Here is a 144179-nt window from a genome sequence, read left to right as displayed (position 1 = left end):
TCATTTAAAATTAAATTAAAATGGAGAGCCCCCCAGACCGGTGGCCAGGACCCGGGCAGCATGAGGGCCACTGAAAATCAGCTCACGTGCCGCCTTCAGCACGTGTGCCATAGGTTGCCTACCCCTGGTGTATAGGTTGCTCCATTGCAATGGGTGAGGGCCAACAGCAAAGCTAGGAGTGGAAATTTGAATGGGCCCCCTCTTAGTTGGATGGGCAATGATAGATTCATGCTAGTTCAGCTTGAGCTAGCCTGCTAAAAATAACAGTGTGGACTTTGTGGTGGCACTGGTTAGTTGCCTGAGTCCAAGCCTGTCTGACTCCCAGAGTCTGAGGCAGGAAGAAGCAGGAGAAACTATACTGCCTAAGGGAGGTACACATAGCCACAGCTTTCAGGAGCAGAACACGGTGCAAGATGCAGCCTAGTCCCCTGAGGTTGAGGGGCTGACACCCGCACAGAGAGGAAGGCTCTGCTCATTGTGAGGATGGCTCTTGATTGGGTAGAGAGAGCGACCAGGCTCCCAGCTCTGTGGGGAAGGGCTCTTGAGGGGCATTGGGGTGTGGAAGTCCCCACCCCTGTGCACATATGGGAAGAGCCTGCTGCCTGGGTGAGGGGGAGACAGGCCCTGTTCTCCGTGTGTGGGTTGCTTTGCAGTCTTGATCTTGGCTTGGGGTGGAAGGAAGGACCCAGGAGTTGGAGAGTGAGCCAATCCCCCACTCACCCTGCAGCGGTGACCCCTGTCTCACAAGACTGGGCTCAGATCCTCACTCAAGCCCACTACCTCTTGGTGCTTGCGGATTTGGAAGATCTCACCGAAGTATCACTTTATGTGTGCCTCTGTGTGCAGGTGGGCCCTCCCTCCCCCTGTGATGCCCCGTGCCCTTCTTGGCCCTGGTGCCACCAGACTGGGGAGGCTGTTCTAGATTTGATTTTCACAAATAGGGAGGAACTAGTTGAGAATTTGAAAGTGGAAGGCAACTTGGGTGAAAGTGATCATGAAATGGTAGAGTTCACAATTCTAAGGAATGGTCGGAAGGAGAACAGCACAATAAAGACTTCAAGAAGGCAGACTTTAGCAAACTCAGGGAGATGGTAGGTAAAATCCCATGGGAAGCAAGCCTAAGGGGAAAAACAACTGAAGACAGTTAGCAGTTTTCAAAGAGACACTATTAACGGCACAAGAGCAAACTATCCCACTGCATAGGAAAGATAGGAAGTATGGCAAGAGACCATCCTGGCTTAACCAGGAGATCTTCAACAATCTAAAACTCAAAAAAGAGTCCTACAAAAAGCGGAAACTCCATCAAATTACAAAGGATGAATATAAACAAACAACACAAGTATGTAGGGACACAATTAGAAAAGCCAAGGCACAAAACAAGATCAAACTAGCTAGAGACATAAAAGGAAACAAGAAAACATTCTACAAATACATTAGAAGCAAGAGGGAGACCAAGGACAGAGTAGGCCCATTACTCAATGAGGGGGGAAAGACAATAACAGAAAAATGTGGAAATGGCAGAGGTGCTTAGTGACTTCTTTGTTTTGGTTTTCACCTAGAAGGTGAACATAGTGAATGCCAGTGAAAATGAGGTAGGATCAGAGTCTAAAATAGGGAAAGAACAAGTTAAAAATTACTTAGACAAGTTAGATGTCTTCAAATCACCAGAGCCTGATGAAATGCATCATAGAATACTAAAGGAGCTGACTGAGGAGATATCTGAGCCATTAGCAATTATCTTTGAGAAGTCATGGAAGACAGGAGACATTCCAGAAGACTGGAAAAGGGCAAATATAGTGTCCATCTATAAAAAGGAAAATAAGGACTACCCAGGGAATTACAGACCAGTCAGCTTAACCTGGAAAGATAATGGAGTAAATAATTAAGCAATAAATTTGCAAACACCTAGAAGATAATAAGGTGATAAATAACAGTCAGCATGGATTTGTCAAGAACAAATCTTGTCAAACCAACCAGATAGCTTTCTTTGACAGGGTAACAAGACTTGTGGATAGGAGGGAAGTGAAAGTTGTGGTATATCTTGACTTTAGTAAGGCTTTTGATACTGTCTTGCATGACCTTCTCATAAACAAACTTGGGAAATACAACCTAGATGGAGCTACTATATGGTGGGTGCATAACTGGTTGGAAAATCATTCCCAGAGAGTAGTTATCAGTTGTTCACAGTCATGCTGGAAGGGCATAATGAGTGGGGGCCTGCAAGGATCAGTTCTGGGTCCGGTTCTGTTCAATATCTTCATCAATGAGTTAGATAATGGCATAGAGAGTACACTTATAAAGTTTGCGGACAATACCAAGCTGGGAGGAGTTGCAAGTGCTTTGGAGGATAGGAGTAAAATTCAAAATGATCTGGAGAAACTGGAGAAATGGTCTGAAGTAAATAGGATGAAATTCAATAAAGACAAATGCAAAGTACTCTACTTAGGAAGGAACAATCAGTTGCACACATACAAAATGGGAAATGACTGCCTAGGAAGGAGTACTGCGGAAAGGGATCTGGAGGTTATAGTGGATCACAAGCTAAATATGAGTCAACAGCGTAACGCTGTTGCAAAAAAAGCAAACATCATTCTGGGATGTATTAATAGGAATATTGTAAGCAAAACACGAGAAGTAATTCGTCTGCTCTATTCCATGCTGATTAGGCCTCAACTGGAGTATTGTGTCCATTTCAGGAAAGATGTGGACAAATTGGAGAAAGCCCAGAGAAGAGCAACAATAATGATTAAAGGTCTAGAAAACATGACTCTATGAGGGAAGATTGAAAAAATTGGGTTTGTTTAGTCTGGAGAAAAGAAGACAGAGGGGACATGATAACAGTTTTCAAGTACATAAAAGGTTGTTACAAAGAGGAGAGAGAAAAATTGATGTTCTTAACCTCTGCAGATAGGACAAGAAGCAATGGTCCTAAATTGCAGCAAGGGCGGTTTAGGTTGGACATTAGGAAAAAGTTCCTAACTGTCAGAGTGGTTAAGCACTGGAATAAATTGCCTAGGGAGATGGTGGAATCTCCATCATTGGGGATTTTTAAGAGCAGGTTGGACTAACACCTGTCAGGAATGGTCTAAGTAATACTTAGTCCTGCCTTGAGTGCAGGGGACTGGACTAGATGACCTCTTGAGGGCCCTTCCAGTTCTATGATTCTATGTGAGTTTCACCTGCTGAGCTGGACACATTTGGTGGCTCAGAATATGACAAGGCAGAATTTCCAGAGACTATCTTTATGCAATGCCTCAGCATAGCTCTGTCCACATCCCTTTTTCATGATCACTTTCACCCAAGTTGCCTTCCACTTTCAAATTCAGATACTGGAGTGAGGCTCGAGACTATTCCAGCAGCACTACCCTGCTCAGATTTGTATGGGCTTGGGTGCTAATTGAATGGCTTGTGACCCTCCCAGGCCCACCCCTGTCTAAACCCCTGGTGAAGGCCCAGCTCCTCAAAGGTATCTAGATTCTTAAGTTCCATTGAAATCAATGGGAGTTAGGTACCTAAATGCATTTGTGGATCTGGGATGAAGAAACTTACTCCTTCTCCAGAGCCAGGGGGACACATGGATGGAACTTACAATTGTCTCTCTGAGGCACAGTGCTTCCCAGGGCTGTCCCTGGGGTGGTGCAATTTATACCTCTTCCTTTGCATGATCTAGTCCTAAGTTAACAAACTGTCCAGGGTACAGAAAGTAAAAATGATTTGTGCATGAAAATATACATGATGAATTGTATAAGGTGTATGCTATCTTTACTTAAGTACCTGCACCCATACATTGATTTCATGACCCAACTGTGAAATAACAGATACTGCAAAAATGGGAAGTTAATCACAAAAGATATTTCAAAACATATTATTTGTGTTTAAGAGAAATGCATTGTAGTTCACTGCTAACTATGGAAGGTGGATATGAAATCTTGTTTTTCCACATTGCCTTTAGTCACATGTTGTGCTTTGGATTTTTTTTTTAAACCAGACTCATGAGGTTTCTCTGTATTTATTATACAGTTTTTTCCTTCCTGACAATGCCTATTTGTTCTCTATTTTTGGCTTGTTTTTGCACTGTTATCTCTAAAGTACAGAATATTTGCTGTTGACTGCAGGGACTGTTTAATTAAAGCAACTATATCAGTATAAGTAGGATGTATTGCAGTATATTTTATAGGTTTTATATATATATATATATTCATTCAGTCTCTAATTACCATAGGTTGTTGATTGGTGTGAGAAGTAAATTCTCTGTATTTGATGTTTTCCTTGAGAATGTTGCAAAAGAACCCAAAGTAAGTAACACATGCCACGCATTAGGTACAAGTCATATGATTCAAGTGACTACTGAACCAAAACATCTGTGTATCTGTTAAAATCAAGACTCAAAGGAGATATGGACATATCATAAAAACCTATACCATAACTGACCAAAATCGGCACCTTATGTCTTTCTCAGCTTTGGCCCCAAAGATTCATGGGAATGAAGATTAAACTAAAATACCCTTTAACTCTTGGAGGCTGTCTTTCCATGCCATTGTTAAAGCACATTGGTGGGTCAGCATGGGGAAATTTGCAGTGCTAACCATGCTGAGCCTGTACCATGGATAAACAGACAACTTCAGTCTCATGGGCTAGCAATTCAGCATCGTTCATAAACACTACATGGTTAGATTACACCAATTCAGTAAGACTACTCAATGAATAAAGTACTACTCTACATCAGTAAGGATAGCAAGATCTAGCTCTGACTTGTTATAGAACTATTGGAGGAAAGTTATCCGTTGTTTTCTTTTCCCTCTGAAATTAGTATTTACCTTTAAGGCTAGCATTTATTTTAGAAATAAATTATACCCATGGAAGAAGAGTGCTCCCCTCACCGGCTTTACAGTCTACCAGATTGATTGGCATTCTATTCTTTAAAATTCTAATTTTCTTTATAAACTTTCACAACCATTATTTTGTAAAGTCAAATCTCTGAGAAGAGTATGTTACACTTTAAAGCTCCTATCAGAAGGCATTAATTTGATTTCTTTTTTAAAATATAACAATGGGGATATGTATTTTAGAAATACAACTTAATGTTATACAATTTCTACTTGTCTAATAATAGTAATACCTTACACTTAAACAGCATATTTAATCCATATGATAAGGACTCTAAGATATTTTACAGTGCCTTTCTCTTTCTTTTTAGGTGAAATTATTTGGGTCTCTATCATGCTGCTTTAATCCTTTCATTTGACAGACATTTCTGTGTTTTTCTGAACTCAGCGTGTTTGATGTGTAGTTGCTGGGGATACAGAGTTCAGAACTTTTGGCCTGTTGGTTGACATCAACTGGAGAAGGAGAACATACCAGAAGAAATAGTGTTTCCATTAAAGACCTTAATGGGAAATCAATTGTGTTCATTGCCAGTGTAAATCTATGAGTGTTTGTGTCTCTTCGGATTAACCGTGGCAGTCTTAAAAGAAGAATAGTTCAAGTTTCTATTTTTTTCCTTTAAAATAAAGGGAGAAACATTCTTATTGGTTAGATGCATGTAATTATGTTTAAAGATATCTTCCTTTATTTACACCCAATCCATAGGATACACCTTAGCATACTATAAAACAATTAATATGCTCCTAATCTATATATAACTGCTAAGGACTTCTCTCCCAAATACAGTGTCTGATCATTAAATTGCTGATCACATATCACTGGTCTGACTCAGTCTGAAGTTCTGTGGGGCAATCAAGCTTGCATCTCTGTGGTACAATCTCCGCAGCATATGTTGGAATGAGACAATTGTTTCAATATGCTTTGGGATTTGTTTTTCAGACAGACTCTCTCCTTTTTGTCTGGCTGATGGGATTTGAGCAGCTACATTCATAATGAACTGTTTCTCTCTCAGGTAATGTGCCTCTGAGGCTTCTTTGAGAGGATACCCCTTTAAATAGGAGACACTCAAATGTAATTATAATGATCATATTGATCAACAATTTACAAGATAAAACTCATGTAGCACAGGAAAGAACATGAAATTAAAATGAAATATACAAAACTGCATTTCTATAAATTGTCTAGCAGATTTATTTATCCTATTGGAAAGCTTTGTTACAGGGAAAGACAAAAATAGATTTAATAAAACTTTAAAATACCTGATCTTAGAAATCGGATTACAGCTATGTCTACACTATAGAGTTTACGGTGGCACAGCTGTAGCCCTGCACCGCTATAAGGTCTCCCATCTAGCCACTCTATGCCAAGGGAAGAGAGCTCTCCCACTGGCATAATTAAACCATCCCCAACAAACGACAGTAGCTATGCGGCAGGAGAGTGTATCCTACTGTCATAGCGCTGTCCTCACCAGTGCTTCTGTCGGTGAAACTTATGTTGGTCAGAAGCATGTTTTTTCGCACCTCTGACAGACAAAAGTTTTACTGACAAAAGTGCTAATGTAGACATAGCCTTTATTTTTGTCCCAGGAGCTTGAAAGGAGCCATCCAAGTTTGTCTCCTGTGTTCTCAGTCTCATATATCTCCTCAGAATTGCTTGTCTATATCTCTCACTGACCTTTCCAACTGGTTTTTAAAAAACGTTATCTTTTTGCATATTCACATTCATATTGCTATCAGTAATGGACTTCAACACACACTTGGGATAGTACACCACCAGGAGACCTCACTCATGCAGGGAAGTTTAGAGGCTACCCTTTGTTCCGTTTTTACATCAAGTGCTCAACAACAGATCCCAATTCGGATAATACAAGACAGCACTTGAGTCAAATGGACTGTATGAGTAATGCAGAAACATTTTTTATTTTCTAGAGCAATTAATTAGACATTCACACTTTCACTCCCACACTGAAATGAATCTCCATATGTTCAATTATCATAGGGAAAAAATTAAATTAAAGAAAAAAATATAGGGAAAAGTCATAATCATGTCCTAGTAACATTTACTCAGAGTGTTAACTTTCCATCAACATATTTGGACCTCATAGCCTTATTAATATATGTTTAATTAGTCTGCACACCTCATACTTTAAATACAAACAATGGCCCCTTCACTTCTCATCAAACAAATAATACAGACAGAGCAATTTGAGGTCTTTTATAAATGAGACTTCATTACTTTTGCAAAATATACTGCCAGACATCACTATTAAATAGCACTATGAAATATTATCTACAATTAAAATTAAACTGCACTTATAAAACTACTCATTCTATGATATATTGTCCTTGGTGCATTTGTTATTTGTTTCATTTACTTGCTAACTTCTCAGTCATTAATATGAATTGCCGAAGTTCCAATGCATCTAATTGGAAACTTCTAGAGGATGTTGTGAAGGCCCAAACTATTAGAGGGTTCAAAAAAGAACTAGATAAATTCATGGAGTACAGGTCCATCAATGGCTATTAGCCAAGATGAGCAGGGATTGTATGCCTAGCCTCTGTTTGCCAGAAGCAGGGAATGAGAGACAGGGAATGGATCACTTGATGATTACCTGTTCATTCCCTCTGGGGCACCTGGCAGTGGCCACTGTCAGAAGACAGGATACTGGGCAAGATGGACCTTTGGTCTGATCCAGTATGGCCGTTCTACATCTCTCTCTTCAAGTGAAGTTTATTGCCTTAAGTTGTGGGTGCTTTCAATGAGAGAACTGCAAAGCACATCTGAACTGGGCTGCCATCCCAAGACACAAAAGTAACACCTCACAGCTAGAGAGAGATGGAAGCACAACCACGAATAGTTTATAAATCACTGGAAAGTCATATTTATTTACACAGTATACTTTCCCCTGAGCTTAAGGGAAATAAGGAACTCTGGCAAAAATATGTCCTTATCTGTATAGGATAGTATCTGATTGGTCAGTATATACAGAAGGTTAGAGTGTACCTGATAGGCACAATCCTGCATTGGGGCAGGGCCCCATTATTCCTTGGGCAGGGGTTGGCCATCTTCCCCTCCCCAGTTCACAGATAGATTGCACAGGCTGAACCATCTCTAAGGACATTCAGCACCCAGATCATCTGTGGGCAGTTGTGGAGGATAGTCACATCTCCTCCCTACCCCTTTAGGAGCCACCCAAGAGGCATATGGAGAAATAGTCTCTCTGTTTCTCTGATTATCCCTAGCTCTCTGCTCAGACTGCTAGACCATGCCTGTCTCTCAACACTATTAATGTCATTATTTATTATTAGTTTTACAGCCCCCAAAGTGTGGTAGATGCTTAAAAACACTGAATCAGACAGTTTTCTACCCCCAAGAATTTGCAATCTAAGTAAACATAAACAGATAAGGGAAGGAGCAAAGGACACAAGCATACATGCAAGTGACTTAGTGATGTTTGACAAGCCTCATGTTCAATCCATAATTTTGGTGTTTTTATTGTTTCTCATTTCCCTTCTCTTCTCCAAACCCTCTTCCCCTTTTGGCTCCATGCTTTCCTCCAGTTCTTTCCCAGTTATTAGCTGCCTAGTTCTATCCATGCCATTCCCCACCCACACATTTAGTACAGCAAAAAACTCCTCAGTTATAGTCAATCCCCATATATCATCTAGCTCCTCACTCTTGATCCTCTTCCTCATCCCACACATATCCCCACCCAGCAGTCAGTCTCCAACTCACACAAAACACCTAAAAATCTGGAACTGCTGACTTCTAAGGCAGTGAAGTTGCTACCCCTTGTTACTCTCAACAGTTGCTGCACCTGAATGTTTCCTTCTTAGAGGAAGCAGAAGCTTTCTTAAAGGGCCACGCCTGGTCTGTGAGATACAGCACACATTGTGCTCCTGGTGGAGGGGTGGGCTTCTTGGGGCCATGTGCTGCCAAAATCCTGTCTCTTTATGAAGTGGTGCTTTGGGAGCTCAGCTTTCTCAGGCTGTACTCAGGAGAACAGTGTCTCCTTCTTCCTAACAAATTCATTTGACTTACCTATGACTTCAGTGGGGTTTCTGCACACAGGGTAACTATACAACCAGTAGGGTGACCAGACAGCAAATGTGAAAAATTGGGATGCGGGTGAGGGGTAATAGGAGCCTATATAAGAAAAAGACCCAAAAATCGGGACTGTCTCTATAAAATCGGAACATCTGGTCACCCTAACAACCAGCCATTAAATGAGTTGTTGTTATAGGTAAGAGAAATGAAAATTGTAGTCAGTGGGAAAATTTCCATTGAAACAAAATTTCAGTGAAAATGGAAAAAATATTCCCTGCATAAAATTTCATGGAAAATATATTCTATTTTCTGACCAGCCGAATTTTTGGGGGAAAAATGGGGGTGAAATTCACAATTTATTCCTCACATTTTCCAGTTAAAGTTAAAATAGTCCAGGGTATATCCTGTATCAAAGGATAACTAACCCCCTTTCCATATCTCTAGCTATAGAATGTGGTAAAAACTTTCAACAAAAAAACAACTTTTGAAAAAAATAGGACAATTTTCAATTCTAGCTTGTGAGGCATAAACAATGTGCTTTTCATTTGGAGTGAACACCCCACCCCCCCCCAGTCATTCTGGGTTCAACTATCCCATGTTCTTGAACAAGGTAAATCTTTTCTAAAACCCCTTATAAAGTTATATGTTCTGGTCATACTAGATAAAGGAATTATCAAAGCAAAGAGGGTTTCTTGGTGTGTTCCGTTGCTTGCCGACTCCCAGAACTTTGTTTTACATCATTGTTATTCCATGGCAATACTAAAATCAGACCTCTGAGAACAGAGCAAAAGGATTGGGTGTGCTTAAGTGTGCTCATTCTTTTCTATGCAATGTAAAAAGCTGTCCCCACTTTTACCTTTTATGCAATTTTGCAAGAAGGGAGTGATTGAAAGTTCTTTTAAAAAGTACAGACAGTATATTGGTTAATTAGCCATGTAGTGCTCTTTTGTGAGAGTAACTTGCTAACAGATGTATGACTCCTACTTTCATTTTTACTGAGCTGATAAAATTTCCTTCTAGGTTTGAGTTCCTGTCCATGTCTCTAATTTAACATACATTCATATATTTCTTACATTTTGATTTATTCAAATCAGATTTTTAAGCACAAGTATATGAACTACATAAAGTCATTGCAAAACATGAACACACATCAATGCGCAAAAATGGATTACTCAACTGGGAATTGTTTTTCATTGTCCAAGAATCCTGTTCTTGAACATTCATTTTAGTGGTCCAGTCCCAAAAAGACTTATGTTGTACTTATCTTTATGTCATTGAATAATTCCAGTGAAGTCAATGAAACTACCCCATGTGTAAATTTAAAGCATGTGTTTAATGTCTTTGCAGGGTCATTTTCTATGTTATTTGAGCATAAGCTTTCGTGGATTACAGCCCACTTCTTCGGATGCATAGAATGGAACACACAGACAGAAGATATTTATACATACAGAGAACATGAAAAGGTGGAAGTAGCCATGCCAACTGTAAGAGGACAATCATGGATAGACTTTACAAAAACCAGACAAGCCATTTACAACACAAACTTTGCTTCTCTACAAAAGAAAAAGGACACTAAACTGTCTAAACTGCTACATGTCACAAGGAGCCACAACAGTAGCTCCCTTAACCCATCCAACAATATTGTTAATCTTTCCAGCTATTCTCTTAGCCTGGCAGAAGAATCTGTCCTATCTCGGGGCCTCTCCTTTTGTCCTTCCAGACCCATGAACATGATACAGTTCTGCAGTGATCTAGAATCCTACTTTCGCCATCTCCAACTCAAAGACACACCTCTGAACAACATACTAACCCACAGAATCCTTCCTACCAACACTACAATAAGAAGGATTCTGCATGGACTCCTCCTGAAGGTCAAAACAACAGACTGAACTTCTACATAGATTGCTTCCATTGACGTGCACCGGCTGAAATTGCGGAAAAGCAGCATCACTTGCCGCATAACCTAAGCCGTGCTGAACACAATGCCATCAACAGCCTCAGGAACAACTCTGACATCATAAGGCTGACAAAAGAGGTGCTGTCGTCATCATGAATAAGTTGGAATATGAACAAGAGGCTGCTAGGCAGCTCTCTAACTCCACATTCTACAGGCCATTATCCTCTGATCCCACTGATGATTACCAAAAGAAACTACACCATCTGCTCAAGAAGCTCCCTGAGAAAGCACAGGAACAGATCTGTACAGACACATGCCTAGAACCCCGACCAGGTGTATTCTATCTGCTACCCAAGATCCATAAACCTGGAAATCCTGGATGCCCCATCATCTCAAGCATTGGCACCCTAACAGCAGGATTGTCTGGATATGTGGACTCCCTCCTCAGGCCCTATGCTACCAGCACTCCCAGCTATCTTCGAGACACCACTGACTTCCTGAGGAAACTACAATCCATCGGTGATCTTCCAGAAAACACCATCCTGGCCACTATGGATGTTGAAGCCCTCTACACCAACATTCCACACAAAGATGGACTACAAGCCATCAGGAATAGTATCCCCAATAATACCACAGCAAACCTGGTGGTTGAACTTTGTGACTTTATCCTCACCCACAACTATTTCACATTTGGGGACAATATATACCTTCAAGTCAGCAGCACTGCTATGGGTACCCGGATGGCCCCACAGTATGCCAACATCTTTATGGCTGACTTAGAACAATGTTTCCTTAGCTCTCGTCCCCTAACGCCCCTACTCTACTTGCGCTACATTGATGACATCTTCATCATCTGGACCCATGGAAAAGAAGCCCTTGAGGAATTCCACCATGATTTTAACAATTTCCATCCCACCATCAACCTCAACCTAGACCAATCCACACAAGTGGTCCATTTCCTAGACACTGCTTTGCTAATAAGCGATGGTCACATAAACACCACCCTATATCGGAAACCCACTGACCGCTATACTTACCTACATGCCTCCAGCTTCCATCCAGGACACACCACACTATCCATTGTCTACAGCCAAGCTCTAAGATACAACCGCATTTGCTCCAATACCTCAGACAGAGATAAACACCTACAAGATTTCTATCAAGCATTCCTACACCTACAATACCCACCTGCTGAAGTGAAAAAACAGATTGACAGAGCCAGAAGAGTACCAAGAAGTCACCTACTACAGAACAGGTCCAACAAAGAAAATAACAGAACGCCACTAGCTGTCACTTTCATCCCCCAACTAAAACCTCTCCAGCGCATCATCAAAGATCTACAACCTATCCTGAAAGATGATCCCTCACTCTCACAGATTCTGGGAGACAGGCCAGTCCTCGCATACAGACAGCCTCCCAATCTGAAGCAAATACTCACCAGCAACCACACACCATACAACAGAAACACTAACCCAGGAACCTATCCTTGCAACAAAGCCTGATGCCAACTCTGTGCACATATCTATTCAAGTGACACCATCATAGGACCTAATCACATCAGCCATGCCATCAGGGGCTCGTTCACCTGCCCATCTACCAACGTGATACATGCCATCATGTGCTAACAATGCTCCTCTGCCATATACATTGGCCAAACCAGACAATCTCTACGCAAAAGGATAAATGGACACAAATCTGACATCAGGAATCATAACATTAAAAAACCAGTGGGAGAACACTTCAACCTCTCTAACCGCTCAGTGACAGACTTGAAGGTGGCAATTTTGCAACAAACAAAATTTCAAAAGCAGACTTCAAAGAGAGACCACTGAACTTGAATTAATATGCAAATTAGATACAATTAACTTAGGTTTAAACAGAGACTGGGAATGGTTGGGTCATTACACTAATTGAATCTATTTCCCCATGTTAAGTTCTCCTCATACCTTCTATGGGTCATCTCGATTATCACTTCAAAGGTTTTTTTTCTTCTGCTGATGATAGCTCATCTCAGTTGATTGGCCTCTTACAGTTGGCATGGCTGCTTCTACCTTTTCATGTTCTCTGTATGTATAAATATCTTCTTTCTGTGTGTTCCATTCTATGCATCCAAAGAAGTGGGCTGTAGCCCATGAAAGCTTATGCTCAAATAAATTTGTTAGTCTCTCAGGTGACACAAGTACTCCTGTTCTTTTTGTGGATACAGACTAACACGGCTGCTACTCTGAAACCTTTCTATGTGAGTTGATTGAGACACCATATTTTCTTGGAAGGAAACAGATTCTAATACTCCTAATAGGAAACTCAGTAAAACTCAGCTTTTAAATTGGCAATATGGATGAATATAAGATGATGGCCTGGGTATATATAAATAAAGAAGTGTGAAAATTTGTCTGAAGAAAAATAAATAAATTATGAACAATTTATGTGGTAAGACTCCTTTGCTTTTAGATATCCATACTACTTCTAATTTTATATATGTAATGTATTTGCTGAAGTAAAAATGGATTCATGAAGGGAATGACTGATAAAGAATCCTCCTATTGTTTGATTTATGGCAGAAACATTTGTTAAGAGGTTTGGGGAAGAAAGAGTTTTTGGTGTGGAGGTGGGCTGAACACAATAGGCCAGCTTCTTGGGCTCATTACATCTATTTTGTACCACTCCAGAAGCACAAAGAAGTGGCTAGTTGAGGATTTCACCAACATGGGGGAAACTCCAGGTGGGGTAGGGCCCGTATAGCACCTCCTGTGCCAGTCCTCTTCTAGCAGTGCTATACAGGTTGTGGTCAATGTAAAGAGGTGTAGCCAGAATGAGCCCTGGAGGCTATTGGCAGAGCAACCTTTAGGTTTAAAGTTCAGTCGTAATATGTAAATTGTTGATAGTGGGCTGCTCTGTTTTACCTGGGTGACTGGGGCTAGTGTTTGATTTCTGTAAGCTCACTTTTCTCATATGGCTGTTTATTTTTCTGGTGACAATACCTTTAGCAGAAATGCTGAAAAATAACTGTTCTCATCACTAAGGGCTCGGCTACACTTACAAGTTAGAGCACATTAAAGCAGCCCAGTGCGCTCTAACTCACTGGCATCCACACTGGCAAGGCACGTAGAGTGCTCTGACTCCGCGGCTAGAGCGCTCCTGGTAATCCACCTCGGCAAGTGGAATAACGTTTGATGTGCTCTCGCTGGAGTGCCACAGCACCAGTGTGGATGCCCTGGTCTGTTAATGCTTCCTGATCGGCCTCCAGAAGTGTCCCACAATGCCTGTTCTAGCCACTCTGGTCATCACTTTGAACACTACTGCCCTGCCCTCAGGTGACCAACCATCAGACCCACCCTTTAAATTCTCTGGGAATTTTGAAAATCTCCTTCCTGTTTGCTCAGCCAGGCGTGGAGTGCTATCAGTGAATCTTTCCAGGTGACCATGCCTCCATGTGCCAGGCGATCCCCAGTATGGAGCAATGGCAAGGTGCTGGACCTCATCAGTTTTTGGGGAGAGGAAGCTGTCCAGTCCCAGCTGTGCTCCAGCTGTAGGAATTATGATACCTTCGGGCAGATATCAAGGAACATGATGGAAAGGGGCCAGGACCGGGATGCACTGCAGTGCAGGGTTAAAGTGAAGGAGATGCGGAATGCCTACCGCAAAGCCTGCGAAGCAAACAGCCGCTCCCATGCTGCCCCCGCGACCTGCCGTTTCTTCAAAGAGCTCGAAGCAATACTTGGGGGCAACCCCACCTCCACTCTGAGTACCACCATGGACACTTCAGAGCCCAGTTCAACAAGGCAGGAGAAGGAGGAGGAAAGCAGGAGCGAGGGTGCTGAGGAGGAAGACACCCTGGAATCACTAGCTGCATGCAGCCAGGAGCTGTTTTTGAGCCAGGAGGAAGGTAGCCAGTCGTGGCGGCTGGTGCTTGGGGAAGGACAAACCCCAGAGGAGGTTCCTGGAAAGCAGTTTTTATTTTGGGAAGGAACTTATTCAGGGTGGGCTCTTGGGGGCGAGGAGTGTTAGGGCTGCATGCATGCCCAGATACGGAGTAGGGCATTGATGTGCTCTCTCACATCGTGGTAATCGGCCTCAGTGATCTCTTCAAAGGTCTCAGCCAGAACTTGGGGAATGCGCTTGCGCAGGTTTCTTGGGAGAGCCACTGTGGTCCTTGTCCCAGTCAAGCTAACATGTCTGTGCCATCGTGACGTGAGGGGCGGGGGGGCACCATTGCTGCACACAGGCAAGCTGCATATGGGCCAGGGCAGAAGCAGCATTGCAGTAGAAGACCTTCCCTTGCTTCCCAGGTCACTCTCAGCAGCGAGATATCTTCCAGGATGAACTCTTGAGGAAAGTGTGGGGGAAGTCTTCAGTATAGGGGCCCCCTGTAGCTGTTGGCTCTCCCTAAGGCACAGAAACCCAGAGGACAGTACAGCCATGAAACAATCATTCCCCCGGACCCTGTGCTTACTCATTGTTTTGGGGCTCCCGGGGGTTATGTGCGCTCACTTTGGGATGGGCAAATTATGCTATTGTGTAGACTGTTCTTGTCCTCCTTAAGTACGGGGGAATCATTGCTCTGTCTGTTGTGAACAATGCTGCCTCTGTTAAGTGTTGCATTTTGCCTTTACAGATGCAACCTTGAGATCTCAGCCGTCCATATTATCACCAGCAGAGAGACTGCAAAGAATCAGTGAGATGCCATGTAGAAGCAAAGAAGACATGCTGCATGAAGTAATGCAGCAGTCACTTAACGAGAATCTAAAAGTGAAGGAGTGTAGGGAGAGTGAAAGGAGAATCTGCCAGCAGAATGAGGAGCGCCGGCCTAAAAGCGCGGAACTCCGGCAGCAAAGCACGGATCAGCTGATAAGCATCATGGAGCACCAAGCGGAGTCTATCCAGGCGCTCGTAGCCATGCAGGTGGAGCACTACTGCACCCCCCCCCCGCTGCAGCCCTTGTCCCAAAACTCTTTCCCTTGTACCCTCATGTCACCTCCAACCCACTTTTCCCAACATCCAGGTTCTTACCGCCACCAGCTGCTTCCAACACCTGTAGCTTCACCACCCAGACCTGAAAACTACGACTCTTACCCACTGCACTCAAACCTCATCACCAGGCAGTATAGCTATCCTGAAGTACAGCACTCCAGACAGGAAGGCTGACTATGATAACAGGGCATACGCAAATCTGTGATTGTACCATTCCCCACCCCTCCCTCCTGCCCTTTCTGTTTCCCAAGCAGTTGTGTTTCTTTCCAATAAATTGATTTTTTGGCTTTGAAAACATTCTTTATTATTGCATAATGTAAATGATACCTTAGCCCAGGAAAGCAACAGGCACTGCAAGTCAGCATAGCGAACACAAATTCCTACTAACATTGGAAACACTGCACTTCACTCCTGTGCAGAGCACCAAACATTACTGGCGGCTTTCAGCCTCAAATTGATCCCTCAAGCATCCCTAATCCTTACAGCAGTGTGCTGGACCCCTTTAATAGCCCTGCTCTCTGGCTGTTCAAATTCAGCCTCCAGGTGTTGAACCTCTGAGTTCCATGCCTGAGTGAATCTTTCACCCTTCCCTTCACAAATGTTATGGAGGGTACAGCATGCAGATATAACTGCAGGGATGCTGTCATTGGCCAGGTCCAACTTCCCATACAGAGAGCGCCAGTGGCCCTTTAAATGGCCAGAAGCACACTCCACAGTCATTCTGCACCGGCTCAGTCTGTTGTTGAACTGCTCCTTGCTGCTCTCAAGGCTCCCTGTGTAGGGTTTCATGAGTCACGGCATTAAAGTGTAAGCGGGGTCTCCAAGGATCACAATGGGCATTTTGACTTCCCCTATGGTGATCTTCTGATCTGGGAAAAAAGTCCCAGCTTGCAGCTTCCTGAACAGGCCAGTGTTCCAAAAGATGCATGCGTCATGCACCTTTCCAGGCTAGCCTGCGTTAATGTCAATGAAATGCCCACGGTGATCCACAAGCGCCTGGATAACCATAGAGAAATACCCCTTCCAATTAATGTACTCAGAGGCTAGGTGGGCTGGTGCCAGAATTGGAATATGCGTCCCATCTATCGCCCTCATTTGTGCAAAGTCAGCTACAATGTCATGCACGTTACCCAGAGTCATGGTTCTTCTGAGCAACATGCGATTAATGGCCCTGCAAACTTGCATCAACACGATTCCAACGGTCAACTTTCCCACTCCAAACTGGTTAGTGACCGATCGGTAGCTGTCTGGAGTTGCCACAAGCAATCTCGTGTCATATGCGTTACTCGAGTCCAGGGCCTGCTCTAGGTTTTTTGGTGCCCCAAGCAAAAAAATGTTTGGCTGCCCCCAACTCCAGCCCTTGGCTCTCACCCCCCTCGCCCCCTGCCGCTCCAGTGCTGGGCTCCTTACCCCACCCGCACCCCCTGCCACCCCAGCGCTGGGCTCTCTCTCCCCCCCTGCACCCGCACACCCTGCTGCCCCAGCCCTGGGCTCCTCCCCACCAATGCTGACTCCACCCGCTCCTCTCTTGCCTCCAGCCAGTCCGGCGCTGGCAGGGTCAGAGTAAACAGCGAGGGTCCCGGGCCACGCCTTAGCTCAGGGTCCCTCCAGCCAGGGCTCCTGCCTCCAGGACCAGCCAGGACCCAGGAGGGCAGAGGCAGGGGGATCGCCCCAGCAGGGGGCTGAGGAGCCGGGGCAGGGCAGCCCCAGAGGGAGTGGAGCCCTGGAGAGCGGGACGTGGGCCCCGCATGGCAGCGCCCCGCCCTCTATGGCCTTGCTGCTGCTGCTGCTTCTGGCCACCCTGCCACAGTCCCTGGGCGGCTCGGGCCGCTTCGCCCAGCCCTGGACTGCAGCGCTGGGGGGCGGCTGCCCTGCAGCACCTGCCGGCGGCTCCATGAGCCCTGTGTGGCAGCCCCCAGCCCAAGCGTTCCCCGCTCGGAGCCTGCCCGGCCCAGCCACAAAGTGCGGCGCTGCTCACCTGTGGCATGAACCCGCTGCGTACGATGCGCTGCTGCTGCCAGGGCTGGCTCTAGGCTTTTGCTGCCGGATCAAAAAAAAAAAAAAAAAAAGATGGCCAGAATGCCGCCCTTGAAAATGTGCCACACCAAGCACGTGCTTGGTTTGCTGGTGCCTAGAGACGGCCCTGCTCAAGTAGATATCATTGGAGTCCTCACTGTCAGTTTGGATGTTATGGAGTAATTCGACTGCCAAACATGACGCGCTGGCGAGACTTGTGAGCATATTCCTCAGCAGTTCGGGATCCATTCCCGCAGACCAAAAGGGAAGACAGAGCACGCAGCACAAAAAATGTTGAAAGATGGCGCCAAATGTGGCTGGTAGCAGATTGCTGGGATGAGAACCGATGCATCATGGGGCATTGGGACAGGACCCAGAATGCCCTGCCCCCTTCCCACAAGCCACAGCGCCAGAATGGGAAGAGGTGCTCTATGGCATAGCTGCCCATAATGTACCTCTCCCAATGCTGCTGCAAGTGCCGCAGACGTGGCCACACCAGTGCGCTTGCAGCTGTCACTGTGGACAGACTGCAGTGCTTTCCCTACTGCACTCTCTGAAGGCTGGTTTAACTCAAAGTGCTCTACAGCTGCAAGTGTAGCCATGCCCTAAGTCATCCTACACAATGAACAAGGATCCTTAGGTTCTACACATGCATTCAAAATTATTTACAAATGTGCTGCCAGAATTTCTCATTAGACAAATATCCTGTAAATCCCCCTACAATCACATATGTAATCACAGCAAAGCTTTCCAGGTTATATTAGGCTATGCCTGGTGTGACAGCTTTAAGAATCCTGTCTCCAACCAGTTGCAAACCCTGTTTTGCTAGAGCTGTGAGTTACCAGATCAAAGGACTATAAACAGTTAAAAAGTGGCTTGATTCCTGCAGTGAGTTGCCAGAGTCTCTCCAGAGAATGTCAGTGAGCTCTGACAGGGAGACAAGCTGTCAAAGAGAAGATTTGTGGAGGAGTCCATGGGGAGTTAGTCCGAGTCCAGGGTCTCCATGTGGAAGATGGTTAAACACCTGGTAAGTTAGACAAGTCTGTTTTATTGTTTTTGAGTTCTGTTTTTCTCTGAAATAACTTGTTTTAAATAAACGATACTTTGCTTTAAGGAGACTGTTCGGTCACTGATTACCACTGTCATTGTCCAAGAGGGAACAGAATTGCAGGGTCTGGACATAAGTCAGATCTGCTGAACTAAATCACAGTTGATATACACATGGAACTGCAACTGAGGGCCCGGTCTGAGAGTGGAAGAATCATATGATGTCACTCCAAGAGATGGGTGATGGTTAGACGACTGAGACCTAGAGGGGATGAATTTGGAGAGACCAAGAGAGGGTGAGAGGTGCAGTTCTAAAGCAAAAGGTAACACTTTCAGAAGTGCCTACATGTTCAAATGTGACATAAGTACTTAGGGGCCTAAGTCTCAGTGAACGTGGAATTTAAGGAAACACTTAAGCCTATGTTTAACTTTAATTTGAAGCTAATGGGACTTGAGCATGTGCTTAAGTGCTTTGCTGAATAAGAATGGATTTAAGCACCAACTTAAAATCAAGAAGATGCTAAATTAGAGCTACAGCTTCTAGAATATAGTTCATTCTTACACCCAAAAATAGAGGATTAAAAAAGTAGAGTTCTAAGATTCCTGTGTATAACAGTGTATTTCTATCTACAGCTAGTAACTTATTTATTTTTAGTGGAAACTCTCTGGGACCTCCAGTTTTCCATCTATAGCCTCTACCTGCAAGGACTGTGCATCATGACAACCTTCCCTGTAGCTGAGGAGAGCAGGATTTAGTGTCTTTTAGAGCCTATCTGTGCTGCTCTAATTCTTCAATCAAATGGGGCCATTCAAGAATAGGGTGACCAGACAGCAAATGTGAAAAATTGGGACGGGAGTGTGGGGTAATAGGAGCCTATAAGAAAAAGACCCCAAAATCGGGACTGTCCCTATAAAATCGGGATATCTGGTCACCCTATTCAAGAGTGATGTGAGGTTTTTCCCACACCCTTATTTCCCTGGAGCAGAGCTGGTTGTCTTTGCAGAACTCCTGATGGAGGAAGGGAGAGTTTCCTCTCTCTTTTTGAAGTACTTCATTGTATAACTATTTGATGAGGGATTTTTTTCTGTATTGTTTCTAATGCACAGGTCACCATTCACTTCCACTCCAGTCAAGAGCTGTGTGAAGTTGAGAGCAATTCTGATATAAAGGGAAAGAGAAGCTTGAGAATCAATACTCTGTTTACTCCTTTCCAACTTGATTGCAGATGTTGCTGGAGTGAGAGTGGGAGGTGCTAGAAACATTTAGGCCTTGTCTGTGCTAAAGTTTTGCTGGAACAACTCTCTTGGTTAGGAGTGTGAAAAATCATGACCCTAACTGGCATAGCTATATTGGCAAACCAGTTATGCCAGCAAAAAAGTCCTTTTGGTGTTATAGCCTTTGCTTAATTTGTAATGAAAGAGGTGCCGGGGCTCAAGCAATTTTTTACATTCATAACTGATGCAGCAAGTCAGAGGTGCTGGGGCTATAAACTGCCAAGCCTAGAGGTGTGGGGCTCAGCCCTGGCAAGCCCCGGCACAAGTTAAGCACTTGTTATAGCTCATATAATTCAGGGAACTGTTATAAGCTACCCTGGCAAGAAACTAGGAGGGTTTCCTGGTATAATTATATTGTTGTAGTTTACCAGCAAACACTTTTTACTGTAGAAAAGGCCTTAGAGCCTTAGGGTAAACAAACTGCCAATGTTTTAAGCACTGTGTTATCTATTCCTGCTCAAAGCAGGTCTAAACAACATTGTACTTAAAATGCCAGTAGCAGACTGTGGCTTGTTTACACTCTGGCTCCCAACTCTGCTAATAGCAGGGGACCTGAACCAGTCAAGATATTTGGGTACTGCCATATGTTGATATGTAACACAAGAATGTGGTGTTAGGAGGAATAATTACAGGTAATTCCCTTTTTCAGAATTATAAGGCCAGATCATCAGCCAGTCAGTCAATGTAGCCAAATAGACTGAATAGATTTATATCAGCTGAGAATCTGGCCCACAGTATGAAATTAAAATGCTAGTTAGACATAATATGAAGATTCTAAATATTTTGGAGGGGCAACCAGCTTTCCACTGTGAACCAGATTTTGCTTTTGCAAATGCTGAGATGGGGTCCTTTCCACTTCAAATGTCACATCTGTGATTTGTACACAGACATATAGTGGTACTGCAAAATGAACAAGAAGTTTTTGATGTATAGGAGTTGGAAAAAATTTGGTGTAAAACATAACACTTTTTTGTTTTGCCTTACCTGAAATAAAAACCAGCTTTAGATGGACAGCACATAAAGCGTGTGTGTGGCAAAGGGGCCCAAGGCTGTGTTAAGTTTTTGTGACCTTGACTTGCATTTATGACAAAATGTGTTTTATTTGTTTTTTTTCTTTGTTTTACTTCAACTGAAAATGTCCAGCTCTCCAATATATGCATTTTAAAATGTTAATATTCTCTTCAGTTACTTACATATAGTTACAAACGTATCTCCTTAATTAAACTTTGTCATTGAATTATCATAGGGTGCCTTTTAAAGTATTTTAATTGCACTTTATTTTATTCATATTTATTAAGTGAACCTCTTGGATCAAATCAAAATGAGCAGAGAATGGCATTTTATTTTGAAGTTTTAAGAATGGAGGTTAAAAAATACAAAGGAATTAATTGTCATTGCCCTTTTAATTTGCTGCCCTGCCGAAGTGCTGGAGATTCCTATCTTAAAATGTTATTTGCAGCGGATTCACCAGACCACCAAATATGGCGTCATCGTTTCATTTGTTACATTTATTTTTGTTTTCTGACTGTCTTTATTCTAATGATTAAAAACAGAAGAGTTCTAAGTGGGCCTTGTGGGATGCTGAAACAGCATTTCATTTCCAGTGACATATTCTTGTTATTATCTAAACAGTATCATACATTATACTTAATATGTAAGAGACAGATTTTGCCCTCCCTTACATGGCCATGGGAGAGAGAGAGAGAGGTTGTGTGTTTGTGTGCGAAGGGGGGCAAGGTGGAGGGAGTAAGGGGCCTCTCTTTCCTTCACAGCCCATGTAAAGTCCTTTCCAGAGTTACAGGGCAGCTTGTAGCCCCTCCTGAGAGCAAGTGGTCAGGAAAGGAAATGGGGAGGAGCAGAGAAGGGGGGGTAGTGGGCTTGGCTGGGTGGCCATAAGAGGAGAAGTATGTTGCACCTCTTAAAAAGATGCCACAGTTTATTTCCCTCCCTCTACCAGCACAATTGGATTGCTCAGGGAGACATTCTCTGAGGCAGAATGCCTTCCAGTGCTCCCCCACAGGCAGTGCAGCCCTGCAGTGCCTCAGAGGGCTGTGGCTAAAAACTACAATTTGGCCTTAAATGTAAGAGCATGCTACAAAATGGAGAATAAAACATGATTCCTGTCCCAAGGACCTTCCACTCTAGTACAGGCAAAGCCCAACCTGAGACAACAGTCCAGAGAAGGGAGGAAGTAGAGAGAAACAATTGTCATTGAGGGAGTTCAGTAAAAGGAGGGTGTGGAGCAATAATTAGTGAGGAGAACACTGTGGGAAAGTTGCAGCAATGTAGTGGGTTTTAAGGAGAGATTTGCAGTGTGTGTTTGGCTGACAAAGAGAGGCTTCCAGAAAACGGGGAAAGAATAAAAGAAGGCACAAATCTGAGTGAGAAGTGAGAAAAGAAGACTCACTGAGAAGAGTGTAGGGAGGGAAAGGGCAGCAGAAGGGTTTTCTATTTGTAACTTTTTTTTAGTATTTCTATTTTCCTGATTACCATACACAATCAATTTTCTCTCTCTTTTGTTTACAATAGAAACACATATGAAATAAGTGCTCAACATTATTATCCTTATCATGTCAGCAGTTAAGTTTTGTCCTCTTATTTGCACAGAATTGCCTAAAGCCGTAATATAGGAGGACTTTTAGGGTAGGGTTTTTTTCCACCTGTCCATGAAGGCAGAACTAACAAGATTGAGATAAAATGGACCTTCCACTCACTGCTGGATAACAACTCTTTTTTATCTGGAATACATTGAGCTAAGTCTTGACATGTTTTACATTGTCATTAAATATTGATGCAAACAATATCTTTGTTTACACTGCATGATGCTTCCTTTAGGTCCTATTAAGGAATAAGGTGGGTGTTGGTTCTTTTTTGTACTCCATGATCAAGCCTGGGTTAGGGATATGTGGGGAGTGAGTTGTCAAAGTCTGTGATGTGTATGGGAATGATTTAGATTTATGTATATTTTGTGAACAACTGAAAGCAGGATTATTGTTATATCAAATATTCTCTAAGTCAATAGGGCCAAATGCTTTCAACTGTATCAGTTACAGCCTAATAAAGTATTGGCATAAACAACATAATGTGCTACAGACAACACAATGTGATGTGAGCAGCAAGCTTTAGAAGAGTACATTGGTACTTGAAATTAATGGGAGTTTATGAATCAGTTGTGCTAGTGAAGATAAAAATTGCTTGTGTCTACAATCCTGTGGTTAGATTATTCTGTTTTCAACAAATTGGTGTTTTATGTTTATATTTTGTTGTTCAGACAATGGGGATAGACTGGCTGAACACTGTGGAAAAATAATGTAAAATAGCACATTGCTGAATATCTATGTCCCAAATTAGGGCCTGATCCTGATATCCGATGAACTATTACAGCCCTTTAAATTAGATAAGACTAAGCCACCACCTCTGTTGTTGTCCCTGTTGTCAGAGTTCGGGCAGTTCATGTAACAGAATTTCAAGTTCAAAGTATCTGGCTGCAAACTCACAAGTTCAAGAGACAACAGGGTAGATTCAGAAGTGACAGTCACAGAAATTACATTTTGATAAATCAGCATGGATGGAAGTGATTGTAACTTACACACTGAGATGATGGAAGCCTGGAATTGTAGCACAAAAATCTACCAACAAGACAGTGTAAGAAGTTGTAAAATGACACTAACAGGAAGGTATTAGAAGGTACAGAGTAACTTTATCTTACATCTTCCTGCCAGTAGCTTTTCTTGCTACAACCCTGTCCTTCCACTCCCTCATCATGTAAGTTAAATCCACTTACACTTATGCTGACTTACCCAAGCGTAACTTGCCTTACCAATGACACCTGCTTGACATCACCTTCATATCAGCTGCAAATACCACCTTCTCTCATCAATAGGGTGACCAGATGTCCTGATTTTATAGGGACATCCCGAATTCAGGGTCTTTTTCTTATATAGGCTCCTATTACTCCCCACCCCCTATCCAGATTTTTCACACTTGCTGTCTGGTCACCCTACTCATCGATCAAAGGGCCTGCTGAGATCAGCAAATGGTGAAGATGGCTGAATCTGAAACTGGAAAAGAATGAGATGGTGGGAGGCATCTAGAACAACTCACTATCTCTGTAACATCACCCTCAATGGAGGGCATTCACACTCAGATTAAGAAATCTGTTACCTTGGTGTTCTGGAGCCTGATTCTATGTTGCTTTACACCTTTTGCAGTCATTAACACCAGAGCAAAATGGATGTAAAATTCAGCCAAATGAAATGGACAAAAACATTAGAAGATCTGATGGATGAAACTGAAGTTAGACAACTTCAGACACACATTTTTAACAATAAGGGTAATTAATCATTGGAACAATTTACCAAGGTAAGTGGTGGAATCTCCATCACTTCAAGTCTTTAAATCAATACTGGATGTCTCTCTAAAAGATATGCTGTAGCGTAGCCAGAAGTTATGGGTTTGATGCAGAATCACTTGCTGAAATTCTATGACCTGTGTTATGCCAGGTGATTGTAGTAGTCCTTTCTGGCCTTAAAATCTATGAACCTATGAATCACTCACGCAAGCAAAAAAGACACAAAAAAGTCAACGTATTGCCTTTCTTGCATCAAGCTACAAAAAAAGTGGTAGATAAACACAAACAACAATCTAAGGAAAATGGGCCAAAAACTGATTCCAAAGATGTAAATTAGGAGTAACTGCACTGAAGTCAATGGAGTGATGCTGATGTGAACTGACATAGGTGAGAGAAGAATCAGACCAACAGTAAATAATTCTTCAATATTCATTCATGTCTTTGCAGTTTGTTAACAATTTAAGTCAAGAGTTATTATCTCTGTTGGCTCATTATATTTGTCATAGCATTGACTTTGAAGCAATTGTTTCATACATCTCCATGAGTGAGTTTTTCCATTGTATCTTTATGTTGGTTTTTCACAAAAAAATCAAAAGTGTAATAAGGAATTGTAAACTAGATTCTGAAACTAAGCACAGGTGTGAAATTCAGTACTGGTGTAAATGTGTGTGACTCACATTGCTTTATATTAAGTTGTGCCCGATTTCCACATTGTTGAATTTGTTCCAGCAGGTTCTACACAAGTTCTGCACAATTTCAAAAGATTCCATATGTCCATGTACTGAAGAATGTGTTTTAGGCTCCATCATCACTTGCCAGCTCTTAAGAGAAACCCAGCATCTGAAGGCAAACAATGTCAGTGACAGTGAAAGGACCATAAAAGGGCCATACTGAATGAACTTACATTGTTGTTTGTGCCAGGAAAAGTGGGAACTGGCTGGATACACTCCCACTACTTCTGGTTCTGCAGAATAAAACAAACACCCAAAACACCAACAAGCAGGTACAAAACTGAATGTGGTGTGATTTGTTCGCTCACTGAAATAAGTGGACTAAATAACAGTATAGCTAATACATGGGAGAACCAGAAGTAGTCAGAGTGTAAAGAGGGAGACAGGGGCTTTCACTTACTATCTGGGCCATACATTTTTGTCTCCTCAGTTCTCTGCATGGCCTGTTTGCCAGCTGATGATGTGCTATGCATTCATTGATTATATACATTTTTCTATGCATTAATACTATTTTAACATTTATTTGGGGGATACCTTGCTTCTGTTTCTCAGGCCAAACAGCCCTGCTGGGAAACAGATATTCATGACTTCCCTAACCTGCAGACACAGCAGCACAACCTTCCCTCTTCCTGTGCTTTGCTGAAATGTCAGGCATCAAGGCTCACATTTATGGAACCACAGGGACTGGAAACAGCCTAAGAATAGTCTTTCTTGTATTAGTTCAAGTTCATTTTCTGACTTCAGCCTGGTGAAAAACAATATGATAATAGTCTCTCTTGCACTGTTTCATATCCAGCTGAAAGCAGGTAGTGCCAGCCTGTCATTGGAGGAGCAAGAAAATAAAAATAAAGTGTCAATTTCACCAGCATGCTCCACTGACACAAAGCGGCCATAACCTTGACTGAACTGGCTGGTTAAAGAAGCCGCAGCATACTGGTGAGTCTGGCCCAAAATATAGAACTCATGAAATAAAGAAAACCTTCTAAGAGATTTGTCTATGGACTAGATCTCCTGTCCTTACTAGTGGGGCTTTATTATCATGTTAATTATCTGAATATTTCTCAGCTCTCAAGAATTCACCCTAGGTCACATTATCTTGACAGTGGAGGTTTGATTATTGTGTGAATTGTTTAAAAGATCAGAAATTTTTAGAGTGGGAGAAAACACTGGTCTTGGTAGTGTGAGAGAAAAGTGGCAGAATCAAGAGGTTATGAAAAATATATATTGTAAGATACTAAATTTGGCTGACATAAATTATATTTTAATTGATCTATGGCATGGTGCCATTTCTCTTTTCCTGTTAAGTCCCCTTCCTTTTTAATCAGCTTTTGTTATAGAATGGGAGGAGTGGGAAAGTTTGAGGAGGAAAAATAAGGGGCCTGACTCTCCTCAGCTTTGCAATTTATATAGACATTTGACCTGATTAAAATGTCAAAGGTAATCAAGATAGAATGGTAGTGTTCTACGCTCACTTTGCAAAAGTGTGAAGGACTAAGCAAGGTGCAAAGCACTAGAAAATCAAGCCCAAGTTTTGGTCATGGTGGGCCAGATTCTCAGCTTGTGTAAAATGGCATGACTCCATTGCAGGTCAATGGGGCTACACTGACTTTCACCATCTCAGGATCTGGCCCTATTAAGTTTCAGTTGTCGGAGGTGTACAGAAGAAAATGTCAGATGCAGGCTGAAACTTGGAATTAGTCCAAATATTTATTGTTTTAATAAAATCAATTTTGTTCTGGCTAAGTTTAACTCTTCTAAAAGCTTATGCTTTTAAGCTTTGAAAGCTTATGCTCAAATAAATTTGTTAGTCTCTAAGGTGCCACAAGTACTCCTCGTTCTTTTTGTGGATACAGACTAACATGGCTGCTACTCTGAAAGTCTTCTAAATTAATTACCATGTTTAAAAAGAGGGCCCCTGTACATGCATCCTTATATGCAATCACCATTATATATTGTTGCTATTATATCACCACCCAAAAACAGTTGGAGAGACATACCATTATCCTCCAGTAAAATTGACATTGATTCAACTATTATTATACCCGTTTATAGCTTACAGGATTTAATTCATTATTATTTCAATCTTCCCTTTCACAATTTTTTTTTTCAAAATGCAGCAGTTGCTGATTAAATTATTAATTGGGGATTTAATTAATTATCTGTTGACCCATGCTACAATCTCTTGGTATCCCCATTGTTCACAGGTATAACTTAATAAAGCTTGCAATGTTGATGTTATAACAACATATATCCATTGGCAACAAAAAATGGTAGTATATTTACAGCATGTAACCACACAAAAAAATAAATGTGGTTAGGACCTGACAAGAAGGCTTCAGTTATATTTTTAACTTTTTGGGGGACAGGAAAGGTGTGGTTAAAGTGACTGTGCTTTAAAGAGCTCACACAGCGTTTTGTTTCTGCTGCTGAGAGAAGAATTCACAGATCTATTCTGCAAAATAAGTCCTTGGTCAGCTGTGATTATACTTTATTATATGCAGTAACACAAAGACCTTATAGCTTTTCTGGAGTACAAATCTCTTGTGTTATTCTTAGTTTGTTCATTTGTTTTGCTTCCATTTTAAAAAAATATATAAGGTTTGTGTGTAATTTTCTTTTCTCCTTTTTTTCCCATTTTGTAAACCCATATTAAACTAAATTTATTCCCTTGTGTAAATGGTTGCCACTCCCATTGAAAGCAGTGGCATCACCGTACACAGGCCAAATTCGGCCTACTATAACTTCTAGACCAGGAATAGGCAACCTATGGCATGTGTGCCGAAGGCAGTACACAAGCTGATTTTCACTGGCACTCACATTGCCCGGATCCTGACCACCGGTCCGGGGGGCTCTGCATTTTAACTTCATTTAAAATGAAGCTTCTTAAACATTTTTAAAACCTTATTTACTTTACATACAACAATAGTTTAGTTATATATTATAGACTTATAGAAAGAGACCTTCTAAAAATGTTAAAATGTATTACTGGCACATGAAACCTTAAATTAGAGTGAATAAATGAAGACTTGACACACCACTTCTGAAGGGTTGCCAACCCCTCCTATAAGAAATCAGCAAACCAGTGAGAGCCTGGTCATGAGGAAGTTGGGAATAGTTGACATTATTTATTAAGGACTCATCATGTGCCATTAAACTCAAAGAAAAGTCTGCTAATGACTTGAATGGGAACAGAATCAAGACTCTAAATCTAAAACATGCTCTCTTCCTCTCAAACTTTCAGTTTTATTGGAACCATTAAGTTATTTACCTAGCTAACCTATGTGATTCTATGATCATTTCTGTAGTCTTTCCTCCACCGCTCCCTCCTATTGATTGTCACATAGACTGTTACATTTTGTTTCCAATTAGATTGTAATCTCTTTGGGGCAGGGACCACGTTTACCTCTGTGTTTGTGCAGCCTCTAGACCAATGGGGCCCTGATCCCGTCTTTGGGCACTACCACAATACAAATAATAATAATGATATAATAACCTTCAAACCAAAAATAAGCTATCTATTGGACAGCCAAAGATGGGGAATGGAAGTAAGGGAAAGGAGGAGATAGGGTAGAGGAGCACAGATCTGACCTGCCATAAGAAAGGTTTCTATGGCAGTGCTAACTTCTAATAAAATGGATAGCCATATGTTTTATTGAGCACATTTATAGGGCTGTCTTCTCACTCCTGCTCCCCAGGAAAAAATTCCCCAGGCTGAAGTTGATTTTGGCTGGGACTGGGGCCAGTTCTGGACACAGTCCACTGCTTGATTTTGATACTGATTTTGGTCCATGTGGATTCAGACAGGGCACTAGCTCATTAGCTGCACTAGACCCACTCAATCTGTTGACCAATTAGTACCTTGGAATTTTTAACTTCCCATTTATAGCTGCTAGACCTAGTCAGAAAGGACTTCAGTGTAATGTCTCCTTGGAAATATGACACCACTAACATGCACCACCTGGCTGGTACTGTACTGTCTTATCAGCATTGCATATGAGCCGAGCAAATGCAATATAAGACCTTTAAAGCAAGCAATCTTAATAATATATTCTTAAGGCCAGATCCTTAGCTGGTATAAACTGGTATATGACCACTGACTTCAATAAAGGCTTGGTCTACACTTGGGGGGGATCAATCTAAGATACGCAACTTCAGCTACGAGAATGAATCTTAGATTGACTTAGAATCACTTACTTTGCTGCCGCTCCCACATCGACTCCGCTTCCGCCTCTCGCCCTGGTGGAGTTCCAGAGTCGACTGGGAGCACTTTTGGGGATCGATTTATCACGTCTAGATGAGATGCGATACATCGATCCCCAATAGATCGATCACTACCCGCCGATCTGGTGGACAGTGTAGACATATTTGGAGATATGCTTATTTATACCAGATGTGAATCCATCCCTTCAAATGCAAAAATGTTCCTTCAAAGTATACTGGTTCTAAAGCTTTGTTTGGAAAAAATGCCAAGTAAACTTTAGGAAGCTTGTTTTTGTTTTTCGGCAGGCAGGTAAAAAAAATCTGACATTTTAAGGCTATTACATTTATTTTGGAAAAGTATCAATATGCATAGACTGCTAAAATGTATTTTAAAAGATACTCTGATAGCAAAGTGATATTTTAGATGACAGAATTAAAACCATCCACCTGCTACATTAAGAACACTTGGTATTTCATCATCATATATACATTTGTCAGCATTGTGACTCAGATAGGTATTACTTCTTTGCATAAAAATCTTAATGTGTCCACTGCAATTATGTTCAGAGGCAACATCAGCCCTTGGGGTATATTTCCATTTCAATTGCTTTTTTCTGTTTGCAACATCATTGTGTCTATTGTGTGAATATGTATAGAATTAGAAGGTTAGTACATAAAGGTATAGAATGATAAATAAAGATGTGGCAAAAAATTAAAAGCCCCTCAAAAAGCCCAGTTTTTCCTGATGCTTCTCAGAAAACAGACCTTAGTTTTCAAAGTTCTTTCTGCTCTATCTCAGTATGGTGTATGGTATATGGAAACATATACGTGCATTCTTCATGCCTGTGGAGTCTGCAGTATTAAAGGCAAGAGAAACATTTGGCAGACAGGAGTTATCTGGGAAGGGAGGTTACAGACTGCATAATGCTAGTAAAGTAAGCTCACACTGTTTATGTCCACACCATATGGCCTGTGTATAAACAGAGTGCTTGAATACTCAGCATCTCATTCTTATCCTACATTCTCTTCCCCTTATTCTAATTTACCCTTCCTTGTTGATTATTTCCATTAATGTCAACAGCAGTATCTACTGATTCTTGCAGGCAATGGCACTACTGCAGCTTTATTTACAGTTCTGCTAATTCCTGTTATTGATTTTGCTGTGTAAACCAACCTAACGATGTAGAGGTACTCAGAAATATTGCCCACTCCTGTACATGTGAATGGAAATTCTTCAGGCCAATTTAATTTCTTACTTCAGTGGAACTACACCAGAGATTAATTTGGTCTATTATAATTAGGTAAAATCAAGACTAATAATCTGAATGGTGATAGGTTAGATTCAGACTGAACTGGCAATGAATTATCATATCTTAAGGGGTAAGTGGTGAAAAAAATCTTAGGATGAGATTTTGTTGACCAGTTCTTAGTCACAAAGCTAGGGACAGAGAACAGCTCGGCCAACAAGTTTACAAGTCTCCCTCTGCTTCTTCTAACTGTGCACTTTGCTAGTTTATGTAGCCAGGAGATCCTGTCACTGTTACCCTCATCTCCCCTCTCCATAGCTACCAGTTGTTTTTTACATCTGCTTGTTGCATCTTGTCTCAAATTAGACAATAAGATATTCAAGTCAGAGATTCTTTCTTACTCTACGTTTGGATACCTCCGAGCACAATGATGCCCTGGTAGGGACCTCTGCAACAGCAATATTTATTAAGGATAACACCACCACAATAAGCAGCCTGTTGCTGTAGCCAGAAAGACTTAAAGGGTCAACAAGATAAATAGAGCTGTGCACTAAAAACGTATATGCACTCACATTTACACTCACAAACCCACATTGGTCACACAGATGAGTTATTGCACACTACATGCATGGAGAACAACTCTCATCCAGAAATAGATTTCTAAGCAAAAAGAGAAATAAAGGGTTAAGTAAGTTACAAACTCACATGTAGTTATGTGATACTACTCATTATGTATGACTGTGACATTAAAGCTACCTCATACATAGATATATAAAATACAAAAAGAATACACTGCAGTATAACTTATTGTGGTAGTCTCTTTCATATAAAATGCATCTCAAAATGCCCCTAGCAGCTCTTGTTATTAGGTCAGTGCAAAGGTGGCTTAAAACCATTTTTGCCTCACCCCGGCTGCACTGAATGGAGCTCTGGACCTTTAATGTTTGCTAAGCACTTTGAGGTCCTCCAATAAAAAGCACTCTAATAATAAATAGTAATAACAATAAATAATGATGGCATACAACAGAAGGACCCAAGCAAAATTCCTATTCCCCTTAGGGGATCTTGTATATCCACTGCTTGAAGATAACAGGCTAGGTTGAATTTTTCTTTTCCTTGTGTTTATAAACTATTAAGCTACACTAGTAGTAAAGTTTGAAGAGTGCTAGTGACTAGTAATTAAAAGGTTCCTAGCTGGATTCATATGTGAGCTGATAAACTCACTTGCATATTTACTCTCAGTTTGGTCTTTCTTGACCTCCCTAAAGCTCAGGCTTTGTGTATACACAAACTTGGTCTGAAATAATAATCAGTTTTAACTTGCACTTTTAGTTACTTGGATGCAAGGCTGTGTGTGGTACACTCTTATTGTTGATTATATATAGACATGCACTGGCATAACTACAGATGTGAGGTAAAACTGATAGTTATTCTGATTCCAGTTTGTGTGTAGACAAGAACTCAGTCAACCCAGTTGTTAGGGTGGAATGTGGACTCTCAACTGGTTCAGGTTTAGGGCTGCTGTAATTTATGTGAACTGGCCAAGGATCATTCTGGCAGCTGAGAATATTTACAATGTACAGGCATTTTCCTACACTAACTCCTCCAAATCACCGCCCTATATCAGTCCCCTTTCACTGGTGGAATTTCCAGCTGGCCATATCTGTCACCCTCTTTTACACCAGTAGAGAGGAGCACAATGAGATTAGGTGCCCAAGAAGAGCGGAAACTGAACCAGATCTCCTGAGTCCCAGTCCAGTGCCTTAACTACGAGATCATTGGTCCTTTCATAAATTGTTTATTTTAATATGTTATTTAATAATTTATTCATCTGAGAGGCTAACCACATTCTCCAAACAAAAAACAACTTAACCAAAGCCTATTATGTTGCCAGGATACAGTACCCTTCAAAAAGTAAGATTTAGGCAAGCTTCATATATATTGAATCTGAGAGAGATTTCTAAAATGGAATATAGTTGGATCAGAAGCATACTAATCATTTGTATACTCCCTCTGAAGTGGGTGTATCAAAAACAAATGTAACTTTGTAACTTATTTAATTGTAATTAATTAAATTAAATTAATTGTAACTTACTCTAGACCGTCCTTGGGCTAAATACAAAGGATGGTTATTTATTATTTGTATTACAGTAGCTCCATTCATGGACTCCAGACAGGATTAATGTTTCATTGTGTATAGGTACTGTATCAGCACATAGAGACAGACAGTTCCTACCACAAAGGGTTTAGAATACAACTTCAGTTTCTAAGGATTTAACTGTTTACACACGATGTCCATACTTCAGGTAATTCAGAGTTCCAAATTCAATAGCTAGCATTCCTTAGTGGACTTTGTGTCCATAAACCAGTAAATCAGCAGCACTCCTCCCTAGGTGTAGTTTCATGACAGATTGAAAAATAGTCTTCATTTCATTTCAGATCTGCAGAACACCATCTGGGAGAGAACATAACAGAATGGAAATTGCTCATACAAGATGTGAGAGGGGGTTGCAAAATTTCACAGTATGTGGCCTGCCTCTTAGTGAAGTGAAAGTCATGTCACACAACAGACAAAAAATTAGACCGTGGCTTGCCTTTTACTTCATTTTACAAAAAATACTGCAATCACAACTGAAGAGTAATGCAGCACATATTAGTCTGTAACCATACCAGTTCAGGCTCTCCATCACCTCACCCCTTGGGGTTATAGTGTTACATCTACAAAAGAATTTCAATCCATCCTTTAATGTTGTGTTCAATATCATTTGCATCCAGAAATATTAAAACTCATGCACACAATTTTATGTGCAAATTGGGTAGTTAAATTGCGTCCACTGCACGTCCAAACAATTGTGCAAGCAAAATGACATGCAAATGTAAAGGCTTTTCTTGGTGAACAAGTATATAGGCATTGTTGACCCTTGTGTCTTGATTATGCTGCCTAAACATTATTTTGTGGATTCCACTGAATAAGATATCTGCTACTCTTAAACACCATTGCCATCCACTCAGATAGTGATGGATAGAAGACTATTTTGAGCTCTTTTGGATGAAAAGCATTATGTAAGGTAAGCTGAATAAGAGCTCCCATTGTGATGCTGTGGCCAAAAGGGTTAATGTGATCCTTGGCTGTATAAACAGGTGACGCATTTATTACTTCTGTATTTGGCATTGGTGTGACTGGTCTGGAATACTGTGTCCAGTTCTGATGTCCACAATTCCAGGCTGTTGAAAAACTGGAGAGGGTTCAGAGAAGGGCCACTAGAATGATTAAAGGACTGAAAACGTGCATTGATAGTGAAAGGCTCAATCTGTTTAGCTTATCAGATAGAACGATAAGGGTTAGCTTGATCACGGCTTGTAAAGTAACTACATGAGGAAAATACATTTGAAAATAGAGGACTCTTCAGTCTAGCAGATAATGTCTAAAAAATATCCAATGGCTGGAAGCTGAAGCTAGACAAATTCAGCCTGGAAATAAGGTGCATATTTTTAACAGTGAGGTTTATGGTGGTTTCTCCATCACTTCAAGTTGTTAAATCAAGATTGGATGTTTTTCTAAAAGACCTGCTCTAGTTCAAATTGGAATTAGTTCAGGGAAGTCCTATAGGCTGTATTATGCAGGAGGTCAGACTAGAGGATCACAACATTCCCTTCTGGTTTTAGAATCTATATATATCAGTCATCATATTAGTCAAGTAAGTTAATAGATTCATACAATGTTGTATTGTTAGGATGTATACATTCATTTACTACTACTACAACAAGAGAAATGGGAAGCAAAAATTAGCTATGTTAGCCTATCCCTGGCTGCTGTAATTGTCCCACAGGGCTACTGGCAATCACAGTAAATGAGAAAAGACTTCAAGGCATTAATTATTATTATTACTATGTCCATGTTGCCATGTCTCCTGATTTCATCAGGAATCTCTCAGTATTTGGTGTTTTTCTTAAGCCTCAGTTCCTTGAGGCAAGCAATTATGTGAGAATTTCCACTTCAGTTTTAAAAATAAGAACATTTTTAGCCCTGATGGTTGAAAAGAGAAACTTTAAAACTTGACGAGTGCACTCTAAAGACTTAGAAACCAGAAGGAAGATAAAAAAAGCCCGTTTTTTTTTTTTTAAATTAAGCCCAGTTTAGGAGTTCTGAATGCTTGAGGCTGGCAATATGGTAATAAGTTTAGTGCCACCAATGTGCTTGTGTAATCCACTGATCAGTGCATGCTCTCCATATCTCTTTCTGTGCCTAGCTACAGAGGATATGGGTCTGTTACAGCTCTCAGCTGGTGCATCTGTCTCTTTAGCTCAAGTTGTAGCAATTCATGCTTTTAGCTCTAGAGATCCCCAGTTTAATCCCAAGGGTTAGTTGTGATGATGGCTGCCCTGCTTGATTCTATGCAATGCATAAAATTCTCCACTAGTGTATAGACTCACACAAAAATATAGGCTACATTACGACTATGTCTACAGGACACTCGAAGGTGTGATTGCAGCTCAGAAGGCATATCTAGGCTAGCTTGAAACTAACTAGCAGAGCTAAGACAGGGCAGCACAGACCATAGCACAGGCTAGCAATGAGAATACATACCCAGGTTTCTGGGTAGGCTTGTACAGCCTGAGCTGGGCTCCCTGCCACCGTCTCTTCACTTCTATTTTTAGCCTCAATTAAAGCTAGTGTGGGTATGCCTACCTGAGCTGTAATCATACCTCTGATTGAATTGCAGGCGTATTGCAAGGGCTTGTCTAGATGAACAGTCTGTGCACGGCAAACTGGGGTGTAAAGATACAAAGCATTAGTCTGCTGTGCTTTGTCCTTTGGACCATGCTGCTGAGCACTAAATGTTCTCTACTGCACATTGATCTATGCCCATTTCAACCCAGAGTAGATCAAAGCACACTAGGCAACTTTTAGTGCAAGGTAGCAGGCTCCTCATGGACAGTTAGTGCCTGGCACATTAGTGCATTGTAGATTTACACTCCAGGGTGCCACACACTAACTGTTCATTTAGACAAGGCCTAAGCCTTGAATGCTTTATATATTCATGTAATTTATTTTCCAACTATCTGTCTTATGTACTTATATGGCCCCTATAACTGTACAGTGGCCCAAGTATTTAAAATAGAAATAACAATCTGTCTCTTTCTTCTTTCCCAGGCTATCGGAGAAATAGCTTGTAGAGATTTTGTTTGAACGTGAGTGAGTAGGTATATTCTTTGTTGATGTGTGTACACTTGAAGAACTTACTGAGGGAAAGTTATCTCAAAGAAATAGCGTTGGCACTTAATTCTGAAAGTAGCAAGATCCTTGGTCATTCTTATCTTGGAGGATGCTACAGATGAGACAAGTTCTTTGAAGCACTGCCCTCTTTTTTACCAGAATCACATCAGTCTTGCCTGGGTTCCACTTTAGCACGCTCTTCGTCCAAGTGCTGATTCCAGCTAAGCACTGAGCAATCTGGGGGACAGCATTTGTTATGTTTGATGCAAAGTGCAGTGTTGTCTGCTTAGTGCTGCCATTTCAGCAATTGTCTCCACTTTATAAAAGTGTTCAATAATATCAGAGAGAGGATTGAGCCTTAGCAGACTCCAAAGATGTGGACTTTTTGATTTATTTTTTAATTATAAACTCATTTCTTGTGGCCCTCATGGAAGGATTGAGTATTCAAGGGGACTTTAATGTGTTTTACTCCTGGCTCACACTTGCCTAATAGCCTGCTATTTACATATACTTAATAAATTAATTATGAAGGAATGCTAACTATGAGACTGGAACAACAGTTTCCAAAGCTGGTGCTTTGTTATTGACTGTAAAGAGAATACTCATTATCTTAATCTATCAGTGTGGTTATAGCAAGCAACTCAGATTTCATTATAGTGGCTGTATGTCCTTCTTCACATTAAATTTAAAAAAACAAAAGGGCCTCTCACTGATATTTAATTTTATGTAGACCAAAGGACAGCCTTCTAGGCCAGAATAAAAACCTCTTTGTAACACTTTTAGTATATTTTGTTTTGTAGGGCTATTGATTTTTTACTTGAGTGGGTTTTTTTTTGTTTTTTTTTTTTTAACCAACTCTGATATGTTTTTCAGGCTATGTTACCATTTGATTGTGAATTTTACTTGTTTATCCATGGTTAGCTGTTCAGAGGTTATGGAGAATGAGCCATTTAGAATTCAAAGATGATTTATTATGAACTGTTATTAATCTAAATATTTATATTGCAAAACCATAGGCATTATTTCTTCTTATATAAATTAATTGCAACTGAGCATCTACTCCAGTTGAAAATATGTGTTATCTACTCAGGGGTACCGGAGAAGGGAAGTCAGTATGGCAGATGGGTACTAGCTCTGGAACAGTGCTGTGCAATGTAAACATAAGGCCATCATCAGGCAAATGGCTTCTGTGGTAGCTTTAGTCCAATATTTTTAGTCTGTTAAGTCATACAATACCACCTCAATCAGTAAAGCGAGGTGATTTATTTGTGAGAAGAGATGCAATGTATTTGTACATTGTAACAGCTATACAATATTTCACATGTTCTCAAAGGACCAGATCCTTAGCTCCAATTTCAGTCACTTTGTGGTACTCAGGCAGCCCAAAGGCTACCCTAAAGGGGGCAACCAGGAATTTTTCTGGAGTAGGGAAATCCCCCAAGTAACAGAAACCCAATGTAAGACAGTTCTACACCAGCTAGCCCCACACCTCTGCTTAAGGGGTTTGTCAGGGATGGGGAGAGGTAATGGCAGAGGCATGTTGGAGGCAGGGCCAGGACACCATGCACTCCACCTGGTCCTCAGCTGGCAGAATGGCCCCTATGGAACTGTTGCAGCCAGCATAATATATAGAAGCCCTTATGCTGCTTTAAATACCAGGGTCATTTTAATCCCAGGATCATGAGAGGAGAAAGGAGGCTTAGAGCCCTTCCTGTTCCCTCCCCTATTCCTCAGCTGTGCCAAACTCAGCACAACTGAGAATTTGGTCCTAAGTTTTTTGGTTTTTTTTCTGCCTTTTACTAGCTCAGGGTCAGATCATGAGAGGTGCTGAGCACCCACAATTCCCATGGTTTTCTCAGCATCTTTCAGGAGCAGGCCCTAATCTTATGAAAGCAGAAATAAAAGATCTAACGTTGTTAGTGCTAACTGGTCTGAATATCATCTGGACAAATGCTGCTTTGCTCTTTCTCCTTTTATACACATCTGTGTGTAACTCAAATACAAGGTCTGCAATTATCAAAGAGCTCCCCCTTCTCTATTCACATTTTAAAGGTTAGTCTAATGACTTCTCGGCAGAGGGAGAATTTAGATGGCTGTATGGGAAGAATCGAATCGAGATGTCTCACTCAGATATGTTGGAGACAAAAAGATTCCTCCTGCCCCTTTCTGCACAGGCTACATAGTTAAAGATGCCTCACTGGGCAGAACTTGCTTCCGTCACAGTCGGTTGCTAGAAGGGCTGCCAAAAGCGGGTTCAGGCCTCGGTGAAAAAATTTTTTGGGCCTCCCAGCAAGGGCAGACCGGCTAAACAGGGACGAGAAAGCCAGGGAAGCCGGGCCCCGGGCCCCAGTAATTTGTACCGGCTCCCCCCACCCCTCTGTCGGCCCTTGTTGCTAGTAAGAAATGATTGGATCACTCTTATAATTACCTTTCTCATGGCAAGCAACACATTACAGAAGTGTGAGAAATGCCCTTGTCTCACACAGGGACATAAGGTGGGTGAGGTAGTATCTTTTATTGGACTGACTTCTGTTGGAGAGAGAGACAAGTTTCGAGCCACACAGAAAAGTATTCTGTGTTAGCTCAAAAGCTTGTCTCTCTCACCAACAGAAGTGGGTCCAATAAAAAGATACTATCTCACACACCTTGTGTCCAATATCCTGGGACCAACACAGCTACAACTACACTGCATTCTTGTCTCTCATAGTGTGCTGCCATAAAACACTGTGTAAAGACAACTTTTCTACTTAGAAGACATTTTTGCCAGTACCCAGGAAGATAATGGAGAATCCAATTTTCAAACATCAGTTACTTAGTAGGACAGGCAACAAAGAATCCTGTGGCACCTTATAGACTAACAGACGTTTTGCAGCATGAGCTTTCGTGGGTGAATACCCACTTCACCCACGAAAGCTCATGCTGCAAAACGTCTGTTAGTCTATAAGGTGCCACAGGATTCTTTGTTGCTTTTACAGATCCAGACTAACACGGCTACCCCTCTGATACTTAGTAGGACAGATGTCCAAGTACAGCATTTGGACATTCAGACTAACAGGTGTCTGTAAATGTGAGTCTATGGACGTAAATGTATGTGAAGGAATTCAGATACTATACTTATGTGTGTGGTATAAGATCCTATATAGAATAGAATAGGATCTTACATGCCTAGGAACTTATCTGAGCCCTGATCTTACATTGACCTAACTCTAAGTGTCTACACTAAAATTTTGCTCCCACCAATATAACTCACCTGCTGCATCGACTTAATAACTCCACCTCCACGAGTGGCGTAGAGCCAATGTTGATGTAGTTAGATCAACACAGTCTTGTGTAGACGCTGTGTTGCTTACATTGACTGTTGCTGGCTTTCAGAAGCCGTCCCACAATGCCCCACACGCTTCTGGTCATGATGCGCACCGCTGACACAAGGAGAAAAGTGTAGATATGCACAAGCAATGTAATTAATGTGGCAGCTGTATGCCGATGTAAGTTAGGTTGACTTAATTTTATAGCATAGACAAGCCCTGAGTCTAAGAAAGAATTCAGAGTTCCCAGTAAGGAGAGCATATTTATCAACTCTTGCATAGCCAGAGCTAGAACATTTAAAAGATATAGGCTAAGATTTTCAAAAGTGACTACGGTTATGGGTACCTTGATTTTTAAGATGCCCAACTTGAGGCACCCTAAATAGACCCAATTTTCAGGGAATTGCATTGTAACAGCAATAAATGATTTCATAACCTATGATGAGATTTCTGTTTTTCTATTATCTTTGTACTTGTTTATTTAGTAAATATAATATTTAACTCTTATCTGCTATTGAGTCTAATTTGCCTGGATCCCATCTGTCTGGATTCCTTATACTTCTATTATAAAATGTCAGCATTCACAAGTAGGCAAAGCTATGTCTACATTGCAAGATTTTCACAACATTTGATTGGATAACCAGTCCAGTAACATTAAACTGCAAGAAAATTTAGGCATGTTCATGAGCTTTAGCATGTATGAATAAATGAGAGAAATCATTACAGCTGACAGATGAAAGACAAATGGAAAATTAAATTGCACTATATTTCTACAATTGGAACTTTTAAAAGGAACAGATTTTAAATTCAGGGTTAGATTTGTTTACATTTGTCCCATGTTTGGAATGTACCGCAGTAATTGAACTTGTGATAGGCTTCAGGAATGCTGCCTGAAGAATGAAAGCTTCTGTGTTGTGGTGTGTTAAAAGGGGAACCCTGCTCAGTGGCCGAAGTGTCCGTGTCAGCAGAACATTTAAAACATTTTAACTGGAAAATTCTAAAAACTTCATGCTAAAAAAAAATACACCTGGTATGGTGCTATTATTAGACCAGGGTTTCTCAAACAGGGGTCGCCGCTTGTGTAGGGAAAGCCCCTGGTGGGCTGGGCCAGTTCGTTTACCTGCCCTGTCCGTAGGTCCGGCCGATCACGGCTCCCAGTGGCCACAGATTGCTGCTCCAGGCCAATGGGAGCTGCTGGAAGCAGCGCGGGTTGAGGGATGTACTGGCTGCCGCTTCCCTACACAAGCAGCGACCCCTGTTTGAGAAACCCTGTACTAGACAGTTTCAAATTTTCATTAAGTGACTAAAGCTGGTTGAAATATTTCACATAGAAAATTTTCCCATTGGAAAATGTAGTTTTACTGAAACCAAAACCTTTTGATGGAAAATGTCAATTTTTAGTTTTAGTTTTCCAACTGGGAGAACTGAAACAAGCAAACAAAAAAGAATCCCATCAAGATGACATTTTGAAACAAAATGTTAAATGTTAAAAAAAATGAGATTTTTAATTTCAAAATATTGATTCAAAATAAAAAATGTTGCGCCAACATGTTGAATTATTTTGTTTTGATCAAAGATGTCAACATTTTTCATTTTGACATTTCCAATTTGTAACTTTTCAGATTTTTTTCAATGCACAACATTTTCAATATTTCAGGTTTCCATTCTGATTTGGAATGGAAGCTACATTTCAAAATGTTGACACTTCCAATGAGATGAAAATTCTGTTTCCCAGCCAGCTCTACAAGTGACCAGTCAATGAAGGGTTTCGTAGTAAATCAGGAATTATTGCTGTATCAAAAATATACATATTTTGATAGTAATCCTAAAATCTCTGAAACATCAAATTTTAAGGCAACTTGTACCCTTTACTCCACAGATATAGATCTAGCACAGAGATTCTGCAACAACCCACCTGCCCCTGAGTCCCTGGTGTAAGAGGCACAGTTAATGGGAAAGGGAGTATGGCTGGGGTACCCAGTGCTCCATGATACACCAGGCAGCTGGACATAAGTTAGAGCAACCTAAGGTTGCTTTAACTTTCCTTGGGGATAGGGTCAGTCCCCCCAGAAGTCACCATTGTCCCCACTTGGCTCCTGGACCACGTGCAGCTTTGTCAGAACTGAGAATTAGTACAGGTTTCCCAGGCCAGGAAAGAAAATTTCTTGTCAATGTTTTGCTTGAAACTGGAATGATGAAATCTTCTGAAGCTCTACACCTCTCCACTCTGTCCCATTTCTAATCCTAGGAAATGGAACCTACAAGCATGTAACAAAGTCTGAAGGAATCACAAAAATCAACTTGTCTATATTTTCATCCTCAGAGCTTAGTACAGGGGGGCTGTTTTGGTCACCACAAGAATGTCATGACCACACCTTCATGCGTCCTCCCACTCAACTTGTACCATGTTAACCACACACCTGGAGGCACTTTATTCCTTGTGGTTTAATATAACTAGTGAGGATCAAATATTTTATAGCAAATAATATATTAACCAAATTTAGCCTTTTTTCCTGATCTAGACTGCACTGTCTGCCCCTGTGATAATAGAACTGGCTCCTGGGGAGGCAAATGTAGACTTTTCTCTGTTTGAGTTTCAGCTTGTGATGCTTGCTGAGATTCTGGAGATGTTGGAGGCTGAGATATGACCTCTGTGTTAGACTCATGTTCTTCCTCGCTGGTGAAAGCCAGAGGGGAGGTGCTGGGACTGTAGTTGGAATTTATTTTCAATGCCTTCCTGAGGCAGGACAAGAGGCTGGAACCCCTTATAGAAACAAGTATTAAAAACTTGCTTAGGAAAGCATCTCTTGACATGGATACTCAGCTACCATACTGATGGACATGGTATAAAAACAGATACTAGAGGGAGGGAAGGCCTACACTACACATTTAAAGCGGCGCAGCTGCACCAAATGCACCTGTGCTGCTATAGCACTTCTGGAGAAGATGCTCTAAGATGACGGGAGAGAGCTCTCCCGTCAGCTTAATAACTCCACCTCTCTGAGAGGCAGTAGCTATATTGGTGGGAGAAGCTCTCCTGCCAAAATATTGCTGTCTACAAGGGCGCTTAGGTCGGTATAACTATGTCACTTGAGGTGTGGATTATTCACACTCCTGAGTGATGTAGTTATACTCGGGTAATTTTGTCATGTAGACCAGGCAGAGCATCCTTCCCAATATCACTGCATCTCAGATCTCCTCACATTTGTGAAGATTATCCAGAAGGCTGTGGTGATATAGTGATTAGTGATATTTGTATTACTGTAATTCCTGGGACCCCAGTCTTGGACCAGGACCCCTTTGTGCTAGGTGCTGTACAAACAGAACAAAAAGATCTTCCAACATTCTGGTCCTGGATGCACTAAGCTAGAACACTGAGATTGCCAGATGTCATGGTTGTGTGAGGGGTTATTGTGTTATTCAAAGAGGTTGGAAGAGACAACACCTCATAGCATTTGGTCCTTGAACATGCCCCCCTGCAAAAGCCTAAATCAAAACATCTTCCCCGACCCTTAGGGGTGGGAGGAGCTGAAGCTCAAGTCACGTTCTAAGTCCTCCAAGAATTGCTAAAATTTTACCCTGAAACACAAGCAGAAATATACCATCAGCACAATACTATCTTTATATACCAGAGACGAGCAGCAAAGAGTGCAAGCAATCAACAGTTCTTCTTTATCACACGTCACCTTTCAATAAAAGGTTAAATTATTTTTTTTAAAAGCAAGCTTGTGTGATAATGCAGAAGGCAATTATTCAGTTCAAACATTGCCTGATACAAACATTTTTGACATTTGGCACATTTTTGTCCTTTTGTGAATGCAACCAAGATGCAATGAACTGTTGCCATACCAATAGTTAGGAAGAAAATGTTAACTGGAACCTCCTCCACATGGACTACCCACATAGATTCCATGTGTGCAGTTTGTAAAATGCTTTGGGCATAAAAGATACTGTGATGATACACACATGGCTGACACAGTCAGATTTAGCCCCCGAGTTACACAGGCTAGATCATGAGCCGGTGAACTGAAAAGAAGGGAAGCTATATTGATGTATACCAGCTCAGGCTTTAGCCCACTGAGTGTCTTGCTGCATTCCTTATTCTCACCTTATTCAGACATTTGTAGTGTGTGAGAGGAGCTGCTATCAGCAGGTTGGGCCTTTTCCTATCCCCCCTGAAGACTGGTTAGGCCAGGACACCATCTGTAGCCAAATGTCTTTAAGGTTGGCACTTGAATTCCTCAGGGCTACAGTGGTTAGTACAGTCTATACCTGTCTATAATTCCAATGCAATTTGTATAATCTGCACAGCAGATGAAAATAGAGGAGGTTTTTAAAAATTTTCTTTGTACTGAGGTGAGGAAAATGGGTATGTTTGCCTGTATTTTGGCCCGAGTTCTATGGTATTTATATGTTTTGTATTGCCAGCTCACTACTGTTACGTATTAGGAAGCATTTGTGCATTGCAACCAATATTTGTGCCTTCATTTTTTAAATTTAATATTGTTAATTTGCCTTTAAACATTGTCTGTTTCTGCCCTTTCCCAAACCTCTGCTTGTCTGTTCTTAGATTGGGAGCATCTTGAAGCAGGAGGCACCTCTTTAATTATTGGAAAATACTTAACACATCACAGGTGCTATTGAAAATTCAAGATAAATTATACAGAATAGTAATAATAATGCATTGGCTCATCTACTCTTAGACATCCACCCTATAAAACAGGAAGAATCGTCTCCATGATCTCCATGGTCCACCCTGAAACAATAGACCCAAGGAAACACTAAACATAAAGGAAAGAATCAGTGAATACAAGTTACATAAATACAATATCACAACTTGTAATTCATTTTCAGATTCTCAAAGAATATAAGTTATTCAGAGCTGAACCTACATCTGAATTAAATAGGGAATTCATATCTTTTACATGCAGCTAGTTATCATGTAAGGTTTCATAGTTCACGTTTCAGTGGACTGCTTGAGGCCATTCCAAATTCATACTTTGTGTAATGCCACTGACTTCAAACTTACTTTAAACCAGGGATGAATTTGTCCACTTGCACTCATTCAAGTATAGAATCTTTTATCCAGTGTCTTGCTACTAATAGGAAAATTCCTACTGTTTTCACTGATGAACATTTCCTCTAAGATGCTCACCTGAAAAGCTTTAGTTTTACACAGGTATGTCTTTCTGCATTTCTGCCTCTTATTTCACATGCAGATCTGAGATCAATGGCTATGTTATCTTAATGTCCATTTATCCCTACTCTTTGTTTCCTGTCTTTTAACTAGTTACTGATCCACGAGAGGACCTTCCGTTTTATCCCATAACTGCTTACGTTGTTTAAGAGCCATTTGCTTGGGACATTGTCAAAGGCTTTCTGAAAGTCCAAGTACACCATATCCACTGGATCACCCTTGTCCACATGCTTGTTGACCCCATCAAATAATTCTAATAGATTACTGAGGCATGATTTCCCTTTACAAAAGTTGTGTTGACTCTTCCCCAAGAAACCATGTTCATCTGTGTGTCTGATAATTCTATCCTTCACTATAGTTTCAGCCAGTATGCCTGGTACTGAAGTTAGGCTTACTGGCCTGTAATTGCCAGGATCACCTCTGGAGCCTTTTAAAAAAGTTAGTGTCACATTAACTATCCTCTAGTCATCTGGCCAAGAAGCTGATTTAAATGATTGGTTAATGTTTTAACATGCATCCCTTATCTCCTAATATAAACTCATCTAGCTAGGGCTTAAATCACAGTGGCACAAAGCAGATTTAAAGTGGGCCAGGATCTGCGTGAATTATTTGTAACTATGTATTTGTAATGAGCACTGGGCACTAGCTCATATAATCTCTTACACCTTTCTTTTAGCTAAGGATGGTGAGCTGCTCAACTATATCTAATGCTACTGCAAAAAGTTACCTAAATCATAAGAAATATACCAAGAGAAGGGCAAATTAATTTTTATTTCTGAATTGTCATCACATTTGTATATATTTTAGTTGACGTCTTTTATTGAATCTTTACCATTTCTGTGTAAACCACTGTGTAAATTAAGCTTTTTCACAGTAACTGTGTCTTCTTTAACTACAAACTTTAATGATTCATAGATTTTAAGACCAGAGGGGGCCATTAAATCTCATCCTACTTCCTGCATAACACAAGCCGCAGAAATTCATCCAATTACCCCGGCAGTAAGCTGGATAACTTGTGATGAAAATGGCATAGAGCTGCCATAGTCAGACTTGGTAGCATCACTCTGGCTGAAACATTCACCCAGCTGATTCTAGCATCCTTGAGATAAAGAACAAATCTACCAGGTCACCATCACAAATCTTATGAACTTTGAAGGACTTGTTCACTGCTGTTTCAGGGGCTCTGAGCTCTTGGAAAATAAAAATGGTGCTCAGCTATTGTCCCAGTTCTCCTTTAGGATATGCATGCACAACAACTTTTTACCTCAGTGGGAGTTGCACAGAAGTGTCTGATAGAAATGGACCCAATATTGTTAATGTAAGGAATTTTCCCTGCTCCCTCCTCTCTCCCAGGAATGGTAATCCACTCCTGGACCTTACCAGCACATTATACCCCCAGTGCCCACTCAGCTGTGCTGGCCAGGTCATTGGGGATCTGGAACCAAAGCTTAGTCCATTCCACTCCATTTGCCTGGGGTTGGGAGTATTAGGCACACAGCCTCTGCATATTTCCCCCAGTGATGTGTGGATAGGGTGTGTGTCTCCTAATGCCTCTGTGCAGGGCCGGCTCCGGCTTTTCTGTCACCCCAAGCAGCCAAAAAAAAAAAAAACGATTGGTGGCACTGCGGCGGCAGCCCAATTGCACCGCTTCATTCTTCGGCGGCAATTCGGCAGCGGGTCCTTCACTCCCTCTCTTCCTCTTCGGTGGCACTCTGGCAGCAGCTCAAAGAGGAAGAGGGAGACTGATGGACCCGCCGCCGAATTGCCGCCAAAGATGCCGAGATGCCGCCCCGATACCGGACGGAGTGCTGCCCCTTTGTATTGGCCGCCCCAACCACCTGCTTCCTTCGTTGGTGCCTGAAGCCGGCCCTGCCTCTGTGAACCTATCTGAGCCACAATCTAGCCCTAACCAAACATTTAAACAAAACATTTAAGCAAACATTTAAAAAAATCTGCATTTCTCCTCTTCAGTTACAATTACAGGACACTAGTGTCCACTTACAAATGTTGCCCTTCACAAAAGTTTACTTCATAAGGAGTTCTAGATTCCTTCAAAATTTTGCAGGTGATCCCCGGAAACCCCAGGTTCAACATTGTATATTGTACTTTAATACCTCTTTCATACTGACTTTCAGTTTCTTTAATAGAAAGCTGTTTAGGTTTCGGATCCTAAACTTTACAAATTTTGGCCCATTGAAAGAAAACCAAGCTGCTTTATTAAATTCGTTATTCAAGGAAATCACTGTAAACCTAATAAGATTTGTTATGTTTTTCCACTCAGTGTCAGCAGGGAATCAAATTAAATTAAGGCTGAAGGTCTCAACTGCATTCTAGCCCTTGATCAAGTTACTAATGCTTCAGTTTAAGAAGTATGACAAGATGATTAGATGATTTTAAAAGCTCTGTGCTTGAAGAGATAGTTGATATCACGAAAGCAATTATTTTTGCAGTCAAATTATGCAATTCTTGCAGTCACATTAATAAATGGTGGTTTGTCAAATTCTGCAATAAGGTGCTTTTATGAAAGGAATTCAGTTGTATCTGCATGGGTTTCCTTTGTTTAATTTATATACCTAAAAACAGCAGCAGTCAAAAGCCCAAACAACATCACTAGGTTTGTACACACACTCCAGCTGATGTCATGACCCATGGGGTGTGAATCTGGGTTAGCAAGGTTAATGGAAGCAGTCATACACCAACCCTTCACCTGGGAGATGCTAGAAATAGCTTACCTGAGACTCATAAAATCACCCCCAGTGTGAGGCTCTGCCCTCAGGTACAATTGATGGAGTCCCAGAGTGGTTGATTGGCCTGCTGGCCCTACTTAAGCCAGCAGCAGGAACAGGAAGCTGGCTCAACTGGGCTCCACCCTGGTCAGGACTGTTTGCCTTGTGCTGTCTACTTCTGCTACCCGCTCCTGCTACCTACTACCAAGCTCCTGCTTCCCTGGCTTGAACTCCTGGCACTCTGACCTGGCTTGATTCTTGGCATCTGACCTATGGTTCCTGACCTCCACTTTGTCACTTGCCTCTGACCCTCTGGTATCCTGACCTGGCTTGACCCTGGTTCCTGACTTGAACCAGGACTTGTGGTTCTGATCTCCAATTTTTCCCCTGCTTCTGACCTCCCGGTATCCCAATCCTGCTGACTTTTGACTCCTGTCTCATGACTGCAGACTGGCTCCAACTACTTGATCTGGGCACGCATGACCCGGCCATAACAATTTGTTTGGACCACAATAACCCTGTGGGATGGAGACTGGTGCAAGAAGGATGGACCCAACAGCACTATCACAGCCACCAGAAGCATCCCAAATGGCCCCTTTGCTTCCTGGAGGATAATCAAGCACTGCAAGCCCAAGTTGCACAGCTGACCTTAGACAACCAGTGACTGCAGGACAAATGAGGCAGCTCAGCGCTGAGAACACCGCACGGCATACAGCCTGCAGTGTCTTGCCTCACACAGGCCCTGCGAAACCCTTGCCTAAATGGTTCTATGGGAACTGTGGGTGGTTCTGGGGTTTTATGAACTGATGCCACCTTCTGTTTCTGATGTGTCCCCAAATCTACGCCTCTGACCTTGTAAGGTGACCTTGGTCATCAGCCTGTTAATAGGAGATGTGTTAGAGTGGGCCTGCCCTTGGCTGGAAGGCCAGAGATTGGTGCTATCTAACTGGGACACCCTTTTTCCAATCAGTGTCAACCATCTTTGATGACCCACGCTGAGTTTGAATGGCCAAGGTCACACTGAGAAGACTCCAGCAGGACCAAGGCACAGGGGCCTCCTATGCTGCACACTTCTGCAGCCTCACGATGGATACAGAATGGAACAAAGCAATGCCTATGTATCAGTTCTGCTGGAGCTTACAGGAAAAAATCAAAGATGAACTGGCCCGTGTAGAGATGCCTACAGGCCTAGAAGTCTTGTGGACCTTACCATCTGCATAGATAATGAGCTGCAAGAACAAAGGGAGAAGAAAAGAAGTTCCCTGCAGGCCCCCTACTTGCATACCATGACCTCAACTTCTGTATTGCCCACTGAATCCATACAAGCACATCTGGCTTGTCAGTGACAGATACCTGAAGTAAAAGAATGGTGCTGCCTCTGCTGCCATCTTGGCCTGCCCAATATGAATGATGAGGAGCTTGGGGAAACAAGCTAGCCAAAGCCAGGTGGGGAAAACTGACCTGGACCATGAGAAGAGAACTTCCCCATACTCTAATCCTCAGCTTCCATTCAGGGGCTTCTCATTTGCAGGTGCCTATCCAGCTTCACATCCCAGGAGATCCTCAGATGGAATCCCCTCCACCAGGCTCTCATTGATTTGGGAGTTTCCCCTCCACCAGGGTCTCATGGATACAGCTACAACTTGGGTCCTACAGATCCCCCTACTGCACAAAGCCATGCCTGACAATTGAAACTATGGTTCCCTGCTATCTTCAGGTCCAGTTGTGGAAGAGACACTCCCCCTGGAAGCCATTATTCAAGGATAGAGAAATAATACAATTTGGCATGATCCATTCCTCACATTTTCCCCTAATCCTTGGCAGCTCCTAGATGAGTCTTCATGACCCCCTTCTTCACTGGCAAGAGCAGAAGGTCACTTTCCCATTGGAATTCTGCCAACAGCATGACCAAGGACCAGCAAACATTGCATCCAGACCTAGAAAGGCTCAAATAGGTGTAGTCACCCTCACTGAAATATCCACTGGGGGAACTATGGAACTCCCCCCAGTCCCTAAGTACTTTGGCTATACCAATGTCCTTGAGAAGAATGTGGAAAACTTCTTCCCACATTGGGACTATGACTGCCCCACAGAACTGCAGCTAGAGGTAAAGATACCATTTTGGCAGGCATATGCAATGTTGGAACCTAAACTGGCAGTATTGCGAGAATATCTCCAAGAGAACCAGGCCCCAGGGTTCATCCACAAGTTGAACTTAGTGGCTGGTGCCCTTGTCCTTTTCATAAAAAAGAAGGATGTCTGCCTTCGCCTCTGTGTCAATTATTGAACCCTAAATCAGTTAACAATTCAGAACCACTACCCTCTATCCCAATCCCTGAGTTGCTGGACCACGTGGGGGCTGCCCATTTATTCACTAAGCTGGATCTTCAGGGAGTTTACAATCTTGTCTGTATTAGAGAGGGAACAAATAGATGACCACCCTTTGGACCTTCTATAGTTATGCCATTCAGACTGAGTAATTCCCCATGATGTTCCACACTTCATTAATGATGTTTTATGAGACCTAATGGACCAGTTCATGGTGGTATACTTTGATGATAAATTGGTCTTCTCAGACAATCTGGACCAACACAGCACTCAGGCCTGCACAGTCCTGGGAGACTACAACAACACGGTCACATATTGAAGTATGCATTCAATCAGACCTCAGCTGAGTTCCTGGGTTTCTTCCTGTTCTCTGAAGGAATCAAAATGGATCTGTGCAAGGTCCAGGCTGTTCATGACTGGGCAACCCCCTACAATATGCATGACCTACAAAAATTTTAAGGCTTCATGAACTTCTACCAGCAGTTCATTAAAAATTTTTCAAGATAAGCTGAGCCCCTCACTGTCCTACTCCAGGAAAAACACTCAGTTCCATAGGTTGCCCCAGGGCCAACACTCAGTGTAGTAGCTTAAGCTTACCTTCACCACCACTCCAGTATTGGCCCACCCAGACATGATGCAAGCTTTCGTTGTGGAAGCCAATGCTTTAGTATGGTGATCAGGGCATTACTCCCCCAAAGACATGAACCCATGCAAATACTGCACCCCATCACCTACTACTCAGGGAGTTTTACTCTTGCTGAGCAAAACAGATCTTCAACAAGGAACTCCTGGAAATTAAGACCACCTTTTGAGGAGTGGGATGGCCATCATGTACATCATATTCATGTACATGAAAGGGGATGGCCATCTAGTCCAAGTGCTTACCAACTATAAAAACCAGGAGTACCTGTGCAGGGCCCCAGCCTTACATCAACAACAACTCCAGTGGGCTCTATTTTTCTCCCAGTTCAACTTTACCTTGACCTACAGCCCTGCAACCAGAAATGGTTCTGAAGATATGGCTCTGACCCATGAGGCCCCAGTCTAGAATCTGCCCACATTCTCAAGTCTCATAATTTCCTAAATGCAACTTGGCACCAGGACCTCCTCACACCCATCAGCTCTATCTGTGTCTCCGGAATTCCATCCAACAAAATGGTGATTTTCAACCAAGAACAGCACAACACTCAGGAGGGGATCATGTTCATAAGGAACTGCATCTGTATTGCCCCAGGACCTGCGGTTCTTCAACTGTGCCACAACTCCACCCTGGAAGGATGCTTGGGGTGATATAAAACCTGACAATAAGTACCCCAAATGTGCCCCATGATAAATATCTTTGTTGCTTCCTCCAGTGTGTGTTCCCTCACGAAGATCCCACACCAGAGACCCTGCAGTCTCCTTCAACTAGTGGATGCCCCGTCTTGGCCCTGGAAGGCCATTTCCTTGGATTTTGTGGTGGACTATCAGAATCCAGTGGTTTCACAACCATCCTGATGGTGTAGATTGCTTTTATAAAATGGCTCATTTCATTCTCTGCATGTGTTTACCCTCTATGGAGGAAACCATCTGGCTCTGGATAAAACAACATAGTCAATCTTCATGGCCTCCTGGATCATGTCATGTCCGACCAGGGGCCACAGTTAACTGCCAGCTTCTGCATGAGACTCTACATTTATTAGGAGTCTGCACACACCTATCCTCTGCCTACCATTGTCAGTCAAACAGCCAAACACAGCCAACCAACCAGATCCTGAAACGGTACTTATGATGTTACATCAGCCATCAGCAGAAAAACTGTCTTCACTCTTACCGTATGCAGAATTCTTCTACATTGTGGACATTGTATCCAAAGGCCACTGCCCCATCTTTGTCAACTATGGGCACCACTCCAATTTCATCCACAACTACTCACATCTTAGCACAACCCATTTGCCTTGGACCTAGTACATCACATCCAAAAGGGGGTGAAGGGACACCTTGAAAAGGCGAAGGAGAACTACAAGGCACATGGACAAACAGACAACAGGACCCCACCTACTCTGTAGGACAAAAGGTTGGCTTTCAAAAGAACACCTCTGCATGGACAGACCCTCTCGGAATCTAGACGACCAGTTACTTGACCCACACTTGGTCTGCCAACGAGTCAGATGCTCTGCTTCCCTTTTAGCTCCTTCTCCAGCCTGTGGGTGCCTTGCAAGGATGGCAGGATAGAGCTGCCCAAGCCCAGAGAAGCGCCATTACCCCTTGTTTTCCAGAGTGGGATTTGCATATCCCATCACAAAGGGCCTTTGCCATGATTGTCTCTGTGGGTTTGTGGTCTGATTTCTGGGTGGCCATAGGTGTACAGATGGAATCACTCCACTCCAAATACCACAGCCAGAAGCTCTTTTTCTATTTGGGCATACTCTTGTTCAGCCTCTGATAGGGCTCTGCTGGTATAAGTGATTGGCTGCTTCTGCAACAGAGCTACATCCAGTCTTTCCTCTGAGTGCATGTGGCTCTCCTGGCTAGTGTAGTGCTTCAGGAGAGAGGCATCCATTACCATTTGGTTCTGCATGTCAAATGCTTGCTGTTGGGAAGCTACTCGGTCCCACTCAACATCTTCCCTTGTGAGCTGACATGCAAGTTTTGCTATTGCAGCCAGATGTGGACAGAACTTGGACAGAAAATGCATCATTCCTATGAAGTGCAATATCACTTCATAGCCACTGGAGCTGGCTTGTCTCTTACTGCCTTGATCTTGTTGGGATCTGCTTTCAGCCCCTCTGCTATGAGTAAATGTCTAATGTTCCTGAATAGCAGTAGTAAAGTTTGTAGTTTTCTGTCCTGGTCTCATTCAGCTTCTGTATCATTGATCCCTTCACCTACAACAAGAATATCATCTGCAGTTATTTTCACCTCAGGCAGCCCCTTCAGGGCTTGGGTGAGTCTTGGTGGTGCTGAGTTTATGCCCATCAGCATGTGCAGCCATCTGTAGCAACCAAATGGTGCAAAGGTTGTCAGTGTGCTGGACTCTTTTTCCAGGCTTATGTGCCAAATTCAATTTCTCACATCACGGACTGTAAAGATTCTGGGTTTGGATAATTCTGCCAAGGTGTCATCAAGTGTGGGTAGTGGATAGTGGTATCTTTTGAATACCTGATTCAGTGGCTTTGGGTCTATACAGATGCATAATTTGCCTGATACCACCATGCACCTCTCTTTTACCCCTCATGCTGTCGCCCACAGTAAATGCCTATCACTATAGATATGAAACGTTGGCCACCTGCTCTCCTTTGCTGTTGTCTCACTGCATGTACTTCTGGGGGTGTTGTACCTCCTAGGGCTTACATCCTTTCTCTGGATGCTTCTGCTGCACACCCCATGTCTAAGCATCTGTCTAATAGGAGGTCACCTCACCTTCCTGGAGCAGCCACTCCCATAAAACTATCCTGTCCTGAATCAGGGAATCCGTCATGTCCCCAAAATTGCATGTAGCAGCCAGTGTGTGTAAGACAGTAACACAGGGGTCTGTCCCTCCCCTTTGGATTGGTTTGTAGTGAAAGATCTGTGTCACTCCACAGTTTCTTTCTGCTTTGGGCAGCAACACTACCCCAGGACTCCTAAGACTGCTGTGAGGTTTGTGGTAGTGTGGTGCAGATCTCTCTGCCTTGTTCCCAGAAAAGGTAAAATAATAGATTTATTTTCTTGCTATTGTTGTTCTTCTGCATAACCAAGTCTGTGTTCAGCTCAAACTCCTCCTTCCACTGGATCCATTTCTAGGCTAGGTTTGTGTCTGCAAAATCCAGAGCTCTTCGGGTCTTCAGACCAAGTTCCATGGCTCACATTGTTAGCTGCTGCATGTCAGAGAACTCACTGCTCCGAGGCTGCCATCATGTTTCATTAGCACTGAGTGAAGCTGAATGCAAGTTATGTTGAACAGGTGGAACTTTATTAAACCCTGTGCACTACTATGTTCATGGGGCTGAGTTGCTTTCAGCCTAACTCCATGCCTGTTCCCCTGGTGTCCCACCAATGACAGTCCCTCGAGGGAAAATCTCTGTCTCCAGTTCCTCTGATCAAGATAGAGTACTGCAAGGACAAACACAAAGAGCCATGCCTAAAGCAGCAACTAGAGAACTCCCTGCCCTGGAAGTCTACACATGTATTAAGCTCCCCTGCTAGACCACATCCTGTTCTTCTCTGGTGACGATGGAGGACTAAAAACTTTACAATCACTCCACAAGTCCTACGGAAAACTGTTTCTTTGCTATATACATGGAGTGTGAGAATTTTATATGCTGCCAGTGAGACTGCTTGTGTGTGCATGCATATGTGCACGCCAGGGGTTGGTGAGGATGGGACAGCATGGATTGTCACTATCATAGGAACAGACCAAATACATGAGATATCTGTGAACCTGCAAGGCTAGGCAGCACTAGAACCATTAATGTCATGGAATAATCTGAACTGTAATCCCACTGCACTTTGATAGCCTATGAGAGAAGTATTTTCAGTTTGCTCTTAGCAAAGTGATAGCTGAGAACCCTCCTTATAATGAGTCAGGTCACTGGAGGTCATTTTCCCGTTAATAAACATTTAAAAGAATAGTGATGCACAAACAGACAAATGTATTCTTCAGAACATATCACACAGGGATCCTTTAATGAAACAAAATGATGTAGGCTGATAGAAACTGTCAGTCTCACTCTCGATTGTCACTTGATAGTTAATGCTGGATTATAGGTTATCAATCTGCTGTACTTCTAGAACACTGATATATGGAGATCAGAAGTTTCCATCTTTTCCCCCAGCTGGATGCATTTAATGCAGAAGTGAAAGTAAGCAGGTTCATTCCGGTACAGCAACCGGTAAGAAAGTGGCTGCCAGTACACAGCCGACTGTACCGGCAGGGCTGCTGATGGGAGTAGGGGGCAAAAGGGGCAGCTGGCCCGGGGCCCAGTCCTGGGGCTCCCAGCAGTGGTGGGAGCTCTGGGCCCTTTAAATTGCCACCAGAGCCCCAGAGCTCTCAGCTGCTGCCGCTACTCCAGGGCTCTGGTGACAATTTAAAAGGCCCGGGGCTCCCAGCCAATGCTGCCGCTACTGTACCAGCAGCCAGAGCCCCGGGCAGCGCAGACCGGGCAGTGCTGAAGGGCTGGCTGGGGGTGTCTGGCCCCAGCCTCGCACCTTCTGCCTGAAGCCCTGCACCTTCTGCCCAACCTCCCCCCCCCCACCTTGCCCATGACCCCAGCCGCCCTGCATACTGGTAAGTCCTTTAAGTTACTTTCACCCCTGATTTAATGACAGCCTTAAATACAAACCCCCAAAATGTAAAGGTCTGCATCACTGAAAATTTGATTTGATTATTTCAGATTGCACAATGGTTGCAGCCCGAAAACACTAATGCATTGCATATTAACCACAGTTAACTGCATACTAACCAACTAACTGCAGCTGCCTAGCCTTATGTTCCTTAATTACAGAGGTATCTTAAAATATCTCCTATGAGAAGCGAGTATATTTGAATAATTTATTCTAATTAAAAGAAGCAAAGGAATAAAACATTTACATGGTAAATGCTCAATGTGACTGAAAAAGCACAAAGAATAATGGTGTATGTGTTGAGATAATTTAATTTATTTTGTGAGTAAATTAATAGGGGAATGTTTTGCTGTCAGCAAACCTATACAACCAACTGATTAAACTTATTAACGTTGCTGTAAGCTGTTGACCAAAAAGGAGAGAGAAAGGAAGCATATGCATATATTTTATAACAGACTGATGTTTCACGATCAGCTAGAATCTGCTTAGTAAGGAAGAGCTAGGGCATAGGTTTTCATTTTGTGAAATTCCTGCTTAACAGAAGATGCCTTATCAATGGTAATGCTGTTGGCGAGGGCATGGCAGTGAGCTTGTCATATTGCTAGCCAGGCTCAAGGAGCTGGGAGAAGGCATTCTCTGAACTGTGGTAGGGCCTGAGCCTTCTGCTTGATCAGTGCCAGCATGTGGACAGCTGCACGACACATGGTGGCTCAGTGGGTGTAGCTGGCCTGGGAGGAACGAGCTAGCAGCCAGGAGCACACAGCACAGAAGTGCTTCACATATGTGATGTGTTTAAACATGTCATGTAGATATGGAGCGCTTTCTTGATGTATCAGAGATAAGGAGGGATTGAAAGTGGTTGTTAAAGGAGATAACTGAAGGACTCACACGAGACAGATACACACGCAAAATTAAGCAGCCTTAAATAACCAGAGTGGCCCCCAGGAATCCATGTTTCCTGTGAAGCTGTGACAAAAAATATCATAGGGACCAGATGTCCCTATAAAATTGGGACAATCCCGATTTTTGTGTCTTTTTCTTATATAGGCTCCTATTACCCCCCACCCCCTGTCCTGATTTTTCACATTTGCTGTCTGGTTACCCTAAAAAATATGCAACCTTACTTAGGGCTACATTGTGATTTGGACTGTAGCCAGACTGTGGGTCTGGGTGTGTAGAAATAAGCAATTGCTGTGAGCCTGATTACGCTCACTCCAGAGCAGGTGGGTGGGGAGTCAGCAGAGATGGGTGTGGGATAACCTTAATTCTGGCATTTCCTAGCTTCTGAGTGCTGGACTTTGCAACCTTAATGTTCTTTTAACATAGTTTGTGTGTGTGTAATAAGGTCACTTTAGTGGATACTGTGGCTTTCTGATGTGTTTACCTGATGTCGTTTACTGCAGTAAGATACCTCTACTGCTCTGGACTGAACTTTTCTCTACATTGAGAAGGAGCTAATGTCATATATCAGAGGAGTATCTGTGTTAGTCTGTATCCACAAAAACAATGAGGAGTCCGGTGGCACATTAAAGACTAACAGATTTATTTGGGCATAAGCTTTTGTGGTTAAAAATCCCACTTCTTCAGATACATGGAGTGAAAATTGCAAAAAAAAAAAAAAAAAAAAGGAATGCCACGAAATATCGGGACAAATGCCTAAATATCGGGACAGTCCTGATTCTATCGGGACATCTGGTCACCCTAGTGCTGAGAAGGATCTGGGAGTTGTGGTGGATCACAACCTCAACATGAGTCAGCAATGTGATGCTGTTGCGAAAAAAGCAAATGCAATTTTATGTTGCATTAACAAAGGCATAGTGTGCAAGTCGTGGGAGGTGACAGTACCTCTCTACTCAGTGCTGATTAGGCCTCAGCTGGAGTACTGTCTCCAGTTTTAGTCACCAATATATAGAAAGTATGTGGAGAAACTGGAAAGGATCCAGAGGTGGGCAACTAAGATGATTAAAGGGATGAAATGCACGTCATAAGAGCAAAAGCTGAATAAATGGGTTATGTTTAATTTGGAAAGAGGAGATTAAGGGGGAATATGATAGCAGTCTTCAGATACTAGAAAGGTTGCCATAAAACAAGATGGAGAAAAGTTGTTCTCTCTTGCCACAGACAGCAATACAGGAGGCAATGGGTTCAAACTACAGCATAGCAGATTTAGATTAAATCTCAGGAAAAAACTTCCTAACTGTAAGAACAGTAAAACAATGGAACAGATGGGCCTTGGGAGGTTGTGGAAGCTTCTTCACTGGGGGTTTTCAAAAGGAGGCTGGATAGTCATCTGTCTTGGATGATTTAGACACAACAAGCCTTCATCTTGGCAGGAGATTAGACTACATGACCCTTGTGATCCCTTCTAACCCTATGATTCTATAAATACTGCTTTGCAATGTCTGCAATGACTAAGGACCCCTTTCACGAATTAGGACCATAGTGTGCTTGATACTGTACAAAAATGTAACAAGACCTGTAGATTTCTGACAAGATATGAAAGGTAGTTGATAATACACAAGGGGAGTGGGAAATGGGAGAAGAGGATAACAGCAAAATAAGCATATTTTACATAATAGATGCTAGTTTCTGCTCACCACTCGTCTAGCCATTCGGCAGAGCTCCTATTATAATTGTCACCTTTCTTAGCAATAATCATCGAAGATGCCAAGAACTGAACAGGCAGGAGTAAAGTTTGTAGTTTTGCCTTCTCATTCCAAGATATCCCTTAAGGCTCCATGTTGGGGAAAGTCGCAGGGAAGTGTGCATTACCTTAGCCCAGGCTGTAACTGTTTTGTGTACAGTCTTCCATGCTGTCCATCTACCACCTTTCAGGAGGAACTACATTAATTTTAACCAAGGAAAAGGTAAACAAGTTTCAGCAGGCTGCTGTGCAGTAATTCATTAGATCTCTTATTACATCTTGTCAAATGGAATAAGCATGCAAGGATGAGGATGGTATAGCTCTCTTGCATACTAAAAAACAGGGGAAGACAGAATTTGCTCTTGTTGTCATGGAAAAGCTGGTAAACAATGAAAAATATGCCATAGATTAACATTATTTCAACTTCATCTAATAATGCAAACCAATCTGCTAATGAGAACTAAGTTCCCCCTCATCCATATCTTTCTTTTCACATGAACTGTGACAGCAAGGGCAGGAAAAACTAGAAGTCTCTTTACTAAATCATTCCTTCCTGCAGTTCAAAATACACACTAGAGTTCAAAATGCATCAAAGACAATTGGAAATGACACACTATATTTTTAACTTTCATGCGATTCTTTCCTATCAAATGCTGTTGTAATGGCTTCCTACACAGCAACATTTCCCTTTTTCCATAACAGGTGAGACAAGCTCAGACATGTTTATTATTGACACAAACAAATACAAATGGTGTAAAAGAGTGTAGTCTGATTGATGTCAATGGAGCTACATCAATTTACACCAGCTGAGGATCCAGCCCAAGATTTCAGTATCTGCTAATAAATGCCTGCTCACTATACAAGATTTTAAAAATCTGTGCCAGTGAAATGATATTTAGCCTACGCTGCACAGGAGAGATTTTCTTTATGACTGGTATAGAAACATGAACAAAGCAATCAACAACAACAAAACATATTGGGATACTCTACATAATTTTCATTTCAATTTGACCAAGTTCTTTTTAAGCCTGTGGAAGTCGGTCAGCTTCTTTTTCTTTTAAATGTTATCTGTTTAATGAGTCACTGAACCACCAAAATGATAAAATGATTATCATGAGAGCAAAGCTAAGGGCCCTATTCTGATGTTACAAATTATGTCTGATACACAGGCTTGTTAAAGTAACTGATAAAAGAACTAGTAGCATGTAATCAGATTAACTTTTTAAAGTAACAGATTACGTTAACAAATACCTTTAAAATGGAACCTTGAGGAATACTCTGATAACTTTCATATTATTTTCATTTACTTTTCTTTACTGCCTCTCCTGTCTTCAGAGTGAGCAGTGATGTCATGGTACTCAGTTCTGCTAGAGTTTGGTATCCACTGCTAGAGCAGTGGTTTTCAACCTCTGTGGTCCGCAGACTCCTGGGGGTCCTCAAAATTGTGTCACATATTGGTGCATCACATTAGGCCAGGGATAGGCAACCTATGGCACGCGTGCCAAAGGCGGCATGCAAGCTGATTTTCAGTGGCACTCAGACTACCCAGGTCCTGGCCACTGGTCCAGGGGGCTCTGCATTTTAATTTAATTTTAAATGAAGCTTCTTAAACATTTTAAAAATCTTATTTACTTTACATACAACAATAGTTTAGTTATATATTATAGACTTATAGAAAGAGACCTTCTAAAACGTTTAAATGTATTACTGGCACACGAAACATTAAATTAGAGTGAATGAATGAAGACTCGGCACACCGCTTCTGAAAGGTTGCCGACCCCTGCGTAAGGCTAATATTTGACATCAGATTGCTGTAATGGGATGTAACATATCAGGAATTTTATCAAAGGAGTTTTAATTAGGTAGAAGTTTTATTAACTCAGTGAAGGGAATATCTGCTTTGGGTTCACTGTAGAAGGCAAAAAAGTGCAAATACCTAAATACTGGTACTGAATGCCAAGCTGTGTATCCTGTACTCTACTGATTAGTTACATACTATTTGGATGAGTGGGCTAATTTAAAATATAACAATTGGCATATATATATATATATATGCCAATTGTTATATTTTAAATTAGCCCACTCATCAAAATCATTTCTCCAAAGATTTCAAAGCACTCAGCAAACCTCATTAAATGATTATATGTGATTTGCTGTACACAGAGGTCACTTCACTACTCACCGAAATGCAGCATCTTGTGGTGCAGGGGTGGAATGAGCCGGGGTGGGGAAAGCTGCCAAGCTCTTCTCAGTATCCAAGCTCTGCCTCCTTGAGCAGCCACTCACAGTAGATTGCACAGACGTTTGAAGTATAATTCGATGTGCTCTGCTGGGCTTGGCTCCGTTATTGGCCTCTGTGGCACTTTCTCCTCTTTGGTGGGACTTGGATGCCCTAGTGGGCTGTAAAGGATTGGCTCTCTTCTGGTGAGTTCAGATGTCCCCCTGGGCTTTGTTGAATTGTCTCCACAGGTGGGGGGGGGGGGAGTGGCAGTGCACCACTCCCTCATGGCACCATAATGAGTTGTCACTATTGCAGGTTGTGCAGATCTTCATAGTATGATTACCCTCTCCTTTTTCACATGCTATGGTTAGCAATGAAATAGTTAATAATACTGACATTTTCATTGTCATTGGGCATTGAGTTGATATGGGCAATTCACACCTCTCACAGCAATTGTTTTAGGCTGTCTGCAGATTCAGACAATTAACTCAATTACATTCCAATCACATTTTGAAGGTTTTCTTCATAGCCATATGGGCTAGAGATTTACTTTTTTAAAAAAAGAAATGAAGGAGAGTCTGGAGCTCAAGACGGTACCAACTCATCGAGCTGCTGTGAGCCAGTCCAATTCAACCTCTATGTCTGGGCTGGAAGGCTACAGCCTCTAAACTGTGCCCAGAAACAGTACATAAGGGTTCAGGAAATTAAAAAAGGGGGGAATGTCAATTTGAAGCCATAGGGAGAAAAGGCAGAATATAACTACTCCATTAGGGCTGCAATCTGCCACCCCAGCAGTGAGCAATACCTCACTCCACAAGCTACTCCATAGAAATCAATGGTACTACTCAGTGTGCCATACTACTCAACATAAGTAAAGGGAGTGGATTCAGGCCCCTAATTGGGCCAGACCATTAATTCTATAATAAAAAGCAGCATGGGATTTCTGAGGCTGATATGTGGGCAGAAGGCCCTCTGTTTATCTCTAATTTAAGAATGACACCTCCAGCAGCATCCTGGGGCATTAATTCAGTACTGAGTCAGAGGGAAGAGCATGACTCACTGCAGCACCTAATTTTTCCTTGGAAGTTTTTCATCCAAGCACTGACCCAGCCTGACTCTGTTCAGTGTATGAGACCCGAGAGATTGCAGCCTATTCAAAATACAGAATAGCACACAGGCTAGGATCCTTAATAACTGATTTTAAAAGAATGGCTAATTCTGTGGGATGCAGTTAGACTAGAGTATTTAACTCAGGAATATTCATCTTGCAGTTGACTTGAAAAAACAAAACAAAAAAAACCCTTAGCTGTTAAATAACAGATACAGCATGTGTCATACTATAAACACTTGCTTCCTTTAGTAAATACGCACACAGTAAACAGGAATAACTAATTACAATATACCATTAACATGTATTTGGTTAGAAAAGAGCACAAACTACTAATTCTTTATCTTTGCTACCTAACTACCTGAATTTCGCAGCGGAACTGAGTGCCTAGCAGAAAGCTTGACGTGAATCCACTTGTAAACAGACAGACACCAGTGGGGGTGCCAGGATTTCACTGTGCTGTGGGGCTCTGTTGGTTGTCAGTGGATTGACAATGATCAGTGACTCAGTGTTTCTCATTCTTAATCCAGCCCACTCTGCCACTGGTGGGAAGCAAATCCAGGCACACACCCAGGAACAGGTCCAGTGCTATATTACTGACAGGACTCCAGCAGCCTGCTTCACTCTCGAACAGCTTATGTGCTACCCACCTATTCTACTAGCAATGCTCAGTTGCTGACTCTAGGTGCCTTTTAAAGGCACACACTGTTACACTAGTGCTGGTCTGCTTCTAACCACAGAATTTCCCCAACATTGAAACAAGATGAATGTTTTTTTAAAAAAGGGTAAAACAGATTTAAACCACTGATATTATATATATGCCATAGGTCTATATGTATATGATATGGTGTATGTACACAAGTGAGTGAGAAACGCATCTTGTGGCACAAGCCAGCCCCTGAATAATCTCTCCAGTGCAGAGGGATCCCTGGTGACAAGAGCTGCAGCAGCTCCTACTGTTGTGGTTAAACTTGGCACCACTGTGGAGATGGGAGAAAGGTGTCTTTAAAACTTCATTTCTGCTGCCCCAGTCCTGGCTGATTCAGCACCAAACAGCCTTCATATAACTTACAGGATCTGCTAAATCAGTGGTTCTCAACCTCGGGGGTACACAAAGGTCTTCCATCAACTCATCTAGATATTGGCCTAGTTTTACAACAGGCTACAGAAAAAGCACTAATGAAGTGAGAACAAACTAAAATTTCATACAGACAATGGACTTGTTTATACTGCTCTATATACTATACACTGAAATGCAAGTACAATATTTATATTCCAATAGATTTATTTTACAATTATGAGGTAAAAATGAAAAAAGTAAGCAATTTTTCAGTAGTGTGCGGTGACAGTTGTATTTTTATGTCTGATTTTGTAAGCAAGTCGTTTTTAAGTGAGGTGAAACTTGGGCGTACGCAAGACAAATCAGACTCCTGAAAGGGGTACAGTAGTCTGGAAAGGTTGACAACTACTGTGCTAATTTATGCAGAAGCTCATGATCTGCCACAGTGCCATGCACTACACCCCCCTCATTGCTGCCTGACATAGTGCTCCCTCCTGGCTTTTCTCTGGCCCCAACATGCCCCCTAAAGTGAGGTGGTTGGGAAGCAGGTAGCCTAGAGCTGGCTTTACAAAACTGGAGGATACCCTGCAGTGGAAGGAGTCTTTGCCTGCCAAGTACTCCTTTAGCAATGTAAAATAAATGGAACTGGGCCTGAGGAGTGTGCTCCCTCTAAGTTATCATGCAAGTTGCAAAGCAGTGGAGAAGCAAGGTCAGTATGCTTTCAAAGGGCAATATTTCTAAAGGCATGAGGGCATTAAAGGAATAGATAGATGCCTGTACAACAGGTGTAGTCTGGACTCTTTCCAATGCAGCCATCCTGGTTCATAGAGAGAAGACCAGAGATCTGCCATCGCTCTTGCCTGCACATCCCAGTTATAGGAGGCATCTCATGCTTACGGAGACAATTTTTAAAACCAAAAACCGGATCACTTTTGTGGCAACACTTTTTAGGGTCAAACAAAAGACAAAAGTACACTTTAAAAATGCATGTGCTGGTGTCGCTACTGCCAACTTTTCACTCAACAGTGAGATGTGCATATGTCTTGGAGTGGAGGACTTTTTCCCAGCACCATGGAGGTCTGAATGAGCTTATCATGAACCACTGAACAGGTATAGCTAACGTTCACTTTGAGCTAAAGAACAGCTTGGATGGTGTCTACACACATTTGATTTTTCCCTTCACTCCAAACACAGTTCATCACACTAAGCACTATTATATTATATCTCCTTACTGTTTTGACTGATGAAAGGAAAACCAGGACATTTGAAGTGCCCCCTAGCCTCAAGGTCTTGGCACACAGGGACATTATATGAATAACTTTGGGGAAAACTGGGATACATGGTCTCCCTACTTATACCTGGATCCCACATGAATTTGCTATGGTGGTAAAAAGACTCCAACCATCCTTTTCTCCCTTCTGCTCCTAGAACACATGCCCATGGGACACATGATTTAACCAAATGACTCCCATTATCTATTTTCCTTTCCATAAAAATCACCTGCTGGGCAAACACATACATTTCTGTATTGCAATAGAATGCTTAGGCTTGTTGTCCCCAAGCTTTGTTCTACAGTTCCTCATTATCATCATCAACTCCAGGGATGGAAGAAGTTCCACCTATTATTTTTGGCATATATTGTGTCTCATTCCCTTCCAGGATCACTCAATATCACCAGATATTGGCAGAGCATATGCTATACACATCTTCCCTACAAGCCTAATGCAGGATCTCAGGGTCCTCCCACTGAAATCCACGACAAAATATTCATTTAAGTCAATTGGAACATGGTCGAGCCCACAGCCCGGATGGTACCTGCCATCCTAGTGTTTAAGAAAGATCAAATATATTTTTATTCCAATCATTTATTTGCAGTGAAGTCTGAGACTTGCTGAGGCTCATCTGTCCCAAGACATAAATATCCAGCTTTATTCTTTCAGAAGATAGGCACATGCCAACATGAGAACACATGCAATATCCGATGCTGCTGAGAGGGGACAACTGTTTAGATGCAACCTTAAAGCACACAGAGACAGACTATGTGCCTACTGCCTGTGCAATACCTGATTACACAAACCACTTACGCTGACAAGTTACTCTGCATTTTGAAGAGTGATTGAGAAATATTAGGGCTGGTACTCATACCCTTCTTTTGGTTTACTGTTGCTTTTAATTCAGCATTATGATATCTACCATCATACAATATAGTTTCCTGAAGCTGTAGTGCTATCATCGTTGAAACAGAGCAAATTCAAATATGTGACAACAATCCTTGTCAAAAGTATAAAGAGAAGAGCTTATTACATATAAGATGTTAGCTTGGGGCATAACCATTATACTTACCGAACTTCCTATATTAAAGATGCAATGGCAGAGAATCATTAGAATATTATTTATTCCTGATAGATATTTATCAATGAGCAATGCCTGTTAGTGGTTCATTTCAATTTAAATATGTCCCCAAACTTCAGGTGGATGACCAAAATTTTAATATTGCATTACAGTGGACAGGATTTATCGGTTATGAAACAAGCTTACTGTTGTATGTCACCTTGACTTTGAGCAAATGTATCATAGAGCATAATGGAGCATAAAAGAAAAATGATTCTCAAAAGGCACAGGTACAAGTTGACTTTCATACTTCCTAAGCATAAAGTCGAGAATAAAGTGTGAAACATCATATTTGTTCATTTGCTTTTCCTCTCCAGAGTGTTCTGGGAGTTTCCCAAGGCTTATGAATTACACTATTTCAGTCCAGTTCAGTGTAAGATGCAGTGTCTCTCATCATAAACAATTGCACACACACACACAAGTAAACAAGAGATACCACCCCAAAGTTTCTTTCTATTGTATTCTAGTTATAGCCCTGACAGTCATTTAGCTGAGGCCATTTTAAGGTTTCTTTTGCTAATAATAAGCAAGAGGCAATGAAGCTCTTATTACTTTATGATTTCTAAACCTTCAATCTCTTTCCTATGTTGCGTGTCAGTTTGTGAAACCAGAACAATATTTTACAGAAGGGAAGTAAGATAGCAATTTATATTGTTTTATTGGGAATTTATATGAATGAATTTAATAATATTTTATCTTACTTGTGTTAAAATAAATCTATATTTTAAATAGGTAAATGTATATTTTGAATAGGCAAAAATCTTCATTTGATCTTTACCATAACACTGTCCCCCCATATTGCTTAAAGCTTATTCTTCACAGTTAACAGTAAACATCCTTGGCTAAATTATGACTGCAGACCTCTGCTACAATCAGAAATGATTATTTAAAAATGTTTAGGAAATGCAATGGTTTTTGCAGCGCACTTGCTCGCAGTGTTCTCAGTCACTGAAACCACTGTGTGGTATTAATTAATTCAGTCTTAGCAAATCTCATTAAAGGTAAAACTATAAACATTTCCTAAATTGTTGTGGAACATCGAATAAGCTTGGATATTCTACTTGGTGCTTTTTAGAAAAAGCTTTGACCTCTAGAATAGAAATTCAGGGGACAATCTCATCCAATATGTCTGAAAAATGTGTCACATCAAGCCACCAGCCAATTCTAACCTTTACTATATGTAATACTTAACAGAGAAAACAATTTAGGCTAACTGTATCCTCGGGATACAGAAGAGAGACTGATATCACTTACAGTACATACTGGTAGATAAGGTTTCATTTCCCACTTTGGTATAGGACTATGTTAAGCCTAACAATACAATATAGACTGTGATGTTCTGTTTTTATTTGCCAAAATGCAAATCCAGGTAAAGCACAGGAATCCAAAGGGTGAGTGGCATTATGTTTCTAAACCCACATTATTTATATAGCATTATGCTATTGGTTTTAAATGTTGTTGTGGCCAAGTTCTCTCTTATAATGTTTATCACTCGAGTAATTTGAGGAAGACTGAAGGTTGTTTGAAGGATTTATAAACAGTTTTTCAAAATGGGTTTCAACAAACTCTGCATTCAGTTCATCCTAGTCTCTTTATACTATAAAATGTCTAAATGTAAATATTTGATTCAAGTTTGAGCTGTTCCTAATGTATATGATTATGAAGCACACCCTATCAACTTAAAAGTTAATGTTAATCAGTGCTTAGCTGCAAGTGAGGAAATACACTTGAATAACACCACATTAATATATTTCCTTAAGATATGTTGCTCATGCAATTAGGATTCAATTTAAATGAAAATATATTTCCTTTTGGATAGTTGTTTCTCTTTTCATGTTACATAAGTGATAGTCTATGGCAAGTGCAATGAAAATCTTTTAGGTTCTAAATTAATTTATTTCCCTCTTTCTGATAGCTGGACATTAACCATGTTACATAATATAACAGAAGTCTTAGCTGCCAAACTGGAGTTAATAGAGCAGCACATGTGTTAGTTACCTCAGATGTTGAGTAGATTCCAATTAAGGCCTTGCCTATCTAATTATAATGAGTCCAGGTTTTTGAAGTGCTGTACGTGTTTGTTTTTGTCTCAAGTAACTAATTAATGAAGTCTGAAATAATTAATGATGAATGTAACAGAAGTATAGTGGTAGATAGTGAAGTTAGTGAATCTATCTCCTTTCTCACCATCCATTTGTTCTCTATCGACATATCTCTGCTATTAATTGAGTAAACTGTCAAATCAAGAATCTTATGTGTACAGCCTAAAACTTATGAGAGCCCGAGCATTTCTATGTAGCATCATAGTACACGATAATACTCAACGGTCAGTCTGAATCTAATATTGTCAATTGCTGATCAGATGACTGAAGTTGGAAAGTTACAGTAAGTGGTGGTTGAGGGTGCTTAACATTTCACAGAAGGTACTCTGCACCTCACCAGACTGAACTCTGAACCTGAGGAAAGTGGAATCATTCCTATTTCTACTACTCAAAAAAATCTAAAGAAAAATGAATCTTTCTTTCTTGTTATTAAAAACAAGTTTTCCCAGGAGCATCTGGCTTTCCAAATGTTTATCATGTGGATGACTCACTAGCTTTATGCGAAGATGCCATGCTGTTATTTCAAAACCAAAATATCAGCATTGACATTTTCATATGTTGCACTGAGATCCTAATTCTTTCTCATTATTATATATATTAGTGTGGCTTTTAAAATTCTAAGCAGCGGCTTGGACTATTCATGATGTTGCTTTTGGGTGCAGGAAACTCTTCTGAAAAGGCTCACTCTCTCTCTGACAGACTGTCTTTATGGCTGATCACTTCTTTACAAAAATAGCAGCGTTTCCCCTTTTTGGGCCACATTCCCACGGCCAGCTGAACTGTATTTGCTGCAGGATCTGAAGATGCCTGTTCTCAGGGACTTCTGGTGGGGCAAACGAGCTCCTGTTGTAACTTAAAGCCTAAGGACTTTTCTGAGTTATGCCTGCTAGTTTGGTCCCCAAGGGACTGCTTTGCTGTCTGGGTATTGCTAAAGCACAGTAGTTGAGCTGTCCCCGCTCCCACTTCTGGTCATATCCTTGACCTGCCCAGGAACATCCACATCTGGGAATGGAGAGCTAGAACATCCAGAGTGTTCTCTAGGTCAGGTGACCCCCCCCAGATGCTCTGTTAGAGTGGTACAATGGACGCCTGGCCTTTTTTTCTGTTTTGGTGTTTATATAGCACCAGCTGTGTGTTAGGGAGTAAGACAAAACCCTTTCCCCAAAGAATTTAGAATTTAAGGACTAATCTTGCTGTCCTTGGGTACCTATGATGCCCACCTACTTCGGCAGGAGTTCTGGATGCACCAGGAATACAAACTTGGTGTCTCTGTGTAGTCCTTCATATGATCATCTTTTGTATCAAATGGACCAAGTATTACAGCTGTGGATATTTTCAGTATGAATAATCAAACATTTCAGGGGGATTAAGAGGAGGCAGAGGAGTGGCAAGAGAGGGCTTCCTGACAGACTGGGTCCCTGCAGGATTCTCCTCTCCCTTCAGCACAAGGGGATTGTTGAGAGATACAGTATCAGTGTAGCAGCTCCTATGCCCCAGGAGTGTGGCTGTGGGAAAAAAGAGCAAGGCTGGGTCATCCCCAGCCCTGCTTATCCCTAATTACATGGGGGCCTTTAGCAGGCTCCAATTAATGCTGAGAACTAGATTAGTGTCTAGGTAGCCCCAGGATCAAGAAAGCACAAAAGGTGCCCTAAAGCTACCTTTGCATTCCCCCTACCCCTGGCCTTGTAGCAACTGCTCCTTGCTCACGCTAGAGAATCAGACCCTCTGACTGTATTGTGCCTGGTCCAGAGAAAAGAAAATGACATCAGAGCTAGTGGCTATTCTAAAATGTGACTTGATGGAACATTTAGAGAGACCAACAAACCAGATGTTTGTTTATAAGCTTCCATCAGTTTTGAACAGAAGAGATTTTCTTTTATAAAAATAAAATGACTAAATAAATGGATGGTGGCTTTGCAGAGCACAGAATACATCCAACGCTTTTCATGATATGTATGATCTTCTCAAGCCACTTCGGGCTCAGAGTGAAAATCTCCCTTGTTTTTGTACATTCTGAGGGAATGCTGCTCCCACTGGGGCAGATTACCCCATATCTGCCTTCTGTGGGGTTTCTTACATCTTCCTCTGAAGCATATGAAGCTGGCCATTGTTAGAAACAGGATGATCTAGATACACCCATGGATCTGGTCCTGTATGGCAAATCCTATGTTATATTAAGGGCCCCTACCAAATTCATGGCCAGGAAAAATGCACCATGGACCATGAAATCTGGTCTCCCCTCCTGAAATCTGTATAGTCTAGGGTAAATGCACACAAAAGACCAGATTTCATGGGGGAGACCAGCAGGGCTGGCTTTAGGCCTATTCCACCAATTCCCCCGAATCGGGCCCCGCGCCTAAGAGGTCCCCATCTCCAGTGAGAATCCCTTCCCTGGCTAGAGGTGCCTTTTTAATTTTTACTCACCCGGCGGCGCTCTGGGTCTTCGGCGGCACTTCGACAGTGGGTACTTCACTGCCGCCAAAGACCTGGAGTGAGTGAAAGACCCGCTGCCGAAGTGCCGCCGAAGACTCGGAGCACCGCCCGGTGTGTACAAGCCTCAGGGTTTTTTTTTGTTTTTGTTTTTTTTAGTCATCCCTGCCAGGGCCCCGTCAAAACTGTTAGAATTGGGCCCCACACTTCCTAAAACTGGGGGTCCTGACTCAAAAGGGAGTTGCAGGGGGGTCACAAGGTTATTTTAGGGGGGTTGCAGTATTGCCACCTTCACTTCTACGCTGCTTTCAGAGCTGGGTGGCCAGAGAGTGGCACCCTCCCAACAGCAATGCAGAAGTAAGGGTTGGCAATAACATACCATGCCATCCTTACATCTGTGCTGCTGCTGGCGGCGGCCTGGCCAGTAGCCGCAGCTTTCCAGCTGCCCAGCTCTGCAGGCAGCACTGCCACCACCAGCAGAGCACAGAAGTCAGGGTAGCAGTACCACAACCGCACCCCATAATGACCTTGCAACCCCCCACCCCCAACTCCTTTTTGGGTCATGACCCCTATAATTACAGCACCCTGAAATTGCAGATTTAAATAGCAGAAATCATGAAAGGTACAATTTAAAAATCATATGGTCTTGAAATTAACCAAAATGGACCGTGAATTTGGTAGGGCCTTAGTTATATTCCTTGCCCCCTGCCCTACTGGCCTTGCTCATAGACTCCTGCATTCAATCATGGGATCTAGCAGGAAAACCAGACACAGATAGGAGGTGGGCCTGAACTCCTCTTAATGGCCCAGCTGAATCTCTGCCAGAGCCTAGCAATATCTTCGAGCTAGCGTTAGCTATTAGTATTACTTCTCTTTATATATGGTCACTGGCATTTTTCTAAAGTTCATCAAATAATAAAATAAAATAAAATAAAATAAAAAAGAGAAAGTACAAATATGAGATTGTCATTTCACACTTAGGGCCCAATGATGCATTTCTTGTGCCCGGGGTCTTCGGCGGCGGGGTGCCCTTCCGTTCCGGGACCCGCCGCCGAAGTGCCCGAAGACCCGTGGCGGGGGCCCCCCCGCCGCCGAATTACCGCCGGAGCGGGACCCGCCGCCAAGACCGGGCTGCGCCCGGCGGGTCTCGCGGTAATTCGGGCGGCAGGGGGCCCCGCTGCGTGGTCCCGGGCACTTCGGCAGCGGGTCCCGCTCCGTCTTCGGCGGTAATTCGCGGGCGCGGGGTCCTTCCGCTCTGGGGCGGAAGGACCCCCCCCGCCGGCGAAGACCGGGAGCGGAGAAGCTCCTGCGCCCGGCCCCGCAAGAGTTTTCCGGGCCCCCCGGAGCTAGTGAGGGACCCCGCTCCAGGGGCCCCGAAAAACTCTTGTGCCCCCTATGGGGCTCGAGGCCTGGGGCAAATTGCCCCTCTTGCCCCCCCTCTGGGCGGCCCTGGTGCCCTCCAAACTCCATTGCCTTCACTGCTCCTGCCTCTCAGACCTACTGCCAGGCCTTAGGGATATAATTTCTTCTCAGTGGCTAACGAGACTCAAAGAAGCACATTGAGAGAAGAATACAGCATCTGAAGTTTAACAGATGGTGCTGATTCTGGTCTCAGTTACACTGGTTTCAGATTAGTTATCCTGCTTTGACAGCCAGGTAAAGAAGACCAACATCTAGCCCAGAGTCTTCAGTTTTTAATTATGGGGCTGGGGGTGGGGGGGTAGGGGGGAGAAGTGACAGATCCCCCAAATTTTATCACAATAATTTAACTCATTTTTAAAAACACCAATTAAACCAAAAGAACCCCCCCTCTGAATATAAGGTGGCTGATTAGTGTATCAAATTGCATGCTAAATCTTTTCCAAATCTCTTTTGCATACTACAACCATAGCTCTTTTTTATCTGCTTTTCAACCCTATCTTTCCTATAGTCAGGCATTGGAACTGATAACACTGTGCTGATAACCGATAAGACAGAGTTACATGTTATAATTGGAAGCTTAATACTTCTTTATTAAAGAAGGCCCTTTAAATATACCCTTGAACCAAATGCCTAATTATTTTTGCACAGGACAGGTTTATACTTAGTCTAGAGATTGATTCATGGCCAAAATGAGGTATTTTGGCAGAAGAGAGAAATAATGTATGCTAAGCCACTCAGAGGAACTTTTATTCTGGAAAAAATACTGTCCCCAGATCCAGTGATCATATCACCATAACGAGCAGGTTGTTCAGAACTTGTTAGGAATCAAAGGTGAGTCAATGGAAAAAGACATCAAGAGGATAACAAATGCCAATTAGCTCATGAGCAGCTTTAGCCCCCTGAGTCAGGCATCTTTCTACCTCATTCATTTTCATTCATTCATTCAGATAAAGTAATAACCACAAAATAAACACTCAGCTGAAATTCAGGACTCCTCCATTTGGATTATTATTAGTTCAATAATGCATGAGTACAAATAACCAAAGAAGGGCAAAAGGCAGGGGATATCATAGTAGTACTAACCCTGAGATGGAAGAACTAAATATGCAAAAAATGCTGAGATTTCTACCTTGAATAATGAGTGTTCAGCCCCCAAATCTTTTTAGAATGTTTTGGATGGGGGGAAGTTGGAATCAAGAATGACATCATGCTGGAGATATGGGGTGGCAGATGTTCCTCCTGATGTGTTTTGAGAGCATACATATATTGTTGGTTCTACTACTGGCTTACTGGGTAACATTGTGCAAGTCGCCTGATCCGTGGTGCCTTAGTTTCCTATCTGTAAAAATAGGTTAACGATGCCTACCTCTTTTGTAAACTGCTTTGGGATGTACAGATGAAAAGTGCTATCTAAGAGATAGGTGTTGTTATTACACAGACAATGGTGGTAAGGAATACTCTAGAGATACTGGTAAATAATTTTTCATTTCTTGTTAATCAGTATTTGTATTGTCCTTGTACTATACATCTGTAAGACCAAATGTATCGTGTTTCTTTGTGTGCATGATAGCAAGTGGGATTATGAGCTAGTTTATCAACTGGTGTAAATAGGAGTAACGCCACCCAAGTCAATGGAGCTGCATAATTTTCAAGAGCTGAGGATTTGGCCCATGTTATCTATATATTCCCTATACAATTGAATGTGCTCTTGATCATAAAACTAGAGTGAAGTGGGGGAAAAAATAAAAGCAGCCTCACATTCTTCTATATGCTTCTGAGTAAAACTGTTCTCATTCTGCTCACATACTGACATGTCAAAGAAGGCAATAAATGCTAGTGTATGTTTCAGGTCAACACTTTCATCTTTTTCTTTCTTATGAAGGGATTCATTGCAAATATATAATATTTTACATGTGTGAAAAATAGATTAAAGGAAATTATATGAGCCTTAAGGGGCTCACATTTGTCTCCAACAAATTGATTAAAACAATTCAGAGAAGGATACCATGACTACATTACTATCCTTCTTGAATTATTCCTCCTTTACCAGTAGTGACATTCATTGCCACGAGAGGAGATAAACTAAGGATTGGAATGACCCAAATATTCCATATTTGATACCTGACCATGGAGTTTGCTGGATCTGAAAGTAAATCCACTTGATGCTATTTCTAAATCCTTCTGCAATGCCTGACAAAGAAATTGATAGTTATTTCTAAATGGGAGAGGCTGTAACATTTGACTGCCATCACAGATACATGAATGACTAAGTCTAAGTTCATTAGCAATGTGGCTTTATATTCCTTTTCCCCGGCACCAGCCTTGATTGGATATAATGGGTGAAGCAGCATTTCTTTTCTGAGTATCTTCCACTTTATCGAATCGAAACAATAAGCATCAGGGAGTGTTCTATAATAAGAAAAGCAATGTAAACTATCAAGAGGTAGTTTAGAATTATATTTATTTTGAGGTGTATTTTCCTTTCCACATATACAGTAGTAATAGAGGTTTCAGAGTAATGATAACGTTAACCTGTCAGTCTCAGTCTCTGGTTTGCAAGCACACCTGATTATGGCTGTACAAGTGGATGTGCACTTGTTTTGCAGACAACAAATTTGCATATGTAAATCAGAATTTGAGCGCATAATCCCAATTTGCACATGCCAAAGGTTGTTGCACCCTAAAAATGCATGCATATTTGCCCACCCTTGCGGGTGCAGCCAGTTATACATGTAAGGGTGGGTGCACAAAACATAGCCCGGGGGTAAAAAATTCATTCAAATGTGAACATTGAAGGAATAAGCCCCAATGAATTTTTCATTCTTAGTTTAGAAACCAAAAGCAGTTAAGAAGATAATTCATTTTTCTTAAAAATTCACACTTAGGACCCATTCCTGCAAACAGTTAAGCATATAAGTAAATTTACTCATTTTAGTAGCTTATTGAGTTCAACAGGAAAACTCTGGTGAGTAAAGTTACTCATGTACATAAGTGTTCACAAGATCAGGACCTTAATGTTCAATTTGCTGTAGAGGTGTTACCAGTGTCCCATATTATAATCAGGGAAGTGAATTCAACCGAGTAGGCAAATGTCAACCAACCTACACCTAATAAGCCAGAATGATTTTCTCAGCTTTTTACTTCTGCTGCCTTCTATTTTACTCCTACATCTGCAGATTTGAATATTCAGGAACTAGACTGGGAGTGGGAGTAAATTATTTTTGGGCTACTGGCATTTAGTCTGAAATTGTCAGTCTGAAGTCATTGTAGAGCGAGGAACAAATCCTGCAAAAGTTTGGAAAAGCATCTCTATTACTGTTACTGTAACATGTATTTGTACTAAATAATTTTGAATTAAATTAAATGTTAATTATTTCTAAGTTATGTATTAAGTATTAGCACATGTACACTTCCTGGTAAGTGTCATAAAGCAACTTAATACATAAGTAAAAACAACTTCCTAAGATTTCATTTCCTTTAATGGTTTCTCACAATTGAGTAGAAACTTTTTGGAAGCTAATTAATATGAATGTGGCTTTCTTTTTGACTTGTGTGCATATCTTCACAGCTGGATTTGCAACTTCAGGACTCATCACCACATACTTGCATAAAAACCAGAAGTTATACTTCTGCTGATGTGAAACGCAAACATTAACTGCATGTACTCCATCTGCCAACTGTCCGTGTTAACTGAAAAACTCAGGAAGCTCTTAGAGAAAGGAAGAGGACAACACCCAACCATACCCATATTGCTTTACCAGATTCATCCTGTTACTGGTTTGAGCACAGTTGTTATGAAGAAACAATATATTATTATAACCATCATCTATAAAAAATCCTCCCTCACAACAATTCAACAATATGAAGATCATGACAAAAAAGTCTGGAAATTAAAAATTAAGGCCAACACCACTGTGCAAATATTGAATGCAGGATAGATGTCAGACTCATCATGTGCTGGTTTTCATTACAGCCAAAATGCTCTTTGAATTTGTTTTGAAATTTTATTTTTGATTTTTTGCTACTATCTTCTCTCCCAAAGCCAAAGAAAAAACTCCTCACAACTCTTTTTTTTTTGGTAGTTTATAAAACAGATAGGATAATACCCTGGCTTCATTGCAGTCAATGGGAGTTTTGCCATGGACTTCAATGAGGCCAGAATTTCACCTGCATTATTTAATCAGAGTAAAGTGGATTCTTTTTGTAACAACCACCACCTTTCTATCCTTTGTTTATAACTTTAAATAGTTTGACTTATGCCTTTGCCACTCTGATAATCATTAAATATTTAGTTTTTTAAATACTTCTTCCAGCCCCTTGATCATATTTGTTTATCTTTTCCATACTGCCTCTACGAGACATGGCGCAGAACTCGCAGCTGAGGGGAAGGGGACTAAGGTGGCTTTCAGTCACCTTTGAACTTTCCCACTCTTGGGCTGCTCTGGAGGCTGGAGAGTCCCTAGCATTACTTAGGTTGATGTAAGCTTCACTGTATAGACCAGACCTAATTTGCAGAGACCAGATCTATGGAAGTGTCTACACTTAAATATCACTCCTGCCAATGTAACTGCCCCACTATGCTGACTTAATAACTCCACCTCCAGGAGCAGGATAGAGTCAAGGCCAATGTAGTTAGGTCGACGCAGTATCAGTGTTGAAAATGCGTTGCTTATGTCGACTATTACTGGCTTTCAGGAGCCATCCCACAGTGCCCACACTGACAGTACAATCAATACAAGTGCTCCTGTTGAGGACGCGCACCACCGACACAAGGAACGAAGCTTAGACACACACAAGTGATGTAATTACTGTGGCAGTTTTAAGTTGATCTAAGTTAGGTTGACTTAATTTTGTAGTATAGACATGGTCTGGAGGACCTGCCTAAACTACAGCATCTTCCTGAGTATTGGGGGCTGTTTTTGGGCTGAAGTACTACCTGGAGTCTCATAGTGCTTCATAATGTGACCCTTCCCCTGTCTTGTGATGGGCTTCTTGGAAGGCAGCCTTACATCTTCCTGTCACAGTGCCTGGGTAACCTGCAGGTGAGTGTGTGTAACAGGCCCCCCTCTGTGCCACTCCACAGAGATTAGCAGTCGTTACAGCCCTCGGCTCCAGAACATTGGTTCTGCAGCCTGAGCTATAGCAACTCATTCAATCCATGATGCCTCAGTCAAAGAGGACAGCAGTCACCTGTGGGATTGAAACTGCAGTAGGCTTCACGCACTTGAGACAAGCTTTCTTTGAGCAGAGGAAGCATGCAACCCACTGGTGACTGTGCATTACATGTCCACTGTGGCTCTTTGCTGGAAGCTCTAGCAGCTCATGCTTTTAGCTCAGGAGTCCTCATTTCAATCCCATGTGTGCCACTCAATAGGTCCAGGGGCTGGGGGGAATATGCTGAAGGATGAAAAAGGACTAAAAAACCCTCAACATTTTTCCCATACCTGAAAATTCATTTCGTGAGCAGCTCTATAGGAACTTCTCACATTGACTGTTCAACATCATAAATATTGCGGCCCATTCTGCTAATCAGTATTTTTCCTGTGAAATATTTGTCTGGGATTTGTGGTTCAAACATCTGTTTTAAAAAGGAACGGCTGTGTATCTTTTTGTGTATATGGTGCATCACTGTTAGTGTGGATATGCATGTGTGATCGGGCTCTCTTCATGTGTGGAGGTGTTCACAGGATCAGGCTCTTCCTTTGTTCTCACTTTAAAAACTAAATCTAATTATTCAGTGTTTGCAGGATGGGGCCCCTAACCTGTTGTATTTCTCTGTTAGAAAAAAAAACCCAGAAAGGGTTGCACCTCAATGAGCCCCTGAAAGTGTATTGTTGTTCATTTGAATTATTTCTTGCATTATAAGTAAAGAAAAATACTCTGATCTAATTAATAGAAACCAGGCAATGTCATAACATCAGTTAGACTCCTGCTTGAGCTATTCAGATGGCAATGAGTAGGTGATAATGGGCAATCTAATATCCATTGCCTCTTATACTTATCATGAAAGATAATACTGCTAATTATAAAGTGAAATCTGTCACAAGCAACTACTCAGGGATAAAAAAAAGATAGATTTTTTTTGGTGTTATCTAATAAAGGTGGAGCAGAACTATACTAATTAGATTTGGGGGTAGTCTCTCAACTTCAGTGGCACAGTTGTAAAGGTTCCACTTCAGATATTGCTAAAGGAAGCAAGAATATTGTGCTGCATATACTTGGGAGGATCCCAAGACAAGAGAGTGTTTAGAAATAGCGGTCTCTTGTACAGCCTCCTCTGTGAATATGGTAAATTGATAAGTTATGAAGTACCGGTAAGTATGTTTCTTATAAGTTATATGCTCTTTTTCTTATGTGTGTAACCAACATCGGTGAATGCATAGAGAAATGGCAATACACTCTATGGGCTAGTGATAGCCGTGGCTTTCTGTTTTATTTATGGGATTTTAATTCTCTATCCTTTTTGTATGATTTTGAAAGTGGCGCTAGCAGCTTTCAGAAGTTCAGCAGCAGTGTCAGTGTATGGGCTTAGTGATGTGGCAGTTGTAGGCTATTTCGAGTTATGTAGGTCTAACTTTTCAAAAGTGGACTTCTGACTTTCAATGTGTGTCAGTTTGGGTGCCCAGCCTGAGGCCCCTTGATTCTGATTTTCAGAGAGGAGTATCTGGTTCTTCTAATGACTTTAACTCGCAATGTAGGTGCCGAGGCCTCTGAAAATCAGGTACCAAAACAAATGGACATACTGAAAACCAGAGGCCCTAACCACCATGAACTAAATTACTGACTAGAGCACCCTGCTGATAAAGCCCTTGGGACACCTAATCAGTTTCTTTTTCCAAAGTAGCATATTAGAGATTGGAGTGAAAACCCTACATAAAAGCGCTCCACTGTTATACAAGGTCAACATCAGAATATTTGTTCAAACATTATGAAAAAAAGTCTAGAAAGTGCAAGTTATTCCAATGACTGGAATATATTTTAAGTACTGCCCTGAATATCAGGGTTGCTTCATATGTGAAGTGTACATTTATACCAAGCTTTTCAAGCTTGCCTGTCTACGGTTAGCTACTTCAGTGTGAGCTGTGGGTGCTCAGCGCTTTTGAAGAAAAAAAAATATCAGGTCACTTTTCTGTCGTCTTCTAAACATGGAAGTGGAAGTCCATCTTCCACATCAGTGTTTCAAAATTTTGGCCTTTGCTTTTGACCTAATATCATTTAATGATGAGATCAGCATGGGCTCCATCACCATTTCTGGGAAAGGTCTGAATGCCATTCCACTGCAAAAACAAAGTGCATGTACAATATCAATGCTACTGGTTATATCAAAAGAACTGAGAGCCAGACTCTGCCTTCATATAGCCTTCAGCAATCTGGCATCTTTTTCCGAAGCCAGTGGGAACTGCCCACCCCCATGCAATGCAGAATCTGGATCCAAGTTACAAGAAAAAATAAGGTGGAAAAAATACCCAAAAAAGTCATTTAATAGGTATTAAAAATAAAATCTGAAAAAGGGAACAGGATGGTTCAGAGATTGACACTGAGCCTTTCTTCTCTAGTTCACCAGTTCAAATAGAGCCTAGAACGGCAGTTGCTGAAAGTTGTTACTATTTGGCTCTTCGGTGCCTAGAAGAAAGGAAATGGTGTTCACAGTTCAATTCCCACTGGATAGGTGGTCATAACAACCACGTGCATAACAGTTGCCTAAATGAGTGGTGTTACGCCTGTGCTCAAAACTTAGGCAAGTGTTCAAGTACCTTGCTGAATCAGTGCCATGACAGAAACCACCATCACATTTGTTGCTAACTGGTATCTTTGTAGGAAGCCTAAGCCAAAAAAGACAAGGAAGGAATGGGCATGGCCCCTGAACTATTCTTCCCAGCTCTGGAAGCATGTTGGAAGGGTATGGTGGGAACTTGTACTGTCATTAGACAGGCTGCACTTGTATTTGGGGATAAATTATTTACTTTATACTGACTTGTTTTAACTATTCAGCCTATGTTCTGGGTTCTTCTGAGGATATCCATGTATGTTCTAATATTTGTAGATCTATAAGAAACTCCTCTCTCGCTAGAAATATGTTTATCCCCACGATCAGAATGACAGCAGCCCTGTATTTAACCACCCCATCTCTGCACACTACTGCCCACATCTTTCAACTCACCTCACCAGTCAGTTTTCCAGGCTGGCACATTTTATTTGCAAAGCACATAAAATAAATGAGAATCGCTCCAATATAGGAATGTCAGGGCTTGCAAAAGTCTGGAGCTCACCAGCTGTTTTAATTTTTTTTGGGTGTGGTGCATGTTATCTTTACAGTGCTTCTGCATCAAAGGGTGGTGTAGGGAAGAGCATCTACAGCAATTTGTAATTAGAATAGTTAAAGGAAAATGCTCACTTTCTATCCCTGAAAAGTGGCAACTTTTCAAAACGTTGCCTGTCTGTTTGCATGTCTTAAGAAAATGTACGAAGGCACACAGGGGTTCTTTAAAGCGCTTGCATAAGGCTTTAAACATACATCTTCAAACAGTGAAAATCCATCTGGCTAATGCAGCCCTTCAGAGGAGTGGGTTGCATATTAGCAGAGGTACAAGGAATGTGTGACTAATAGCTGAGAGGGAAGGCTCATGACTAACTGCTTGGGGATAAATCTGAAGATTTCTTAGAAAAAATAAACAGGTACCCAGGTAATGTTTCATTGCTAGTGGAATTGGTTACATTAATGAGTGCAGGCAGACACACATATCTTAAGCCTTCCACATCTTTTGAATATAGGGTCTGATCCAATGCCTAGTATAGGCAACAGGAATCTTTCCATTGCCTGTAGTAGGCACTGGAGAGGAATCCAAGGACCACTCTAGCCTGGGAAAATTAGAGCAGCCATTACACGTCTCTAAATCATGCTAGAGGCTGTCCCCTCAATTGGGCCAAGATTCTGGGGAGGTGTAAACGTAGCTTAAAGCCACCTTTGCCTCCCTCATGCTAAACCAGAGAGAGAGCTCCATGCAATTCAGGGCCGAGCCCCATGGCAGCTCAAATCAATAGTCATTGTTTTGTGACAAGACAAAAATTCACAGGCGACGTGTACCTTTTAGTGCTCCACACATCTTGCTCTGAGTGCCATCAAGCCTCTCTCTGCATCAGACCAATGTATACTTAGTCTTGGCAAGAAGCTAACTCTTCACACTGAAAATAGCTTGTTTCTGAAATTGCACGGAAAGAGGCACAGACAAGAAGATAGAACCCTCCTCTTTGGTCCTGTGTCTGTCACTTATCTATTTAGATCGCAAGCCACCTGTCTTAATTAGTTTGCTTTGTAAATAAGTAAATAAATACATACTACTAATAGTTTGGTTTTTCAAACATTGTGTTTAACATTTCTCAGTCAAAACAAAGGAAAGTAGAGTACTACAGTGTACAAAGTAATACAGTCTTAGGCTATGTCTACACTACAAAGTTAAGTCGACTGCATGTAAGTTGACATCGAGTCTCCAATTTAAGCAAGTCAATCTTGCATGTCACACTACTCTCATTGTATCGGGGGAGTGCATCCTCACTAGCAGGGCTTGCATCCAGGCATGGAGCAATGCACTGTGGGTAGCTATCCCACAGTGCACGGAGCTGAGTGGAATTTTGGGTTGGGCTTGCAATGCCTTATGGGACCAAAACATTGGTACCGGTGCTTATGGGAATATGGCATTAGCCTCCCATGATGCACTTACCTCCCTCCCAGAAATCAAAGGGGGAGAGGAGCCTTTTTCGTGCCTTTTTTCGTAAGCCTGGGTTACCCACATGGATGCCATAGAGCCATAAGCATGGACCCCGCTCAGCTGTACACTGTTGTTGTGAGCATTACCAACACCTCGCTCCTTCTCCTGCAGTATTTACACAGCCGATACAGGAGCTACCACATGGTACAATGTGATGCCAAGCTAGTAGCCCTGTTGGAAGACAGAGCAGAGCAATTCACAGTTGCTGGTGAGAGTCATGCATCACCTTGACACAGTTGAGTGCCATTTCTGGGCTCGGGAGTCAAACCCTGACTGGTGGGCTGACATCGTCATGCAGCTATGGGATGATGAACAGTGGCTGCAGAACTTTTGAATGCGTAAGGCCACTTTCCAGGAACCGTGTGAAGCGCATTCCTCAGCCCTGAAGCACAGCAATACTAAAAATGAGACATGCTCTGACAGTGGAGAAGTGAATGGCGATTGCTCTGTGGAAGCTTGCAATGCCAGACTGCTACCGATCAGTGGGGCATCAGTTTGGAGTGGATAAATCTACCATGGGATCTGTTGTGATCCAAGTTTGCAGGGCCATTAACAGACTTCTGCTAAGAAGGGTAGTGACTCTAGGAGAGGTACAGGACATAGTGGATGGTTTTGCCACAGTGGGGTTCCCTAACTATGGTGGGGCGATAGACGGAACGCATATCCCTATCTTGGCACTAGACCACCTTGCCAAAGAGTACATAAACTGAAAGGGGTACTTCTCAATGGTGTTGCAAGTGCTGGTGGATCACAGGGGCTGTTTCACTGACATCAACGCGGGATGGTCAGGAGAGGTGCATGACGTATGCATCTTTAGGAACACAGAACTGTTCAGAAAGCTGCAAGCAGGGACTTCCTTTCCAGACTGCAAAATAGGCATTGGTGATGTTGAAATGCCAATCGTGATCCTGGGAGACCCAGCCTACCCCTCGCTCCCTTGGATATGAAGCCATACACAGGCAGCCTGGACAGCAGTAATGGCTGGTTCAACCATAGGCTGAGCAAGTGCAGAATGGTGGTGGACTGTATCTTTGGACATTGAAAAGGTTGCTGGCATTGTTTGCTTACAAGGTTAGAACTCAGTGAAAGCAATATCCCCATTGTTGTTGCTGCGTGATCCATAATATCTGTGAAACAAAGGGAGAAAAGTTTCCGCCAGGGTGGGGTGATGAGGCAGATTGCCTGGCAGCCAATTTTGAGCAGCCAGACACCAGGGCAATAAGAAGAGTACATCAAGGGGCTCTGCATCTCCCTGAGGCTTTGGAATACCAAACTGTCCCCTCTGTTTGCATTTCTTCCCAGTAAACTCCACCCCCATCAACCACCATGTGTTGGATGAATAAAGAGCCTTTTCTCCTCAATCCGTTAAGTTTTATTATGCACACAAACACGCAGAGACAGCAAAGAAAAGTAAGATAACCTGGGGGAAAAGGGCTGATAACACTGTGGGGGGAGAAACAAGGAAAGGTTGCTTACAGATGCACTGCAGTAACAATCAAAGTTGTGGGAATGGTCACCTTCTGGTCCTTGTATCCTCCCCTGGTGTGGAGTGCAAGGGATACTGAACCCCAGGCCCCCTCCCCCCCACTCCCGTCTCATAGGATGTTTTGGGGAGGAGGATGTAGAACTGGGCGATTATGGCAGCAGGTTCAGCATAGGCTGCAGAGGGACTCTAGCATCTAGCTGCCTTCTTGAACCTCAACCAGATGCCTCAACATGTCTGATTACTCCTTCATAACCCACAGCATCTCTTCCTGAGTGGCACGCTCTTGTTCCCTGTATGCTTTCCTGTCCTCCCTGTCCATGTCCAGGTTCTTGGACAGTGTAATCCTCCATGCTCTGAGCTCCATCTTGTCACTCTCAGAGGCGTGCATTAAACGTCCTCCCAAGTCTTCTTTTTCCACCTTCTAATCTGGGAAAGTCTCCATCCCTGGTGTGGATGATGTGCCAACAGACAAGTTTTCTGCATTCCTTGCAGCTAAGCACAAAGGTAGCATTGACAGTACATGCATTGTTTCTGGGGCAAGGTAAAAATTTTTTTTAATAAAAAAACCACCCCACAATACACTTCACTGCAAGCCACAACATAATCATAACTGCTGGCTACTGCAAGAGTCGGTTTGCTGTTCCAGCCCTGGTGAGTAAGGCCACAAGGCATGGGTGAGAGGTCTTGTGCTGCTGCTTTTCTGAAGACATCCTTGGGATTGGAGGTTGGAACTTGAGAAAAGCCCCTTTTCTCCAGCAACCTGGATGGTGCTTGAGAACTGGCACCAGTGTAAAGCCCCGTAAATAGTTTGTTTTTTTTTACAAAAGTGGCACCAGTTTTGGGGGGGGAGGTTGGAGACAAACAGGAAGCTGCCACCCCCACTCCTTTTTTTCCAGTGCTGCTTGCAATACCTGGTGACCCCTTCCAACCACAACAACGGCACATTTGGGAAAGCGTGGTTGTGTGACCCAGATGTCACCAAATAGGGGGCGGATTACTTGTTGAATTATTTGCAGTTTAAGGGCTAGCATTGAAAACTTCCCCTGTTTCCCCTATGTGACCCTATGCAAGGGAGCAGATGCTGCAAGTGTCTGGGTACATACCTGGTCCTTATGCTGCAATGCTGTGTTCTGCAATGATGCCAGCAGAGTTAATACTGGAGTGGCGCGGGAAAGTGTCTTACCATGGTGGACGAAATAAGGCAGCCCTTCCCAGAAATCTTCTGCAAAGGATTGCAGAGTACCTCCATGAAAGCTTCCTGGAGATCTCCTTGGAGGATTCCAGGGCCATCCCCATGCACATAAACAGTCTTTTTTGGAGACCACCCTCTGCGTAGCTGGGGTGACCACTGATACCATGACACTTACATTTTTTGTTCAGATTAAACATAAAAAAAATAGCAGCATGTAACCCCTTCAGTTTAATTGGAAATATGGACTCAGAGGTGCCTTCTCTAGCATCACGCTCCACTGCCAGCTGGTCCTGAGAAGGGATGGGCTCCAGGGTTAGAAATAATTCTTGGCTGTCGTAAAGAATGGATCCTCTGCTTGCCTGCCTCACATTCATCAACAATGTCTTCCTTGTTGTTGCTCTGGGTCACACGGGGCTCCTGGGAGGTATCTATGGAGTGTTTTGAGGAAGTGATGGGGTCACCACGGAGAATCACATGCAGCTCCTCATAAAAGTGGCATGTCTGTGGGGCAGAACCAGATGGCTGTTCACCTCCCTTATCTTCTGCTATGCTTGCCAAAGCTCCTTTATTTTCACGCAGCACTGCTGCATGTCCCTGGTGTAGCCCTTCTTCCCCAAGCCCCGCGCAATCTTGGCATAGATGTCAGCATTTCTTCTGCTGGATCGGAGCTCTGCCTGCCCAGACTCTTCTCCCCCCACCCACCCGCCAGCAATAAGATTCATCACCTCCTGTGTACTCCATGCTGGAGCGTGTTTGTGGTCTCGAGTCTCCATGATCAGCTGTGCTGGTGAGCTCTCCACGCTGATCAAACAGGAAATGAAAATCCAAAAGTTCCCAGGGCTTTAATAGGGGAGCGGTTGTTTCCTGTGTACCTGGCTGATGTGTAGTGGAGTTGAAAGTGCTCTCCTGAGTGGTTACAGTGGAGCACTGTGGGGCACTTCCTGGAGGCCAGTTCATTTGAATTACACAACTCAGTGTCTATACCAGGGGTTGGCAACCCTTCAGAAGTGGTGTGCCAAGTCTTCATTTATTAACTCTGATTTAAGGTTTTGTCTGCCAGTAATACATTTTGACGTTTTTAGAAGGTCTCTTTCTATAAGTCTATAATATATAACTAAACTATTGTTGTATGTAAAGTAAATTAGGTTTTTAAAATGTTTAAGAAGCTTCATTTAAAATTAAATTAAAATGCAGAGCCCCCCAGACTGGTGGCCAGGACCCAGGCAGAGTGAATGCCACTGAAAGTCTGCCTTCGGCATGCGTGCCATAGGTTGCCTTCGCCTGGTCTACACTATCCCCATGCTGACCCATGGATGTCGAATCAAGCGCTACACCTCTTGCAGAGGTGGAGTTCAGAAGTTGACTTTACAGGCCACTTAAGTTAGCAGAAGGGACTCGGTAGTGTAGACACATACATTATTAGATTGACTTAATGTGGCTTATGTCAACCTAAGTTTGAGGCGTATACGAGGCCTTAGAAACAGCAAGAAAACTGCCTAGGTTTTCTGAAGGGGTTTTGGTTGCCCAACCCAAGACACCTTAAAGTGGTCTGTTTTTCAGACAGTGCTGAGCACCCACCCGTTGAAAATTAGGAACCTTTAGGGGTATCTCAAATTGGGCACCCAAAAATCAAGGTACCCCATATTAAGAGACACTGAAAAATAATGGCCTCAGTTTGCCTCACACCTAAGGAAACCCAGTCTAGAAAAGCGAACAATCACTTGTCTTTCAGAGATTTACAATATAACCATAAATCTCCCCCCACCCCTGCTCTAACTCAAGAGGTAGGCACCAAAAGAGGGGGTAGAGCCAGTTTATCCTTAGATCTGTATATCTTTGCATTTTTACCTTTGGGACTAACCTTTTATACTATTTTAAAAAGTATTCAGTATCTACATTTAATTTTACAAAGCTGTAACAAATAAGGCACTAAGCAAATAGAAACTCATATTTGTACCATTACACTAATAAGCTTAATAACAATAATCCACCAACATCTGCAATCAGAAAATAAAAAACTTCATTATCATTTCAATACAGTTAATACAAGTCCTCAGGTTAGCCAGTACAACAGCTGTGTCCTGGTGCTTCACAACACAAAACAGCAATTCATGCAAAATTACCAGTCTTTGTTTGTGACTCTTTCTCCCTGGCTCCAGTCCCAAAATATTCCTGCTGTTCAGGTCTATTGTTTACTCACACTGAAAACCTTTTATTTCCTGGGAAAACAGAAAGGGATTGTCCCCATGGATGCTTGCAGTAGCCTTCTCACTTCGAAGATTCATGCCTCCAGCTTTTTATTTCTCTCAATTAACAATCTCAAGTGCTTGGTTAATAGTGTCTACTTATTTGGCAGTTTACAGCCCTTATTTCCTGTCACTGCTGTAGACTTACCAAATTCCTTTAGCACCTCTCAGCCTCCAAGTGACTCAAAAGCTTAGAATATTAGGCAAAAGTAACAGGATAAACAACAAATGAAAACCTACATTTATATAGCAACTGTCAGTCCAGGATTTCAAAACAAACAGTTAACACTTCTCTTTGAGTTAGGACAATATTCTTATGGTGTAATATGTGTACTACACTAATACACAGAGGCTCCAACTGAGAACACGGCTCTATTGTGTTAGGCATTGCACAGACACTTTAATAGATTGCAAACTCCTTAGGGCAGGAACTATCTAAATAGATAGGCCCAGAGAGGTAAAGTGACTTGTCCAAGGTCACTTGGCAGATCAAGATTCTGTTCCCAGCGCAACCACTGATCTCCTGACTCCCAGTTCCCTATCCATTAGTAGCCCCATTTTACAGATGCGTCATTTTCATAAGCAACATCAGAAAATGTTCTCTCAGTTTTTCCTGGTACGAGCCAACTGAACGGCCTCCCTTCAGATGGTTTAAATTCAAATCCAGGTCCTCCCTGCGAGCCAGCAAACTACAGCGTCTTAGGTCCCAAAGAGCATTTATCACTCCTATTCCCTGTGCCTGTTATGAACTCATAGAATAATCCCACACTGAATAAATAAGCAAGTATCCAATTTGGTAAGAAGTGTGGATTGCTATTAGGTCATGTGATCTTGTTTACATCGCATATCTTGGATGCATTTGTTTCACTGTTTTACATACTTCTGAAAGCTGCCAGTGGGCTAGAGGAACCTGCAGAGACTAAGGCCTCACATGTTTTGTCTAAACTGCAATCAAAGACTCATGGCATGGCCATGGCTGGCCTGGGTCCACTCAGGCTCATGGGGCTCAGGCTGTGGGGCTATAAAATTGCTGTGTAGCTGTTCAGGTTTGGGATGGAGCTTGTGCTTGGAAACCTCGTGAAGGCAGGGGTGTTTGGCAAAACATTTGCAAATTTCAGTCAAAAGCATGTCAACCAGCTCTAATATGGACCTTTGAGGAATGGATGGCTTGATTTGCAGACGGGACCAACAGGAAATTTTGACTAACGCTACATGAACCAGAATCTGGCAGGCTCATACAGCTCTAGGCCTGACTCAAGTGAAACAAACAAACATTGTTAACCAACCATCTCCAATTTTGGGGTCTCACTCCAGCTTTCCCTTCTGTACGCCCTGCAGTCAATACATATGGTACATGTTTTTAATAAAGGTCCCTTAGGACACATTTTGTAAATATCCCAATTTAATTTGGACAATATCCACTTTTAAAGGTCAATCCTTCTACCCTGTCATCAAAATCCCTTTTTGTTTTCATTGCTACTCAGCTGATTCACTCTTTCCTCCTTGAGTCAGATATGGAAATCCCACCCTGACCTTCTCGGTATCCCATGTAGATTAGATTCTACACCATATGTAGGAAGGAATGCGGGCAGACTCTCAACTCTCCTGGTGTGTCCACAGCTGATGAGCAAAACAACCCTTCATCAGCATAGAAACATTCAATAAATTGACTGAGAAGACTTCCTTCTCCAAGAGGTAGAATGCTTTCCTGGGCCATTTGAGAGTAAGGGAGTTCCTCATTCAGGAGCACAACACAACCACCAACTTATTAGATATGCCAGCAATTAGCACTCTAAAATACCACACATTTTGATGTGATAGAGCATCAGACTGTGTCCAGAGAGCTTTGAAAATGACTGTGTCAGATGTCTGCTTGTGTCAGTAATACTCAGCAATCCATAGATCACATATTTCTCCCTCCTTCTTTACAATTTCTATTTTATAATAGCAATAAGACAATAGGCAGAGCATTTTCAGGCAATCTTACATTTTGTGCCTGGTGGAAGTCACTTAGCCTTCAGCCCTGTCTCGGTGTGTTGCACTGTTTAAGGCCCGAAACCATCCCCCAGAAATGCTGTGGGCATTGGCTGTCATGTCTTATTACTTCAATAAATCACACTGGGTCTCTTCAATTTTTGACTGAATTGAAATAATTTTACTTCAACAAGGGCCTACCGCAGAAATGAGCATTTTGAAATAACAGCAAAAAGGGGAACCAGAACCTGCTGTTTGCTGATAATTTAACATTTTATGCATTATGCTACAAGCAGTAACCTGTCTGTTCCTTTTCTGTCTAGTCACTATTAGATTTGTATTATTAATATAATTATGAAGAGCAGAAGAATAGGCTTGTGCTTGAGGTACTGGACTAGGACTTGGAGATCTGAGTTCAAGTCCCAGCTGCCTGACACTAACTTCCTTTATGTCTTTGGGCAAGTCACTTAATGTCTCCATGCCTCAGTTCCCCATCTTTTTCGTTTTAAATGCCAAGATAAGGTGCTAGGACTATAAAGCGGAACTTTCTGGAGATAGGACTTGCTAGAGTGATGGACACAAGGTAGCTTCCATCATTTTGGCTTACTATCAGGTATGCCCTTTGGAGATAATTGAGTATATCTAACAGTACCAGGTACTGTAATACTGGCGAATACCATATATTTGGCACTTATTAGATGGCTCTTCGGGTCTGATTCTCCCCTACTTTGCACCTTGTGTAGTCATTGACACGTATGCAAAGTGAATGCAAAATGTTGCCATATCAGAATTCTGCCCTTACTGCTATTGATAGCAGTGTTTTCCAGCCACTGTGTCCTGATGTAGTATGTCCATGCAGGTAGAAGGCAGTGGAATACGCCTGTTATATAACTTGACAATGGATAACTGATCCAACCAGAGATGTTTTCTCCTGAAAACTTCATCCCTATTATCATGTGCTTTTACTGATATGGAGTAATATTTTGTGGGTTATGTCCAAGTGCAGTATATTACCTGACACTACAGACTTAGCTTGAGAAATAACAGAACAAAATGAGATAGTGAAAAGCTGTAAAAAGGACACAGTGTCTTTTTGTGTATTTTACAGCACAAAAGGCCAGGCACCAAGGGCCATGATCCTGGCAGAGACCTCTGGGTACTACCACAATGTAAATAAACAACACCTCACTGGCCACCATGCTCTCTAAAGTCAGGTGCTGGAAAACAATATGATTGCAGGTTTAACAGCCTCCTGGAGAAATCTAACTTTAAAGCAATGAAAGTCAACGGTAAAGTTGGTCATATACAATCTAGCATTTCCATTTATTCCTTGAAGGTAGACAGAATTACTGGTAAGTAATACCTGTTAGTCTGTTGAGGCCAGATCCTCAACTGGTGCATATTGTGGCTTGACTGATTTTATGTCAATTTACACGCGTGGTGATCTGGATATGGAAATAAACCCACTTTTAGCTTACCAGAGAGAGGGCCCTACACTCCCAGAGGTGGTATGCTGCAAAGTGAAGAGAATGCTTGAAATACGTACCAAACCTATCTCCAGTCTGCGCTTGCTGAAACCTACTGCTTGGTATGAGGCCATTCTAAATTCTAACACAAAATCTCTACCAGACAGAAGATCAGCATCTATTTCCTACTGTTATTATTATGTAGACTATAGGGCTGTATAATCAATAGCACAAAGGCCTTTCACAACACCTTCCTGCTGCTGCTGCATCCTCCACTGCCATTGCTGGACCTTCTCTGTTGCTTCTGGGCCCTTCTCTGCTTAAACATTGTTGTCCCCATCCTGGTGCTGTTCCCTCTCCTTCCTGTCTGATGGCAGGGGGCCTTCATTACAGGTGTCTAGTTCTACAGCAGGAGCTGGATCCAGAGTAGGTATGTTTTTCATCACAAGTTCCCTTGATTCACCTCATTTCACATTCCTGGTAAGTAGCTGGCTCCCTGTGGTCCTCCCAGACCAAAAATGGTGCCTCTGTGGGGGAGGGATAGCTCAGTGGTTTGAGCATTGGCCCCCTAAACCCAGGGTTGTGATTTCAATCCTTAAGGAGGACATTTAGGGATCTGGGGAAAAATATGTCTGGGGATTGGTCCTGTTTTGAGCAGTGGGTTGGACTAGATGACCTCCTGAGGTCCCTTCCAACCCTGATATTCTAGGATATGGGGGAGTCATGGACTTTGAGACTACTGCTGAAGAACTAACCACGTGCTCTGGAGGGCCCTCCCCTTCACTGCCAATTTTTTTTTAAGAAGCATTTCCTTCTTAGCTCTTCTTCCTATCTCACTCCTCTCCATGCACTCAAAACCATGATTAGAAAGATGGCCAAGCATACATTTTCTGAATATCCATGCAAGAAAAACCCAATAGGTCTGAGTTTTTGTAGTAAGCAAACACAAAAGGAGTGCATAGTTGAAGCAACATAAATTTCATACTTGACCATATACTCATAAACCTTTTTGTGATAGTCATTTGGTCTCAATCAGCAGCCACATGCTTTGCTAGTGCATTGGTTAGTTGATATCCAAGGACATAAGGGCAATCAATCTGTAAATGTTGTTGGTGTGGCATGTGATCTTCATCTCTGCCTGCAATGAGCTCATCAGTAGAGATGTGTAAAATGGTTGGCTTGAACCTCCAATCCAATCAAAGTCATTCTAGTTTGAAATCTGACCTACATTTGAGCAGTTTTAGCACAACTGTTATTAGTGGCCCACAAACTTTGTCAAATATGGCTATGAAATTTTATTACTTTATCTTTCTATCTATGAATGTTTAAGGCTGCTAATTGTCTATGTTTTGGGTTCAAACCTTGTTCACTAGGGGAAATACCCATATTTTAAAAATGCCACATTATCAATTCAATTTTCTGTCCTAACAGACATGTGCAAACCTATGTAAAGACAAGTAACCTTGCCAACAGGTTTCCAAAGAAACCAGGGAGAAACAAGTCTCAGTCTCAAACCTTTTCAGACTTCGAGCCTATGAACCCATGCAAACTAGTATGGCAGCAACAACAACAATTATTGCAGGCTTATTTTGAAGTGAGCTTGGAAAGGTTTGTACAATACTATTTGCCAATGGTAGCTGCATGTTTGTATATTCCTTATTCCAGTGGTGGGCAACCTGTGGCCCATCAGGGTAACCTGATTGTGGGCCGAGAGACATTATGCTGATGTTGCTGGTCCGCAGGCCCGGCCCCCTGCAGCTCCCAGTGCCTAGCACAATGGGGTCCTGACCTGTGACTGGGACTCCTAGCTGCTATCACAATACAAAAGTGACATTTGCCTAATGTGACTAGGAATCATGCATCAGTCAAGGCCTGAGTGTTGCAGAAAGAAAAAGCTTAAAAAAAGCAGGATTAGAGGATTTTGATTATCTTCTGCTTCTTTTCCCTAAAGCGCTGCCTTTCTGTGAGACACTCAGAGCCCAGTGGTTCTTCAAGCCTCTCTGATTGTCAGAGTTCTGTTCACAAGGAAGTAACAGTGAACACATGATCTCAACCAACCAACACAACTCACATGTGTATCAAATATTTGCAGCAGCTGTTCGCAACTAATCCAACAACCTATTGAGTTCAAACAACAAATCAGTTAATTGAAATTGTGACATGCTCAAGAGATGTCCAGTCAGAAAAGAGGCTAAATTTCATTATATTATTCATTCAGTTCTATGACGCACCTTCCTCAACATAGTATCAAGAGCTTAGGTCTCTGTATAAAAGGTTTTCCTTTCCTAGCCACACACTGGGACTTATGACAGCATAGATTTTCCCATTGGAACAGATGGCATACTGCAGCAGAACTTGTTTTGCCTGCACTTCAGATTATTTTCTCCTGCATTTCTGCTCCTTTCTCCCCTTTTTTCTTTAAAATGAAAGGGAATTACATGGCCCTGAAACTGGAATTAGCATGAAGACATGTGTGGCCTCTTGCAAATCTGTTCTGCATAAATAATCATTCTGCTGACTGACCTGCTAAGGCTCCTAGCCGACAGTCACGCAGCAAAGCCTGTAATTTCTCCCATTTTGTGCTGCTCCGCCATTCCCTTATCCTGACTTCTAAGCTGTTTCATGTCTCTTGTATCTGACATCAGCTAAGATAATCAGCTGTGGATTAGGAACATCATCATCATTGTAGGTCTTATCAGTATAAGTATCTTAGATTAGTAGGAAGACAGATAGTTATCAACAAAAGGATGTGACAGGACACAAGGTGATAACATTATGAACATTTAAGTTTCCAGAAAGTGTTTTATTTCAATTTCTCCCTAAATCAGGTTTGTAACAGATGGGAGGAATGTAGGTCAGTTGCGGCCAGAGACAGACATCTTAGTAAGCACCTGCTTAGGATTTCTTTGATCATTTCTGTTTCTCTATAGCAGTATAAAAACTGGATTTAAACCAACCAGCTATTTTAACCAGAAATTTTTTTACAGATTATTAACATTGTGACATGGACCAACAATAGCAGAATTGCAACACTGGGGCTGGCACACTGTCCATGACTTGTCTCTTCGGCCAAATTCATTTCTGGTGTACATCTAATGAAGTCAATGGAGTTACCTGAGGGCTGACTTTGGACCATCATCACTACGTATTGTGGCACATATGTTACATAAGATCCCACACTGAGCTGAAGCCCTTGCAATCCCAGGGCACCAAGAGTTCAGCTAAGGACAAAGTGGCAGCCTTGACTTTGAATTTCCCAGCTTCTGTTGATCTGTCTCACAAACTGACTGCCACTTCAACTTCATTTTGCTTCTCTTTTATTTTGAAACAGCTGTTTAATAGAAATATAAATCAGACTTTACCTGGTAAGACTGTACAGCCTCTCATGTAAACATGTGTTTAGGAATGTTTAAAAATGGTGGGGTTTTAAACAGTGCGTTCTTCAGAGCTGTTGTGGCCTGCTGTATAAATCCTTCTTAGGTCACAGTCATGATGGATGTAACTGCTCCTTTGGAGCTGTAATAGTCTATCATGTTAATGCGTCTGCTGCACATGCTGCAGGGTTTATTCTCCTCATAACGTGTCTGGGTTTTTTGTGCATTGCTGTATCCCAGTGTATATTTATTACATTGCTAGGCAGAGGACCAGTGGAGATCACTGATTCTTTTTTTTTATTTTTGTAAGGTAAAAATAGATAACAATTCAAAATCATCTGTCACAATTATCCTCAGTCTCCCTTTCTTGTTCCCTCTGATTGTTTGTTACAGTCTGATCTAAGAGAAAATGCAAGAAGTGGGTGTAAACTCCTTGTGTTGCATCAGGGATTGTCTCTTCCTGTGGCCCCAATCCAGCATGTGCTTAATTTTAATTACAGAAGTAGTCTTACTGAATTAAGTGGGGCTGCACGTCTGCTTATACATACTCATGTGCATAAGTGTTTTCCTGGCTTATGGCTTAAGTGCTTGTACAGCACCTAGCATAATGGTGTCCTAATCCTGAGTGATGTCCCTGGGCACTGCTGTAAATAATAGTTCCCATAGTGAAAGATGAATTGTTCTCAAAGTCTGTGCATTGAGAATTCTTACAAATTCATATGGAAAACAGTGACTGGGCTTGATTCACTTCCCCATCTTTTTCCCACAGCTGCAGAGGAGAATGAGACTAGGTCTCACTACATCCATGGGAGCACCTGCTGTGGAGTGGGATTCAAAATCTAGGAGGGAAGCCACTGACACTGCTTTCTCCTTCTCCACCTATGCTCCACTCAGAGGATGCCACTGAAAATTTTAGTGGAGGCCTAATGGGTGATCCAATGGCCACTGAACTCAATGGAAAGATTGCCAAAGATTTCAATGTTTCAATGTGAATCAGCACATCTTCTGGGCACCCTAGCCCTGCTCCCTCCTTGGTTGGTCCCATCCACTTTGTTAGCTGAACTGCTTGGTCTCAGACCTTTTGAGAAGCAAAGGTCAGTAGTCAACTGTGCTAGCATTACCTTCCTCTAGCCAGATTGTCTGCTGCCATCAGGAGCTTGCAGCTCTAGTTCTGCTAGTGGAAGTGAATCCAGCCATGATGTAAAATGGAAACAGAACACTTGTTAATTTAAGACACTCTCTCTCTCTCTCTCTCTGTGTGTAGGGAGTAAGGAGGTGTTTGGGACAAGTAACCGCAAAGTAAAACTTCTGAAGGCCACATAGTGAAAACTACGAGGGAGTTGGTGCTTGTTCTTGCCATTTTTGGTGCAGGTTTATTATACTTAATGTTTTCCCCTTGTTAGAATGCTCCTAAACTACCAACTATGCCATGTTATCCTTCAGCCTTGAATGAGGGGAGGAGTGTTGATGTCAGTCACAAAACATGGGCTTATAATGGAAAATTGGACAAAATCACTAGTGCATAATCACTATGACTGAGATTAAGTTCCAGCATGGTCTGCAGGTCATCATAGCTGTGATGGTATTGTGAGGAACTGCATGTCTTGTTCCCCACACACCCCACCATACATCCCACTTGGCTGGTATAAATATGTTCACCAGTGCTATTATTACAGTATAGCTGAGATGCCCCAGTGTACCAAGGCGGTGTGGTCCCCCGCCGCGCCAAAGGAGGACGAGCCCCTCTGGGCACCAAAGTGGGCGGAGCCAGTAAGTCCTGCACCCACCCCCCAGAGTTCAAGGCACAGGACAGGAAGTATAAAAGCACAATCCCAGAGCTCACTAGATGAGCAGCTGCTGGAGAGGCCAGACACCCGTGGCCTAGCTCCTGGTTGGGAGACTCCGGCAACGGACCCAAAGACTGGCCCGCCCGACCAATGCCTGATGCTGACCAGAGCCTGGAGGAGCTGTCAAATCTGCCCCTTGTCAGTTACCCAGAGGAGTCCATAGTGCTTGACCCCCTGGAGGACACCATCCTGACCCAGGTACCTCTAGAGGGGGAGTTAGGAAGTAGACTGGGGCCAGCCAACCCTAGTCTTGCTGCAGCACTGCCAGAGCCTATGTCAGTGTGTTGTGGCCAGGATCCCCACTGACTCAGCAGCAGGTCCTCTGCAGCTGCATCCCAACTTGTGGGTGTCAGTCTCTCCCTCTCCCAGGCCCCTCTGCGGTCAGAGCCTGGGCTGGTTGTTTACCTGTGTTTGCTCAGCCCCTTTCTGAGGGCCTGAGCCATTAACTCTCTCTTGCCCCGCCCCTACCCAGGGCCTGGGCTGTTAATTATATAACTGTTGCTCAGCTCCTGCCTGAGGACCTGAGCCCCGGACTCACTATTGCCCCCTGATCACAGGACAGGTGTGAATAACTGTCTGTTTGCCTCTACTGCTGCTGCGGCGAGAGACTCCCACGGCCAGGCTAATTCCCCATCAACAACTGGAAGGAAGTACTGAGGTGGTGTGGTCCCCCACTGCCCCGAAGAGGGACAAGTCCCAACCAACCCCTTCTACATCCAGTCATGGATCAGGGCCCTATAGTGGTACGTGTTGTACAAACAGAACAGGAATATGGTCCCTGCCCTGAAGATCTTACTGTCTCTGTAACTGGAAGTCTAAAATGTTAAATATTCTTCTTGAAAAGCTATACAATAGCAATAAAGTTCCCTTTGGAGTAACTACAAATTGCAGTTCTAGTTGACCCTTGAGATGGAATGAGAATTACAGCAATGAGGTATCAAAATACCTTTGATCTGAAACGGCTGGTACAGAATGCACTTCTCACGGGCCGCTGCCCACTACCTTCAGGGTCCAGGTAGAAGAACACTCATAAGTGATTTTACACTTGGTTTTAGACCCTTGCATCCAAACATGTCAAATACCATTTTTATTTAAGACACTATGAAGCAAAAAACCATTGCCATCATCTTATGGACCTTATTCTCACGGAGGCAGTGTGTTTGGCCTTGGGGCTTTGCCCAGACTTCAAAGGAATTATCAGAAATTCAGCCCATGTCCCTCTCATACCCACCTTGAACACTAAATTTGCCCTTTTGCATCTACTCTCGGGGTTGACAATGCACAAACTCCCTAATGCATCAGACAATCAGCTATGCCACAGTGGGGACAGTTTTTGAAGTGGTGCTTTGACACATTGGAGTATATTTTCAAACCAATACAAAAGGTATGCTTGTGTGTCTAGTTATTTCTAAAGTGAACTGGACTCGAGCCTGCCAGGTGCTGAGTATCCTGGCCCCAATCCAGCAAAGCACTTGCACACGTGCTTAACTTTAGGCACATGGGCTGTTTCACAGAAATCATGTGTGTAAAGATAAGCACATGCTTAAGTGCTTTGCTGGATTGAGGCTAGAGTGCTCTATAGGCAACACCTTGAAGGACTGGGTTCCTGGTGCACACATCTCTCATATCACTATTTTAACTTATCCCAGTATGCCAAATTCAGTAGTTAGAGCAGAAAGATAAACCCCTTGTGACACAGCTGCTCCTGCACATACATAATATTTTTACCATTTAAAAAAAATTTCCCTCAAAAAAAGAGAGAAAGTAAATTATAGCCTGGCAGAGATGACATTTTTCAGGATTGGCTGTGCCCAAAATGGACCTTGTTGCTTGCAATTGTAGAATCATTGATTATCTTTTCTGCCAGGTAGTGACTGCTCTATTTCCTGTGCAGAAAGCCTCTCTGAGATGGCAGTGGGGGAAGCGGGGAAATGATGATGACAGGCTTCATCATTGCAGAAGCTGACTAATTCTAAAAAAGTCAATGGCAATACATGTTATGATACTGTTCAGTGGCTGGAACCAGGATCAGGCCTCCCACTGTGCAAGATGCTGTACAGACATGGTCCCTGCCTCAAAGAGCTAACAACCTAAAAGCCTGATCCAGCATCCACAGAAATCAATGGGAAGCCACCCAGGGAACTATGCTGATACACCAGCTGAGAATCCGGACCTTGATTTAATGGGAGTTTGCTTGAGTAGAGATTGTGGAGCCAGGCTTTTTACTAGGGGTTCCCAGAAACTATTGACAAGGTTTCTTCCCTCATTTCCCCACCACTATCCTGAGGCTTGGGGAGAGAAAGAAAGTAGCTTCTACTTCCAGGTTTGTTGTCCAGCTCAGATATCTCTGACATTGGCAGACCAGGTGCCAGCTCATGCTAAGGCCTCTAAAACACTGACAAATGCATAGCTGGAAACCAGTCTGGCTTACCTGTGTGTTAGTATTATTAAAATAGCTATTAGAGTTATACAAACATGTTTAAAGTTCATGAAATGCTTGTAGGATGCTGCATCCTACTTATAATATCTGTATCCCATGTTATCAGGTAACATTTAAATGTTTGCTCTGTAACTAAAAATGTTTTCTAAGACTGTAATTTCCCCACCGTCCAGGGAGAAGCATCACCAAGTGTGAAATGCTAGCTTACTCAAGAGGTGTTATCTTCAACAAAAGGTCTACAGACATCAGACAAGCCACTGCGAACAAAAGACTGTTGATTGTTTCCCCTCACACTCCTCCGCTCACCACAGCTTGAATGCTGAGGAAAGGGAATAAAAACCTGTTAAAAGAAATTAATCTTCATGCTGTCTGGACTCTAACGGGCAAAGACTCCCAAATATAAACCAGAGATCCCCAAGGTACTTGGCTTGGGTTAGCCCTAGAGGACATAAAAGCTTAATTATCACAGAAGCTTCTATTATGTTTTGATCTTAAGATTGTACCTCATTTGTGTGTCTGTTTACCTGATTTAACATTATAAAAAACTCATTTATTTTCTGAGTTAATAAATCTTTAGTTAGTTACAGGACTACCTACAAGTGCTGTCTTTGTGGATTTGAGAACTGACCTGGGGAAAGTGACTCGTGCTTTGGGACTGGCAGTAATCTGAATATTGATGTGATTTGTTGTGTAAGCAGCCATCTATCACACAGTCCAGTTTGCCTGGCGGGCAAGACAGACTAGAACGCCCAAGGAGACCGTCTCTGACTCCCTGGTAAGACTGTTATAACGAGTTGAGAATTCACACACATTACTGGATTGGTGAAATCTAATAATAGAACACACAAACCAGTTTGAGGTCTGTCTTGCTTCTTGACAGTCTGCCCTGAGGCTGGCATTTAGGGTCATGAACCACTCCAGACACCATGACAATCTCAATTATAACTAAACAGCTGCATATACACTGAGTGAGTGAACATTTCTTTACAGTTCTGACATAAAGCTGAATATCTTCACTTTGTTCACAAACACTGACTTCAGTTTCAAATCCAATTCAAACTACAGAGCGTTAATAACTTAAGTCAACTGATGAAGCAGATTCCCACTGTGTATAATCTTAAACTCTGAAAGATTTACTAATGTCTCATATCCCTAGTTCTAACATGACTAGTATAATTAGAAGGAACTATAAAGACTACAGCTGGAAGATAAGATTTAGATTAAGAGAACCATTACCTCACAACTGCATTAGGGAAAGAATCATAACCGTTGAACTCAATTTGGACATTGCTCAAAGCAGCATGTAAAGCAGCACTAGTCTACAGACTCTGATTGTGTTGGGCATATTTCCTTCCTTAACGCAGCAGAAAATTGCTAATAAAAATTGACAATATGATTTTTTTTTTAAAATGCTGAACATTAGTTAATGAACACAGGGCATACTCTCTACATTGATGGGTGTGACTCCAACATCATTCAACATTGCAATGGCAAGTTGGAGGAGTCTGTCAGTTGTCAAGACACCTCTTCCCATGAAACATACTGAGATCTTCACTAATTTTATTTTTGGCACTAAGACATGAGGATCTGCTGCTGAGCAAGACTCCTTGACATATGTGCTGCACACAAAGCTGCTACAACAGTGTTTCTCAAACTGGGGCCGCCGCTTGTTTAGGGAAAGCCCTTGGTGGGCTGGGCAGGTTTGTTTACCTGCTCCATCCACAGGTCCAGCCGATCGTGGCTCCCAGTGGCCGCAGTTTGCGCTGCAGGCCAATGGGAGCTGCTGGAAGCGGTGTGGGCCGAGGGACGTACTGGCCACTGCTTCCAGCAGCTCCCATTGGCCTGGAGCAGTGAACCACAACCAGTGGGAGCCACGATCGGCTGGACCTGCGGATGGGGCAGGTAAACAAACCCGCCCAGCCCACCAGGGGCTTTCCCTACACAAGCGGCGTCCCAAGTTTGAGAAACACTGTGCTGCAGGAAGCTGAAAGCTGGAACCACCGTGTATAGCCAAATGGTCAAAAGTAGCATCCACAATCCTAATCTGAGTGGGCTCCGCTAGGAAAATAACACCTGTGTCTTTCTTTGCTTGCTACCATGAACTGAAAGCTATTTTTTAAATCAAAACCTTGGGACAGATCCTCACGGGTGAAAAAACAATGTAGTAGAGCTTCACTAATTTACACGAGCTGAGGATCCAGAACTTTCTTTGAAATTGTTAATCTGAATAAAGGTCTGCTGGGAGATGATTCTAATTGATTGTTGTTGGTGGCGTGTAATTCATGTGATTAATTTTCTTATTTTCTTTCCCAAGCCACTTCCCCCCCCATAGCCTGTAGCTATTTGTAAACAAGTACTGGCTTGGTTTGGGATTTATGGCCAAGATGTGCTCAGGGCAGGACTGATGGTGGGGAAGGCAAAGATGAGACCATGCCAAACTTGCACTTCCCCAATCCCCAGGGTTGGTTTGGCTCCTGACACAAGTTGGAAGCATCCTGAGGCTACTCTAACTTCTGCCAGCTATTAATATTTCCCTATGGACAGTTATACCAACCACTACCCCAGTTGTGACTCAGCCTCTGGCCAACCTACAGCTGGGGTGGGGGGGGGGTCTGTAAAGGTGAGTGGTGAAGTTCTGGCTCCATTCACCCGAAGATTCCCACATGCTAGCCACTTTCTGCCAGTGCAAATGGGCCAGAACAGGGGTGCCCTGTTTATTTCAACTTTCTTGTTAAAGTTCATCCATCGTTAGGAAGAAAATAAAGCATTTAAATTGGGAAACTGATTTTGGTTTTGTTAAAAATACAGGATGGCCTGATTCTGATTCCAATGGATTTACTTTTGCACCTGCTCAGCACATCAGAATCAAGGCCCTGATTTATTATCATCTGTTTCAGATGGTGTACCCAATGGACCCCTCTACAGAACAGATAAACCAGTTGCTCAACTGAGCTCCACAGCCTTTTGCGGCTTGCATGGTGTAGCCAGTAGTACATATTTCCTGCTTATTAGTACACATCCTGTATTGAGCACTGTTCTCTCTAGGCAGTGGTAACATTTTTCTCTCTCAATTTCTTCCCTTCTTTATTTGTTTACGTGTTCACAGATATATATTGATTAAAGGATTTTCCAGTCTCTCATAAAGCTCCTAGTGATCTAGTTTGTCATATTGTTCAGTTGTGGCCCCAAAGGATCATGAATGGGAATTGTGAATGTTTTAGTGATTTGTCACTCAGTTTTTCTTTTAAAGCGAACCAGGCAGCTGAAATTGATCACCAGTTATCTGACATACAGTATATTCTTCCCATGTTTATATTATTCTGATGCTTTCAAAAGACCTTTCTAGGTTCAGATTTAACTCAGAATTTTGTCCAGATCACTACTTCTAAGAGAAGCAAGGACACTGACCAAAGTAAAATTTGGCCCAACAGCTGAGCAGAGGAGGTCATTAAGCAATGAAACAAGAATGATGTCCGACAATTTGATAATTATCACACTAGTTCTCCAGCAGACCAGGGCAGGGTTCCACAGAGCCCTGGAAAGCAACAACTTGCACCCCGAGCTAGCAGATACACTGTGCTGTGGTTGGTAGTGTTATCCAACTAGGGGATGGAAGCGTCTCTCAGCTGGTCGACTGTACACCTTCAGGTTCTACCGCATGGGCTGACATGGGAGTGAGTTTCCAGTCCCAGGGGTTTATTCAACACTAAGTTGCACTTGTTGTTTAAGCAAATCCTGCCTAAGGGCCTGCAATGGGCTTTCTTCAAACATTCACATGACCGATATCTCACTCAAGTGAATATTTGCCCAAAGTACACAAAAAGGGTATAAACATGGCTGAATCAAAATGTTCAGAATGTGTGTGTTTGCTCAAGAATCCTTTACTGTTTACACAGTTCTACAGCAGAATAAGGTCTAGCAGCTAGGGGGCTGGACTGGGAATTAGGAGCACTGGGTTCAGTTCCTGGTTCTGTCACTGACATGTTGTGTAACTTTGGGCAGGCCACTTCTCCTCTCCTTCCACACTTTGTCTTGTTGATTTAGGTTGTAAGCAACTTTGGGACAGGGACGGCCTTTTCCTGTGTGTCTATACAGTGTCTAGCATGATGGGGTTCAGCTCTTGGCTGGGGCCTCTAGGTCAGAGGTTTTCAAACTTCATTGCGTTGCGACCCCCTTCCAACAAATTGCTACACGACCCCAGGAGGGGGGAATGAAGCCTGAGCCTTCCCAAGCCCCACCACCCTGGGTGGGGGTGCCAAACCAGAAGCCCCACTGTCCTGGGTGTATGGGGCCAAAGCCCCAGGCAGGGGGCCTGTAACCAGAGAGTGGGGCTCAGGCTTCGGCCTCAGCCCCAGCAAGTCTAAGCCAGCCCTGGCGACCCCATTAAAACGGGGTCCCCAACCCATAGTTTGAGAACTGCTGCTCTAAGTGCTAGTGTAATACAAATAATAAGCAGCATTGCCTAAGATCTGTATGCTAGGGATGTGGAGAAAGAGGTATTGTGAGGATTTAGGGGCAGCCTGGATGTCAAATGTGACACCAGAATTGTCTGGGAGAGTAGAAAGAGGATGGAATTACCCAAAGTGATAAAAAGAAATGCAGAGCATTTAATTATACCAGAAATGTACACCTGTGAGGCAGCGTATTGTAAAGCTAAAAAAAAAAAAGAAAAGCCAATATTCTAACCTTGCTATCACAAACCAGCCTTCACGTTTGGAGCTCTCAGCATCTTTGAGTGTGTGGAAAGGGTTAAGTGTTTAAAAAAGGCACAGCCTCTTCTTGTTAAACTTGCAGTGATGCCAATATAAATCATTCATAAACAAGAGGTATTTTTCATGGGAGGTTTTTTTTTTTTGAACACCCAGAGGGTAAAGGATTAAAAATGGAAACTTTCCATCTCCACTGAGCTCTTTCGGCGAACTGCAAACTGGATGTGATTGGATTTAAACAGGTTCCAGGTTATGGCCCTTTGAAATAAAGCCAGTTTAGCAGCTGAGCCTGTCTTACCAGAGTTATCTTTGAGTCCTTTTGGCTCAGTATTGGTACATGTGGGAAACTTAACTGAGTTAAACATTCCTGTTCTAGTTTCTATAATTTAGCCACTTCAGTATATTGTAGTCTCTTTTCTAAAGAAAACGTCCTGCAGAGACCTAATGCGTCCAATTCAAACATGACATGAAAATGTCTTACATTAAAAAAAAATTAGACATGGATGCACTATTATCCTTAAACCTTTGAAATACAAGATTTGTCATCACATTTTTAATTATTATGAATCCTTATATTTAGGTAGCCTAACGCTTTTTATTGTACAGGAGTTTTGCAACCTTTCTCGGAGAAGCTCTCCCTCCTCCATTGTTTGCAGCAAAATTGATATTTGGCAGGGAGAATGCCCGCAGGCTACAGAAATGTTTTTTTTCTTTGTCGCATGAAATTCAGTTCAGGGTTAGCTGAGATATAAACTTAGAAGTTACTATTTTCCTTGTCTCACTTGTACTGCTCACATTTTTTTTTTGCCAGAATGAACAACTGAACATTAGATCAAGTTGCAAATTCTGCCACCTTATAGGTATGAATTATGATAGTGCAGTCTTTGATTACATGATCACAGACTTTTTCCCACAAGCTACCTGCCTCTTTCAAATGTACAGGATACCTACACAAGACCACCAAATTAAAGCTGCACAGGCAACTTGTAAGTCTGGCATGTCCTAACTTTTGAGTCCTTGACTTTGCAGCATTAGTGTTCTTTGAAAGCAAGGTTTCTGTATGTAATTTAATATTTATATTGCAGTAGTGCGCACGCAGGGCCGTATTAGAACAAATTAGGACCCTAGACATATTATGATATGTGCACACCACAGCTATTCCTCTGTGGCCTGTCCCGCCAGCCTCAAGTGGCCTAGCAGGGGCTCTTCCCTCCCGCAGTGGAAAGAGACTTGCCTCCCCAGAAAGGCAAAAGTGGCAGCAGCTCTGCCCCCTACTCACACCATTACTCACCCCAGCTGCTGCTAGGTATCTGCTTGAAGGGGTGGGCTGGGCCCACTGCAATCTTTTCTTTCTGCTGCCCACAGAATCCTCTCTTGGGATGGTGTTGGCAGGGCCGCACAAAGTAGTATGTGTCTTTGCTGTTAATAACCCTTGAGATGAACAGGGCAGCTCACTCCCTTAGAGCTATTATTCCAGACTGCCTGCAGACTCAAGTACTCATGATAGTGGTTACAGGGAGGTCTCATTTTCAAGCTCTTCTTCACCACCATGTGGGCTAGGAATGTACTTTATTTTCAATATGAAAGATGAGTTTCTGAAGTAATGATCTCTCTTCAGGAGCTAGGCCCTTGACACAGGCCTATCGATGCCTTAATCCAGCCTTGACAAGATAACAAGGCCATGATCTCGATTAGGGTATTTAGCAGGTGCAAACCCATATAAAGACAGCATCTCCCTTGGAGGAGTTTACACTCAGGTACTCCTCATTAGCTACCCCATTTTAGCTTGCAGAGCTCCCCAGTGCTGGTGCAATGAGGTGGAATACTGTCTTTAAGTATTTTACTTACATCCTTTGGATAAGATTATATCTGTGATGAGATTTCTCATTTAGCCTGAGCCACACTCATTTCTTAGCCAGCCCTCACCATGTACCTAGTTCTTTACTGCAAAGATAGAGGAGCCTATACAAGTCTGGGGTGGCATGTAGCCATAGTAGCTCCAAAGTCACACTTCCTCCACTGTGCCCTTCTTGGAGGGAATTAATTCAATTCAGCTCTGAAAAGGGTACTGCTTACTTTCCCCACAGTGGCCAGCCAGCTCCTCCATGGCTCTCCCCATCCACTTTTTTTGTAGGAGGAGTGGCAGTGCATGAGCTGTGGAAAGGAGTGGGTGGGGGAAGCACTCATGACCCCTGTAGCCATAAGGATGGAATGGAGATCTGTGCTTCTTCCTGTGTCCCTGTGCACCCATGTTAGAGCTAACAATAATCTAGCTTTTTAAAGAGCTCTCCTGGCAGAGCTGGAATAGAACATTTACTTTAAAAACCTAAATTAGCTGAAAAGAGTCACCAAACAAAGAAAGGGCCATTTCCAGTCTATAGCACACCCATGCACATCTGGAATTGCTTTACCCTGACTACAGTGGAGTTACTTGAGCTTTACCCCAGCACAACTAAGTTCAGGCTTGGGCCCAAACTGCAAAGGACACTATGTTGCCTTTTTTACTCAGGTTTAGTTCAAGTGTGTATATATAAACACTAGCAGGTAAGAATAAATGTCTGGGCTTTATATGGCTGAGTGGGGACATTCCAGACATTCTTGTAGATAGATGCTGGTGCAGTAGATTCAGCCCTGCAAGAATTCAGAACAATTCTGCAGCCAGCCTTTGGCCATTGCTCTCAGAAGGAGAGATTCCTATCATCTTATCAGCTGCAGCATATGACTACAGAACTGACTAAGCATGGGTAGTACAGTTTCCATAGCTGTGACACAGAAACAAATGGCAGATAATCTGCTAGAATACAGAAGGTCAGAGATCTTGCTGGCAACTCAGAATACATGGAGGACAAACACTTCTCTCAGTTACATAGCCATAAGCCCAGAAAAATTCCTTTAACCGCAATGGAATTTCTCTGGATTTACACCAGAGCAGAATTTGGCCTCCTGTGTTTTGCTATATCATTGAATGACCATCTTAACCTGTTGGAAAGCTAATGATGGAAAATGTGCCTCATAAAAAATATATATATATATATTGCAGCTGTGTAAATATATATAAAAAAATCTGTAAGCAAACATGTGAGTGCTTCAATAAGTTCTCTGGATTCCACCTAGCTTTACTTTTATTTTCCACACACATAAAATTTTATAGCATTGGAAGAGAAGAAGGTCTCAGGAAAGCTATTTCTGACAAATCTGTTCACAAAATCAAGATGAACAGTATCCCCTTGACTGAGTGCATGTTACAGGACGTGTTGAATATGAAACATTTTATAAGCTTTACTTGCTGCTTGCACTGTTGGTGCCAAATTGTCGCTGACTGTGAAATTCAAGAGTCAGTCTGAAAAAGAACCTTGGGACAGAAACGCCAGAGGGGAGAAAATATGCTCACTAACATAGGGGTAAATCAAGAGACATGCCAACGAAGGCAATAGTTACACTAGTGTCAAACTGTGTGGGAAGAGAATCAGGGCTCAGGAGAGCCGGCTTGCTTTCTCTTGGGACTTGAGTGTGACTTGAACAGCATGCCTGCCCAAAGGACGAATGCTGAGTAAGAACATGATTGGCCTAGCTTATGTGTGGTAAATAGGTGCTGGATGCCTGCTTATCCTTCCCCCAGAGCAGGTCAATGAGGAGTGGTCAGGGTGGAGCAGTGAATAGGCATCCCCCAAGACATCAGCAAGAGCACCTGAACTTGGGCTGCAGTGGTCATCATTTGTTGAGTTTATAGGTCAATGGCAAATTATTATCTACCTGGATCAAGGGGGGAGCTAGGAAGACATTGCTCAGGCCCAATACCTCCTGTGGCCATGCTGCATATACACCACCCTTGCTCAGGACTGTGCCTAAAAGTCATAGATCTACCTTTCAATTTTTATGAGTGGTGTTTAGTCAGCAAAGTAGCCTTGACCTACAACCCAACCAACTGCTCTGTCCACCTATTTCAAGGAGGGAAACAAGGGAGGGGCAGGGTTTGACATGCCTGATATTTTTAAGAGCTAATAAATTGATTAATCTGTGCAACTGAGGAGTGGTGTTTTTGTCAAAGCTGTTGAGGCCTATTTACAGCATGCAGTCAGAAAATAAAGTTGTTCAAAATAAGCTATTCTCAGTGACAAAGAAAATATTGGATGTGTGCAAAATGAAAGCATTACATAATGGATGCATTTCCTGAGGATCTGAGCCTTAGAAAAAGCCAGACAAAATATGTTTAGTGGCATTCCAGCACTCTGTGTTGGAGAGCCATGTATAACAGAGCTCATTATGGGTTATTCCTCTCTGCAACAGGGAGTACCAAAAATAAATAGACAATCCTCCGAAAAAGACTAGAGAAACAGATGCTGGAACCAGGAGTACTGTGGGTGCAGCAGCTTGAAGTGGTTTCTATCATGTACAGGATTTACAGTTGAGTTCAATGGCTTTCAGCCCCCCCCCCATTATAAAAATTGTTCCAGTCCCCCCTGTAAAGAAATATTTACCCATGAGAAAGACTCTCAGTACCTGGTTTTATTTGACAGGGATCACGTATGCAAAGACTCCAGGCAAATTTATCTTCTTCAATCCATCATATGGGCTGAAGAGAAGAATTTTGCTTTAATGTAATGTCTCCAAATCCTCAACCCCCATTCCCCTCCTTAAGAGTGTTATACATCTTCAGCTGTTCTACCCTCCAGTAGCATGAAAAGTCCACAGAGAGGCCTTTGCAGAACTACTGTAGGGCAGAGAGGATAGTAAACAGAAGGGCTGAACCCATATGGTTTAATTTCCTTATTTTCCCCTACAGGGCAATCACTCTGAACCTTAGAGCACATACAGCATATATTTCAGCAATGAGCTACTGCATTGGGCAATAAAATGAGTTTTTTTAAAATGTCTCATTCCACTGAAATCCCAGGTACAGTTCCTAGAGCCCTGCTTAGCCACTTGTCAAACTGTACAGGCTATATCATGGTGGCTACAGCGTGTGTGTGTGAAATGTGTAGCATCTGAGCAACAGTGGCTAAAATGCCTTCAGAGAGGCTAGGGGGAGTGTGCTCAGATGCAGCACTTTCTAGACTTTGAAGAGGTACAGTTGGCACCTTCTGTAATACTGGTCAGAAGTTAGGCATGGACTGCCCAACCTGGCCACTAATAGTTGAAGCAGCAGTCAGGCCCAGTGGGTACAGCAAGACTTAGTAGCCAGGAATCAGAGTACAGAGCTGGAGGCCAGGTGCCAGAACTGAAGTCAGAAGTAAGGAAATGGAGCAGAGGGTCAAGACCAGGTTACCTGACATAAGGGAAGGCTGGGGCCAAGGCAGGATCATGCCTGGGAACAAGCAGACACAGAAGCTACCACAGCTGTGGGCAAATACTTCACTCAGCTACTGAACTGCTGCTGCTGGGCTTAAGAACCAGTCTTCTGATTCTTCCAACCAATCAGGTGGTGTAGCCTGTCAGACAGCCTACTACAGATCAGCTGTGCTTATTAGGTTACCCACAGACTGGCTCTGCTGAAAGCCCTGATTCCAGACACCAGTCACCCTTACTTGCAGTGAATGCTGCCTTTGCTCATTGTAGCTGCCTTCTTTGCAGGCGCATTGCACCATTCCTTGTCATAATGCCCCTTTCCTGGCATATGGTGGTGATAATTTGGCTTTAAACACAGTCTATACAGGTTATGTCATGTCACTGTCTAACAGCCTCCAAAGCAGAAATTAAAGATAGAAAAGACCTCTTGGATCAACTTGTTTATCCCCTGGATTATACAGCATTGCTACCTACAGTGCATTAAGTGCTTTGTCTAGTCCAATGTCAGATACTGTAACTATTTAAACAGGACTACCACGTGTTCTCTGGTTCTACTGGATATGTGTTTTGCAGGCAATTGTTCATTGAGACCTTGATCCTGCTCACATTAAAGAAATTATGGAAAAATCTCTCATTGTCTTCAGTGGGACCTGGATCATGCTCTAAATTTGTAAAAGTGGGCAATAGCCCATAATTCTAAGTATATGCTCCAGTGGAAAAAAATTACATATCAGGGCCAAATTCTCCTCATTTATGCCAGTGGAACCCCATTCTAGCTGAGAGAAATGTTGGCCCTAGTTCTTTAAGGCAGAAAGGGGAATAGCTATCATGGCTATCGGTGATTACTACAAGCTTGTTGGTTCCCCCACTCCCCATTGCCTGGCATTGTAAATGTTTGCATAGCGGTTGCCTTGACCTAGGAATTTTGTTAATTTTTTTAGAGTCACTGGAACAATCCCTTAATTATAAGTTACTTAGTTCCTTATGAAAATTTCTGAATTATTTCCTCATTCCAAAGCTAACCTTAGAGGATCCATAACTTACTACAAGCAGGTATATTTGATAATGGTTGCATATTTTCCCTTAGAGTAAACATATTGTATTTTAACACAAAGACATTGAGGTTAATTGCAGTATATTTTACATTAGAGATCAGAGGCTAAATTCTACTTCGTTACACAGCGTAAATCCAGAGTAGCTCCACTGGGCCAGATTCACCCATGCTAGCATAGGGTGTGATCCAACTCCCATCAGAAAAAAAAACAACAAAAAACCAAACCCCATCACAAACAGACCAGCTGTTTTCTATAGAGAAATTTTCAGACACAAACAGGCAGCTCAGTCCTGCACATCTTATTCATTCTTTCCTTACTCAGGCATATCTCCTATTGGAGTCAACAAGTGGCATGCCTGAGAAAGGCATGAGTACTGGAGCATTGGACTGGGCTCAGAGCACCAGCTGTTCAAAACAGAATGCATAATCGATAGTCCTATCCCCATGGGCCCTATCACTTTCTCTTGTGTATTGCACTGCACTTATTACAAAGTGCTACGGTACTTTTTGGAAATATAGGCATGGTGGCTCTCATGTCCCATACAAACAGGCAATTATAGTCAAGCTCCCTATATTTTCATTCAGACAGCCATAATACTTAAACACTTGGCAATATTTGGATGAAAGCAGCTATTCCAGGACCTAATCATTTTTTCCACAGCTGTCACTATGACCATTGAAATGCCAACTGTTCATTGTGCTTAACTTTAAACATGAGTAGTCCCAATAAAGCCAACAGGAGTTGTCATATGCTTAGGGGCTGGCAAAGGAACCCAGGACTTCCCTGTACACTAGGTTCCAGCCTAAGGATCTTACAATTAGCAGCTAAGTTCTATATGGTTTCACCTTTGCTATTGTTTTCCCTAGGCTTCTTACTACTCCTTTCTCTCAACCCTAGGAGTAAGTACTGATCCCTTCTCGGTCATACTGTACTGTACACTGCTCCCTGGCTTTACATTAGCCCTTTCCTGCCCAGCTGGGCTTCATGTTCAATTAGGGTTGTACAGCCAGCCTGCACCTCAATCAGGTGCAGCCCATCCTGTCTAGTGGCCCCTTCTGATCCAATTTAACCCATTCAGGGACAGTGCTGGGGAGAACACCCCATCACACTAGAAAAAGTACAGTTGAACCCTGTTATGTCGCTGGCCTAGGGGTTTGCCAAAAAGCGTCGAGATAACCGATGATCGAGATAAACAAAAACCAATATGGCGGCAATACATTAACATGTGCTTGAAATTTCTTTATGTACATGATGTGCGTTAATAAATGAGAATGTACATGCACATGTTTTTGGAGGTTTTTTTACACAACAGCGTTGCCGCGATTTGTTTGATGAAGCGATCGGCATGCTATAAAAATGTACATATATGTTTGCTAACAACAAAAGGCATATGTGCACCAACTAACAGCAGAGATTTACCAGTATATTAAGAATAAAAGTTTACATGTCTGTATCATGGCTTTGGAGACCTTCTCGTAGGTCTTTGCAGGCGAAGCGGGGACCGGGTAAGCGGGGCCGGGCGGGCGGGTATGTGGGGAACCGCGGGGCTTGGGAGCCGGGGAGCGGGCAGCTGGGGACACGGTGGGTCGGGGATGCGGGGAGCCGGGCGGCTGGGGACGCGGGGAGCGGGCGGCTGGGGAACCGCACGACTGGGGAGCCGGGGAGCGGGCGGCCGGGGACGCGGGGAGCGGGCAGCTGGGGACATGGTGGGTCGGGGACGTGGGGCGCCGGGTGGCTGGGGACGCGGGGAGCGGGCGGCTGGGGAACCGCGCGGCTGGGGACACGGTGGGTCGGGGACGCGGGGAGCCGGGCGGCTGGGGACGCGGGGAGCGGGCGGCTGGGGAACCGCGCGGCTGGAGAGCCGGGGAGCGGGCGGCTGGGGACACGGTGGGTCGGGGACGCGGGGAGCCGGGCTCGAGATATTAGGGTTCAGTGAGATTAAATAATCGACATAACGGATGAGAAACCCATAAGACAAAGAGGGAGTTTGGCGGTTCCACTTCTAAAACGTCGACTTAATAGGATTGGCAAGTTAACCGAGGTCGAGATAAATGGGTTCGACTGTAATATATTTACACCATGAAAAAACCCATTAAGCATCATACTATGTCCTTATCCATATTACTCTGTCTCTATAAAAACTTTGTTACATCTAATAACTGAAGTTCAATATATTGTACTATTTATAGTTTAAAAACTGTCGGTATCTTCCCACAGGATTAAAAATCTGACACAGCTGTTAATGGAATAAAATCTAATAGAAGGAATCATAGAAGCTTCTATTAAATTTGACTCCATGTAACAGGTATTTTAGTTTATTTAACTCCATGGAAGATTGTAATATGATCCAAAGTGAATTTTTTTCCTGTAGTTGTTTGGTTTTCCCAATAAATGTTAATTTGACTTAGTGCTGTACTGTGCTGTCATTTGTATAAATTATCTTCAGATTGCATAACTTTAAAACATGCCATTGCTCTTTACCTGACTCTGAGTTTGGCCTTTTCAAAACACAATACCATGTTGATTTCAGCTGGAGGAGGAGGAAGAGACATTTCATTCTTCCTCCTTGAAACATACCAGGCCAAATTTTATGCTGCAATACTCCCTGTGTTAATCCAGGTAAAACTAATGGGACTATATGGGATGCAACACACCACAAAATTTGACCTGCAATTGTAGATAGCTTGAGGCAATTCAAATCTGAAGGGAAAAATCTGAGAAAATATTGTTTGCTTGTAATAGTTAATGCAGACAAGCTAAATAGCATTTCATTTAAAGCATTTATCTGGTAATCCTAAATAAAAAGTTATAAAAAGCAACAGAAATAATAACTCTTTCCTCCTTTTTACTTTGTATGAGTCCACAGTTTTGCACTATAGTCTATAAACTAGATTCAGGGTCCCTTATGATTCTGGGTGATTGATTTAAGATGGCAATTTGTGTGAAGGCCAGTTTAATAGAGTTTGCATTTTACTGGGTCTTAGTGTGACCATTAAATGTTGGGAAAAATTATTCAGGAATATTTTCACAAATTCTGAATCATTTTTCAATTCATCTACGTTTACACCCCTTTTGTTTGCTCTTTTCTGGAGACTAAGGTATTGTTTGCATGAATGACAGGGGTGGTTAGTCTTCATGCAATTACTCATATTCCCATATAGCTTTACCCTACAGGTGGCAAATATGGGTACGTATTATCAAAGGCAAATATGGGCATTTGTAATTCACCATTTGCTCCAAAACTTCTTGCCCTTGTTTATAGAGTTTCATTCATCCAATCAGGCAGCAGAAATAGTACTATAGTATTTAGATAACCAATGACATACTAAGAATAATGAATACTTAAAGATATCATTGAATAATTCATGAGAAACCTGTAGCCTGAAATATGTGCACACAAGACGTTGGTTGAACCATTGCGAATTATGCCTAAGACAATCAAGGCACAACTGGACTTTGACGTTAAAATATTCTGGGTCTGGATGGTTTTTGTTTGGTGCTTCCCTGTAACCTATGTGTACAGGTCACTTTGTAGTGAGAGGAGGTTAGGATCTAAAAATGTGATTCATGTGTGGGTCTTCTGGAAATCACAATATGGTGCCTACCTCAATACTGAACTATTCTTCTAGGAATTGCCATGATTTGCAATTGAAGGAATTTATGAGAATATCATCAAAAACATGGCGGGAGGGGGCAAAAGAAGTCATCAGTGTCAGAACACTTGTCCTAGGCTCCCCCAGGGTTTTTTAAATCCATATTTCCCTGAACATTTCTGGACCATTACAAGTAGAAGCACTCACATTTATCGATTGGCACCTGTATTTATAAAACATGTGTCCATCGCTCAAGCATCTGGGTGATTTACATCCACAAAAAGCAGGATAAATAATTCAGAGCATATTAGCCACAATTGGCAGTAAAGAGAGAATCCCCAGACTAATTACTATCCCTGAGCACAAACCCCCTCCTATAGGTACCATGCCTAACAAGTTTCCCAATCAGTCCTTTAAGACAAGAGGCTCTTCCCTTTTCCATCCAAAATCTGCTCAGGAAAAGGTCTAAAGTAAACAGACAAACTTTGCACTGTGCTCTGAAGAGCAACAGTATTTGGCAGTCCAACAAGACTCTAGAGCCAAGAACCCTCCAGGAAAATGTTGCTTTTTCAGCATCTGAAACCTGAATTGATAACAGAAGTGCCTTAAGTGAACTCAATGGCTGGGCGGGTACCTACAACAAGAAAGAGTACCCAAGCCAGTCAGGGCTTCGTACATCACAAAAAACTCCTTTATTATTTTTCCACAAACATAACTTTATATTGCACCTTCCTCCAAAACACACTGGGAACTAAGAGTAAAATGTCCAGGATGTTCATTTATGATGCAATAAAAGTAAATTAGTCATGGAACCATATGCGAAAGTAATACCAATCCAGATGTGTTTATCTAAACACTTTACAACCTGGAAAATAAAAGAATGATTTGGAAAATTTTTATATCTAGGCAATAAACCCTTGAAGTAGTCATTTATGCTATGTATCACTTAAGACATTTGCAAGCTCTTTGGAATATAGTAAACTTGGTGCACTCATTGACATACACAATATGTAGAGTATATGAATGAACCCTGAAGAGTTCACTTCACGTAGGTTGGATGAACCTGACCTTGCAGAGTCAACTCACAGGAGCTGGCACTGGGCAAATTCCTGGAGGTTTGCATTTCCCAGTTGTTGGGGTTCCCTAGCTTAGGCTCCAAGTCCTACTGGTCACTACTGTCCCAGCAGCTGCTGTGCTCATTGACTGCAGTAGGAGGGGGAGTTTCTCCTTTTATAAGAGGTGCAGTCATACCCAATGTGTTCTCATTCTCACCCCCAAGAGCATTATTGGTTGCAGGAACAGTGGCATTACTTGATGGGAGATGGGTTAAGTAGCAATATCAGCTGGGGATGGGTGGGTTTAAGCCATAGGCCTTCTCCCAAGACACTTAAGGAAAGGTTAGAGGCAATCCCTGGCAAGGAGAATGGTGGGACCACTAGGGGAAGTGGGGACAGCACTGTGGCAGGTAGGGGGAAGAGAATGTCAGAGTGGGTAACTGTCTAAGTGTGAGAACAATCATGGAGCATTTACATAATGAAGCTGTATGCACAGTTCTACTTCTAAGCTACAAGGGACCCTTTAAATTTTACCTGCTTTACAGCTCATTTGATGAAATCTCCAGAACACTTGTTTTCTGATACAGCATGTAAGTGCTCACGAAACAGCTACACTTGAAGAAACCCTGAAAAAGTGATTTTCACCTTCAAACATCAACTACTCACTCTACTAAGTTAAGGGCAAATTCTGACCTTCACAGGTGTGTAGTGACCAAAAGTCAGCAACACTGGTGCAGTTCCATGATGCAGGTTGTGGGGAACCTGCTGAGGGAGATCTGCACTGAAATCCAGCTTGCCTCACTGTGTATCTCTGACCCCCTCTGATAGGCCTGGACTTAGAAAGCAATTGACTCCAAAGGGAATATTCAGGTGTTTAAAGCTAGCCAGGTGCTGAACTAAATTGCTGAACCAGGGTCATAGCTTACAAATGGTAAAAGTGGTTTCTCTGAGGAATGGTTAAGTAAGTTCAGAGCCCCACTGAAATCACACACAGTAGTGAGCTGACACAAAATAACCCCAGCTACTGGGAAAGAACACCATCTATTTGATGTTGACATAGCTGGAAACAATGGTTACTATCACATAACCTTTGTTAGCTCTACCACATTATTTCCTGATTACAATGCAAATAAAGAGTATTACCACAGATGAGTTTTGTTTTGCAGCCAAGTTATCATTCCTAGACACATGACTATATAGAAATTCTGAGACCCATAACCTAGTGGTGTGAATAGGATGGCTTTCTTCCCCCCACTTTATAGCGAGGGTTAGCTACTAGATGTGGCAAAATGCTCATACCATGTCCAGTATGACAGCAGGGTGTCATCTGCTGAATTACTATTTGTGATGCCTGTAAATCCTGCAGGAGAAAGGTGTAGATGAGAAGAAAGAGAATCTCTGAAGATCCTCCTGGAGAATTCTTCCCTGCTTGTTCCAGTGTGTTACCTCCTATGGAACAGGTCATGGAACCAGCACACCCCAAACTCAGCAGATCCAGATGGATCCAAGGGGTTTAGCAAAAGCAGTCATTCCTCCATGTAGAGACTGTGACCCTGGTAGCCCTCCATCCCTCTTCACTTACTTTCCAGTGGAACCAAGCTTCTAGGGACAACCTCTGGCTCAAGCAGCCCCATGGACCCTTCTTAAAGGAGAATCCCCATCATGGAGCCAGCTCTGCAGAAATGTTAAGACAGTCTTAGGCGCTAGGCTGATAAATTCAATAGGGCTGAAGAAGGGATGATATGCGTCTCAATGACCCCTGGCCCATCACATGCAGGGACACCTGCGCCTGGTCTCCAGTCTGCACATTCCATGTTATTTCCCTTTGCATGGATCTGGTCAGGCACATACAGCTTTGGTAGAGCTCTTCCTATTTGGACACTAACCAGGCTGTTGAGTTTGGCCCTGAAACTAGTGCCAGCTCCTTCAGTCCCCCCAGTAGCTTAGGCAATCCATTTCCCAGAACTCCAACCATACAGGACTCCTGGGTTTACCTCCTCAGGGGCACATGATAGTGAAGAAAACAGGAACAAAGACAGACTTTTGCTTAGAATTCAAACACATTTACTCATTACTTAGCATGAGAAATACCAGGATCCAGACCAAGTAAAAAACACATCTATATTTCCTGCCTCAGTTTCCACAGCACTTTAGAGAGTTCTTTGGCCTTAGTGCAGAGTTACCTAGGGAGTCCAGGATCCTCACCCATGCACAGGGCTTCTTCTCTGAACCATGAGTCTCTCCCTGACTCGGACTTCTGAAGTCAATGCCCTTCTGCTGTCCTGCCCCAAACTTCCTCTGCTTCTAGTCTCTTCTGCAAATGACTTGTCAGAGACCTTATCTTTTAAACCCTCCCATCCCCTGTGTCAGGTGACCCTGTGTTCAGCCTCACCAGATGAGCTGTTGCATAGTTACCAGCCCACCTCGGCAGCCTAGTCTCTGGACAGTAGCCAACTCTTTATCTAATGGTGTTTCTATTTGAACAGAAGATCATGAAGGTTTAACGACCCTTTATTGTCACCCCTGTGCCACCATCTTTTGGAATTTTGGTCCAACATAGAGATAAAAAGAGAACAGAGAAGGCAACCAAGCCCCACATTCAAAATAGTTTTCGGTCTGACACAGACACCTGCAGAGTCCATAATCTTAAACAGAATTCATAAACTGTATGTCGATTTCTCAAATCATCACAGATCCAGACTCCGCAGGTCGCCATCTGAGATGTCTGGATTAAAGGTGGTGTTGCTGTCATGGAGATGTCCTTCTCCTTTTTGCTGGACATGGTTATTCCCACACATACAGATTCCCTGATTCATTAGATCTTGGGGGTGCAATCTGGCCCTCAGTTCAGACCCTGTATAGCAGTGGTTCTCAAAGTTGGGCCACCGCTTGTTCATGGAAAGCCCCTGGTGGGCCGGGCCGGTATGTTTACCTGGCGTGTCTGCAGATTCGGCCGATCGTGGCTCCCTGGAAGAGCAGCCAGCACGTCCCTTGGCCTGTGCGATGTGGGAGCCGTGATGGGCCGAACCTGCGGACAAGGCAGGTAAACCTGGGATCTCCATCTCTTTAAATCAGGGGTGGCCTACCTGAGCCTGAGAAGGAGCCAGAATTTACCAATGTATGTTGCTAAAGAGCCACAGTAATACATCAGCAGCCCCCCTTCAGCTCCCTGCTCCCCTGCTCCCAGCGCCTCCTACCCACCAGCAGCCTCACTGATCAGCGCACTTCCCCCTCTCTCCCTGCACCTCCCAATCAGCTGTTTTGTGGCTTGCAGAAGGTTCTGGGGGGCAGGGGGCAGGAGCGAGGGCATGGCAGGCTTGGGGAGGGGGCGGGAAGGGGTGGAGTGGGGGCAGGGCCTGTGGCAGAGCCAGGGGTTGAGCAGTGAGCTCCCCCCAGCACATTGGAAAGTTGGCACCTGTAGCTCCAGCCCCGGAGTTGGTGCCTATACAAGGAGCCGCATATTAACTTCTGAAGAGCCGCATGTGGCTCCGGAGCCACAGGTTGGCCACCCCTGCTTTAAATTGTAGCATAAATGTAGATGATTTGCTGAGTCTGGAGACTTCTAAAATAATGATCCAGAGATTTACTATGTTACAAATAGCTGCTACATAAATGGTGACCAATAGACAAATAACTCATATGCCTATAAACACGGTGCATTGTCCTTTCATTTGTGGCTTAGCAAGATGTTATGCATCTGCTGTGATGATCACAGAACCTTCATGGGAAGCTTGCAGAATCAAGCCTTCTGAATTTTTAGCTTTTCATGGGCTTCACTCTTTATGCTGTGGCTTGCAAACTTCTAGCAATAAAAATAGATATGTATTTTCTTCATTAGTACTCTGGGACAAATTCAAGCCTGATGTAAATGTGCACAACTCAGGGAAGCTGTTACACTCATAAGTAAGTGCAACAAAGAATGCAGTCCCCATCTAAAACTGTTAAAAATATCTCAGCTATTTTCTTTAATATCAGACCCACTGCCTTTCAACAACATATTATGAGCAAAGCTGTGTAAATGAAAAGCTTAGCTGTTATCAAAGGTTCATGAAACTTTGGTCCTGAATTTATGATGTTATTTTGAAAACCATGGAAATCTTACCATTTCCCTAGGTTTTGACCTAAAAACAGGCTTCAGCTGAGTTTTGCATGAGCTTTGGGGTTCATTCATTTGTCTAAACCCATATGAATAGACACTGAATTGAAACCATCGAATACTGCTCGAATAAGCAGGGTAAGTCTTACTCTCATTGAAGCCGAACTCAGTGGAAGCAGATCAGGCTGCAATTTATTCACTTATGAGTCTACAAAGATTTATAACTGGAGGGATTAAAGTAACTTTGTGACTAAGTATATGGGCCTGATTCTCAGTTACTGTGCACTCAAAATTCCAGTTGAAATTATGGGCTCTGTGCCGCTGTGCGTTCTCAACACTGCTGGGAGGAGGGGTGGGGGGGACAGGGAACAAGCCTGAAGTGCATATGGAAAATGAAAGAACACCTGCATTTGAAGAATGCAGCTCATCAAGTATGAAAAAACAACCACAACAGTGCAAATACCTTCTGTTGGTTTTGATTTTAGTGAGTTGTTTGCTGGGCTCAAATAAAATGCAAAACTTTTACACAAAGAGTCTCTATTTGCAGTAGGCTGGGTTTCCCCCTGCCTCCCTTCCCAAACTTTATTCTGATGCATCCATCTATGTCACCTTGATTGCTTGGCCCATTGGCCCTCACAGAGAGAGCACCAATCACAACATATCGTTCGTTTTGTTCTAGACATTTTTTCAGTCAGCCACTGGCCAGGCTGTCAGTGGCACCGGATGCCCAACCAGCATAGTGCACCACAGCTTAGAACTCAAGTGATCCGCCAACCTCAGCCTCCCAAGTAGCTGAGATTACAGGTGCACACTACCACACCCAGTTCAATCCATGTGCATCAGTGTAATATCTCATCCAATAAAGAAGGATTGGATGTTAGTAATTTAGTTCTTACCGCAGTATTTCTTTAATCAGATTCTCTGCCATTGGAAATGGAGTCCAATGTTAACTCTCATGAGCCAGTGCAAAAAAGGGTTATGGTTGTTGGCCCGAATCCCTGATGACTTCTTTGTTAGTGAGGAGTGTGGTTCAAAGCTTGTAAACAACCTACATATTTGTAAGATTAGGTAACGAGTTAGAAAAAAAAAGCTCATGAATATTTTATACTCTCTCGCATCATATGTCTGTAGGGTTTCTTTTTGTTCCATTGGAGATTAGTGATATACTGTAGTTACACAGTCAGATGGAACATCACGAATACATATGCACAAATGCATATATTGTTACAAACCAATGCTGTGCAAGCCAGAATACCGTTGTAAGTGAAAGCAACTAATCCAATGCATCATACAGATGACTTAAAATGTGTCTGCTTCTGTATTATGTAAAGTGGAGGGCTGGGACAAAGATTAAGTGACTGTTCAGTTTTCTGGCATAAACACCTGCCGATGATTACTTTTCCTGCTCCAGCCCTTTGGCATCAGGATGTATATCTCATATGAGAGGTGTTTTTATGTGTAGCAGGGTGAAAACTATTTTAGTTTGCCTCTCTACATTGTAGCAGACAAAGCTGCATATGAAACTTCCAGTAGACTTCCTGAGAACTATGGTCTATTTCAATAAAGACATGCTGTGTGTTTTGTCGAGTTCAGAAACAAGTGCAAACTTAAGAGAAGCCCTTAGAACAAACAAAAGTTGCCATTTGAAGCTCTCCACATTTTCAGTGGCTACCATCGTAAAGTCAGCACTAGTTATGACACAGTATCCTCTGGACTAATGCAGTATTTCCCTATCTGCAGAATGGAAAATACTGTGGTATCTCAGATACCATGGAGTATACTGTACTGTACTGTGTAAAATGCATCTGCACTGTTGGTAAAATATGAACTGTTTCAATGGTGACAACTGTATGTAATTTATTGTCAGCTTTCTCCTGTTGTATATTCTATCCATCTGCAGTATCAGTTAGCCATTTGCCTCCATTCACCACTATTGGCACAGAGAAATAATCAAGGTACAGCCTTAGGGATGTGGGCCTATATCCACTTGGAGTGCTATAAGAGTTTATATAAACTGGGGAATTGTCAAGGCTGAATCCCCACTCTGGCACTTCGAGTGCAAAAGGTGGGGGCCCGCAAGTATTTTAAAAATTAATACTGGCCACTTCAGTAAACTCCCAAGGTTACAGCTTTTCTCTGACCTTGGCTTGGTAAATGATGCCACCACCTAAATGCAAAAAAAAAAAACCCCTTGGACCTAGAAAGAAACACGTGGCATTCCTCCTTGTGGGTTACCCTTAAGCCCTTTCACCTCCCCCCCCCACCCCCACCCCCACCCACACCCCCCAGGGAAGAGCTGAGAAGAAAACAAAGGATATTAGCTGTTGCCACCAGCTACTCAAATGGCATAGGCACAAACCTGTTAGGACACAACAATCCAAATCCTGTTCTTAAAAAAAGTAAATTTTATTAAAAACAAAAAGAAAGAAAATACATCTGGAACTTAGGCTTTTGCTAGATTTCAAAGAGCAATTCCAAAAATTAAGCACCCAAAATAGCTTTCTTGGGGCTTCAGCTTAAAGGTTACAAGCAAACAAAAGCATCTGGGGTTAGCACAGAGGAGATCCACAAGCCAAAATAAAGAAATAAACCTGATCATGTTTATCTAAACATTCCCTATCCAAATGATTTCTTCTAGGTATGGAAGATAATTTTTCATACCAGTTCAAACCTTACACAGCATTCCTGCTTATAGCATTGCTGCTCCGTGTCCCTGCAGCCCAGAGAAAACAACAGACAAAGGGAAAGTTTCTTTCCCAATTTTAAAAAGTTCTAGCCTTCCCATTGGCTCTTTTGGTCAGGTGCCCACTTTTTTTTCTTTACCTGGGAGATTTTTTAACCTTTTACAGGTAAAGCAAATAGAAAACAGCTACCCAGAGGGATTTTACAGCTAACTGGCTGGCTGGGTGTCCATAAAAAGGAGCTACCCCCACTTCATTTATCACAGGAATATATCTAGTTTTTTAGCTCAATGTGACTTGTGAATTTAAATAAAAATAACCTCTAGCAATATTTAGGAGTCAGCAGCAAAGAGGAGTTTTTTCATTGGTATTTTCATAGGGGTTATTATTATTTAGAATTGGTATTACCATAGTGCCTAGAACTCTACTCATAGACCAGGGCCCCATTGTGCTAGGTGCTGTACAAATACAGAGCAAAAGATGGTCTCTTCCCCAAAGAGCTTACAATCGAAATATAAGACAAGAGACAACAGAGAGATACAGACAGACGGGGGGGGGGGGTACAAGTAATGAGACAACACTGGTCAGCATGAGAGGCAACAGTCTTAGCACACCAGCACATAATAGTTGTGAAGTTTTTTGCAGACATCATGGCAAAGGAGAGTTTTAAGGGCTGTTCTGAAGGAAGATCATTCATTAGAATGATGGATGTTTACAGGGAGCTCCTCCCAAGCGGGACATGGGGGGCGGGGGTGTAGCATGGTACAAGGGTGCTTGTTTGAAAGTTTAACAAGCAAACAATGGAGGCTGACATCATGGTCTGATCAGAGGCAGGAGTCAATCTCCAGCTACTGAATGAGAGAGGTGCCAGGTCGGATAGGGACAGTGAAGTGAAAGTGAAGCCACACAGTTTATGTTTGATGTGATAGACAAGGGGTTCTAACAGAGGGATGAAAAGAGGGTGGTGGGGGTGGGAGGGTAAACCCTGTCAAAAGCCAGGAAAATGATCTTTGCAGCAGCATTCTGTATGGATATGAGCGTGGCAGGATTACCGTTGTCAAGGCCAAAGAGAAGGATGTTGCAGTATCTGAGATACAAGATGATGAGAGCATGGACAAGAGAGAGTTTTAGATACATGGATGGGTAGGAAAGACCACATCTTAAAGATGTCATGTAGGAAGAATCAGCAAGATTTTGACCTAATCCTGGTTTGTGATATGAAAAAAGGGTTAAATTTTCAGTGACATTTTCAAAAGTAACTAGAGCACTTGGAAGCCTAAGTCTCATTAAAAGTCAATTGGATTTAGGCTCCTAAGTGTCTACAGTTGAAATTGGAACTTAGGTTCCTACATAAATTACATGCTTTTGAAATGTTTTGTGCTGTGCTCCGTTTGTGGAAACAGGGCAGATTTTCACAATGAAGACTTTAAATAGAGGTCCCTTAGAATCCTTTATACTATTAAGATACTGCACACACTCGCACAAAAAAGTCAAGGAAATGTTCATAATACATCTCAGAGAACCAAAAACTTTAGGGAGGAAGGAAGCCTATGTCTCCCCTACAGACTGTGTCTTTGTGATTTACTGCAGAGGTTCAAAATATATTAAAAGGGTTTCTTTCTTGTCTTCTACTTTGTGTGTCAAAGTTCCACAATCTGTCCCATTTCACCAGCTGAAGTTCCGAAAGTTTCCACTACCTTTCCACTTCCATCTATGCATGAAGCTTTCAGTACTTAGGAAACTCCAACTAGTATGGAACACTGCAGTGCATCTTCCCAGGAACACAGGCCACTGCAAGCATATCAAACCAGTTCACTGCGCTCTATTCTGGCTTCCTGTTGAATATTGAATTAAGTTCAAGGTCTTGGTCCTTTCTCAAAGTGCTCCATGGCGGGGGGCCCAGGACACCTGAAAGATGGACTAAAGCTGCAGGAAGAAAACCATGGTCAAAAACTTCAATCCTCTGGCCCAGTGGAACTCTCTACTTTAAGGGTGAAGCTAGTCTGTGGGGGAGACAAAACTTTCTCAGGGACTGCTCCAAAACTGTGGAATTAACTTCCCCAGGAACTAAGGACCTTCACAAACCTCACCACTTTCTGCTCCTAGTACAAGGCACATTTCTTTGGCCTTGCTTTCTGTAACATAAACAGCCACAGGTATATTAAAAAAAAATACCAAAACAAGACTCCAGTGTACACTCTTCTCCCCCAAGGGACAGGATGAGAGAAGAAACAACACATGATAGATGATTAATCACATAGCTTAATGCACTACTGGAAGGCGCTCAGATACTTTGGTGATCAGCATGGTATAAGAACGTAGATAGAATAGAATACAAAACACACATAATAGTTTGTTGTTTGTTGTTCTTTTCTCCGGGCCTGGCCATTTATGTTTTGGTTTCATTTTAGCTGTGATATTATTCGCATCATTGTCCCCACTGGTCCTCATCTCCTCCTTCTCTAGCACTTTACATCAGGTAAGTAGTATATGTTTTGCATTCACTTTTGGAGCACATGTCACAGTTGACAAGTAGGGGCATTACATAGGCCTCTGTTTTTGGAGAACGGCCATGTGAGCTGTTGACACAGTAGACTTCATTCTCCACAGCCTTACACGTTGTGTGCTCATTTATACCTGTGTTAAGTGTAAAATGCTACCATTCCCATTAGGTGGCATTTTACATCCTCTTTTAACAGGTGGAAATGGCTGTACAGTGTGCAAGTCAGTGGTGAATCAGGGCTGCTCACTGTTTGTGTATGATCCGGAATCTAGGTATATGCTCATTCATATTAGCTTTCTATGGACTACATGACAGACTTTAAACAGCAGCTCCAATGCCCTACCACTGAGCCATGCCTATTAAGGATGATAACATTGCCTCTACAACGAGTATCTCCATTTATTGGTGAGCGGAACATATTTTTCTTCATCCTACCATAAAGGGAGACTACCGGGAAGCCTAAAATTAGACCCATCAGCTGTGTTTTTTGTTTGCGAATGTGGAAGTGCTTGTCACACAGTCCCTCCGTTCTGCCTGTCTGCTCAGTTCTCATAAGCAGGCAGGTACTGAACTCCACAGCATAAGAATCGTGCTCTCGGAGTGCTCCAGAGAGCAACAGTCTTGCATATTTCAATACCTTGCCGGCTCATGAGAGCACAGTCGACAGCAGCGTGGCGGGATGGTGTGACCTGCATACAGGCACCCAGAGACATGAACCAATTTAGTGCTCTTGGTTTGTTGATGCAGAGTCACCAGCAGGAAGGCTGGTTTTAACAGTGCTGCTCTTTGTCACTCCAGGATCTTGATAGCTTGTTGGGGCTCTTTACAATTGATAAAAACAGCCTTTACAAAAGCACTCAAGGCTAAATTTGGGGCCTGACAATCTTAACAATGTCACTTAATTTAAACTTGAATGCACAATTTCTTCCAAATATCCATAATTACGAAAGACACTTCAGACGTACAGTTATCTGGTAACTGGGTTCTCCAAGCTCATCTGATAAAGAGCACAACTGCAGTTCACAATGCAGTGTGGATTTAACAGTGCTGCTTCTTTTCATACCCATGACACGATATAAATAAACTGCAAAAGATTCTACAAAACCAAATCTAACAAGGTACTCATCTTACAGTTTTAGTGCAACATTTTAAGGCCAGTGTAACTTTAACTTTTTGCCAAACTGCTTCACAATGGTGCCTCTTGCTAACAAAACCACCAATCGTAAGCACATTCGTCTTTTTCCTCCCTCCATTTTGTAACTATGTTGGACTGACTAAGATTCAGAGCCATCAAAATTTTGCCCTCTCCCAAAGTTTAGGTCCCCAGACACAGAAACTTCCATTCATCTGCAGTCCCTGGTTTGTCCATCTAGTGTCATAGAACATTACTTTCATGGAATCTGGGCTTTTTTTGATTTCACACCAGCAGTGCTCTTGCTGCTCTGTGAACTGTGTGACTGGTTCATGCTTCCTTAATACTTGTGTCCGTAGGCAATCTGGTAATATGATAAAGACAATTCTTATGAAACAGCACACAGAGCCTGACTAAGCACTGCCCAACAGCCATGGCCTCACCTGCCCAGGTGCCCCTCTGCCACCTTCTCTTGAATTACTAACAAATCATGTGATTGCCTCTCCTGCTATGCTCCTGTAGGATACAACTCTTTACTCCTCCCCCAGCAAGCAGGAAGTTATGAACCTCTTGTTCCTCCATCCTCTGTTGTCTGGAGCACGTCAAAATTTGATCTGATACAAATGGTCAGAAGGCACACTTCTCCTCCTCCCATAATCTTCAGATTAGTTTTCTCTTTTAGCAGCAGTGATCAGTTGTGAGATGCAATACCTGCTGGGGTTTTCTCCTGCACTGCTCTGTAGCCCACTCTCAGATTCTGCCTCTTTATAGACTCATATACTTCAAGGTCAGAAGGGACAATTATGATCTTCTAGTCTGATCTCCTGCACAATGCAGGCCACAGAATCTCACCCACCCACTCCTGTAACAAACCCCTAACCTATGTCTGAGCTACTGAAGTCCTCAAATAGTGGTTTAAAGACTTCAAGGTCCAGAGAATCCACCAGCAAGTGATCCCTGCCCCATGCTGCAGAGGAAGGCGAAAAACCCCCAGGGCCTCTGCCAACCTGCCCTGGAGGAAAATTGCTTCCCGACCACAAATATGGCGATCAGCTAGACCCTGAGCATGTGGGCAAGACTCACCAGCCAGACACCCAGGAAAGAATTCTCTATAGTAACTCAGACCCCACTCCATCTAACATCCCATCACAGGCCATTGGGCATATTTACCGCTAATAGTCAAAGATCAATTATTTACTAGAATTAGGCTATCCTATCATACCGTCCCCTCCATAAACTTACCAAGCTTAGTCTTGAAGCCGGATATGTCTTTTGACCTCACTGCTCCCCTTGGAAGTCTGTTCCAGGACTTCACTCCTCTGATGGTTAGAAACCTTTGTCTAATTTCAAGTCTAAACTTCCTGATGGCCAGTTTATATCGGCCAGTTTATATCCATTTGTTCTTGTGTCCACATTGGTACTGAGCTTAAATAATTCATCTCCCTCCCTGGTATTTATCCCTCTGATATATTTACAGAGAGCAATCATATCTCCCCTCAGCCTTCTTTTGATTAGGCTAAACAAGCCAAGCTCTTTGAGTCTCCTTTCATGAGACAGGTTTTCCATTCCTCGGATCATCCTAGTAGCCTTTCTCTGTACCTGTTCCAGTTTGAATTTATCCTTCTTAAACATGGGAGACCAGAACTGCACACACTATTCCAGATGAGGTCTCACCAGTGCCTTGTATAATGGTACTAACACCTCCTTATCTCTACTGGAAATACCTTGCCTGATGCATCCCAAGACTGCATTAGCTTTTTTCAGAGCCCTATCACATTGGTGGCTCATAGTCATCCTGCGATCAACCAATACTCCGAAGTTCTTCTCCTCCTCTGTTACATCCAAGTGATGCGTCCCCAGTTTATAACCAAAATTCTTGTTATTAATCCCTAAATGCATGACCTTGCACTTTTCACTATTAAATTTCATCCTATTATTATTACTCCAGTTTACAAGGTCATCCTGATCTTCCTGTAGGATATCCCAGTCCTTCTCTGTATTAGCAATACCTCCCAGCTTTGTGTCATCCGCAAACTTTATTAGCACATTCCCACTTTTTGTGCCAAGGTCAGTAATAAAAAGATTAAACAAGATTGGTCCCAAAACCGAGGAACTCCACTAGTAACCTCCTTCCAGTCTGACAGTTCACCTTTCAGTATGACCTGTTGTAGTCTCCCCTTTAACCAGTTTTTAATCCACCTTTCAATTTTCATATCGATCCCCATCTTTTCCAGTTTAGCTAATAATTCCTCATGTGGAACCATATCAAATGCCTTACTGAAATTGAGGTAAATTAGATCCACTGTGTTTCCTTTGTCTAAAAAATCTGTTACTTTCTCAAAGAAGGAGATCAGGTTGGTTTGGCTTGATCTACCTTTTGTAAAACCATGTTGTATTTTGTCCCAGTTACCATTGACCTCAATGTTCTTAACTACTTTTGCCTTCAATTTTTTTCCCAAGACCTTGCATACTACAGATGTCAAACTAACAGGCCTACAGTTACCTGGATCACTTTTTTTCCCTTTCTTAAAAATAGGAATTATGTTAGCAATTCTCCAGTCATACGTACAACCCCTGAGTTTACAGATTCATTAAAAATTCTTGCTAATGGGCTTTCAATTTCATGTGCCAGTTCCTTTAATATTCTTGGATGAAGATTATCTGGGCCTCCGATTTAGTCCCATTAAGCTGTTCGAGTTTGGCTTCTACCTCGGATGTGGTAATATCTACCTCCATATCCTTATTCCCATTTGTCATCCTACCATTATCGCTAAGCTCCTCATTAGCCTCATTAAAGACTGAGGCAAAGTATTTGTTTAGATATTGGGCCATGACTAAATTATCCTTTACATCCACTCCATCCTCAGTGTTTAGCGGTCCCACTTCTTTCTTTGTTTTCTTCTTATTTATATGGTTAGAGAACCTTTTACTATTGGTTTGAATTCCCTTTGCAAGGCTCTAGTAGCTTTCTTCCCCAATAACAACAAGGAGTCTGGTGTCACCTTAAAGACTAACAGATTTATTTGGGCATAAGCTTTTGTAGGTAAAAAACCTCACTGCTTCAGATGCATGGAGTGAAAGTTACAGATGCAGGCATTATATAATGACACATGAAGAGAAGGGAGTTACCTCACAAGTGGAGAACCAGTGTTGACAGGGCCAATTCGATCAGGGTGGATGTAGTCCACTCCCAATAATAGATGAGGAGGTGTCAATTCCAGAAGAGGCCAAGCTGCTTCTGTAATGAGCTTTTGTGGGTTAAAAAACCTCACTGGGGTGGGACTCTCAGTCCCAGTGAGGTTTTTTACCCACGAAAGCTTATGCCCAAATAAATCTGCTAATCTTTAAGATGCCACCGGACTTCTTGTTGTTTTTATGGTGTTGTTATCTCCATTGACTCTTCCCCTCTTCCTATAGGACTCACTGCTCTTCTCTTCTTCCTGGCCCTCTCACCTTCAGCGACCACTTGCTGTGCCCCTTCTTCATTTTCCATCTCTGGAAACCTGTTCCTGAGCCCCATTTCTCGTTCACTAGCCCATCTTTTCCTCTGCCTGGTTCTCTTAGTCACATGCTTCCACTGTCTACTTTCCTCACCCAGCAGTCTCCCATCAGAGTTCTTTGGTCCTGCTTCCATCTGTAAGTCTGAGCTTTTCCCTTCACCCTCCTCATGTCTTTGCTCCATCATCCGCTCGAACCCCCTTCTAAACTCAACCAGAGTTTCCACCTGCATCTCCAATCCTTGGATCTTTTCTTCCATCAGCTCTATCAGGCAGCACTTCATGCAGATGAGACCCTTTTCAGGTACCCCACCCAGGATCATGTACATGCCGCAGCTTCCACATCCAGTCATCTTCATTGTGTCTTCCACTGCTTGGGTCACTATGACTGTTGCCTCTGTATCTGTCATAGCCTTCTCACCTAAGTCCTGTTCGTCTGGGAAACACAAACCAAACCAAAACACCACCACCCGCAGCAACACAAACCCCCAGTGAGCACCAAAACTTTGAGGTGGGCTCTTCTGAATGCTGGGCACAGATCCTGAATATCCAAGGATCCATATATAGGAAGAATACTTGAATGGGGTAGGAGGCTAGTCTTACAGTCTTCTGACGCTTTTTCATGTTTATATATTTTAAAATATATATTTCATGCCACCCACTAAAAGAATAGGCTGCAAAAACACTCTTTTCAAAAGAGCATTTGAAATGCAAACATTTTCTTTAAACCACTGGTGACACACTAAAACAAACAAAATCTCTTGAGTGCCTGCTAAGTTACTATGTCCAGTAGAACCAGCCTCCAACAGGCCAGAGGGAAATGACATTTAATTACAGTGAAAAAGTTTATATGAGCTTGTCATCTGAGAATAAGGAAGATGGCAACATTCTGAAAGTGAGATGGTTTCAATGGGAAATAAAACTACTAAAAAAGGGAACCAGAAGAGAGAGCTTTCAAGCTTTGTGTCCTCAGTTGTGGCAGGGGAACAAGGAGTGCTTGTGGGAACTAATGGCCCAAGAGAATCAGTCAGAAGAGCTACAACATTAGTTCAGTCTTAGCCAATGAAAAGCAAACTTGACATATACCAACTCATCAGGATCAAGGAAGTGAGTTAAAATGGGTCCACCCAGTCAAGATGTTTGCCTGATTACATTTCTCGATATTTGTCTTTATGAAAGTCTGGGCAAATTAGGTTAAAGTGGTGAAATGTTAGATGAGAAAAATATCTGTCTGAATATAGCATCTTATATGTATTTGTTTTGTGATTATGTACTGATTTTCAAGGTCAGAGATTGTATTTCATGGCACATTGCTTATTGATCATAAAATTGTTATGGTTGTTCACTCTGTAATGTGAGTGTATATGCCAGGTACTTCATAAGTAGTTAAACAAAATTAATTGCTGTTCCTGTTACCTTTCAATAAACAAAACACTCTGGAATACATCCTGCTTTTTTCTGTGCTGCAGAGAACATTGTACACAGCCACAAAGCTAAGTATAAGCAGCTCGGTATGCAGTTTGAGAAGCCAGCTGGAATTTCTACATAGCATACAAATGTTCACTAGAAAATGTTAACATGCTGGGACATTCACCACAGCCAGATGTGGTATACTTTAAATTTGGAGTCTAGCCTCCAAATTAGTGTGCTCATTTATTGCCCTGAGTAATAAACACAGGCTACTCCCATGAGTAATAAGCAACTGGCACCTGCTGAAAGCCACAGCAAAGAGCACACACAGTGCATTGAGCTGCCTCCACTCAAAAGATTCCTTGTGACATGCACGTGGACATATTGGCAAATATCTCTGTTCCCCCTTGCTGCATAGACTGTACAGAAGATAGGCAGGATTTGGCCTTGTATAGACATTAAACTGGATTAAAGAAAACACTCAGAAAATGCTGTATCATTCCCCACGCTCAAGCATGACTTTCTAAAAGCACTCCACAAAAAGCCGTAAAGCCTTAGAAGAACTGGCACTGTGTTTCTGGCACTTTAAAAGCATTCTAAACCATGAGTATAATTTTAAAACAACCGATAAACACCTCCTTTGTAGGGAATGCTGTGGAGAATCAACCAAGACAGAGTGAAGGGGCAGCATGTCTACAACTCTGAAGATTTCTCTCCAAAGAGCTGTTAAAAAGCTACAGCTGTTATAGGGACAAAAGAAAATGAAAGACATTAAAGAAAGTTGAGATGTAGGTCTTTTCAGCACTGGACAGCACAGTGACTGATTAAAGTTCTTTCATCAAACTAAAACTGTCAGGGCCTTAATGCAGAATTATTTTTCTTAAAACAGAACCTTTCTTACAGTAGCATGAGAATAGTTTATAACAACGTCCTTATATTGCCAGTTATCCACCCTTTGGTAACACCATCAGGCAAAGCAGCATACAAGAATGGCGTCATCTTCATCATGAGAGAATCACAGTATGTGCCACAAGTGCAATGAGTTTGTAACCAGGTGGTCATTGTGTTTCGTGTTTCCTGACATGGATCCCAAGTTCGGTCACTGGTGTCGGCAAGATTGTGGCTGTCACAAATGTAGTCCTGCTCCATTTTTCTTAAAAGACCACTTCTGTGAAGCAGCTAATTATTGTCAGGCTCTTGAGTGGTTTCTCAAGAAAGGTTCCATTCTAGGAGAACTAACTAGAGAGAATCAGTGAATCTTACAGTAACAATGACGATGTTCATTTCAGCAGTGTCATTAGAGACAAAGTCAGGCCTGGCATAAGCAGGTGCAGCTCCCATTGACCTCACTGGAAATTGCACTCACTTTCATAGGGCTGAAATGGTCCAAAGATTAAGAAATAAATAAGTGTGAGGGCTGCCATCTTGGCCAGCACCAGAGGACCCCCAGAGTTGAAATCATGAGTCTCTACAGCTTGAGCTATGGAGACAGATTCTGTAGCTGGGGTTGTAGTAGGGTAACTTCCTCTGTGGGTTGGGCCGCGGGGTGTGTGTGTGTGTGTGTGTGTGTGTCACATAACACACACTGGCCAGTGGATTATATGAGATTTTAAGAAAGGTGGCTATAAGCATTAAAGATGGAAGAAGGGAGTACAGATAAAGACCCAGAGTAATCTTATGCAAAGAGTACCACTAGCTACTGAGAAAGAAATTCAGGTACCCTCCTGATTAGGTGGAAATAAACCATTTGTATATTTGAATGCCACTCAAACCAAAGCCTACAGTACAATGACTTTGACATTGCAGCAAGATGATGATAGTGGAAGCAACAGCCTGTATCTGCCACCTGAGCAGTGCAATCTTATGGAAAGCCTCTATTGCCCCCCGGCATCATTTCAGATGACACTATGCTGTTCTCAGCCAGATCATCTTTTCCATTTGCCTGGGGGAGGGAAACATATGCCTCACTTTGAAGTGAAAGCTGGCTTTGCTGTAGTGCACCTAGGTGCTAACGTATTATCCTTGATGAATGAGGACTCCCTATTAAGCACATTAAATTATCAGAGGAATATACATTCTGTACATTTGTAGATTTCCGATTCAAAGACCACATGCCCAGTGTCCTTCCACATGTTGAAGCCAGCCTAGAGTTCTATAAGCAAACATTCACATGTAAGGTCGCTGGTTGCATATCAGGAGTGATCTGGGAAAGACAACCCCCTGCGCTGGCACCACAACTCAGGTAGAGGTGAGCACAAAAATAGCAGACTGAATCTGAGAGTGAGTGAGCACTAATAGTTAGCTGGGAAGCTGAAGCCTGATGTTCACCCCCATGATGTTACTATAAAATGTTTGCAAAAACTCCAGCAGAAGGAGGATGCTTCTGCTGGGCAACTGACAAAAACATGTAATTCAGGTTTCTGGGTTCTGCCTCTCTTGGAGGCACCTCTGTGTATTAGTGGAAAGTCTTAAGAAGCTGCAGTGTGTGACTAGCTTCTCTTTGTCAAGACCCCTGACAGGGAAGGGTAAGGACAAGGAGAGGGACGAAGTCACTCCTGGTACCGCTTGTGGGAAAAGGTTTCCCAAATGGGAGTCACAGTGAGAGGTTACTGACGGGGAATGCGGGTAGAGAAGCTGCACAGTGCCTGGACCAGCATGACAGGGTCTCGCTTAATCCTGACCTGACTGCTGACACTGCCATGCCATGATACAATCCTTTGGGCTGTAGGCACTCCACCAGCCAGTAGAAGGAGCATGACCCCACCACTCAGCACTCATCACATGGGCCATGGGCTTGGATTGGGTAATTTACACAGCACCTGTGAAACATTTTCCAACTCTCATCTCCATTGTCATTAGTGAATGATACCGCTCTGCAATCCTGACTAAATTCAAATGCTAAAGAAGAGCTAGACTGAGCCTTTGTTCAGAGAGTTATAGTCCCTCCTCTGTTTCCGCTGTGCCCCTGGAAGGTGGGGACAGGAGTACTTTGCTACTCCTCTCTCATGCTCGCTTGCCTCTGCTGGCAGGCACATAGTGGGTGAAGCCAAGGCTCCGGCCATGGCCCACCACTCTCTGCCTAGCTGCTCAGGGGTGGGAAGAATATTGGGTATGCGGCATCTGCTCTGTCATCCATATCTGGACTCAAAGTCCAAGAAGCCCAAAAGTGAACATACCGGCTGCATGGAGAAGGTTACTGCTCTGCATAGCCAGGTTAAAGCCGGTCATAATCTGGCCCAAAAGAGCACTTTATACTTTAACAAATAGAGAGTGTTAATATGTGTGGCTGGGATTTTCAAAAGCACTTAAGGGAGTTAAGCACCCAACTCCTATAGAGTGTGAATGGAAGTTGGGTACTTAAGTACCTAGGTATCCTCTGAAAATCCAAGCCTACATGGTTAACACCTAGCAAAATCACAACCCATTGATCTGACATTTAGCCCATGTCTACACTACCACTTATGTCAACAAAATGTATGTTGCTCAGGGGTGTGAATATTCCACCCCCCGAAGTGACATAAATTACGCCAGCATAAGTGCTAGTGTTCACTGCGCTGTCGGCAGGAGTCCTTCTCCTGCCAACACAGCTACCATGGCTTGTTGGGGGTGGATTAATTATGTCAACAGGAGAGCCCTCTCCCATCTGCTTAGAGCAGCTACACGAGAGCTCTTAAAGTTGGTACAGTTATATGAGCATTGTGAAACCTACATTCTTTATGTCTTTCCTTCAAACACAGGCCTCTGAAAATGGTGGCAATCCTTTACATTTTCTTTGAGGAACCACTTCAGCGCTTTCAGTCCTCTCTTACATAGTTGTTGCATTAATTAATGTTTTGGTTGGTTAAAGAGTTTGAAAAGGTAACGACTGTCTTTAATCCAGATCTTATTCAAAATCAACAGCAAGAACAAAGAAGTGGCATAGAATTAACTTCATTAACATTAATTGTGTGGCTCTGGTGAGATCATCAAACAGGAGAGTGACCCCTTCAGTGAAGTGACTTCCTTGCATCTCATTGCTGTCTATCCATTACGCTTGCTCCATGGGATAAATCCTGCAGTCCTTACTCAGAACAAAACTCCCATTAAACGCACTGAGAGTGAGTTCTGAGCCCAAACTACAGAATTTGATGCTATTTTCCCCTCCCACTGCTGCTCCCTTTTGTCTGCCTTAGTGACACTGCTCGGTGAAAGGCATTAGCTCTGAGTCTGAGAAAGCGAAGGTGATGATACCAACCCACATCACCATCTCTCCACTCTGCTGTTGGTACAATGAGACACCGTCATGCTCTGCCTTTACCTCTTCCTTTTAAAAGGATGGGGATGGGGGCAGAGGGGAGTTTTCTTGCCAGCAATATTGTATATTTTCTCCCTACCTTTGGATAATATCATCCCTTCTTAACAATGCTCCCTTTGCCATTTCTCATTAGATGGCATTTGCCCCCACCTAAGATGACACTTACAGCCGGTTCCTCTCTGGCCTCTCCCATTCCCTTCTCAAAAAGTTTGTGCAGCAGAATAGCTCACTTTAACTTCTGACTTGATCCCCAACTGCTGTGACAGAGCCGAGCAATCTTTGTTGATGTTGAAATGTCAGAAACAGCACTCAGCAAAACATGATTTGCCCCTCCCCTCCAAACTGATGACCAGGCAAAAATTGCCTGACATTGTGCAAATCTTTCCATACAGATCTACTTCTCTCTTTCTTTCATCTAGCGCTGCAATGCTCCTTTGTCAGCACCTTGTTGCTCCCTGGCCTTGCCAGTCTCCTCCTGCCTTATCTTATCAATCCAGTCGGAGTTAAAACATTTCTTTTCTACTGGGGATCAGATTTCAGCTCAAAACGACCCTTTGTGTGTATGGGGAAAAAGTACAAACCTAGCTCGCTCTGGGAGCTGTCATTGTTTCTCCACTCAGAGCCAGAAGTGCCAACAAACACAGAGCAGGTGGCCCTTCTGCTTTCTAGCTCACTGTGAGCTAAATGTTAGTGGGCTGATAAACTGCTTTTTGCTTGCACATGAGCAGCTCACGATAAGGGAAGTGATTCAATGTGCCCAAACATCCTACTATCAAGAGCACACTATGTGTGAATTAAGTGCCTCGCCCTGGATGGAGATAGTTAAGTTGTCTTTTAAAAAAAATAGGAGGAGAGCATGTTGCAATTCATGACATATAAGATAATGGAGCTGCTACTCATTCTTTGGCCTGTCAGCATTAGGGCAGAGGCTATCTTCCACTCTATTACATTGTTTTATAAGTCACTTTTATCTGCTTAAAAATACCCATTAAGAATGAGCTGCAAGGGAATGATTTTTTTTGGATAGATGAGGGTCAAAACAAATACACTATGAAGTATGACCTTTCAAAAAGGGGATTACCTATAAATAGCTCTGGCTATCCCTCACAGCATTCTGGCATATGCCTGCCAGTCGTCTGAAGAGGAGAAACTCTTTGTCAGTTCTTTCAGCATGATTTCAGAATGGCACATGCCACTCATTGGCCATGAATAGCAGAAAAGAATTTGCAAGGGATCAAGCAAAAAGCTTTTGCAGCTAGCTCTATATCAATTCCCCCCCTCCAGTGTAAAAATTAGCACAGAGCTTCCTCCTCTCTCCAGTGAACAATGGCACATAGTGAACTAGCAAGGAATATTAAGTTTTCATGTCTGAAATATGTCACTGTGGGAGCTCATTTATTTAAAAAATTAATCAGAGCAATTTTTAAAATTAGCCAAGCACTGTCAGCAGAGTTAGTTCAAATCCCAGATGGTTTGATATCAGGCTGCAGTTCTCAATTGCTATTTTGACTTATGCTCTGTGCCATGGATTTATCAAATCCTTTATTCTGAATCAAGAAGAATGGCTAATCTTGGTCATTTACTGCCATTAACGTGAAAGAGGTGAGTGAACCAGTGGGGTAACAGATAAGGTCTGTTTTCTTTGCCATGCATTTTCTTTGCCTACTTTATCCTGAGAGATTACCACAAAATATAACTGGAATTCATAGTCTAGTGGGCAAAAGAACATAAATTCCCAGGTCAAATTGAAACAAATACATAAACTTTTTTAATGTAAGTGAATGTTATGAATGATCTATGTATTAAACGTTTTTTAATATAATCCAAAATATACACAAGGGAGGTGATTTTCAAAAAAACAGTCCCTGCCGCAAGGAGCTTACAATCTAAATAGACAATAAATATTACCATCTATATTTAATAGATGGCAACTTGCCTTGGGTCACATTCATAGTTTGTGGGAGCAGCCAGCCACTGAACTGAGATCTCCCCACTGCCTTAACTGCAGACCATCCTTCCTCTTAATTCACCACATACCCTCAGAGTTGTATAAAATTAACAACTGATTACTAGATTTTTCTAAAAGTGAAGTACCCCTTAAAAAAGTCATCAAGGGCAACTTTCATTGTATACTAACTGTGCTGCCCCTGATTTCATATTTACAGCTGATTTCTGCCAAATGTATGAAACAAATCCAAATTCCTGTTAACCCAGGAAGCATTTGTTACTAAACAGATCTTTGGAGAAGACTGCTACGTTCTGTTTTGCAGATGTTGCTTTAATGCATAGTTGACAGTTGTCTTTCTGCTTTAATACCATGATTTGGAAGCTGTAAACTTTGGAAATTTACAGCTGCTGTTGGTTTAACAGTAGTGCTTCATTCAAGCCTTTCTGCAGTTCAGAATTACTCCTTGAGTTTACTGCCAGGAGTACTACTTTTTGTTAATAAAAGTCCATCAAAATGAAATAATGAAGCAGCCATTACAACAAAACTGATCACCAATTCATCTGCTAATTAATTTACTCTCATGAAAATCTCATCAATGGTGACATGCAATAGGTTTATATATGATTATTTATTTATTAGTAACATAATAGCACCTAGGAACCCTAATAATGGACCAGGACCCCATTGTGCAAGGCATTTACAAACAAAACAAAAACTCAGTCCCTGCCTCAAACTAGCACATGTGAAGGGACAATAGAAAATGTCAACAGATCATAATTTACAATTTAGGTCCTCTGATTTTCTTTTCCTTAGAGAATTGGATGCAGTTCTAACCTAGAGTTGTTTTGTCATTCTGCCCTAACTGCTAGGTTATTTTGTAAATGTGATTTCTAACATGGATCTTGCTTCCCTATACAAGTGCTTCTGGATTACAGCTTGATATTTGTAGGTGTCTAAATAAAGGGAATACAGTGGTGGTGGTGTTTGGGCAGCGAGGATTATATTAAAGCTTTCAGGACCCTCCAAGCAGTGCTACAGTAGCTAAGGGATTTTCATGGGCACAGAGGCACTAAGTAACCCCTCTAATCTCTTTCTCACTGGCTTACAGCCTCCGAAGAGGCTTAATAATTAAAGAGGAATACAGTCAAAGTGTTTTTAAGGACATATGTACAGCAGCTTATTTTAGTCATTTCCTAACAGCAAATGCACTGAAGGATTCTCAAGGAGAAAAACAGAGGACGACTTCTCCCTTCCCTCCACCCTGGCAAAAGGACGATGTTTATTTTTTAACTAAAAAAATAAAAATGTTATCAAATAAAGTACTGGTGGCTATTTTCTGTCTGGTAGGAACCCGATTAGCCAAAACTTCCTCTATTCAAACTTCCCTTTCTAATGAACTACAGTGTATTCCCTCGATCTATTGACTCCCAGTGTATTGACTTTTCCAAATGCACCCATCTGTATAGCTGTGAATTTCATCTTATCTGAAAATATTTGGTGTCGCCCAAGTGGTTCAGATAATTGGCATTCTATTGAATATGCATGTATATACATAACTTCATGTGCTGACTATGCATATGCAATGTGCCGGAAGGAATGTTATTTCCATGCTGAATTTTCAGTTTCAGAGTTAAGCCATTTTGGAATAATCTGGCCCTGGAAGGGAAAAAGAGTGGTGGTAAACATTCATCATGAGGATTTTTTTAAAAATCTTGAATAACTCAAACATTATGAAATGATTTTCCTTGATTCTTCCAAAAATTTTACCTTCCAGCCAAGATGAATGATGGAACATTTCAGCAACCATGAAGGATTTTTCAGACTATTAAGAGCAGATGAGAATAGGGGTTTTGAACTATAGTTGTTTTGCAACTTTACACAGAAGATGTGTTAGCAAAGTACCAGTGTATTCACTTTGTATTTGCTTCTGGATCATTGGCATAGAAGGCGTTATATTGCATTATTACTACGAAACTAAAAGTGGCCCAGGTTTCACATAACTGGTTTGATCAAGTTGGCAGTAGATGGATCTGAGAAAGGGAATTTAACTTTTAATTTATATATGAGAAAATTCACCTTTTTCCAACTGCCACCTCCTGCTTTTCTGATAAAAAAAACCTAAGTGAGACCCAGACCACTTTCTGCTTGGGAACAAATACTTCAGTAAAGATTGCAAAACCATTTTGAGTTAGAACCTCCTGTTTATATTCACCATGTTCCAGGCAGCTTGTTGTTTGTCTTTAAGATGAGATGTTGCAAACCGAGATCCTGTCTGCTGTGCCGGGATATTAAAGATTTCATGGCACTTTTTGCAAGAGTAAAGATTTGCACCCAGTTTTCTAGACCTACATTTCCCTTCCTATTACCCCAACCTGTTGTTCAGTAGGCTGGCTCTCCATCTAGCTGCCATTTTCCCACTAAAGAGGTGGCTGCATGATTCCTGCCTTTCCTATGCACAGGTTCTCTGTGACTGAAGTGCAGGATGATTGGGCATGTGAAATCCATGCCAACCCAGAGCCAAGACACCGGGCTGGAGTAACAGCTACAATGCTTTCATGGTGTTTTCATGGATTGGATCTGTATAAACTCGGATCCCTTGGTACCTTACTCCCAATTGCTCATCTGCAAGCCATTCCCATTGCATTCCTCTGCACTGATCTATGCAGGACCAGTATGGAGACCCTAGGTCTGGCATGCTGGGAATGTGGTGGTCCCATACCTTCTGTGATGACTTCTGACTTATCCCCCAAACTGGGCTTTTAAGCATAGATAGGAATTCTGCTGGCTCTCTGCACCAGGAGTGTATTTCACTGGTGGGTTGTAAAGTGTTCTGAGGTTCTTTGGAATGAACAGCTGTACATAAGATATTAATTATTATTATTATTATTATTATTATTAATTTCATTATGTAGTCCAGAGATATTTTTCCAGAAATGGCAGTACAGTATCCTACAAACTCTGGGTCTGATTCATCCACACTTACTCCCATTGAAAAATATCTTCTCATACAACTAGTCCATTGGTTTTGGTGAAGTTACATGCTATTCAATGTGAACAAAGGTGGCCTTTTACATTTATAACTAGAATTGTCAGTTTAAAGAGAAGTCCTGGGTTTGCTCCTTAGGTGGAGTTAATTCATGAGGTTGGCTGTGAACAAGTCCTCATGTCCTTGGGCACTGCCAGAAAATGATACTTCCCGAAGAGACATAAAAGATCAGGAAAGTCACTAATAACGTGGAAATCATAATTGTTGTTGACAGGCACAAGTTAGATCATTGCTGACTACAGCATGAGTAACAAAACAATGCTTAATACTGTGGCTGCAAGCTATTGTTTCTCACACAGGTGACTGAGACTTGACTAAAACTGGTCTGTAATCAGAGGAGTGCAAAAATGGGAAAGTGATTTTTAGAAAACAGTAATTAAATGCCACATTCAATCTTCATATAAAACTGGGTTTAAACCCAGAAATAAACAATGGGTCTGATTCATCCCTGGTGTACACCTAGTGAAGCCAGTGAACTTACCCAGGGCAAGTTTGATCCAATGAGTGAATGAAACGAAAGTGCTCTTTGGAAATAATTATCTGATTATCTTTTGCTGTTGGTATAAATGCAAACAAACAAAGTGTTTTAAGGGTGAGGATGGGATAGAGGTTGCATTTCCTGGAAAGATAAGTATGAGCATTTTCAGCAGAAGCTCTCTTGTTGATGACAAGCTCTCATATTCAAAACAAACAAAAATCACAATCAATATATGCGTCCATTTCCCTGGTGCCTATCTGCCTCACCATTCCATGGGCCTCACAGAATAAAAATAAAACCATTAAAGGCATCACACTAAAATATTAATGGATTGACGTTAGTAGGAAAGGGAATGCATATTTAATATGGCACCTAGATGCTTTTGATGTACCATCAGATCTCCCAAGCTAAGCAGGGTTATGGTGAGTCAGTCCTTCGATGCAAGTGTTCCAAGGAATGAACACTTAGATGCTATAGGAAGTAGTAGCTGATGCATTGGTGGTTCTCTTCCCCAGCAAGCCCCTGGCAGTGGGGCCAGATTGTGGCATACATCTAACCCCTGCCCCACATTATGGAGATTGTGGAGCTGGACCATCCCAACATGCCTCTGGAGTCCCAGTTCCTGCCTGGCACAAGAGGAACATACATACCGCACAATGCTGCGAGATGGTGCAGCAGGAACCACTCTTAGGCCTCGCCAGTTCCATGGGCCAACGTGGGGGCTGGGAGACATAACTCCTTTCTCCATGCCAACTTTGGCTTGGATTGTGCTCCACGGGGAGCTAGGGGTTGTCAGTCCTTGTGTTCCTCAGGTGCAGAGAGGTTGTAGTCAGTGCACATGAAGAACAGAAGGAGGATCTTTGTGCCCTACTTCCCACCTTACAAAACCAGGCACCAATCAGGAACAATATTGTCCATGGTATTAGGGGACAATGAGGTGTCTTTAGATGGGATATATAAAACCATGGTCTTGACTGTTATGGTCATTAAGATCCCAATTTTCAGCCTGGCCAGGCCTGGCCTCTATTTGTGGGACTGCAAAATCTAATTAAAATCGATATGCACAAATGTATGTCTGGGCATTGCAGAGGTGAACTGCAAACAGCTGCTAAACATTCGAACACTTGACACACTCTTCAAAGAGTCACTTGTACATGCACAAATGTTAGCCTTTCAACTGTCAAATTCATTGGCCCTGTTGGTGTTAGACTACATCAAGAGCACACACAAGTGTTAATATATCTGTTTCCACCTGTGGGTTTGTATATGCACAATTTTGCCCATGAACAAATGGAGGCAGAGGACTGAAAATCTGGCCCTTAGTATTTAATTATAGCTATGTGAGGGAACTAAGTTTATAAATGTTTTTGGTTAGTGACCCATTGCCCTGTGTACACTTTTATTTCCTTAGTAGCCAGTTCTTTGGCAGCTCACATACTTTATACTGTATGTGAGTAATAAAATCTTATCTTCTCCAATAAAAGCAATTTCATATGTTTGCCCTTTGAAATTGCATATGTCAATGGAAACAGAAGATTTTCCATTATATAATCATACATTTTTATACATTTACAATCCAATTAACAACTTAATAGAAAACTACTTTGAAACAATGGTAAACATTACATTGAACTTCATTTATGGGTGTCTGGAGTAAGATAAAGATGTTATAGCTCACCTTTTTATCTTAACAGCAGCCTCTGCATTTTCATCATGAATGTGTGTATTTTCTCTAAATTGGTCAGGCAGTTAGCTTCCATGTTGCAAGGAAAATAAATGATCATTTTTCACAGTGACCAAAAAAAAAAAAAAAAAAATCACTCCAGACTTTAATATGTTAAAAGAAGGACAAGCCTTTCACAGCTTACCCAACTGTTGACATAAATATAACAAGAAACAATTATTTGTAGTCCATTAAATTCCAGGCAGTGCACACTTGCAACACATTAATAGTTGTGTACTTTAAGACAGGATGATGCTTTCATCATTAACGTACTCAGTGTTCTGGCCCATCAATATAACCACAAATCTCTGAGGATCGTTATGACATACTCTGTTATCAAAAAGTTCCCTAAGATGTATTAAATTATAAAGTCTGTTGGAAAGAACTTTAGAAAGCTAGTGCAAATTGTTCCTGTTAGGCCGCCATTAGCATATTGCTAATTTACCTTTTCTATAAAACTATATTAAACTTGGGTTTGATTCCTTTTACAGCTGTTCATTGGTTTGTAAGATATTCATAGAAGGCAACAGAATTTCTTTGTCACAGAAATGCTTTAAACTAGTATTAAAAACCTAAAATGAAATAAAAAAACCTGGGGCATAGTTTTAAAGACTGCCAAATTTTATATATAAATTTTTTATCATGATATGCAGCAGGAGCTGAGTCAAATCCATAGAAGGAAGTGAAAGTGCACTTATTTTTAAGGAGGAATCGGATGATTCAAACAAGCATCCCTGATTTATATCCTGCATCAAGGAATACATAGAACTGCAAACAGATTCACAACCCCCTGTGAGCACAGGCAAGCAGGTAAAATAAGGGGGCAGAGCCCCCCCCCCTGAGTGGTATTGGGGAACTGTTCCTTTAAGGTCTGAGCTTCTCAGACAGAGAGTCTGGGTGGTGCACTCTGAAACTTGTTATGCCCAGGCAGTTGGAACCAGACACTGAATAATGCAAATCTTGCATGCTCCTTAAGCATTGAGTGATCACTGAACACACACGTACCTGTACCAATAACTGCAGAGGAGTGAGACTAGCTCCACAAAATGCTCCAGTACAAACTGGAGCAATAATAATATCTGTGCCCCTGTAGTCTAGAGTGTTGTTATTTAGTATTAAGAACTATACAGTAATGCTGTGAGAATTACACAGTAACTAGAGTATGCGTTTTAAAAACTACAGTCTGCATCTTCCCCTCCCATAGAAATATCAACAAAAAGGGGTTCAGAGGAGGAAGACTGATTGGGGCTCCCTCACTGTGTTTTCTCCATCTCATACTTCTGTTGGGGAGGCATTTGCCTCCAGGCTTCATGGAACCTTGGGGTTCTTGGGGAAGCCACAGGAGGCCAAGACAACTCACACAGGAGTCCTGTGCCCCCATGATTGGCTCTGTGGGCCACAGTCCTCCTTCCTGTTCTGGAAAGCAATGGAACCACGCTGCCAGGGACTCACAAACCAGCAGCTGTCTTTAGAATTAACCCTAAAAGGATGTTCCCAGGAATGGAACTGGCTGTATTACCTTTTATGTGGATTTCCTTTGAAGGGGGTTGGAGATTATATGGGAACAAGAGGGTGGGGCTAATACTCCGATCCTTTTTTCTGTAGATAAGAGAAAGGAGCTAGATTCACAAAAGGCACCTATCTGCCACTGAGATCCTTAGAGCCCTTGCTCAGCTGCAGTCTGACTCTGTTAGACATCAAAAGCCCTCTAGTTGCTGCCAGTGAGCACGCAGGTGGCAGCCTCAGTCTGGCAGCCAGCTGCCTAAACCCAAATTTGGCATTCCCACACCTATTTTGCTTGCAGGGCCTGATTCAGAAGGCATGCTCAGAGCATGCTTAATCCTGGACAAAATTGCTGCTGGTGGTGTTCCTTATAATTTTTAGCCAACTGTTTAGTGCACTCACCCAGGATGCAGAAGACACAGCTTCAATTCTCCCCTCTGCCTGATGTGGCACAGAGATTTGAACTTGGATCTCCCCAGCTCAGGAGAGTACCCTTCTGACTCAGCTACGGGGTACATGGGGCAATGGGGCCTCACTCTCTCCTGTTGAAGCTGTTCCACTTTGTATAAATCATTAAACATGCATTGGAACAGGGGAAGTAGAGCTTTGGTCTCCCTCCCCCAGGTGAGTGATCTAACCATTGGGCCATGGAGTCATTCTCACTCAGGCTGTGGCCCAGTGACTAAATTGGGACTGTGGACTCCTCATGGTGGCAAGGTGCCTAAAAGTCAGGTGCTGCAACACTTAGCATCACAATGCCTAAGTCCTTTTGTGGGGCTAGCCCCAAATCCATAGGCTGATGATCCCCTTCTACCTATGGACCGGAAGGGGAAGATTGGGCCAATGGAGAATCCAGCACCATTATACAGACTGGCTCTCTGGATCTTGATGAAGCATTGCACACTGAAGAAGGCTCTATTTAAACACCCATGGTGTGCATTTTGGCTACTGCAGTTCCAGATCTGAAAAGTTTGTGAATTCAGATGGATTCTCTGCTACACGACACGTTCCTCGGAATAGTTTTAAAACACTCATCAGTTTAATTCCTATTAATAACAAAAACAGCTGTCTTCTGAAGGGCCTGCATTCACTATTAGTAAGGTTTACAGCTGTGAAGTCTGGATGACATCATAAAAATTGAACAGCCGGGATATGGCATTGTTGGAATGTAAGCCACTGTACACATCAGACAGTAAAAAGTGCTTCTTTTGCCGCTTTTCAAAGCAGCTGTACCAATAGGTCTTCATCACGGACCCATTGAGATTCAAACGGGTCTTGGTGGCTGAAATATCCAGTTCAGCAAATGGATATTTCAAATGTAAATATTTATATGGATGCGGGGGGGGGGGGCTCTTTGTTGCTCTGTTCTTTTGACATTTTCAAATCCCTCAGCTTTACTTTTGTTACAAAGACGGTATATTTGCTGAGGAGAACAACAAAGGTCAGTGGCTAGTTATGCAGATGTGCTTTCATCATAGGAAAATACCAGTTCTCCCAAGCTACAAACCTTTAATTCCACATGCTTCTACATCATAACCTGCACACTGGCAGAAATAATGCTTCTCCTTTGCTTCTTATGAGGAAATGTAAAACTGAAAGAAGAAATTTGAGATCCTGAGTGAGCAGAATTAATGGTTCATCAGCAAGAAACATTAAGAGCATTTCCTTTTAATTTAAAGAACATCTCTCAGTTGCTGTTAACCAAGTACTACTTGTTACAAAACCAACTATCCTCTTAAATTTAGTAGATTTTGTAATTGTTCCTTTGTTTAAGGGAGCGCTCAGTGTTTGGGCTCTATTTGAGTTTTGAGGGAAGATTTGTAACTTAAACTTTTGTTCATCCCCAGTAATTTTCAGCATGTTTAAAAATCAGTTCCCCCCTCATTGTCATCTCATTGTCAGCCTCTTAGAAAGTTGAAATAGAAATTGCATGTTTACCATACCACTCCCTGGCAGATACACACATTTACTGTAGGATTGCTGGACCGCTGATATGTATTTATGTGAAGTAGAATATAGGTTCTTTCCTTTGAAGAAAATAGTCATGTGAAGACCTAGATGGAGTTTGCTAAACAAGAAGCAGGAATAAATAAGATACAGGGCATAAGATTTTGGGCTTCGCCGTCTTGATAGTATAGGTCAAATTGTGATTATATGATCCTAATTAAGTGTCTGTGCCTTTAATGTTACTGGCTCTTGAGCCTGGCTTTGTATGAGAGATGGCTTGAAGTGTCAGCATTCATGCCTAGAACTGTTCACTGACAAAATCAGGACTTTGGTTTTTATCTGAACCTCACCAGTGATTCCAGTCGGAATTTGAATCTGACTTGCAAACAGAAGTGCTGGAAATGCTGAGACAACAACTGTTCTTATGAGATATCTGCCTCTGCCACAAACCGTGGCTGCTTTCCTGGCTCACTCATGATTAGGGGCATTTGAGGAGGGCAGGACATCAGGCCTTCTCTTCCTGATTTTTATGAACTGTCTTGGTGGTGAACTCCCAGGCCTACTGTGTGATATACACTTTCCAGCCGATCCTCTTAATGAAGAAGGCTGCAACATTCCTTTTCAAAAGAAAAGTTGAAATTTAGCCTTAATATTAAATCATGTGGGGGGAGGAGGTCTCAAAGCTAGCTCTGGAGACTGGCATCAAGTGTGCCAGCTACTGCCACAGAGGAAGTAAGCCTTGCAATTGGAAAACTTGTGCACTAGCAGCTGGAGCGACAGAGTTGCTCCTGGACTCCCACCAAGCCATTGGTGGGGCCCAGCCAAAGACAAAAGACAAAAGGGTTTTTATTTGGCTGTCACCCTCTTGAGGTGAAGCCCCACCTGCTGCAGCCTTACTCAGTAACAACAGGTAAGTCAATGGTAGCACATCAAAACAATAGTCCCACATCAGGCCTACTTTCCCTCAGGGACACCCTGACAGGCCACAGCCTCTGCTTAGTTCCTGACACTAGCCAGGCTTCTCTTATTGAGGGAGAACTGACGGCTTACTCTAGGGCCAGGTCTACACTACCACTTACTTCAGTATAATTTACGTTGCTCAGGGGTGTGAATGAGCCATACCCATGAGTGACGTAAATTACACCAACCAAGCGCCTGCATGGACAGCGCTATGTCGGCAGGAGAGCTTCTCCTGTCAACATAGCTACCGCCTCTCGGGGAGGTGGATTTATTATGCTGATGGGAGAGCTTTCTCCCATTGGCGTAGAGCGTCTTTACCAGACACGCTACAGCAGTGCAGCTCGTGCTGATGTAGCACTTCTAGTGTACATTAGCCCTAGCTCCCAATTCTTCTTATACTTTATGGTGAAGCAGACTTATCTGCTGAATTTATAACACCACCTAGTATATTTCTGGTACATTCATGCCACTAAATGTTGTTACCCTGCTCTGTTGCCTTATAAAATGTAGTAGAACTTTTGTAATGTTACCCCACTTTCCCAGTACTCTCACTCAACCCCTCATATTATAGTCTCTCACCGGAGAGCATCCGAATTCTTCATAAAGAGCCTGTCTTTCCTGGGAACAATCCTTGCATTCCCATAGGAGGGGATCAATTGTTTCTTTAACCTTATATGCGTGACATCACCCATCTTTGTTTCTATTCAAGAAATATAAATTATTATTAAAACCACAGTGACCAGATAACGATCTAAATATGAGCACTTCCCTGATCCTTTCACAACTTTGAAGTAGTTCATTCTCCTCTGTTCTGGGGCACACTTCATAGAACAGAGGTCGGCAACCTTTCAGAAGTGGTGTGCCGAGTTTTCATTTATTCACTCTAATTTAAGGTTCTGCGTGCCAGTAATACATTTTAACATGTTTAGAAGGTCTCTTTCTATAAGTCTATAATATATAACTAAATTATTGTTGTATGTAAAGTAAATAAGGTTTTTAAAATGTTTAAGAAGCTTCATTTAAAATTAAATTAAAATGCAGAGCCCCCTGGACTGGTGGTCAGGACCTGGGCAGTGTGAGTGCCACTGAAAATCAGCTTGTGTGCCACCTTTGGCACCCGTGCCATAGGTTGCCTACCCCTGTCATAGAATATTCTTTTTCATTTCTCCTTGGTCCACAATGCTGAGCCATTCCTTTTAAAATCCTTTTTAAACTAAACTTTTAAATTCTTGCTTAATCAAAGGAATCTGCATCTCAATTTCTCCATTTTTAAAGAATTTTTTTGCTTCCTTATCCACCATTCTATTGCCAGGCATCCCAGGATGAGCTGGAATCCATGCTAGTACCGT

At 42.4% G+C, this 144179-nt stretch overlaps 2 long non-coding RNA genes across 3 annotated transcripts; one reads left to right on the top strand and one right to left on the bottom strand.

Annotated features, from left to right (window-relative positions):
- Positions 1-32649: 32649 nt before the first annotated feature.
- Positions 32650-111749, bottom strand: LOC120376765. 2 transcript variants are annotated; one of them, XR_005587470.1, is made up of 4 exons: positions 105890-105966; positions 105124-105196; positions 39135-39303; positions 32650-33121 (listed from the first exon to the last, which is right to left on the bottom strand). It is a non-coding gene; the product is annotated as an uncharacterized LOC120376765 (long non-coding RNA). The 2 variants fall into 2 exon arrangements; XR_005587471.1 differs by lacking the exons at positions 105124-105196; positions 105890-105966 and adding an exon at positions 111644-111749.
- LOC120376754 lies at positions 93498-96377 on the top strand. The gene is made up of 3 exons (XR_005587469.1): positions 93498-93672; positions 94032-94217; positions 96088-96377. It is a non-coding gene; the product is annotated as an uncharacterized LOC120376754 (long non-coding RNA).
- Positions 111750-144179: the final 32430 nt, after the last annotated feature.

Source organism: Mauremys reevesii, linkage group 1 (genome assembly GCF_016161935.1).
Source record: "Mauremys reevesii isolate NIE-2019 linkage group 1, ASM1616193v1, whole genome shotgun sequence".
NCBI classification, from domain to species: Eukaryota; Metazoa; Chordata; order Testudines; family Geoemydidae; genus Mauremys; species Mauremys reevesii.
This window is presented reverse-complemented; position numbering and strand designations above follow the sequence as displayed.